The sequence below is a fragment of the Neomonachus schauinslandi genome, chromosome 10, assembly GCF_002201575.2.
Source record: "Neomonachus schauinslandi chromosome 10, ASM220157v2, whole genome shotgun sequence".
In the NCBI taxonomy this organism is placed as follows: domain Eukaryota; kingdom Metazoa; phylum Chordata; class Mammalia; order Carnivora; family Phocidae; genus Neomonachus; species Neomonachus schauinslandi.
In genome coordinates, this window is record NC_058412.1 from 22,799,964 (window position 1) to 22,921,207 (window position 121,244).

At 37.2% G+C, this 121,244-nt stretch overlaps 3 protein-coding genes across 6 annotated transcripts; 2 read left to right on the top strand and 1 right to left on the bottom strand.

The window, feature by feature from the left end:
- The first annotated feature begins 18,398 nt into the window (after positions 1 to 18,398).
- PPP1CB (protein phosphatase 1 catalytic subunit beta) lies at positions 18,399 to 59,083 on the top strand. 3 transcript variants are annotated; one of them, XM_021697810.1, is made up of 9 exons: positions 18,399 to 18,477; positions 18,694 to 18,833; positions 39,072 to 39,203; positions 41,170 to 41,400; positions 43,489 to 43,593; positions 45,788 to 45,859; positions 50,841 to 50,992; positions 53,813 to 53,947; positions 57,197 to 59,083. In XM_021697810.1, exons 2-9 carry the CDS (start codon positions 18,782 to 18,784, stop codon positions 57,299 to 57,301), a joined length of 984 nt encoding a protein of 327 aa, XP_021553485.1. In that variant the 5' UTR covers positions 18,399 to 18,477; positions 18,694 to 18,781; the 3' UTR covers positions 57,302 to 59,083. The 3 variants fall into 3 exon arrangements, with proteins under 3 accessions (XP_021553485.1, XP_021553486.1, XP_021553484.1); XM_021697811.1 differs by lacking the exon at positions 18,399 to 18,477 and adding an exon at positions 18,487 to 18,542; XM_021697809.1 differs by lacking the exon at positions 18,399 to 18,477 and having other exon boundaries at positions 18,556 to 18,833.
- Positions 59,084 to 71,156: 12,073 nt separating this feature from the next.
- Positions 71,157 to 99,641, top strand: SPDYA (speedy/RINGO cell cycle regulator family member A). Of its 2 annotated transcripts, XM_021697450.2 has the most exons (7): positions 71,157 to 71,391; positions 73,630 to 73,688; positions 75,851 to 75,936; positions 80,956 to 81,127; positions 91,252 to 91,534; positions 95,840 to 95,854; positions 99,473 to 99,641. In XM_021697450.2, the coding sequence occupies exons 1-7, from the start codon at positions 71,157 to 71,159 to the stop codon at positions 99,559 to 99,561; spliced, it is 939 nt and encodes a 312-aa protein (XP_021553125.1). In that variant the 3' UTR covers positions 99,562 to 99,641. The 2 variants fall into 2 exon arrangements, with proteins under 2 accessions (XP_021553125.1, XP_021553126.1); XM_021697451.1 differs by lacking the exons at positions 95,840 to 95,854; positions 99,473 to 99,641 and having other exon boundaries at positions 91,252 to 91,557.
- TRMT61B (tRNA methyltransferase 61B) lies at positions 99,465 to 115,344 on the bottom strand. The gene is made up of 7 exons (XM_021697449.2): positions 114,616 to 115,344; positions 109,427 to 109,529; positions 106,072 to 106,262; positions 101,415 to 101,506; positions 100,729 to 100,955; positions 99,950 to 100,027; positions 99,465 to 99,867 (listed from the first exon to the last, which is right to left on the bottom strand). Exons 1-7 carry the CDS (start codon positions 115,327 to 115,329, stop codon positions 99,824 to 99,826), a joined length of 1,449 nt encoding a protein of 482 aa, XP_021553124.1. The 5' UTR covers positions 115,330 to 115,344; the 3' UTR covers positions 99,465 to 99,823.
- Positions 115,345 to 121,244: the final 5,900 nt, after the last annotated feature.

Here is a 121,244-nt window from a genome sequence, read left to right on the forward strand (position 1 = left end):
AGCCCATTTGTGTGTCTTTTCCAGATTTACCAGGTGATACATGTTCCAAATCAGACAAATGGCATTTGAGAAGAACAAAAGGGCAAGGATGTGGAAAATTCATCATCACGCCCTTCAACATCTCAGTGGTCAGATGTTTAAAAGCCAAGGATAGAAGGATACGTGAATGTTTTTTGATGAATTGCAAGATGAAAGCCATGTGAATGACTTTTTGTGAATCATTTTATTAAACCTGATAAACTTACCCTTTTGGAGAGATGTGGGTATCAACATTCTCAGTCTCAAAATGTATCTTCCAGCTCAGTGATGTGTGTGTGCTAAGGAAAGGATAAATCAGGCCTCAAAATGTATGTTGGCTCTGAGGTTTGCAGGCTCCTAAACTCATTGTTCTCAGTTCATTCAGGAGAGAATTGATTCACATTAACCAGAGTTATAATAGATTGATTAATAAATCACAACGCCATTTATTCATTACCTGTGAGAGCTATAACTACCAGCTGAAATTCATATCTCATGGCACACACTCTTCCTGGTAGGAAAATCTGTTAAGAAATCAAATTAAAATCAGAAGGTTAAATGTTAAATATGGAACCTGAACAAATCAATTTGGATGTGTCAAAGGGCTATTTTCATTAACCAATGTCAGCCTGATACAGCCTTTTTTTTTTCACTATGAGGACATACAGTCCCAGCTGGGCAAATGATCTACTCTTCAGCTGGACAGGGGAGGCTAGTTCTGGAGAAACACTGGCAAAGTCTGACTCCCAGACTCTCATTTCTCTAAGTCTGGGCCGCTCTTTCCCAAAGGGTGGTCAAAAGGCCACCTACAGTAAATTTGCCTTTGGTATTCATTAGAAATGCATTTTTCTAGGCCCCATCCCACACTTCTGAATCAAAATCTCTGGTCTTGGGCTGGGAACATCAATTTTATCTAGTTTTCTGGGGAACTGTAAGCACACTGATGTTTTGAAAACACTGCCAGCTGCTAAGCTATATAATTCAGGCAAGTTAGTTACTTAACTTCTCCAAGCCTCAGTTTACTTGTCTGTAAAATAGAGATGATAATAGGTCTTATCTTCTAGGGTTATTGCTGGGATCAAGTGAGTCAAGACATGCAAAGCTCTTAGAACAGTGTCTGGCACCTGGTAAGCCCAAAATACATGCTTGCTATTATTATTCCCACCAACGTTATTGTTCCCATCTTCACTGTCATTATTCAGCCCACTACATTCCTGTTTGATCACAGATTTAAATTTTTTTATCAAGCAAAGCCAAGTTTACTGGCTACTGTAATAAGGAAAAGTGTGCTCTTGACAGAGTCTTACTATCCTCTCTCGGATTGTTTTTCATAGATGAGATTTCAGGGTGTCTGCTTCTTAAGGATGAAAAAGATAGTATCCTAAGCCATTTCAAATCATGCAGCAGGATGGATTTATTTTGGGGAAGGCTTCTAATGGCATCTACAATATCTGACTTAAAGCTTCTATGTGATCTCGGAGTTTGACACATCCTAGCCCTGTCTTGAAAGTTCAATTGTGAAAAAAAAAAAAAAGAAGAGAAAAGAAGAAAGTAAATTTGTGGGGCGCCTGGGTGGCTCAGTCGGTTAAGCGACTGCCTTTGGCTCAGGTCATGATCCCAGGGTCCTGGGATCAAGTCCCACATCGGGCTCCCTGCTCTGCGGGGAGCCTGCTTCTCCCTCTCCCCCTCCCCCTGCTGGTGTTCCCTCCCTCGCTGTGTCTCTCTCTGTCAAATAAATAAATAAAATCTTTAAAAAAAAAAAAAAAAGAAAGAAAGTAAATTTGCTTCTTACTTCAGGCCGGGGCTAAAATTTCTCTGTCTACTGACAACAGCAACATACGAACTTGTTTAAAGTCACCTCCCTGAATGTTGTCACTTGTTATGAATTACCCTCATATTTACACTCTCCTTTAACAAATGAACAAAATGTAGAAATAGAGTCCTCCTGAGTCATATGGGTCAAGTGATAGTGATTCTAATTAAACAAGGTGGAATCTTGGAGACACCATGCTGGCTCACTTGGAAGCACAGTACCACACCCCATTTTTGCAACTTGTCAGAGTTTGTAAATGGAACTTAGAACAGCAACATTCCTATCAACTCTCTCTTCATCTGAATACTTTAGAGCGGCTTATAAACATTAATTAAGCCTCAAAACATCCCTGTGACACGGATAATTACTAGTCGTTCCTGCATTTGAGATGGGCACATTAAAGGAAGAGGTTAAATGAAGTTAGTTCTTCAGGTTAAGCTGATTCAGCAGCAAAACCACTCAGGGAGCTTTTCTCATCATTGCAATCTAAATAGTTCTGCAACTAATTTCCTCAAACTCAAGCATAACATTTAAAACTGAGTCGTAGGAAAATGAACACAGGTTTGCCCAAACAAAAATTAGAAGTCTAACCTGGTGAAGAGCAAGGGATTAGCTACTGGGTTAGCTACTCTGACTTCCTTTAAGTCCAATCTGCTTACAGCGCTGGACCTCTCCCCTTCTAATCAGTATGGATTCTTGTTCCTCCCTCTCATTTCCACTTCGCAGTAAGCTGGGAGCCTACGTTCTCGGTCTGCAGTGGGAAGAAACAGCCAGTTACTGATGGCGGGTATGACCTAAACAGCCTGCTGATCAGCCACGCCTACCAGACCCACAAGGCTCCGCCTGGCCCCACCCCATTTCACTGGCCTGCTGAGTCTGATAAACGTAGCCCAGCTCCCAGGTCACAGGCTGGAAAGGCCCTGTGCTATTTTTAGCTGGGTCCAGGGCTCAAGGCACTAAATCTGGGTAGGTAGCTGAGATTGAGTTCTAGCTTTTAAAAATAACTTCTTTTTTCTCTTGTTACAATTCATCATGTCTTCATTTTCGACTTTTTTGGAAAATATAGCTGAGAAAAAGATGATAACATTTAGAACACATAGCAAAAAGAAGAAAGTGAAAATGACCTGTAATACTCTTTATTAAAGTGTAATATATATATAGAGAGAGAGAATGAGGTGTATTAATCTTATATATACATACTGATACACTTTTATTTAAGTATATTCTTGTTTAACCACCATCTCGACATCATAAAGGACACTCCAGCACTCCAGAAAATTCTTACTTGCCACCTCCTGGTCAGTATCCCTGTACCCTGTAGGTAAATTCTATATTGACTTGTACTACTTTTAATTAGTTTTATCTGTTTTTGAATTTCATATAAAAGGAATCATACAGTAAACACTTTTCGTGTCTTCCTTTTTTCACTCATGATGTCTGTGAGGTTCATCCATATTGTTACGTGTAGCAGTGGATTGACTTTTGTTTTTGCTGTCTAAAATTCCACAAAGTTAATACTAACTTGTTCCCAAATTTTGATTATTAAAAATAAGGCTGCCATGAGCATTTTGTCCATGTATTTTAGTGATCCTGTGCACTCACTTCTGTTGGGCATACACCTAGGAGTAGAATTGCTAAGTCATAGGGTAGTCAGATCTGGCTTTTGTAGATGGGCCAGTTTTCCAAACTGGCTGTACTATTTTATAGTCCCCATCAGCAATGTGTGAGAGTTCCAATATATACCCTCCCAACCCTTGATATTCTTAGTCTTTTCAATTTTAGCCATTCTGAAGAGTACGAGTTGATATCTTATTGTGGTTTTCATTTGCATTTCTCTGGTGACTAATGATGTTAAACACTTTTTCAGACATTAGGGGACATCTTCTTCCATGAAATGCCTGTCCAAGTCTTTTGCCCATTTTTAAATTGGCTTGTCTTTTTCTTATTGGTTTATAGAATTCAAGTTCTTTGTTGGATACATATATATTTATATATTATATACACACATACATATGTATATATATCTATATATATCTTCTCTCAGTCTGTGACTTACCCTTTCACAAACTTTTTAATTTTAATGAAGTCTAACTTAACTGATTTTTCCTTTGTTTTTTGTATCCTGTTTAAGAAGTCTTTGACTGCCCTGAGGTCATGAAAATAGTCTCCTATGCTTTCTTCAGAAGCTTTATTGTCTTACCATTTAGGTCTCGATCCATCTCCAGTTAGCCATTTGTGTATGGTGTGAAGTAGAGGTCAAAGCTCATTTGTTTTCATTGAAATACCTAATTGCTCCATAATCATTTATTGAAAAGACCATTTTCCTCTGCCACATATGTGTGAGTCTGTTCCTGGGCTCTATATTCTCTTCTACTAGTTTGTCCATTTTTGCACCAATATCACAGTATCTTAATTACTATAATTTTATGTTACATCTTTTAATCTGATAGTAAAACCCACCAAATTTGTTCTTCTCTTCAAGATTTTCTTGTCTATTTCGAATTCTTTGCATTTCCATATACATTTTAGGGACAGCTTGTCAACTGTGACCACCATGATGCCCCCCACCAAGAAAAAGGTAGTTGAGATATTTATTAGGAGTCCATTGAATCTATAGGTTAATTTGGAGAAGATGAATATCTTTTTTTTTTAAGATTTTATTTATTTATTTGACAGAGAGAGACATAGCGAGAGAGGGAACCCAAGCAGGGAGAGTGGGGGAGGGAGAAGCAGGCTTCCCACGGAGCAGGGAGCCCAATGTGGGGCTCAATACCAGGACCCTGGGACCATGACCTGAGCCGAAGGCAGCCACTTAACGACTGAGCCACCCAGGCGCCCCAGAAGATTGATATCTTAATACAGAATTTTCCAATTCATGAACATGATATATGACTTCATTTATTTAACTTCTTTAATTATTGTTCACTTTCTAAAAACTTAACAATAGATTAAGTATATCTAACACTGTCACTAAATATTCTTTTACAATATGATTTGTAATGCTCCATAGTATTCTACTCTATGAAAGCACCATAGTTAAACTCTTAACCATTAGGCATTAAGTTATTTCTAATTTTTTACAGTATGAAAAACCCTGTGATAATCATCATTGTAGACATCAGAGCAAATGGACCACTGTTTAGGAGGACTTTTGAGAGGAGTCAAAGTTCTCTCCTTCTCTCTCTCTTTTGCTTTTTTCCTTATCACTTGCAGATAGCCATCAACATGTGTGTGTGTGTGCGCGCGCGCGCGCGCACACACACACACACACATACACACACCAGAGTACAATACATAATTGACAGAAGGTGTTAAATGTTTCTTCTCATGCTCTGAGTAGTTTAAACATTACATTTACGTTTCTCATGGCTCAAGCAAATCCCATTCTACACAGGAGTATCTGGGATTTTATTTAAAACTAGAAAACATTCTACTCACCCCAGCTACTGGAGAAAATTTGGTTTCAGCTACTAAAAAAATGACAACTTTGTGGCATTAAGTAAATCAGATTATTGGGCCCTCAGAACCCTCATCCATAAAAAGAATAAGAACAATGACAGTAAAGTTCCTCCAAGCCCTAACGTTCTACTGTTTTACTTAATGGATGCCATTGATAGAGACAAACTAGATGAAGTTAAACAAATAAAATACATCAAATCATAAAATATATATTTAAAGGAAAACACAGAATGAAGAAAAATACCTATGCTAAATATAAAAGATATGATCTGCCCATCCAAAATATATTGATAGTAATTGATACAAATATATATATTCAAATATGTATGACCCGTATCTAATTATATTCCATAAATAATCTAGGGGAGTGAATCAAAAATTTGCACATTTGATTACAATTGTAGTAAATCATCATTGGAAAAATGAAGAAGCTCATTAAAAATGCAAATTAAAATGACATTAATGTACTACTACCCACCTATTAAACTAGCAAAAATAAATAGAAATGATAAAAACCCAGTGAGGTCAAATTGTGGAGAAATGTATTATTTAATGGCTGCATAATATTCTGTACAGAAAAATAAAACCATTGCTTCACTAGTTCCCTATTTCAGTTGTCACTGAACAAGTCTTGCCAAAGAACATTCTGTAAATACATATAAGAGCTGTAAAATTGTTCCTTTCATTAACTGATAATTCCACTTTGGGAAATATACTACAGGGAAATAATGGAAATGAAAATTAAAAGTTCACAAAAGTACTAATAACTGCATTTTTTTATTAACAAAGGTTTGGACATAGCCCAAATGTTGCAGTCAAGAAACAGCTAAGTAAAGGGGGGGGAACAAAGTCTTTCAAAGAAGATTTGCTTAGTTCTTCGTTCAACAAATATTTGAAGGACTATTAAGAGGAGATAGAAGATTTTTTAAAAAAAGAATGACATCTAGTCTCATCCTTCATGGAACTCAAACTCAGGGAGATAGATGTAATAATTATAGGCAATGTGTCTTGAGGACTTACTAAGTAGGAGGTACTATTTAAGTGCTTTAGATATATTAACTCTTACAATTCACAACAACCTGTGAGGTGGGTATTGTCATTATCCCTGGAGCACAATGATGAAATAACTTGCTCAAGTATTCCAGTATAGAGAAATATCATCATCTTTTAAATTAATCCCTACTCATTAGGCCCAGCTGATAAGTAACAGGGCTGGGAATGAAATGGAGATTGGGTGGCTGCAGAGCATGAACTCTGACCCCTGCACAAAATACCATTGCCCTTTTATGCAGAAATAATGGAGAGATAAGTAGCAGTAGGTGCAAAGTACCACGAGAGCACTGAGAATGAACTTGTGCACTTGGCAGGGGTGGAGGGTGGAGGGCAGGCCAAAGGTGGGGGCAACTCAGGGAGGACAGAATATGGCAAAGTGGGCAGAGGCAAGTGGATTGTGCAAGGTGCTGCTCAGTGTTTAGCTTTCACCTTGAAGATGATGTGCAGGGCCTGAAAGATGTGAGAGTGTGGGTGGGAGGGTGAGACCAGGGAGGTTTCTGCAGCTGCCCAAGTGAAAAGAGAGGCACATTTGCACAGAGGCAGTATCAGTGAGTATGAAGAAGAGGGACCAAATGATGACAGGCTGAGCCCCGCCAATACACAGAAATGTGTTTATGGAATAAGTGGGCTAGGGAGAGGGGAAGGGGGCAAAGAGCACAAAATGGCTTATAAAATACTGATCACTTCTGAAAGTGGGTAGGCATACATACTCAACTCCAAGGGTGCAAACAAGGGGAGAGAACGAACCCGGATTGAGGGCTCGCCATGTCCTGAACTAGGTTCTTTATGAGTGTGAGCTCATTCAGTGCCCCCAACTAGTTCCGCCAGGGAGGCATCATTATTCCTATTTTACTGGTGGGGACACTGAGGTCCCCAGAACGTAGAAGAGATGCCTGAGGGGTGAGCTTGTCTGTGGTGGAGCTGGGGTGTGAGCCCTGGTCTGTATGATCCCAAGTTCCTGCTCTTGCTACTCTATCATGGAATCTTCCTCATCCTGGAAGAAAAGAGTATAACATGTTCTTTTCTTCCATGAAGTTTGGATCTGAACAACTGAGGGAGAAATTCAAACCTGGAAAACTAGCATGGGGAAGAGTAACTAGGAATCATCTTTGATCCACCACTCTCCTTCATCCCCCTGTAAATCCTGCACCACCAACTTCTGCTAATCCCATCTCCAAGGTAACTCCTGATGCTTCCTCCTCCTCATCCCCAGTGCTGTCACTAGGGTAGCTAGGGTCAGCCCAATCCTGCCCAGGCTGGTCTTATGATAGCAGGCTAATTTACTTGAATGGCATTATATCCTGCTCGTTCTCTGATCAAACATTTTGAAAGGAACTCTTCAAGACTTCTGAATGAAGTTGCTTCCTAAATGTTCCTCCTGTTTCCGCTCTTGTATCCCCACCTTCTGAGTGATTAGGTCATGCCTCTGCTCTCAACCCTCCAGTGGCTCCCAATACATTCAGAATATAATCTTAGGTCCTTAACATGGCTTACTCTATCCGGCCCTTCTCTGCATCTGACTCTTCTTCTCAACCCCTCTGCCAAAATTGCTGTTCATCTGTGCCAAGCATGTCTCCACTGCAGGGCCCTTACAAGGAGCATCCTTCTGCTAGAAGTAATCACCCCTCTACAACCCACCCTGAGATGTGTACATGGTTCTCTCTCTCATTCTGTTCAGATCGCTGCTCATTTGTCACATTTACAGAGATCCTCCCTGACTGCCTTATCTAAAGTACATTCTTCTTTATCCCCAGTCTCTTCCCCTGCTTTGTTGTTCATCCTGACCCTCACCACCACGTGCACACACTGTCCATCTCCTAGGGAACCAACCATCCTGGTTTGCCCAGGGGATTCCTGGGCCAAGGGACTTTCAGTGCTAAAATCCCAGAAGTCTCAGGCAAACTGGGATGGATTGGTCACCCTATACCACCCCTACCAGAATATAAACTTGATGAGGAAAAGACTATTTTGTTCTCTGTTATATAACTAGCACATAACAGTGCCTGGCACTGAGTAGGTGCTCAATAGATATTTATTGAACAAGTGAATACATTAATCATTTCCTTTTACAAACAGCTTCAGGTTTAAACTCTCTGGCCCAGCATTCCAGTTCCTTCTTGCTGGGCCATCTTATTAAGATTTTACCCCACGCTGTGTCCTACCACCACCTTGTGTACCTCTCTGCCCCACTCCCTCCACTTTCACAAACTTCACCAGAAATGATCCCTTTGCCTGAAGAGCCCTCCCCTGGTTCTTCTGAGTCAGTCTCTTTGATATATATATATAGGAGATCTATACAAATGAAAAGTGGATGAGGTATGCATGGGTTCCTATCAGAATTGTTTCAAAATATGTACCCCTCTGCTCCCAATGGTGAGAGTGAAATAGGACTTCCTTGGTGGGAAGAGGGGAATCAAACAGTAGTGGTGTTTTGAAAAAGCTTCCCAGATGATCCTGACAATAAGCACATAGCCACTTCATTTGAAAGACACTGAAGTTAACCCCATAATACTTCATACCCTCTTCATGTCCTTTGGTTGCATCACTTCTATAAAGGCCTTACCTGACTTCGTTGCCCTCTCCCTCTTCGGAATTCTAAAAGGCTTAGGATCTGGACCACACTCCTGAGCCCTAGGCCTGCAGGCCTGGCATAAGAATATGGACACATAAGGGTTGTTTATGGGAGCACTCTCAGGTGTGTGGGGCAGGCACTCCAACCTTCCCCTGGCTCTGGCTGAGAATGACCCCTCCTTCCTTCTCATCCGCGAAGACAACCACCCATTGTGAAATCACCCACCTTCTGCTCACTCCTAGCCTGCCATGAGCTAACTCACCCTGCCATCAGAGCAGACGGCATCCACTGGACCCAGGCCACCCCTCCATTAACGTCTTCCCACTTCCTGTCACAACAGTGTTCCAGAGCTGGTCCCTAACTAGCCCAACCTCTAAGTCCTGCTGTCTGGTTGTTCAAAGCCTCTGAGCCTTCATCCCCACATCTATAAAGGAAAATGTTTATTTCACAGGATTTTCAGGGGGACTAAATATGATAATGCCAGTAAAAATTCCCACCACATGGTACACTTAGGAACTGCCAGCCAGAAGCCTTCTTTCTGACAAAGGAGCCATGCCTGTCACCTGGGCATTGGGACCCTGGCTCTCCCAGCCAGGCTGGGTTCTGTCTTAACAGAAGCATCACTATTAGAAGTATCCTAATGTTACCAGAATTTAGGATTTAGGTTTACTCAATCACATTCTCTAGACTGGAATATTAGGGGTCAGGGCAACATTTTTTTTTTTAGCAACTAGAAAGTCATTCTTTGAGCTGGTGGCACTGTTTAAAACACATTTGGGCAAAACAGAAAACTGTTGTGCTGATTGTTGGCCAGGCTGCCAGGGGATGAACACTTAAATGAGAATGGGCATGAAGGTGCAGGGTTCTAGGAGATTCCTGCACAGGAAAGAGGGGATGAAAAGAGTAGGTCCCTGCACAATGCCATTGCTTTCAAGTAAAAATCGGGGGGAGGGGGGTAGAGAGAAAGAGAGAGAGAAGGGAGGTGGGGAGAGGGAGAAAGGAAGGGAGGGAGCGAGAGGTAGATAGCTATCTGGGCTAAGAATCATAAGTTTCAGATTCAAGTTTTAGTTTCATTATTAAGACAATGCAATTTAACCTTCCCAGATCTCAACTTCCTCACCTACAAAGTGAGTGAGATCAAAAGTAATATTCTTTTTTAAAAAGTTCCCAGCACATATGTTCACTCCCTTTTTCCCTTACAGTCCCTGTCCTTTGGTTTGGAACCAACTCCTTCCTGGCAACCAAACCCCTAGACACCATGAACTGTCCTCAGTCCACCCCCCTTATGGGATCAGAGGTATCTCAGGTTCCTTCACTATCCACACTGCCAGTCTCACATTTAAGGCCCACATCAGCCTGTGAATTACAATTGGAACTGTCTTTATGCCTATTGCACAGGGTAGTGGGAAACACTGATAGATGTTTTCTGCCATTCCAAATTAGAATTCTCAATGGCTTTTCCCCATAAACTTTGTTATAATCGGTGGTTAGAGTCTGTATTACCATGGATACTTTCCTACAGTTACATTAAGGATTAAATTGATTTTGCAGACTGATCCGGGAATTTAACCGCCATTTGTACCACAGTCTCTGTGGGAAAATATATTCTGTGTTCCAAACAATTGACCTTTTGGAGTTGATCCAGTTCCTAAGTTGGGGACGGCCTGTACAGTGTTATGTTACATTTTCGGTTTCACTTGTGTGTCTTAGAATCAAAGACTTGTTAGAGCTGGAAGAAACATTGTTGATCATTTATTAATGAACTAATTTTGTAGGTAATAAAGCCAAGATTCAGAAAGAGAAAGATTTGTTTCAGGTTATTCAGCTACTTTGGTCTCCTACCTCTGAGCCAATGCTTTTCCCACTATCCAAATCATTTTGTGGTCATTTCCCCACATAGTAAACTACTTCATAGTTGGGGGGATCATGTCTTCAGCAGAGAATCAAATATACTAAATGTTTCATAAATACTTAATTGGTTCATTATTCACTTTGCTTTAGAGGTCCACTCACTATAAGATTTCCTTAAATAACAAGTACCATTAGAACATTTTGATTAAGAATTTACAGTATTTATAAGAGACCAGATTTGGTTTCAATCGAGATTTGAATAATAATTCATAAACATTTTATTTAACCAGTGTTTCCTATGTAACAGGACCTATATCAGTGTTGGATCAATAAATATTTTTTATAGCTCACAGACATTTGGGTTTAGTTTTAAGAGATACATGCCATTAATTTTAACATGGTTCTAGGGGAGAGCTACTCACTTTATAATACATTAGAAAACTTAAAAATGCTTTGTTTTATTTACCAAAACCAACTGAAACAGACTTGTGAAACCATTCAGAAGTAAACCTTCTCCAACTGAAAAGGTGACTCACCTAATTTGGATTTGCTATATGAGGAGAGCAGCCATCATTAGAAACAAAACATTTAAATTGTTTCACTTGAAACAAACTTTCATGTTTTGTATATTTTTCTTCACCTACAAACACATTTAGTTATTTCCTGGTATCTTGAATGAGCAGGATGGGAGAGCACCTAAAAAGAAACAATTTCATACGTGCAGATGACATGGTTTTATTGTAACAAAGTAGGAGTGACCTAAATAGACAGCTGGCCCTGTAATCTAACTACAAGAGAAAAATAAGGACCACAGATAAACTCTTCAAAAATTAAATAGTCTTCCTTTGTGGTAGCTGCCCATTCAACTCTCACTGTCTTATAGTTAACGGTTCTATATAGCTAGTTAACTCCTTCAATTACTAGGCATTTATTTTCAATCATTTTATCATGAATGTTATACCAGAAACTTAACTTAAGAGACAATGCTCCAGCTGTGAATTGTGCAAGACTGTTGAATCACAGATCTGTACCTCTGAAACAAATAATGCAATATATGTTAAGAAAAAAAAAAAAGAAGATGATAGTAGGAGGGGAAGAATGAAGGGGGGGAAATCAGAGGGGGAGACGAACCATGAGAGACGATGGACTCTGAAAAACAAACTGAGGGTTCTAGAGGGGAGGGGCGTGGGAGGATGGGTTAGCCTGGTGATGGGTATTGGGGAGGGCACGTATTGCATGGAGCACTGGGTGTTATGCACAAACAATGAATCATGGAATACTTCATCAAAAACTAATGATGTAATGTATGGTGATTAACATAACAATTTAAAAAAATAAAAAATAAAATAAAAGAGACAATGCTCCACTGAGAGTTTGTATGTGTTTTGGGGGTCTGAATTGGGAGGGTGGCAGTTACTGGCCAAGGACAGGGGAAGAGGCACTTGGTTATATCTGGCTTTATAATTTGAGGGGCCAAAATGCCTGAGGACATGCCTTATGACTTGGCTGATAACTTTGGTACTTGGTTATTCTCTCATATGTGTATTGAAATGAAACCAAAACTGGGGCACCTGGGTGGCTCAGTTGTTAAGCGTCTGCCTTCGGCTCAGGTCATGATCCCAAGGTCCTGGGATCGAGCCCCGCATCGGGCTCCCTGCTCAGCGGGAAGCCTGCTTCTCCCTCTCCCACTCACCCTGCTTGTGCGCTTTCTCTCTCTCTGTCTCTCTCTCTGTCAAATAAATAAATAAAATCTTAAAAAAAAAAAGAAAGAAATGAAACCAAAACTAAATCTTAAGAAAAAATTTCAGCCCTGACCTGGTGTACCACCTCAGCCTGGCTCTGTATTGCGAGGGGTGGCTCCTCTCTGATGCATGTGTCTTTGTACGGTTTCTCAATATCCTTGAATTGAGCTGAATACCAAAGCCTATAATATTTGATAGACAGAATGGTTGCCCTCAAGCTATATCTAGTAAAATTTAGAACTTGCTGCCACTTCAGACTTAATAAAGACTTGATTAAGAGGAATCATATTTATAGAAGGACAGCCCAATGAATGTCAATTCATTCATTTATAAAACTGTTTTGGATTAGTCAGTGCAGCAAAGAGCTGTACATCTCTATCACAGCCTCCACATTTTGCTACCGAAACCTACTTACTTTCACACCATATTGGCTATTGGCCAATTTTGAAAGGCATATAAAACATCCTTATGAAAGTCTGTGCTGTGTTTACTAAAAGAAATAATGAGGCTGCTGTTCACCATGTTCTTCTTTGAGGACAATCCACAGGGACATCTCTCTGGTCTCAACATAGTGATGGTTGGGGTCCTCTGAGCACTGGTCTGCCTTTGTCTAATGGGCACTGATGGGTCCCAGGCATTTTCTGTTAGTAAGTACATATAAGATCATGATGTTGTTAATACCCCAAATTTTGATTCCCCAATCCCTTGATATCACAAAGTCTAATATCCCTCCACAGACATTCCTGTAATTACCCAAGAATATTGGCATGTGAAACCCAAATGTCTCTCTAAGCCCAGTGGTGTACTGGCAAATGTTTAACAGCAAGCTATGTGGCAGAAATAGCTATAGATTCACAGCATTTGCTAATTTCCTTGGTGTAAATATTCCTACCATGGCCAATGTGATGTCACTGAACATGGAGTTGGAAAAGAGATACACAGTAGCATATCATTGTTTAGTATTTCCCCCATACAGATACAATAAATTGAAAAAACCACTAGACTATACATAATAGTAAAATGTAGCAAAATAGGACATTATGAGTTTTGAGTAATCGTTACCTTTGTTTTTAGTATAATTTATTTGTAAGTCCATATAATTTAATTTTTAAATAATGGCTCTGTTTAACAACTGGCTTGCAGAATTCCTGGAAGTTTAACAATTGACTCTCATGAGCCAGTGTAAGCAGGCTCCAGCACACCGCTATCTAAAGCCCCACTAGGTTGGGAGTCCCAGCTCACAGTTTGCCCTTTGGTCTGTGAGATTAACAATCCTGATCTAACAAGGAGCAGGACCTTACTGTGATCCCTTTCCTGAGTCTTGCCACATGTTCAAAAAGACTGAGAGGCAGTTTCCTACAGGCAATCAGAACCACCAACTGTCAGTCCCGTGCTCTCAAGTCTTCTGATTTCCAGGTGTGAGTGCTCTACAGGGCTGCTGCCCACCACAGTGCCTGGTCCAACCAATGTCTGCTGCCATTGGCAGCCTTCTCATGTCTCTGCTTCCACGTTGCTGAATTCCCTAACTGATGATCTCCATTCTGCCAACAGGATACTGCTCATATTCAGGCCAAGAGTCTCCTTAGTGTCAATATCTGCCAAGTGGGGTTTCTCTCTACTTGGTACCCACCTCCCCCTTGAACCTCATGGTGGCTCCAACAGCCTCTGTGGCTAGTGCCTGTAGCATTGTCTCCTCCAGCCTCCAGATCTCCACCTCTTACCTCTTCCTCTGTCCTCAATCTCTTCTTCACATTTTTTAAAGATTTATTTATTTGAAAGAGAGAGAGCGAGCAAATGGAGGGAGGGGCAGAGGGAGAGAGAGAGAAAGAATCTCAAGCAGACTCCCCACTGAGCGCAGAGTCCTACATGGGGCTCTATCCCATGACCCCAAGATCATGACCTGAGCCGAAATCAAGAGTCAGATGCTTAACCAACCACCTAGAAGCCACTCTTATCCACATTTTAAAATCCAAATAAACTAAATAAGTCAATCAGAGAATGACAATTATCATATGATCTCACTGATATGTGGAATTTGAGAAACAAGGCAGAGGATCATACGGGAAGAGAAGAAACAATGAAACAAGACAAAACCAGAGAGGGAGACAAACCATAAAAGACTTTTAATCTCAGGAAACAAACTGAGGGTTGCTGGAGTGGAAGGGGGTGAAAGGGATGGGATGGCTGGGTGATGGACACTGGGGAGGGTATGTGTTGTGGTGAGCGCTGTGTATTGTGTAAGACTGATGAATCACAGACCTGTACCCCTGAAACAAATAATACATTATATGTTAATAATAATTTTTTTTAAAGATTTTATTTATTTATTTGACAGAGAAAGACACAGCGAGAGAGGGAACACAGCAGGGGGAGTGGGAGAGGGAGAAGCAGACTCCCTGCCGAGCAGGGAGCTCGATGCGGGACTCGATCCAGGGACTCCAAGATCATGACCTGAGCCGAAGGCAGTCGCTTAACCAACTGAGCCACCCAGGCGCCCCAATTATATGTTAATAATAATTTTTAAAAATCTATGTTAAAAAAAAGAAAATGCAAACAGGGTAGGAAAAAAAATCCAAATAAACTTTGAAAACTGAGTTCCACATAAATGTGGGACCAAACCTCATTTAACAAAGTAGGATAAAATGGAAGTGAGGCATGATCCCAATTTTATTTTATTTTTCCAATTTTATAAAATAGGATTATATTCAGGTATAAGACAGGAAAGTGGTTATCTATAGCTTGTGAAATTATAGGTGATTTTTATATTTTATCTTTGTCTTCCAAATTTCCTTCATTAAATACATTTTATTCGGAGGGGGGGAGCTACTTTAATGGCAAATCTGACCTAGACTGATATGAGACATAATGTAGTTTTATTTATCTTACACGATGTGAATATTCATATGATTTTCTTTAAAAAAAAAAATGTTTCAGATTATAGTGAGCTGCCCCAGAAGCTGCTGGGGTGTTAAGCAATATATAGTATATGCACCAGTTAAACTTCAAAATCCGAGGAATTCTGAATCTGAATTCTTATATAATTCTTTTGGAAGGAGATCCCACAGAAAATTTGGCTGGGCCTCTAGGGATATAGCTCTTTCATTTTTATACTTGCCCTTTCCTTCTCAGGATTCCAAAGCACTAGAAAACCTGGAGAAGGGGATGTCTGCAGGCAGTACTCAGGACTACTCTTCAATCCCTCTGACTCCCACAGCTCTGCTGAGACTGGCCTCTCTTTGCCCCACTTGTGGTGATTTCTCTTCAGATGCTTACTTTCTCCTTGTGCAATACAGTTTCCTTTGGGTGCCCTTGTCCATTAAATCTGTCTGTGTGTATTTAAACCCTAATTGTGGACAGGGTTCAAAGTTCTTTTTCATGGGGTCCATGGGCTCCGTGAAAATTGGAAGATAAGCAATCACTTATTTAATTGTTCCCAAGCATCCTGTTACTCTTTAAGAGCTTCATGGAAGAGATCTGGGAAAGTGGCATCCAACTCCACAGCTGGTGTATTCAAGTCCCAGTTCCAGCTCAGCTAGAATACTTACTCCACTTGCAACTGATCTTTTCTCTGGTTGCTAAAAAGCTTAGAATTATATCTGTGGCCTATCCCTAGCAAACCAACAGTACCTTACACCATGCACTTTGCATACAAAACTGCTGGCTTTATTTTATCTTTCCTACTTTGTTTTCTTTTGTCCTATTTTTCTCTGTACTTATTTTTAATTTATTCTACCGCATGTATTTTCATAAGCTACCCTAAATCCCTTATTTTGGAATAAAACAGGGAATAAAAAAATGTTCGTTAATAGAACAAGAATGTGATGAACCATTTCTTCACCCCCAAAAGCCCCCAAATGAACTGGCAATAAGAGTCTGTGAAAACTACTCCAGACAGGATCACCATTATAGTTGTCACCTGTTCTATGCTCACCGTCAATGTACAAGCTAAATCCCAAATGGAGAAAAAGTTAGAAGAAAAAAAAAGGCATTAGGAAATCCTAGCTCTGGGGGCACCTGGGTGGCTCAGTCGTTGGGCGCCTGCCTTCGGCTGGGGTCATGGTCCCAGAGTCCTGGGATCGAGCTCCCGCATTGGGCTCTCTGCTCTGCGGGAAGCCTGCTTTTCCCTCTCCCACCCCCACCCCCCTCACCCCCGCTTGTGTTCCCTCTCTCGCTGTCTCTCTCTCTGTGAAATAAATAAATAAAATCTTTTTAAAAAAGGAAATCCTAGCTCTGTAAGTCATCTGGGCCATTATAAAGCACTTGATTGGACAATGCTTCCTCCCTGGCCCTCCAAACAAACAAACAAACAAAAAAAACAAACAAAAAACAAAACCGAACAAAAAAAACCCCTATGGTTTCTACTTTCCAAGTTTGTGAGATAGCACATGCATATTTAAGCATCTCAGTTTACATAAACTGAGAGGGAGTATATCACAATTGTTAAGAGTGCAAACTCTGGCACTAGATGCCTGGGTTTGAATCCCAGATCTGTTACTTACTTGTGTAATTTGGGGCTACGTATCTAATCATTCTGTACCTCAATTAATCCCGTCTACAAAGTAGAGAGAATGGTACTTACCTCATAGGGCTGGTTTAAGGATTAAATAGGATAATGTAGAACACTTAAACCAGTGTCAGAGCATATACAAGAATCTCAATGTTACCTAGTATTCGTGATGTGTGAGTGGGAAAAGCACTGCCTTGAGCTTGGGAACGCACCTTGTCGGAGTTTCTGGACAAACACCTGAGGAATGAGTAAAGACCTTTGATCTGACCGCTTTCTTAGAACAGGCCAAAAACTGACTTCCCTAGATCGTTCGCGTGGCTACTCTTCCTCCTGCCTTTCTAGAGGCAGAACTATGTGGTGGAAAGAACAGCTGGGCAACCAACCTTTCTGAACTTCCATGTTTCTTTGTCCTCCTCTTCCGTGTGCCAGATAATTGGTGGGTCTACCGGGGGGCGCCTGGGTGGCTCAGTTGGTTAAGCGACTGCCTTCAGCTCAGGTCATGATCCCCGAGTCCTGGGATCGAGTCCCACATCTGGCTCCCGGCTCAGCGGGGAGCCTGCTTCTCCCTCTGACCCTATCCCCTCCCATGCTGTTTCTCTCTCTCTCTCTCAAATAAATAATTGGTGGGTCTACCTTGTAGAAGCTTACAGTCCAGTGTAGGAGATAAATGCATAAACAATTACAAGGCAGGATGATTAAGCAATATAATGGAGCTTTGAACAAAAAAGCACTGGGGGAAAATAGTATGCACAGAGTGGACGGAGATGTAAGATGTGTGGAAGCAGGATACAGAAGGTAGAGAGCAGTACCCACGTAAAATATTATTGCTGACCGTTCCAGAGCCCACTTTAACGTATTTCATCCAGACACTTGGGCAACTAGCCTTGTGGAACAATAGGGTATAAAACCCTTATTTGCAATGTCAAACTTTTCCAGCATAGTAACCCCTTCTGGCTTCCCAAACACGTAAACTTGGGTTTCCAACATGGGTAATGTAGTCCACGTTTCCCGGTTAACGGAAACATGAAGAATTGCTTGCAAAACTAGGGAAGAAAGCCAAGAAAAGAAAAACGAGGCGGGAAGTGCCCAACAACGCTGCCGGCAGAAAGCCCCGACCCGGGCAGCCAGGCAGCTGGAAGGTCAGCGCTGCCCACGCGCGCTCTGCCTAATGGGAACTTCCCCAGCCCAGCGAACCCCGCCAGCCTCCGGGCGCCTGCGCCGCCGCGGCGATTCGGCGCAGTGGAAGTGGCGAGGGAGGGCGACGCACCTGCGCGAAGGCAGCGACGGCAGCAGCGGCGGGAGAACCGAGCCCAGTGCGATTGCGCGGAAGGCCAGGGCCGTGGCGGAGGGGTGGGCCGCGGAGGCGAGCGCCGTGCGCCTGCGCGGAGGGCTGCGTGGCGCGGTGGCGGGGAAGGGCGGTGTGCAGTGAGTGGCGCTGCGGGTGGGGCCGTCGGCGGCGCTGGTGAGCTTTGCGGAGTTGGGCGGTGCCGAGGAGGAGGAGGTGGCGGCTGGGTCTGACGCGGCCCGGTTCGTGGGGGCCCCACTTGTTTATTTATTTATTTATCGTGTGTGCCTCCGAGTGTACGCGCGTTCCACTACTTGGTGGGGAGGGGGTGGGGGGAGGGCCCGGGGAAAGGGGGGAGTTGGAACCGGGATCGAAACGCCGCGTGACTTGTAGGTGAGGGAACGCCGAGCGGTCGCCGCAGCCTCCGCCGCCGTGAAGCCCTTGTTCCCGCTGCCGGGAAGGAGCGTCTGGTGCCGACAAGATGGCGGACGGGGAGCTGAACGTGGACAGTCTCATCACCCGACTGCTGGAGGGTGAGTGCGGGGCCCGGCCGGCCGCGGGGAGGGGGCGCCCCCTTCAGCCCTTCTTCCCCCTCCGCCGCCGAAACCCGAGGGGACCCCCGTTCCGGCCCCGCGGCGGCCGCGGAGGAGGGAGCGAAGAGGCTGCTTGGCCGGGGGGAGCGGCCTCCGGGAACACGGTCGGTGGGAGGCAATGCGAGAGGGGCGGTCCTCGGCGGGCAGGGTCTCCGCGGACCCTCGGGGACCGTCACGGCGTCGCGCCGGCCGGGGGCTGCGAGGAGCCCAAGGGTGCTGGGTGACCCTTCCCAAGGAGGGTGCGAGGATGCGAGCTTCTGTGCATTGTATGTCCGTGGAACGTGTATTTCTTCTCTGTTCTCTTTGTGTATTGCCCTTGGCTGCCTCCGATTCTTGTTCCGGGAGTGAATTTTATAAAAACCTTCCCGTTGAGACAGTTGTTGGATCTCTTCTGCATTTTTACATGATGCTATGGGACGAACTCTGTTTAAGGAGAGGTTAACATTAGCGGGAGTTAAGAACCTCCAATTTATTGGAAATAAATTTGGGTAAAAAAAAGAGTAAAACAGAGGTCTTTGATCGAGCTGAAGATGCACTCAAGAAAGAAATATGTAGACGCGTTTGCTGACGGGATTAGCTTTCGGGTTAGAGTTTAACAGGTTTGAGCAGGATTTAATTTCTGCACAAACTTAGAAAAAGGTCTGTTGTGAAGCCTCTCTTGTGTTTAAAAGGCATTTACAAGTCTTTGCGGCTTTTGAAGTTTCCGGGTCCTTCTGTTTTTATTGAACAGTTTTAGGTTGGGTTGGGGGATTGAGGGAAAGGGAAGAGAGAGAGAGAGGCCAGGATAATATTCAAAGTTAATCGTAGTCTTCGGCCGGTGAATCCCTTTACCCTAAAATTTGCGTCACCACTAACTGCTTTGTGAATGTGTAGAAAAGAAAATAAGCCTTTAAGAAAATTTAGTCTTCTCTGCTGGAAACGTCGGAGTGCATATGCACTAACTTATTATTTGCTTTCAGATTACCTGAAGGTAACTCTTTACAACAATGAAGCGCAGTATATACTTATATTTGGGAAATAATCAAAGAAGATTGTATTGGGGGGGTGGCGGGCTAGTTCCTTTTTTCAGTCGATGTGTCGGTATCTCATCAGTTCTGTGTGTCCCCGTTGTGTAACAAACTAGTTTATTTGCTCCAGATGTGAAAGCCTCCCAGCAGTCTTAAGACTGAATAAGAAGCAAAGTTTTACCAGAAACTTACTTACCTTTTCCTTTACTAATATCAAGTTATTCCTGCGAGGCCCCCTGGTGCCTGTAGTCCGTGTTCACTGCTTAAGACTTGGTAGACTTTAACAGATGTGAACATCTTGCTGGGTCTATGAGATACTTACTTTGAAAAAATATTGTATTTTGTAATTGTGCATTGTTTCAAGAGGGAAATAAAACTACTTAAAAATTTTAATGTCTCATTAACTTTTGGGGGAAATCCAGACTTGGTTTGTAAATTTAAGTATTTTAAAAACCTGATGTTTGTATCTCAACTTCTTCCCTTCTATTTTTCATACAGTTAACATATATGAATACTTTATAGGCATAAAACAGTAGATTTATGTGTTTTTAAATGTTTGATCTTGAATTTTTTAAGTTAGATGTACTTTTTTTTTTAATGACAAACTTCACTAGTGGCTTGTTAAGTTTATTGGAAGGAAGATACGGAGCGAGAAAGATAGGCTGAGTGATTCCATTAGTTTTGTGAATTCAGATTAAATGTTTGGTTCTGGCTTTGGATAATGTTTCTCCTCCCACCCCTTTTTTTTTTTTTTTTTTTTGGTGAGAAACCTAGTTTAGACATTTTCCCCTTTTAGATTAGCAAGCATTTATTGACCTGCTTTATGCTAGTCACCAGGAATCCAAAAAGAAAACAAAAGGAGCTGCCAGTCTAAAGTGATTTCTGGGCTTTTCCAGCCTCCTCTTGGTTCATATATTCAACACACTCCCATCAGTAGAGTTTCATTACTTGCTTCTTAATCCCAGAAGTATATTTAGTTTGACAGTACCTCCTTGGGTCTGCAGGCTCCTTTTCTTTTCCACTTCCAAAATCTAGACCTATTCAAAGACATCCAGAACAGACTTGGATTTTCTAAAAAGTAATTATTTTTAGTCTTCAAATAAAAATTGTTTTGTCTGCCTTGGTTTTCAGTGATGTTACTTGCTCATTAAATTTAACTCAGATTCAAATGATGGTATTTTGTAAAGCTGCCTAGCAGAATAGCTACAGTTAGATTTTTTTTTAAGTATTAAATGAACATAAAAGTTAAAATTTGGTCAGAATGTCTCCACATTAGGGGAAAACATCAGCAGGACTTCATCTTATTTTAAAATGTTAATTGTAATTCCAAAACATGCTCTTGACTTTTTTTTTATTATATCAAATTGCCAATCAGCTGTAACACTTTTAGTAACTATATTTTATGAGTTGCTTTGTGTTTTTTCTTTTTTGAGTGGGCATGTGGTTGATGATAATTTCAAAGTGCCTTTAGAACATTTAAAAAAATTTGTTATTTAATGCAAAACACTATACTGATTTATTGTGTGAATAATGCATATTCCTCCAGTATATTGGGTTAAGTTTTACTTGGAACTAAAAGCCAAAGATGCCTGCCAGGCTATCCCCTGTAGTGACCCTGTTACCACATTCTTGTGGCTTATAGTAGTGCTCTTGACTGATTGTATAAATTAAATCTAGTTCCTATGGGTGTTCTGGAAAACCCAGTGAAAGCTTTTTACTTTGATCACTAGTTCCAAAAGGAGTTAGGATGGCAGTGGGAGTATAGCATAATCACCTTGCAAACTTTATTCAAATTATAAATGTGTTTATTTTGGGAGGAGGTGAAATGGAATGAAGATTGATGTGTTTGGGAAGAGGATAGGATGAGAAACTGCTTCCCACTAGCTCTGTTCCCAACCAGATTTGATCCAGGTGTTTAAAAACTCAGCTTTACCAGTTGATAATTAACACATGCCTATTATATATATATTGTGTATTTTATTATGTATATTATATGTGTATGTATGTCTGAATTTGTGGAACTGTGATCATTTCCTTTCTTGTGGATCATGTACTCTAAAAATTCAGTTAGGCTGAGACAGACTAAGCAAATATGAAGCTTTCTTATACGTCCTTTTGAAGGTTAAAAAAGGAATGGATTTGAAAAATGAAATAGATTAATAAAACCACATTAAAGCTCTCTTTAAATAAAAGTTTTATTGAGATATGTGTAATTCACCTATTTGAAGTGTATAATTAAATGGTTTTTAGTATATTCACAGTTGTGCGGCCATCACCACAATCAATTTTAGAACATTTTCACCACCACCACCCTCAAACAATCCTGTTGCCATTAGCCAACACTCCTTTTTTTCTTTCAGCCCTCTCCCAGCACTAGGCAACCACTATTGTTTCTGTGTCTCTATGGATTCTGCCTGTTCTAGACATTTCATATAAATGAAAACATGTAATATGTGGTCTCTTGTGATTGGCTTCTTCTGATGTTTTAAAAATTCATCCATATTGTGTCATGTCTCAGTATTTCATTCCTTTTGTGGATGAATGATATTCCACTGTATGAATATACCACCTTTTATTTATTCATCACTTGGTGGATATTAGAGTTGTTTCCCCTTTTTGACTATTGTGAATAACACCGCTATAAACATTCATGTACAAGTTTTTGTGTGGGCACTTCTCTGGGTATACAGCTAGGAATGGAATTGTTGGGTCATACAGTAAGTCTATATGTTTACCTTTTGAGGAACTGCCAGACTGTTCAAAGCCTCCCCCCCCCCCAATTTAAATTGTTTAATTATGACCCAGAAGTCTAAAGTTTAGGCGGTTTAAAGGTTTAGGCAGGTTTAAAGGAAGTGCTAGTCTAGCTGCTCCTGGCAACCTCAGCTTCCACAGGGAAGGTGTTGTGTATAGATCCAAGGCCAGTCTGTTAGAAAAGAGCAGGTTGGGGAGTAGGGAAGATCATCTGAGGGATGCTTTCTCTCTTCTCTTGCCTCTTCCTGGAGGAGAAGGTAGAGGATATATAAAGGTGGTACATTTTTTAACTGATTCAGAAATTAGGTTTGTTTTCCTGTTAATTCATTCCAGTAAGGAGAGAAAAAGTTTGAAGTAGTCCAGAAGTGTTTCTGTTTTGTTATATGAATGCAGAGCTGGAGCTTTTTTGGTAAATATTTAAATCCAAGATTAGAATTCATTGGGATTTAGAAATCTGTTTACATCTGAATCCAGAGACAGGGTTATATATTAAGATTTAGGATTAATGGGGAAGATTGCAAATTGTATCTAGTAGGCTGTTTTCCCTCTATTATCTTATTTTCCATGTTTACTATTTAACGGTGTTCATTCCGGGGGCATGTGTTCTCAGTTTTACCAGAGGTAAAATTATATTGGTATATATGTCGATATATCTAGAAATAATAACTGAAATCATTAAGTATTTCTGAAACAAAGGTTATCCTGGAAGACTTGGGATATAGGGATGCAAAGAGAAGAAATGGTCTGTAAATGCAGTAGGTTTAGCAGTGGTGTGGTGTGGATGATGGGAATTCCCAGTTGAATTTTCTAGAATTTAATTTTGAGTGGATACAAATTTATACCCTCACACAGCAGTCACTGCCCTTCTAGCAGCTGTAAATAGCCATTTCAAGGCTTATTTTTCCTGGGAAAATAGAGGATCAGTGAATATAGGAAGGAGAAAGTGATCAGAGTCAATCTCTTTTCTTGTACAACCTCTACCTTTCTCCAGGATTGAATTGAATTACCTTTGAAGTCTTGGTTATTAGTAGGTGGAATGCAATTTTTTTTTTACACCTCATTCTCTGAAATACACCATACAACAGAGACTTTCCATCTGTTAGATAAAATTAAAAATGCTTTAGTGGAAATAGTCTTTATTCTTCAATTAGAGGTAGAAGACTAAAAATGCAGAAACTCATTCTGAAGTTAAGTAAGTATAAATAACCAGTAGCCAGTCTTTTCCCAGTAATGGAGGAATTCAGTCCCTGGTCTAGGTGGGTACTTTTGTAATGCAGTAGAAAAATTAGTAAAAGGACAGTGGCAATTGTCCTTTATTCTGCTTCTATTCACATGTGTAGCAGAGTGATTTATGAGGGTATATATATGTTTCCTGAAAATCCCTGGCCTCAGGGCTTTCTGCCTTCCCATATTTACCTGCATCTGTGCAAGGACAAGTAAGAGGTCTTTATGTAATAGTGGCAGCATTGCCTTTGGATCCTGGTATGTGCCAACACTGTGTAATTTAGAGGTTTTGACACCGTTTATTTCACTGTAAAGGAATTTTTTTTTTTTTTAAGATTTTATTTATTTATTTGACAGAGAGAGAGCACAAGTAGACAAAGCAGCAGGCAGAAGCAGGCTCTCCGCTGAATGCAGAGCCCGATGCAGGGCTCGATCCCAGGACCCTGGGAATCATGACCTGAGCCGAAGGCAGACACTTAATCGACTGAGCCACCCAGGCGCCCCTCACTGTAAAGGAATTTCATCCCCAGAATGTTCATCAGAATATCCCGAAGTTCCCTTCTAGTCAATCAGAGGTTGACCAAAGCATTTTCTTGCTTTGAGTATTTGTCTAACACCACTTTAACTTTTCCCCTAGTTTTACCTCCTATTTTCAAGATTGAGAAAAATCAAAAGTTAATTTTCATAATAAAATAAGTTTAAGGACATCTATTATATAGCTTTCTTTAATGTTATATTTCACGGTTATAATGACTTTTATTTCAGTTAGTAAATTGAGAAGGAAACTTCATAGGTATTAGTAGGTTTCAACTATGTTATTTGAATATTTATCAAATAATTGAGCCAAAGTAATCAGAGAAAATGACCAGGCTTATGAGTGAGAGGAAGATCTAAATTATATAGTGACAGTAAGGAATGTATTTTATGAAATAAGCCTTAACTGCAGTAGCTAATCCTGAATGATAATCAGATGTTTACTGTTACGTATTTGCTCAAGATACATCAGTATTGATACAGTGGGAGGCTGTATTTATACTGGTTTAGGGTACAGGTTCTGCATGTATTTTAATTTCAGCCCTGGCCTAGTTTCTTCTGCATATTGGGGATGATACTAAGTATCTACTTCATAATGTATCTGTAGAGATTGAACAGATAAAACACTTTGAACAATTCTTGATACATAATAAAAGAAAATGTTAGCTGCTGTTACTGTTTAGTATAAATCTGAACTGAGAAAATAGAGGACTTTTTATGCTGCTGAGCCCTGAACACTCCCCATAGTAATTTTTGAGAAGGCCATTCCTTGTGAGGATCTAACATATATTGGGACCTCTACATTGTGTTAATTGCATACAACCACTTTCCTCATATATGTGTGTGTATGTGTAAAACATTTCTTTCCTATTTCCATCATCCAGAGTTTGTAGTCTGGTTTGGCATATTAGTGTTGGTGTTGAGGGACAGAGATATTTCTAGGCAGAACACCGTGAAAGGTAATTTAAAGAGATTTGTTGTATGCCTTCTTTTGGCTAGGGACTAGAGCAGTGGGTTCCAAACTGTTTGAGTCCTGGGACCACTTTATACTACTAAAAAGAATGGGGTGCCTGGGTGGCTTAGTCGGTTAAGTGTCTGCTTTCAGCTCAGGTCATCCCAGGGTCCTGGGATCGAGCCCCATAGTGGGCTCCCTGATCCGCAGGAAGCCTGCTTCTCCCTCTCCCACTCCCCCCCTGCTTGTGTTCCCTCTCTCGCTGTGTCTCTCTGTCAGTATATAAATAAAATCTTTAATAAATAAATAAAGAAAGAATGGAGGACAAGAGCTTTTATTTATGTGAGTTATTAGTACTGTATTAAAAATAAAACAATTTTAAAATACCTCTTTTTAATTCATTTGAAGATAACCCATTACATGTTAACATAAATAATGGTTTCTGAAACAACAAAAATAGTGATAAGTAAATCTCTCTAACGTCTGGTTTTATAGAAGTTAATCATACAGATACGTAATTGGAAAATGAAGGAGTATTTTAATAGTCTTTTTAGATCATTGTGGATATTCTTTAATGTTACACCAAAAATCAACAAGTAATTTCTTAAACTTAGTTGTAATGTGGAATCTGAAATATCAGTGAAGTTTTTTTTGTTACTTTACATGAAAATCCATTGATCTTGCACTTTAAATGTATCTTACACATTCTCTGTAACATGCACTGGTCATTTGGAAAACATCAGCTAAACCAAGTTATACCGATGTTCCAATGTTGACACATCTTACACAATATTAGAAAATCATATTTGTTAATTCTACAACAAGATATCAGAACCTGTCAGATTCATGGTGTTAAATACAAGGTTTCCAGAATTTTAATTTTCACTTGAAAGCTTGGGTTTTATCATTAGCACAAATGCTGTCACTTGTTTTCCTTGAAATGACAGACTCACTTTGTTCATTTTCAAGAGTATCTGTTAAATACCTAAGTGTAAATAGTTTGTCAGTTGTGCTTTACAATAAAAAAGATGTTCTGTGAAAAGTGTGGCTAGATCGGCTTGAAACTGTTTAAAACGGTCACATGAGTGCTTTTCTTGAAGACAGCCATTGCACTTCGGTATGCAGCAGAAATGCTTCAAGGATACTTTCCATTTCATTATACAAAATATTAAAAAGACATACTCAGTGGTGGAGATTTAATAAAATTGTTTTTACTACTCGAGGGCATTCTTAAGTGAAACTGGACTTTTTGTGTTTCTCTGTACGTGCACGGCAGCGAACGCCATCAGTGACTACCAGTACGGTTCGGCCACAAACCACTGCTTTGGTTTGTGCTCAGGTGCTCGCAGTTTTGCCCACCATTGCTCTTGTACCGTGCAGATGTCAACATAGTGGAAAGGGGATCACACTTTGGTCCCATAGAGCTAGGGCACACTTCCTCTGTTCCTGAAACATCTGGCTCTCACCTGTATCTGTTACTTTTCTTCTTTCCTCTTTTCTCATTATTTGTTTACCAGTGCATCTGGAATCCCTTTTTAACTTACAGTTATTCACAGGCCCCATGGAGAATTCATGAAAGCCATAGGCCTTCTCAGAAAAATATGTTCATGTATATACACAGTATTACGGTTTGAGGTATTGCACAGAGCTCCTGAAGGCCACATTAATTATTCCTATCAGCAGACTTAAGATAAATTGAAATTATGACAGCTGCCTAATTCATTCACTTAAAACCCAAATTCCACATTTAAGCCACTTGTAAAAATTTTACCTTTCCTTTTTTGTGTGGCTTAAAGGGAGACTTACGTGCTAAATATGGAGAAATTGCCATTTCATTCTACAGGAAAAAAAATTAGGAAACTTAGGAAGTCTGGATTTAAGTTAACTTTGCTATTTATATGTAAACTTGAGTGAATTGGGGGCACGATAGAGTGTGAATTAAAATATTAAAGGTTCATGAAGATTACTAAGATTTCATGGGACAAATATGATAGATAGTGGGGTTGCTTTTTTCTTGGCATCCTTTCTACTTCAGAGAAGGCAGTTATTAGTAAGAACTTGCTGGAGAAAATAGCAGATGGTTATTGAAACAAAATTTAGTATACACAAAATACACATAAAAACCTATATTTCACATACCATTTGTAACTTAAAAGACAAACCTGCATTGAAAAAGTTTTTACGTGAATATGAAATTTGAAATATAACAAGTGAGTACAATTTGTTTAATGATAGGAGGAGGGGATTTCTTTTGGGAGAAGATAACATTTTGTTTAATTGAGGTTCGATTGCAAGTGTTCATCTGTTAATGCTGATCTGTAATGAGATCTTCTGTATTTCATCTTGGAAGGTATCTTTTAACACAGATCGGTACTGCCAAATACTGGTATCAATCCACAAGCATATGATTTTAGTTAATGATTTTAGTCATCATTTGGAAAGCATTTATAGAATTCTATTACTCCTTTCTTGATATTTGCCTTTTAGCATGTCATCACATTGCACATGAACCAATTCCAGTAGAGGGCTAGGTGGAAGCTCCTCAACTACACAGTTAAGTAGATTTTGATGTATTTTGCACTAGCACTGAGATCTAAAGAATGTTGTGGAACTGTGGTTTGAGCTTAGAAAATATATCCAATGCAAATCTGTGAGGAAATGAAGATCTTGTTTTAACTTTTGACAGCCCTGGGAGTGTATAAAGCAGCTTTGACATTTGCTTGCGATTCAAGCAACATTAGTTATCAGAATGACTTACCATAGTATACCTTTCGTGTGTTAAGTATTTTTTGCCTTACAATTTTAGATTGAATCATTAGGAAACACTATCAGGTTTGCAGCAAAATCTTAATTTATAAAACTCCCCGTAGTAGTGATAGTGATTATTGTCATTCGGAAAATTTGCCCTGAGCTCAAAAAAATCACAATAAAACTATCACTACTAGGCCATCATACTGCTGTGTGGTAGGGCAATTCAAGATACTCAGCCTTTATTTCTGACAAATATCCATGGAACTGACAATGGTTAAGTTCATGAACACTAATGACATTCACTAGTGATACCACGGGTTCAACAATACATCATAGATTAAAATATCTTTCTGTTGGGGCGCCTGGGTGGCTTAGTCGTTAAGCGTCTGCCTTCGGCTAAGGTCATGATCCTGGGGTCCTGGGATCGAGCCCCGCGTCAGGCTCTCTGCTCGGCGGGAAGCCTGTTTCTCCCTCTCCCACTCCCCGTGCTTGTGTTCCCTCTCTCGCTGTGTCTCTCTCTGTCAAATAAATAAATAAAATCTTTAAAAAAAAAATCTTTCTGTTGGGGCACGTGGGTGGCTCATTAAATTGGATGGCTCATTAAATTAAGTCGATTTTGGCTGAGGTAATGATCTCAGGGTCATGAGATCCCAGCCCTGCACTGGACTAGGAGCCTGCTTAAGATTCTCTCTCCTTCGCCCTCTGCCCCTCCCCACCCCAAAAAACAAATAAAAAATAAAATGTCTTTCTGCTGAGCAGTTGCTTCATAGGCTATAAACACCTTAAAATTTTATAAGCTTTATAAAATTGTCCAACTGGGTTTTTTGTTGTGTTCCATGTGTATTTTTGCCACCATCACTTTTTGTTTTGTTTTTCTCAAAAGCTTCTTGAAAATATTTTTTTAACTTTTTTTTAAGATTTTATTTATTTGTTAGCAAGAGAGAGCACAAGCTAGGGGGGAGGGGAGTGGCAGACAGAGGGAGAAGCAGGCTCTCCACTGAGCAAGGAGCCTGATGTAGGACTCGATCCCAGGATTCTGGGATCATGACCTGAGCCGAAGGCAGACACTTAACCGACTGAATTTTTGCCTGTAGTTCCACATAGACAATTCATAGAGGCTAACTCTCCAGTCACTTAATGAAGTATTGGCTCCCAAATAAGCAACAGCTGAGTATTGGTAATGTCTGTGAACTCACCAAGAGCCAAGGAAAACCACTCAAAATCATTTGTTGTTTTTTTTTTTGACTGATTATTGATGTTGCTTTCATTGTCCTCAACACTTCAAGAACTGTTTTTACAGAAAGGTTAATAATCTTAAACAAGTTTATTGTCTTGGGACATATTTCTTTGGCTTTTCCAATCAAACATGATTTCATTAACTCACCATTAGTAAAATGGCTTTTCTCTCTTGCTAAAACATGAGCCACTTAGAAACTTAACTTTGGTTGCAGTCTCATTTTTATTTTTGTGAAGAAATTCTACTCCATTTAAAATTTTTAAATTTTTCTGACTTTCTGGTCAAATGGGAATGTTGTGATGAGTGCTTAGTCTGGTAATGTGAAAAAATATATATAATATATATATTTTAAGCACAGCTGTAATGTTATAAATACAATGCCTAGCCATCTAATTCAGTAACAAAATAATCCACACTCCACTGTGCTTTAAAAGTGTAACATTTGCATTCTGTTTTTCTGCTTTGACACGATGAGTATGTACTGTAGTAAAAGTAAAATGTTGCAGTACAGCAACAAGCATGACACTCAAGACACTGTTGAGTTATAACTGTATCTCTGCAATTTGTAGTACCATAAGAAGCAGTGTGAAGTGGGGGAGTGCTCCCTGTCTCCCTTGCAACTAATGTACTCTGCCACTGTATGGTGAAAGTGCCCATAGATAATACGTAATGAGGGTGGGAGGAAGAAAAAAAAAATAAGAGTAGTTGTGTTCCAGTAAAACACTATATATGGACACTGAAATGTTATATAATTTTTAAGTCTTTTTTTCCCCCATTTAAAAAAAATAACAATTCACAAAACCAGGCATTGGGCCACATTTGATCCTCAGATCTTCATGTTTTCCCCCTTTCCTGATGTAGACATGATTGTGCAGAAAGATTACCTATCAGGAGGAGGAGGTTTTGATGCTCCCACCAAAATTGTGTGACTCATTCATTCAGGACTGGTAAAATACGGGGTTAGGGCCTATAGTGTCTAGGCCTTTGCAAGGTATTCTTCAAATTTCTTTATATGTAATCATCTGAATCTAATGTGTGGCCAATAATCATATTTTATGTCCTTTTCTATAATTACTTGAGCAACCAACACAGGAAATGTTTGAGGGTTTTGATCTTTGAGAAAAGGAAAGCACGAGTAAGCTCACCAATCACTCTGGCTTTTTTCCTGGAGGTATAGGGGAATAGATCCCAAACAAAAAGTGGCAGTTTTACTGGACCAGAGGAGAGGTACACATCTGAGGCCATTAAAACAGTTGAAACTTAAATCCAAAAGAGGAGAGAACCACATAGACTCTAAACCCAAAATCTGTAGTCAGGTCCCCCTAAAGTCATTGACTGACTTTTAAGGACACACGTGCAAGAGAAGATTCAAAGAAACCCAGAAGAAAACAGTGCCTGGAAAGCTAAAATTCCGAGCAGAGATTCCAGCATCACCCTAGTGCCAGAGAGGCAAAAGTTGAAGACTGCTAAGTTAGAGGGGCTGTATTACACTCTTGAGTTTTCCATTGGTACTCCATCATGGCCACTCCCTAAGATTGAGAGCAAAACTGAAGTAGACCACAGCTCTCAAGAAAATGTAGGTCACTGTCACTCTACCTACTAACTGCTAAAAGGAAGGATGTCATCTAGAACTTACACAATTTCATTCATAATCAGATACTTCATTCAGCAAAATGCTACAGGACAATGTAGGCTTAACTGACCAAAAATCAAGAGGAAAAAAGGGAACAAATCCATAGATAATTCAGATATTCAAATTAACACAGAGAGACTGTAACTGATTTAATATGTTCAAGATAAGTGATGGAAAATTTTATCAGAGACCTGAAAACTTTACAACTAAAACAATACATTAAAAATGAGAATTTGAGAGTTGGGCTTACTAGCACATTAGAAACAAAGAGAAGTAAGCTAGGAAAAAAAAAGTTGTTTAGAAATTACACAGTGCTGAGAAAAATATGGAGGGGAAATAAAGCAGGAGACAGTCGAAAGGCTTAACATACATAATGGGAGTCCCAGAAGGAAAGGAGATAGGGGCTGGAGGTAATGTTGACCAATGATTTTCCAAAACTGAGAAAGATACCAAAACAGATTAAAGCTCAGTGGATTCCAGGTAGGAAAAATACAAATAAGACCATATTGAGACCCATCATAGACTTAACCGCTAAAAATCAAGAAAAAGAAAATCTTAAAAGCTGCCAGAGGAAATAAGTCATTACCTTCAGGAGAACAGTGATGGTTGATATATCACCTGGAACTAGAGATACCAGAAAACAGAAAAGCCTCTTAGTCTGCTGAAAGAAAAGAAAGAATGCTAACCTAGAATTCTAAATCCAGTGAGCATGTCCTTCAGAAGTGAAGGCAAAATAAAGACACAAAAGCTGAGAAAACTTACTGATTTAGACTGGTACTAGAAAATATTAAAGTTCATGTTGAAAGAAAATGATCCCAGAACAGAACTGCAGAAATAAATGAACAACAATAAGGATAAATATGTGTAAATATAAGTTAATACTATTTAAAATAATAGTTATGGCTTGTAGGGTTTCAAATATGTGGAAGCAATATAGGACAACTGTAGAACAAAAAGCTAGAAAGTGATAACTCAGTCAAAAATAACATTTGTTATCTCTAGAGTAACTGCCAAAAGAAAAAGAATGTGTTACTAAAAAGCTAATAGAGGAGAAAATGGAATAATTAAAGATAATTGATTATTCCAAAGAAAGGCAAGAAAAGAGAAATAAAGGAATGAAGAACATGTGATAACAAAGCAAATGACAGGATGGTAGAACTTAACTTTGTCAGTAATTACAGTAAATAAGAAAGGAGTAAACAGTCAAGACAAAGCTCAGAAGACCTAACTCTACTATTTACAAGGGACATACTTTAAATTTAAGGGCACAGGTGAGTTAAGTACAAGAATGGGAAAAATACATCATATACATATTAACCAAAAGAAGCCTGATTGCTATATATGTAAGAAATAGTAGGTAAGGCGAAGTATCACTAAAGGTAACGAAGGGTATTGATTAATGTTAAAAGGATGAATTCAACAGGAAGATATAACAAATCTTAAATTTTTTAGGTATTTAATATTATAGATTTAAAACAAAAGGAAAAGTTGAAAAAACCAAAAGGTTAAAATAGACAAAACCACAACCATGTAGATGAATTAATGCACCTTTCTTAGTAACTAACAGAAGAAAAAAATCAGCAAGGATCTAGAAGATTTAAACATCACAGTAAACTTGACCTAATTGACACACACGGGACACTTTACCCAACAACTACAGGATGTATACACTTTTCAAATATGTATGGAACATTTACTAAAATACGCCATATGATGTATCATAAAGCATATCTCAGTAAATTTGAAAGAAACGAGGTCTCGGATTCTCTGATTTCAGTAATGATAAACTAGAAACCAGTAGCAGATAACTGGAAAATTCTCAAATATTTAGAAATAAGCGGTGTATTTTTATATATCTTATTGGCTAACGAGGAAATAGCAGTAAAAATTATAAAATATGTTGACCTGAATAATAATGAAATACGTGTCAAGTTTGTGTAATTGCAGCAAAAAGCAATGCTTTAGAGGGATATGTATAGCTTTAAATATATATGGGAGGAGTCTGAACATTAAACTTCTATTTCAGGACAATAGAAGAATAAGCAAATTATAACCCCCCAAAAAGTAGAAGGAAAGATATAAGATATAATAAAGATAAGAACAGAAATCAAAAAGCAAATGTATAATTTTTTAAAATAAAGTAGTTGAAAAGATTAATAAAATGAAAAACCCCCTAGAAATACTAATAATGTACAAAATAGAAAACAAATTACCAATATCAAAAAAGATACAGGAGACATGACTAGTAATGGGGACTAAAGAAGTGGAACAGATAAAAGCAATAATATAATCCTGGCTTGAATTCTGTATGAGAGCGAAGAAAATGCTATAAAGGACGTGATTAATACAATTATTAGGGGTGCCTGGGTGGCTCAGTGGTTAAGTGTCTGCCTTCAGCTCGGGTCATGATCCCAGGGTCCTGGGATTGAGCCCCGCATCGGGCTCCCTGCTCAGCGGGAAGCCTGCTTCTCCCTCTCCCACTCCCCCTGCTTGTGTTCCCTCTCTTGCTGTGTCTCCCTCTGTCAAAGAAATAAAATCTTAAAAAAAAAGACAATTATTAAAATTGTAGTATATTCTTCACATTAAAGATTTATATCAGTGTTAAATTCCCTGAATCTGATATAAGAGAATATTCTTAGGAAATAATATACTGGTAAGTGAGCACGATGTATACAGTCTATTCTCAAGTGGTTCAGAGAAAAGCTATACATATGTATTTTAAAGGACAATAAGATTTTGTAAATAATGCTAATACATTTTATAGTTTAGATGAGAAACTCATTTTGGCAAAACTGACACAAGGAATAGAAAATCTGAATAGTCTTATATATGTTAAAATTAATTTGTACTTGAAATACTTCTCAAAAAGAAAATTCCATGCCCATTTGGTTTCACTGCTGACCTAAACATTTAAAGAAATTAGGCCAATTTTACACAGTCTCTCACAGAAAACAGAAAAAGACAGAACACTACCCAACTTTTTTTTTTGAAGTCAGCACAACCCTAATATGCAAATCTGACAGATAGCAAGGAAAGGAAATTACCAGCCAATATCTCTCTATCTCTCATAAATATAGCCACAGAAATCATGAGCAAATTATTAGTAAATTGAATCTTACAATAAGAAAGATAATGTCCTAATTTGGTGGGGTTTATTCTTGGAATCCAAGGGAAGCTGAATACTCAATATAAATCATATTAACAGAATAAGATGGGATTATATGATTATTTCAATATATGAGATATATATATATTTGATAAATTTTAGCACTCTTCATGATAAAAAATTCTTAGCAAACTAGGTGAGTATGTACAAAACTATAGCTATCATAATGCTGAAATATTGAATGCTTTTTTCTCTGAGTTCAGGAACAAGACAAGGAAGACCATTAGCACAGTTTTTTCAACATTGTCATGGAGGTCCTAACCAATTCAGTGAAAAGTAAAAGATACAAAAATTGGAAAAGAGGTAAAACTTTCTTCACAGATGATATGATTGTATACTTGGAAAATCCAAAGGGATCTTCAGACTGTTAGAATAGGAAACAAAGTCAGTATTCAAAAATCAATGATATTTTTGTATACTAACATCAAACAATTGGAAAATGAAATAAGAAAACAGGTTTACAAAGCAATGCCCCCTCAATTTAATGAAAATGTGCCATATAAACTCTACAAAGCATTACTGAGAGAAACAAATGACAACCTAAATAAAAGGAGAGAGATCATGTTTATAGATTGGAAAACTCAAAATTGTTAAGGTAATTCTTCCTGGACTATACTCATTCCCAATTAAAACTCTCACAAGTTGGGGTGTGGGGAAATGGAAAAGCCAATTTTAAAACATATTTGAAAATGTAAAAGGACCTAGATTAGCAAAGGCAATCTTAACAAAGTTGGAATGCTTGTATTACCAGATACCAAGACTTTATAAAAAGCTACAGTAATTAAGACAGTGTAGTACTGATGTAAAAATAAACAGGTTAATGGGACTATATGGAATTTCCAGAAATAGACCCATTTGTGTATGGTCACCTAATTTTTCTACAACACTACCCCTGGAATTCTGTGGAGAAAAGGTGGCCTTTACAAAAGGGTGCTAAATCAGTTGGATATCTGTGTGGGTAAAAATGAAACTTGACCTTTACCTCAAACCAGACACAAAATTAAGATGAATTATCAAATAATATAGGTGAAAACAGTAAAGAATCTAGAAGGAAACATAAGGCAATACCTTTAGAGGAGGCAAAAATTTCTCGAACAAGATGTAAAACACCGTGAAGATTCATTTGGGATATATATGAAGAATTTCTACAGATCAGTTTTTTACAAGACAGTCCAAATGAACTTCACAAAAAAGGATTTCCAAGTGGCCTATTAAGCATATGAAAAGATATTCAACATTAGTTATCAGGGTAAAGCAAATTAAAATCTCATTGAATACTACCATTCACCCAATGAAACGGCTAAAATTTAAGACTAATAATACCCAGTGTTGGTAAAGATGTGAAGGAACATTGTTGGTGGATTATAAATTGGTATAACCACTTTGGGAAACTGGCTATATCAGCTTCTTAAGCCGAGCCTTCCCTATGACCCAGCAATTCTCCTATGTTTTATATATACCCAAGAGAAATGTATGCAAATATTCATGAGCATTTGTAATAGCGCCAAAGTGGAAGTGACTCAATAGAATGGGTAGATGCAGTATGGTGTTTGATACAATGCAATACTTCAGGTGGCTGCTGAACACAATAAATGGGTAGATTTCAATGAGCAAAAGAGTATATACTGTATATTTCTATTTATCCAAAATTCAAAAATGGATCAGATTAATCATACTGAGAAGGTAAGAATACTAACCTTGGGCATTATTATTGTATGGTCAAGGGTATAAGGGAACCTTCAGGGCTGCTGGAAGTATTCTGTGTCTTGCCTGTGGATAGTGATTACTTTTTCTTTTTAAAATATATTTTTTAAAGATTTTATTTGTCATGGAGTGCACAAGCAGGGGGAGAAACAGGGTCCCCGCTGAGCGAGGAGCCTCATGCGGGACTCAATCCCAGGACCCTGGGATCATGACCTGAGCCAAAGGCAGACACTTAACCAACTGAGCCACCCAGGCGTCCCTGCCCTGGATTTATTGAGTAAATGCCCATAATGTTAGTGTACTGTACTGTATATGTGTGATACCTTGCAGTATTTTCTAAACAGTATGCTCTAATGGTGTTTTTACCTGGTTTGCAATTATTACCTGCTGAAATTTTTTTCTTGGAAACCTTTGACTAAAAAAATTATTGTGGTAGTAGAGGAGACAGAGTTTTGGAGTTACTCTAAATTTTTCTCTGCTGCTTTTTACTCCCTCTAGTCTTATAAAACCTGGGCTCCCTGATCTTGTGCAAGGTTTTTAACTCTGTTGTATAGTGTAAATAATGACTACCCTTTCTAATTCTTGGGATATCAAAGAGATTAAATGAGATGATTGATGTGAAATTGCTTTGCACCTAATGAATTATGCAGATTTATAGTATCTTCATAATCCAACTAGATACTTGTATCTAAACTCATACACCCAAATTCTGGAATCTCATGGATATTGTAATGATCTAGTTCCCCTTTGTAATAGCTTGCCTTGATTTATTCCTTTTTTTTCAGATGACTGGGAGAAATTTGAAATGCTCTTGGAAATTTGGGTGTACTTACTGGTGGGACTACATAAGGGAACAGGACTTTTGAATTGACAGACAGCTGGGATTGCCCTTAGCTGGCTACCATCTTTTCCCAAATATTTAGCTAATTTATTCCTAAAATTCGGTCATTTGTCAAATGCCTAACCTTTAGAAAAACCCTTAGCTTCCCTAATTTCATCAACTCTTAGAAGTGATTTGATTATGAAATGCATTACTATTTTATATGCCACTGAGAGGCAAAAAGTGACTGCCAATTAAAATTGTAAGAAATTATTGATTGTAAAGCATCTCCTAACTCATAGATCTTAATTAGGGAAAAACATGCATCTTAAAATCAATGAAATTTCATGGGGCGTGTTTTTGTTTGGGTAAATTTTTAGTTTCTGTGGATTAGCATGACTTATAAGTTGAATTGTTTTTAGCTCTGTAAGAATGTTAGTCAGAGTACACCTTAGTGTAAATTACTTGGGAGGTCAAAATTAAACACATAATTTACAGAGAAAATAAAACAAATAATGAGATAAAATATTCCCCACCGTAATTTAAACTTTAAATTGACACATCAAAGTGACGCACACTAGTTTTAATAATGATTGTTATCAAGTTACAGCTAAATGTTGGTAACTAAACAGTGTTTTATTACTACAGAATCATAACAGAAATTGTGGAAATTTTTCTAGGAGCCAGAAGTATTTTGTTTGTCTTGTCCATTGCTCTTACCTTTAAATAATTATTTTTAGGTGAATAATTGTCATCTGAGATCAACAAGAGATCTTTAATCCTTTGAGAAAAATACTATTTAGTATACCAAAAAGTAGATAGGTACTTGATGCACTGATGGTAGGACTGTATTTTGTAACCATCATTTCGCATGCTTTTAAAACTTAATGCCAAGGTTAAAAATTTTACGGAAAATTGAATCTAAGCTAGTATTGTAGATACTTAATGGAAAGTACAAAGTAAGGTGCCCATTTTGGTCTTAGAAAAATCCAAATATCCATGGGAAGTAGGTAATTGATATTTGAGAGCTAGTACTCATACAGAAGCTATGCTAAAGTTCTTATAATAAAAACAATTCTGCTGATCATGTTTTGAATTTCAGGGATGATCTTATTAACTGACCTGTTTGCTAAAGAACATTTCAGCAATGTCTCTGTTTTTTCTGTTACTTAGATATTACTGTATTAATGGAATAGATACATGGATGGCTTTTGCATGTGGGGGCCTTTTTAAAAAAAAAAAAAAAAAACCTCTTGACCTGACAAAAGAATCATAGCAATTTTTAAGAAGAAATGTGTGGACTTAATTGGAAGTGGGAAGTGGTAGGGATATATAGAGATACAGTCTCTGCTTCCTTTTTTTAAATGCCTTTTTCAGTTAAGATTAAATGGGAGCTAGCAGTCTATTTAGAGAGAGCCAATGGAGAAGATAATGATGAGAGGAAATGATTACAAGTTCAGTTCAATAGGGCAAATAAGGAACTTCTCATGTACCATTCCTCCCCACTCCATTCCGGAAGTTACTTATTAGTTCATGGATTTTATTGCTCATTCATTTGACAAATGGCTTTCCTCCATCTAAATAGCTTTTAGAGTTTTTTATATAATGCCCTACTGTGAACATAATAATGCATTAAAATTTAATAACCATCTGGTACCTTTTAAATTTTAATTTTAAATTTGTTTTGATCAGAAAATGGAGGTGGGGGTGGTTAATTCTTAGGACTGCTCCTGATATTCCAAGGAAGTGTGTGAAACTAAATCTTATCTGCCGACAGCTACTTTTTGTTTAATTTCCCTTTCTTCATAACCACTGGTTCTTTTTTTTTAAGATTTCATTTATTTATTTGACAGAGAGAGAGACAGCAAGAGAGGGAACACAAGCAGGGGGAATGGGAGAGGGAGAAGCAGGCTTCCTGCTGAGCAGAGAGCCCGATGCATGGCTCGATCCCAGGACCCTGGGATCATGACCTGAGCGGAAGGCAGATGCTTAATGACTGAGCCACCCAGGCACCCCAACCACTGGTTCTTAATGATGGTATTTTGGCCTTTTCTTAAGTGTAAGACTTTGCTGAGAGAGTGGGCTGTCCTCAGAGGTGCTGTCCCTGCAACTGTTTGGGTCTCTTGGGCTATGAGGTTGGCCCCTGGAGAGCAAAGAGGACTGCGTTTCTGTGGCAGCAACCTTGAGGAGCATCATTAGGAACCAGCAACAATAGAGATGGAAGCCAGAGATCACTGGAATGATCTTACTGTCAGCCATAGGACACAACAGGGTGTCTGGTAGTTTGCTTCCTCTGTGACTCTCCTGATCTTCAAAATATGGGCATGACTTTTTTTTTAAGGATTATTATTTTATAGATAAATTTTTTAAAACAGACCATTTTACTTATTGTTTAACAGTACGAGGATGTCGTCCAGGAAAGATTGTGCAGATGACTGAAGCAGAAGTTCGGGGCTTATGTATCAAGTCTCGGGAGATCTTTCTCAGCCAGCCTATTCTTTTGGAGTTGGAAGCGCCGCTGAAAATTTGTGGTATGTAAATAGGTAGAGTTGGAAAGTCTATTTTGAATACCAGTTTTTCTCCCCTATTTACACTGAGGGTGATCTGGAGAGAACATTTAAAATTTGTGTTTAAGAGAGATTGAAAGGTTTGATTCCATAAAATATAAAAATTGAAACTTTCATAAAATGATGTTAGAGACAAGAAGAAAATGATTGTTACATATACATCACATAAAAAGATTGCTATGAAAGATTGTTTCTTAGAAACAAATAAGAAAGACAATACAAGAGAAAGATTTTTTTTTTAAAGGTAGATTTTAGAAGAAATTCAAATGGCCAATAAACGTGAGATCCTCAGCCTCACTAGTAATCAGTGAAATGTAGTTTAAAAACAAATCCCAAACTGTGGTCACATTGGAAAAAAAAAATGTCAAAAACTGATAATCCAGTGTTGTCAAGGATGTGGAAAAATAGGCATTCTGATACACCAGTTACAAAAAAACAAGAATAGAGTTTTGGGGGTCAGTATGGCAGTATCCATGGTGTTCTACTTTTGTTGTGATTTTACTTTGAAAATTATATAGCATTACAGTTTATATTTGTTTTTTTAAGTCTTATAGTGGCTTCTGGCCAAAAACAAAAACTTAAAACCATAGGTTGAGTGATCACATTGTTATAGCCAGAAAAATTGTTGTACAGAAAGTATTTTTCTATAGTTCACATAACAGTGGGAAGTGGGGTAAGTATTGTATCATACTGGCTTTTGGTTTGATAACTTGTAGTGGCTATTAGTGTTTATGACATAGCTTTTATGGACTTAATTGTCATCTTTACTCAATCAAGAATTATTTCTATATGTAAAAATTTTCATTGTCCTGCATGTTTCTTAGTGATCCACATTCATACCTTGTAAACTGCAGCTTGGTGTGCTCTTTAAATACTTTTTTTCTCTTTCTTCTTGTGTTTAAGTCATGTGCTTGGTGCTCCTTGGTACAGTACCTAGCTTAATAAAAGATACTAGCTAAGGAAATGTTTGTTGAATACATTAATTACCTTAGTGTATCACCTTTAAGTAAGAGGTAGCATGAAATTTTGTGGATGGGAGCCTGGCTGGCTCAGTCAGTAGAGCACGCGACTCTTGATCTAGGGTTGTGAGTTCAAGTCCCATGTTGGGTGTAGAGATTACTTAAAAATAAAATCTTTTTAAAAAAAAGAAATTTTGTGGAAATAATCTCTTCTGTGATCTAAATGAAGCAAATGTAGTTATTTATAACATCTTAAAATGATTCCAATTCTCTCTAAGGTACTCTTTAAAATGCTTTGATATAGAAATAATTTGAGGGTAATAAAAGTTAGTTATACTAAATATTTCTAAATTATGGCTATTTGTCTCACTTTTTGGTATAACGGAGTAACCTTTGTTAAACTACCAGCTAATAAGGGTAACTGTATTAGTTATCTGTTGTATAACAGATTACTCTGTAACTTTATGCCTTAAAATAGCATGAATTTATCACACAGTTTCTGTGCATCAGGAATTCAGGCACAGCTTACTGTGTCCTCTGGTTCTGGGTCTCTCATGAGGCTGTGATCTAGGTGTCATCTGGAACTGCAGTCATCTCAAGGCTCAACGGTGAAAGGGTTCCATTTGTTATGGACCGATGAACCGAGGGCTTGGTTCCTAATGAGCTGTTGGCCAGAGGCCTCCTTCAGTTCTTTGCCACCTGTGCTTCTCCGTGAGGCAGCTGGCTTCAGCGTCAAGAATGAGAGAAGGCAAGAGAGTACAAGCAGAATGGAAGTCATGATCTTTTGTAACCTAATCTCAGAAGTGACAGCCCATCCCTCTTTGGCTGTATCCTGTTTGTTAGAAGCAAGTTAGCATCTCCAGCCCACATTCAAAGGGAGAGGATTGCACAGGGGTGTAAACATTGGGAATCGTTTGAAGCTGCTTCCCACAGTAACCAGGTGTTCTTAAATCGGCTTTTTCTGTTTTCAGGAGATATTCATGGACAGTATACAGATTTACTGCGATTATTTGAATATGGAGGTTTCCCCCCAGAAGCCAACTATCTTTTCTTAGGAGATTATGTGGACAGAGGAAAGCAGTCTTTGGAAACCATTTGTTTGCTATTGGCTTATAAAATCAAATATCCAGAGAACTTCTTTCTGTTAAGAGGAAACCATGAGTGTGCTAGCATCAATCGCATTTATGGGTTCTATGATGAATGTAAGTAAAAATAAAAATTTATTTTTTATTAATGGGAAAATTCCCTAATATTCCCTAAGATAATTTTCCAGTTCAAAAGAGTTTCTTTGATTCAGTTTTTTTAAAAATACAATTTATCAAGTATTGGACCAAGAAGAGTCTTTCGTGGAAGAGGGCCTTGAAACTGGGAAACATGTTACTAATTGAACTGGTTCTGTGGGATCTCCTTGGTCATGTTATTTCAGGTTGACTGCAGCTTATTACTCAACTGAAAGGCCCTCTTGTAATTAGTTTACAGAGTAAAATATCCACATGAAACAGAGGTCACTATAGATAATAGCCTCTAGTTTTCTAGTGTCTATTTAAAGATTTTAGTTCTCAGCGTTCTTAATGATATGACGGAAATTCTCATTGGCCCTATGTCATAAGAACTATTGAAAAGTTGTATGAAATTATTTAAAAGTTGAAGTTTAGTATTAGAATTTTAAAATATTTTATTTATTTATTTAATTGACAGGGAGAGAGAGAGAGAGACAGCGTGAGAGGGAACACAAGCAGGGGGAGTGGGAGAGGGAGAAGCAGGTTTCCGGCTGAGCAGGGAGCCCGATGCGGGGCTCGATCCCAGGACCCTGGGATCATGACCTGAGCTGAAAGCAGTCGCTTAACCAACTGAGCCACCCAGGTGCCCCTAGAATTTTAATCTATGCCTATAAACCTACAGAGATAAGGATACTAACAACTCTGGTGTATCTTACTGTACTCCTTTTCATCAATAAGAAATCCCTGATCTGTGTTTTGTAGTAGTGTTTTCCAAATATTATTACTAAATTACTACATTCGAATTTGCTCTTGTTAGACCATGGGTAAGAATATATGTTTGGCTGATTATAATTTAGAACCAATTACAGTGATTTTCAAATTGAATTTATTGTTTTTTGGTGCTGAATTCTCCATTAGAATCTATTTTTGTTTTTTTCCATCCTTAAATATAGTAGAGTCCTGTTCAAATTCCTACCTCCTTGGTTTATATATAATCATTTATTTGACTAATGTTTGAGGAAGTTATATATCAGGCACTATTTTAAACACTAGGAATGTAGCAGTGCAGAAGACAGATAATCTCTGTTCTCATGGAGCTGTGTTCTAATAGGAATGATGCCACATTTGATTTTACATTGCATATTTATTTCTAAGGTGTAGTGTGTGGTTCCACCTGTTTAAATCAGACCAGCAGACAGGAAGTGGATTATAGTCTATCTAACTATAACCACTTTTCTAAAGCTATATCAGGAATAGAAGTGCATTCTTAAGGATAAAATATGGGCTTGAATATTGTCAAGGATAGAAATGACATCAAATGAAATAATGTATGTGAGAATAGCTTTTAAACACTGCTTTGAGTTATACTTTTTCATTGAGAGGCAAGTTATGGCATAAAAACATAGGAAATTAGTGCTTGTGTGTTTCCTCCCTCCCCTGGGTTAGTTGTTGCAACTTATTGCCCAGTTCAGGAAAATCAGGTAACTCTAAAAAGGTGAACATACACTTGAGATTGTCTTTGTTGTAGCTCTTTATTCTAGACTAAGGAAAATTATAGCCTTTGTCTCTATTTATACTTGCTGTAGTGCCAGGTTGTAATTCACTTAGAAGTGGATACCAGTCAGGCACTTGGAAATTGTCCTTTCTTGGCAGTAAATTTATGCTGTGTTACTGAGTGCCTTAGAGTCAAAATGGACAGTCTCCAGGGGCACCCCTTTCACTTCAGCTTATTTGGCTAGTATTTAACTAATGTGCATGTTAAATGGAAAAGATAAACTAATAGTCTATTAGACTATTTCAAAGTTACTTTATTATAGTGATCTTAGAAGACAAAAGTGTTTGATATAGTTGTTCCATAAAATACATAGCACAATCTTTGAGGGTTTTTTTTTTTTAACTTTTATGGGAAGGTGCTGAATGTTACGTTTTTAAAAGTGTACAAGAAATACTTATTACAGAGAAAAGAAAGTGCTGTATAAAGAATAAAATTGAAATTATTCATAATCCTGTAGCTATGAGATAACAAATGAAAATAGGTTTATTTATTCTATTTGCTTATTCTTTTCATAGGCAAACGAAGGTTTAATATTAAATTGTGGAAGACCTTCACCGATTGTTTTAATTGTCTGCCTATAGCTGCCATTGTGGATGAGAAGATTTTTTGTTGTCATGGAGGTAAACTAATAGATTTGCTTTATGGATTTTTCTTACTGTCCTTTATTGTTTAGAAAAGACCTATAGTAACTAAGATGCATGCTATGGGAAAACAAAGCAGTGCTTGTGTGAAAAATCATTAGAGCTATTCTAAACATGGCTAAAATCTCTTTTAGTAACCAGAAATTTATGATTATTTATAAATAATGAAAATGAAAATTTAGTTTAGTACTTGTCTTTAAATTTCACATGCAAGGAGGATAACTATAGTTTTGTTTGAAAAAACATCTTCCCTTTGCCTTAGTTTTGACAGAAAGATACTTCTACTATCAGTAAAAATGAGAGGATCATGATTATTTTCCTGCCTATATTAAATAACTTTCATCAGAATCCAGATGTAATTGGGTTTACTATTCCCATATGCCAAGAGTTCTGGGCTTTATGTAATATGTCCACTTTCATCCTTAAGATAATTTTTTGATACAATAAGTTAATTCTTCTGAAGATTTTATTTATTTGAGATAGAGCGAGCGAGAGAGCAAGAGAGAGCACGGGCGGGGGGGAGGAGCAGAGGGAGAGGGAGAAGCAGGCTCAGGGAGCAGGGAGCCCAATGCAGGGCTCGATCCCAGGACTCTGGAATCATGACCTGAGCCGAAGGCAGACGCTTAACCAACTGAGCCACCCAGGTGCCCCAGAATAAGTTTTTCTGTATGCCTTGTTAAATAAGCATATATGAAAGTTCATTTGAAAAACTAACATATGTGTCTAGCACTTGGCTAGGTGCCATGAAAAGATATAGATTATGTATGATCTGGCTGTCTTGAGAAATTAAAAACCTATTGATAAAATGTATATTTCCAAAAAGTAAGCAAAAGTATATTTCAGGAGCGCCTGGGTGGCTCAGTTGGTTGAGCGTCTGACTCGGTTTCGGCTTGGTTTGTGATCTCGGGGTCATTGGATCTAGCCCTGTGTGGGGGTCCGTGCTCAGCAGGGAATCTGCTTCTCTCCCTCTCCCACCCACCCCCCCCCATGCACTCTCTCTCTCTGAAATAAGTAAAATAAATCTTTAAAAGAAAAAGATAAAATGTATTTCAAAACAGATACTGTGTAATGAAAGGAATTTAATTATGTCAAAGTACTTGGAGAGACAGTAATTTTTGTGAAGTCTGGAAAGGGAGAGAATTGTTGGGCAAATGTTTATGGAAATGTGGGTTTTGGAGGATTTTGGAGAGGCAAAGAGAATTTGAGAGAGTCTTTTTTATGTTGTCTAGTTCAAGGAATGTGTGAGGACTGGCCTAACTAGAATGTCAAGTACATGTTGGGGAATGATACATATCAGATTATAGAGATTTGAATACTGAGCAAAGGAGTTTGTTGAATGGTTTAATTACCATATTGGGTTTTTGTACATGGAAATAATTCAATGAAAATACTGTAAGAAAATTATTTTTTTATCAATATGCAGGAAGAATTAAGTGGGGAAATGTTGAAAAGGTAGATGTACTTGTCTAGGCCTGAGGTAAAAAATGATTTATTCTCTGATAGAACATAAATCACTATATTAGTTGAAACGTATTTTATAGTAGATACTAAACATTTAGGAAATTGTAGCTCTTGCACATTGGTATGGCTAAAAATAGAAATTAGAAGTACGTGATGGCACTTGGATTTATCTATAAAAGAGAAATACTAGCTTATATTTATATACTAGTCTAAAGATTGCAGGGTATTTTCTTGCTTATCCTTCTGATCAACAGTTATGCTTTTATGAAAATAATGAGCATATTGGAGTGGGATGTAGGAAGGTCTTATGGGCTAGAATGAGGCATTTAAACTTGGAAGTAAATATATTTAGGACTGGATAGTAAGAAGTGACAGAAGTGGTAGGAAGTATTGAAATTGGATATGTTCCTGTAGAAGGGCAAGAAATGGTTGGAAAGAAAGAAGAGTGGTAAGATTTCTTTCCTTGAGAAATCTTTTGTAATGAAAGGGAATTTCATTACCCTGGTAGGGAAAAGTGGAGAATACCTAATCATAATGTTCGATTACATCAAAGTGGGATTCTATTTAATAACTCAGTATATTAAAGATAACATTAAAAAGAACACCTTAAGTGTGTTTAATTTCACATAGTGAATCTACTTTGATTAAGTGCTTCTTTATTTGAGTGAAAATTGTTTAGATGTCAGTAGTAAGACTCATCTTTTATTTATAGGACTATCACCAGACCTGCAATCTATGGAGCAGATTCGGAGAATTATGAGACCCACTGATGTCCCTGATACAGGTTGGGTGTATATAGCGAACTTTAATTAGTTGTCTTACATAAAATGTTTACATATTTGAACTTAATTATATTATATATTTAGTGGAATTAGGACTGGTTTATGTAATAAATAATAGAGCTTTTTTAATCATCAATAAGCTAATTAGAGTGTAGTAATATATTTCACCTCCCACTAATTATTTCCTGAGGTGCAGTACTTTTAAATTTCATATATAACCGTAGTATGGTTCTGTTAAACTTATATATCACAAAAGATCTTGTTATTGATTCCCCTTACCTTCCTATCATGGCCTCATTCATATCAGCATTGCTTATGTCCTTCAAAGACTTGTTAAAAATTAGTCAAAAGGAGGACACCTGGCTGGCTCAGTTGTTAGAGCATGCGACTCTTGATCTCAGGGCCAAGAATTCAAACCCCAAATTGGGTGTGGAGCCTACTTAAAAAGAATAAATTAAAAAAAAAAAAAATGTTTTTAAGGATTTTTAAAAAATTTAATCATAAGTTTTTTAATTAAAATAATCTTTCTTAGCTGAAGATACAGTTGCCTTTTTAAAAATTATCTAGTAGTTTTCTGTTATTTTTTGCATCTTTTATATTTCAAATTTGTAGAGTTCAGAAAGCCGTAGAGATACATGGTGAGTTTTGTGAAAAATTTGTGAAAGAATAATGAAAATTAACTCTTCAGAGATTCAGAATAACTCTTGGGTAAGTGAAGCAAGTCAGAACAAAAGCAAATAAGTTCCAGTTGAGGATAAATTGCTGTGTTGATTAACAAATGAGCCTAATGTAATTTTATAAATAAATTCTGGGCACAGTTGCCTAACTTGTCTTTTGGCTTTTAAATGGTAATTATTCATAGTTGAGTGCAAGTGTATGTACTAAGATGTGTACTAATCATGGCATTCATATCATAAAGTGCTATGATAACCTATGAACTGAATGCAGTAAGGTTGTTCTGCTTTTCATTTCACCTTTTGCTGAAAATATCAGTACCTTTCTTTGTGCCATTTTCTGACACTCAGTTGTATGTGGTTTTTCTACAACACACCGTTTTTCCACAACACACCCCATTCTCCAACTCTTAAGTGAGTTTCTAACAATTTAATTCAGTTCTGACACTAACTCCTGGAGTTAGCCAGGACTCCACAGAGTAAGGACTCCATTCCACAAGACTGCCTCCGCTTAGGTTGTCAGCCTCAAGTGGTATTCTCTGGAGACCCAAACTACTGCCCCGTCAAAATTCTGAAATTCCCACAACTCCCTTCTCAGATGCTTTACTTACATTTATCACCTTATCATAAAGGGATGTACAACTGAGGACCTGCCAAATGGAAGAGATTTCATGGGGCAAGGTATGGGGAGGGGACATTGGTTGGTGAATAGCTTCCATACTCTTTGGCATCAGTATGTTCAACAACCGGAAGCTTCCCAAGTCTAGTTCAAGAGTTTTCATAGAGCTCAGTTTCCAGCCCTCCTCTCCAGACGGAGGGGACAGCTGAAAGTTCCAACCCTCTAATCATGTGTTTGGTCTTTCTGTTGACTGGCCCCATCCTGAAGGGCTCTAGGGGCTCCTGAACCACTTCATTAGCATAAACTCAGGTGTGGTGGAAAGGGGCTCCTTATAAATAACAAAAGATATCCCTGTCACTCAGGAAATTCCAAAGGCTTTAGGAGCTCTGTGCCAGGAATGGGAACAAAGACAAAATGTATTTTTATTATATCACACTGTCTCACTATTAAAAGCATTAATAGGGGCACCTGGTGGCACAGTCAGTTAAGCAGCCAGCTCTTGATCTCTGCACCCTACTTCAAGCCACGAGTAGGGCTCCACTCTGGGCATGGAGCCTACTTTAAAAAGGGGGGGGGGGCGCATTAACATAAGCAAAACTGTCCTGTCAGTTTCTACCAGACCTTTTTTTTTCTTAATAAATTACATTATTGGATTAATTGTCCAATTATTATTTGTGTAATCAGGCTCACCCTGTATGTATCATACTCATCAGTTCTCAACAAACTTGAACATCTTCAAAATGAGGATTGCTTAGACTGCCATAGGGTCTAGAAATCCTTTATATATTAAGACCATGTAAATGAAAAACCAAAGGTCTTATAACTTACTGATAAGAGGATTGTTTATTGGTAATTTTGTAAAGGGGAGTTGATTATTCATAAGTAGGGCTGGACTAGATGGTTACTAAGTACATCTCCTACTCTTTTTTTTTTTTTTCTTTCCATTTTCTACTCATAAGATCCAAAGAGTCTATAAAAAAGTAGTCACTAAAAAATATTCATGAACCAATACCTAAGCAAAACATGGCTAAACCTTGAAATTGAACTGTTAAGAACATGCATTTGGCTATTTGATTTCAAGTATGATTGGATCGTTTTGCTCAGTGTACTGAAAGCCTGATAATATCACTCAAAATGCTACTCATGATTAAACATCAACCATTATGAAGAGGTGTATAGATCCTCTTGTCAGTAAGCCACTGACATTGCATATTATAGTAACTTGCCTCATAACTTACTTGTGCAAGTAACAATTTGTGTTGAGTACAAAAGGTAAAAAAGCATGCATTTAATCAGATTTTGATTATAATTATAGAATATATTTGACTAAACCTAATAGAAACTAGTATTTAAATAATAAGGCATGTTATATCACTATATTGTACACTTGAAACTAATATAACGCTTTAAGTTAACTATAACGGAATTTAGAAATAAAATAAATAATGGGCCATTTATTTAAAATCTGTTTTTTAAATAAGGTACAATATAAATACATATTTCAAGTCATTACATCTTCAGATTCTGTTAACATAGTTCAGACGTAAGTCACTTTCAAAGGTGAAGCAAGTTTTTGAAATGCTGAAAATGGACATTTTAAGCCTGGGTGTTCTCTGTAATCTTCAGAAGTTTAATTTATAAATTAATACATTTTTAAAAACAGCTAAATGATTAAGATGCTTGTTCATTAGGAATTTAATTATAAAATGTTGAACCTTGACTCTGAGATTGTCTTGATTCCATTAAGGTTGAAAAATGCCACATTGTTGTTACCATTATTTGATTTTATATGCATCCAGACTGTCATATTTCCGAAATAATTCCGAAAGCAACTACATTCTAGTTTTATTGTCACCTTAAAATTAAAGATTAACATCTTGGCCTCCTGCTCATTGCTTCACCTGTGGAAACAAACTGGAAAAAGTATTATAGAGCACTGGTGGTGTGTTGGGGTTGGTGTTTTTGTGTGTTCTAAAGAATCAGTTTGTGAGTCTTTGAAAATCAGAAAAAGCTTGTAAATTGAGACTATCCCAGTGGGTTTTGTATGCTGATGGACTTCTTCAAGCATCATAGCAGGAGCTTAGAAAATAGTAATAGAAATTAAGGGTACATTGACACCAATTTTACAAGGTTTTTTAGATAATTCCCCTATTAAGACAAACTATATCATAACTCAAAAAGTTCTCCTTTCCTGATAGAACCTATATTATGAAGTTTATAAATTATAAAAAAAAAAAAGGCTTGAAACTGGCCTATTTTAAAAACAAATCATCCCTTAGCACTGGTTTTTCCTTCCCTTAGCACTATAACTCTTACAAAAGTACTTAATATCACCATCTCAACATCCACCCCCTCTTCATCTCACTATAGTTTGACTTTTAACCATTTTCTTCTCATCCATCAAGAAACTGCTTTCGTTGGGCGCCTGGGTGGCTCAGTTGGTTAAGTGACTGCCTTTGGCTCAGGTCATGATCCTGGAGTCCCGGGATCGAGTCCCACATCGGGCTCCCTGCTCAGCAGGGAGTCTGCTTCTCCCTCTGACCCACCTCCCTCTCTTGCTCTCTGTCTCTCATTCTCTCTCTCAATAAATAAATAAATAAAATCTTAAAACAAAAAGAAAAGAAAGAAACTGCTTTCGTTAAGGTCTGCTGATAGAATTGTAAGTGGCACATTTTTTGGTTTTTAGTCCTGTTCCACTTATTCATTGTACTTGAATCTTAACCATTTCCTACTTCTGGATAATTCTTACCCCTTTCAGGAGTTCTCTACTGTTCTAATCTCTTCCTTTTGTTTTGATTATTCCTTCCCAGTATTTTTTGCTCATTCCCCTTTCTCCTTCCTCTGCCTGCATTTTAATGTTTGCTTCCTTAGAGTTCATTTACTGGTCTTCTCACTTGACATTCCCAAGGTAGTCTGAGTCCCTCCTAAGATTATACAATAATGAGCATGACGGAGATACTCAGATAAGTATTTTTAGCTCTGACCTCTTTTCTTATACGCCCAGAACTAAAGCCAGGGATCTGTTCTGATTTTGTTCATCCATATTTCATTTAAATCCTCCAAACTTTTACAGAAAATGTTTTCTTCCTTCAAATTGATCATTAGGTCAAATACAATTCCAGTGAAATCTCAGTTGGATTCACGGAATTACACAATCTGATTTGGAAGTATATATGTGAAAGAACAAAGGATTGAAAGTAACCAAGACAATCCTGAAGAAAAATACTAAGTGGAAATACTACCCCTACCAAATATATAGATGTATTTAAAAACTTCAGTGTCTTACTGGCTTAGGAATAAATAAAATAGATTAATTGAATAGGCTGGCACCCAGAAGTAGTGTAAGTATCCTCAATTCAGGAAATGCTGCTGGGTCAATTGCTTATCCGTATGGAGAAACTATGTACAAAAGATGAATAGCCTTTTCCATACATTGTGTGCTTAGAGTGTGCCATACACACATTTCCTATATGTGGAAAGAGTTGAAAAGTGCTACTTTCAGCCAGGCAAAATTACATTTATATGGTTGGGCTCGCAAACGTGGCTAAATTTGGTAGGCAGGGAGACTAGGGAGCAAGTGATTGTTACTATTTATTAAAGGGTAAGAGGGCACGAGAAGAAATGTGATACAGATATACTTTATTTTATAAACTTTTTGTTTTTTCATTGCCATGTTTTTATTCTTTAAAGGTTTGCTCTGTGATTTGCTGTGGTCTGACCCAGATAAGGATGTGCAAGGCTGGGGAGAAAATGATCGTGGTGTTTCCTTCACTTTTGGAGCTGATGTAGTCAGTAAATTTCTGAATCGTCATGATTTAGACTTGATTTGTCGAGCTCATCAGGTATGATATAAAACTTTTGAATATTTTAATATTAACTTCACACAAATCTGCTTTTTTTATTTTTGAGGAAACTGAGATCCAAGAAAGTTAATTATACAAGGAAAGTAGGAGAGGTGAAGCCTATAGCTTAATCTCATAGTTAACAATCAAATTGTTAACCCTTTTTCACCCTCTTGGGAGGAAATGTTTCAAACTAATAGATTTTTTTTTTTTTTTGGTGTTTGAAGCTTTCTAGAAACATTTGATCCCATTTTAATATGATGTTTATGTATTTTAGATAAGAATCCAATGACAATAGTATTAAAGGACATTTTTGAGACAGTTGGGAAAATTCAGTTATAGACTGGGTCTTAGATATTAAGGAATCGTTGTTTTAGCTTTGTGATAATAGCATTATTATGTAAGAAGGATGTCCATTCTTTTAGAAATGCATACTCAAGTATATGGAGGTAAGATGACATGTCTAGGATTTGGTTTAAAACATATCAGCAGAAGGGCACCTGGCTGGCTCAGTCAGCAGAGCATGCGACTCTTGATCTCAGCCTGGTGAGCTCGAGCCCCACGTTTGGTGTAGAGATTACTAAAAAAAAAAAGGGCAGAAAGGAAAGGGATAAATGAAACATATGTAGCAGAATCCTGGTAATTATTGAACCAGGGTGGTGAGTAAAGAGAGTTTATTGAATTCTACTTTATATATACAGTTTAGGTTTACTTGTGTTTGTTTTTTTCTTAATGTCTACCCCCACTACTATAATGTATACTCTTTAGGGAGGAAATTGTGACTTGTTGACTTTTAAAAATCCATGCTTTGTAAACTTAGATACTGCATGCATTTAGTGTTTGAATAAATGAATTAACAAAAGCTTATTTTAATGATTTAATATATCAAGTCTTCATGTTCTCTAAAATGTAACTGGTATGAAATACATTCACTGACAGGTATTTTTATAACTTTTTCTTGCTACTTTTGAAAGTACTAAAAGTATTTGAAATTTTAAGTATAATACTTTTAAAGATTCCTTGTTTTTTCTTTGTTAAAGCGGTTTATTAAGTATATGCTATTCCACAATACTTCCTTTTGTGGGGGAGGGGCTTTACTCCCCATGACTCTTGACTACTTTATCTGATCCTGTGGATAAGCAAAGATGACTGGCTTTTCGTTTTCTGTGCATGTTGTGTGTCACATGCCTTTTTTCTAGCAGAATTTCCTGGTTCCATTGAAATGAAGTCACATCCCCAAAACCTTTGCTTTTGGCAGTTTTGGTAAATACTGTATTAATGATTTAACTAATTAATATAAGCCTACTACTAGGGAACAGTGCAGAGTTGCTAAGTTTCCTAATAAGATGCCCACTGATATAAAATTTTTCAGGTATAGATTTCCATTCACTGATCTCATTTCAAAAATGCACAATGATTTTGTTTTAAAAGTCAAGTTATTGAGCTACGTTGATTTGGACAATCTTTTTTCCAGACCCTTCCAAAATCCTATTCTGCTTATTTTCAAACATATTATCTCTAGAATTAAGAGACTTATGCTGGGAAACACCACAAACTACAAATATATCCTTTTACAATAAACCTGTTCATTTAGTAAATGTGTGAATGAACAAGTGAACAAGCAAACTAAGAACTAAAATGATATGGGGCACCTGGGTGCCTCAGTCATTGAGCATCTGCCTTTGGTTTGGGTCATGATCCCAGGGTCCTGGGATTGAGCCCCACGTCGGGCTCCCTGCTGAGCGGGGAGTTTGCTTCTCCCTCTGCCCCTCCCCCTGCTTGTGCTCTCTCTCTGTCAAATAGATAAATAAAATCTTAAAAAAAAAAAAAAAAAAAGGTGGGATTCAAAGCTTAAAAAAAAGAAGAACTAAAAGGATATACTGAGTGCCAAACACTATGTATGGCTGAGCTGGAGTAGATAACGGTGACCAAGATCTTGACAGAAAAGGTTAATATCTAAATTCTACCATGATGTGATTACAGTAGGAGCATGTACCTGATACTAAGGTAGGAATTATTTTAAAATGTAAATTATTTTGGGGAGCCTGGGTGGCTCAGTCGGTTAAGTGTCCAACTCTTGGTTTCAGCTTAGGTCATGATCTCAGGGTCCTGAGATCAAGCCCCACATTGGGCTCTGCTCAGAGTCTGCTTGTCCGTCTCGCTCTGCTCCTTCCCCTTTGTGCACGTGTGCTTAATCTCTCTGTCCCTCCCCCCCCGTAAATAAAATCTTTAAATAAATAAAAAATAAATTATTTTGGAGGTGCTTTCTTATTAGCAAGTATTGTAGGATAATTTTGCTTAATCAAAGGATGCCTAAAAGACTTCAAAAATTATTCTTGCCTACCATAAATAAATATAAAATATTTACGTGTCATTGCTTCTACTTCTCAGATTTGTAGCTGAGAAACCTAAGTTGTTTAAATCATTCAGAAATTGGCAACAGATTCTAGAAATCATGTTAAATCATTAAAGAATTAAGGATTCCATAGTTGTGATATAATGCCATCATCTAACAAGTACTTGATGTCCAATGTTCCTATAGATACTGTACTTATTAGCATATGGAGAGCCTTAGAATGGTGTAATTTTTAAACATTTTAGTTATCACAAGTGTATTATTTCATTTAAGCTAAATCCTTACCATTATAGAAAAGGCATACCAATTTTAATATTCTAAGGCAAGCTTAAAAATAAAAATCAAGCTCCCAAAACAAAATAGTGTTAAATTTTAGGTCTTTGTCACATTAATCTCAATTATATAGACAGTTGAGAATTAGCTATAAATAAGTGTGTTTTTTCTTTTGACCTTTCCTTTGACAGGTGGTAGAAGATGGATATGAATTTTTTGCTAAACGACAATTGGTTACCCTATTTTCAGCCCCAAATTACTGTGGCGAGTTTGATAATGCTGGTGGAATGATGAGTGTGGATGAAACTTTGATGTGTTCGTTTCAGGTATGATATAAATACATATAAATTAGTTTTATTCAAAAGTGATTATCTGGGACGCCTGGGTGGCTCATTCGGTTGGGCGTCTGCCTTCAGCTCGGGTCATGGCCCGGGGTCCTAGGATCAAGCCCCGAGTGGGGCTCCCTGCTCTGTGGGAAGTCTGCTTCCCCTCTTCTCTGCCCCTCCCCCTCTGCTCATGATCTGTCTCTCACTTTCTCAAATAAATAAAGACCTTTTTTTAAAAAAAGTGATTATCACAGATTTGTTAGAGATTTCTGTTTTCATTCACAAAGGTTCCAGACTTTTTGGTATATATCAAATATTAGAGTTTTGGAGAACCTAAGTTAATCATTCTTGATGCAGATGTTTAAATTGTTAAATTCCTGTATCATTTCTTGGAATAGGGTCTTAACCTACTAAAAGAATGTGAATTCAATTAATAACTTAGCTTTTGTTTCCTTTTGCAAGAAATAGACCAACTCTGGCTTTATAGTGTGCTACTTTTTTTTTGTTGTTATGTTAATCACCATACATTACATCATTAGTTTTTGATGCAGTGTTCCATGATTCATTGTTTCGTATAACACCCAGTGCTCCATGCAGTACATGCCCTCTTTAATACCCATCACCAGGCTAACCCATTCCCCCCACCCCCTCCCCTCTAGAATCCTCAGTTTGTTTCTCAGAGTGCATAGTCTGTCTGTAGTGTGCTACTTTAAAATCATTCTTATTCACAGACAAAACAACTTCAATGCTTTGTTTTTGCAAAGGGTTTTATGTTCCTCTCGTGCATGTACTATATTCCTCTTTCTCTAAATGTAAAGGGGCTTTCCCATCCTTCTTTCCTTTTATTGTATTTTACTGTTTCTATTAGCTAGTACAATTGAATGGTAAATATGTGACTTCTTACTTATAATTTAAGCATAGGAACTAGACCTTATCCTTCAACATTTAGCATAATGGAATTGGATTAATTTCTTTTTCATTGAGACACTGTGACACTTTGAATAGTTCTAAGAAATACTTTATATATCTTTTCTACACATTTTTTGTGTAAATATTGAAATTTTCTGTCTATAATGTAGGTTAAAGCTTTATTTACACCCACTAGAATAAATACAATAAAAAAGTCAGACAATAACAAGTATTGGTGAAGATGTGGAGAAGTTGGAACCTTCATACATTGATGGTGGGAATGTAAAATGGTGCAACTGCTTTTTGGAAACTGGCACTTCCTCAAAAAGTTAAACATAGAGTTTCTATATGGCCCAGCAATTCCACCATAGGTATACCCAAAAGAATTGAAGGGAGGTACTCAAATACAGGTATATGCATATTCATAGGAGCATTATTTATGATTGCCAAAACGTGGAAACCTAAAGAATGAAAACAAAATGTGGAATATCCATTAAATGACATATTGTTTGACAGTTAAAAGTAATGAAGTACTGATACGTGCTATAACATGAATGAACCTCAAAAACATTATCTCAGTGAGAGGAGCCAGTCACAAAAGACCACATATTGTATGACTTCATTTATGTGAAATAGCCAGAAAAGACAAATCAATAGAGAAAGATTAGTGTTTCCTTGGAGTTGAAGGGAGTTATTCGGGTAGTAGAGAATGGAAATGTGGAGTGATTGCTTATAGGAGCAGGATTTCTTTTGGGGTGACAAAAACTCTAAAATTAGATTATAGCAGTGGCCATACAACTCTGTAAGTATTTTAAAAATCATCGACTTGTACATTTTAAACAGTTGGACTTATGATATGTAAAATGTATAAATATATATTTTTTGAGATCTACACATGAAGTAAGATTAAAGAGTTTGTGACTAATTACTGTCTAAATAAGTAGTGGTAGGGTCCTTTAACATACAGCATAATACTAGTTTCAGGAGTACAATTTAGTGTTTCATCACTTATATATAACACCCAGTGCTCATCATAACAAGTGCCCTCCTTATACCCATCACCCATTTAACCTATCCCCCTGCAAACCTCCCCCAGTCAACCCTCAATTTGTTCTCTATAGTTAAGAGTCTATTTTATGGTTTAATGTTTGCTTGTCTCCCTTTTTTTTTTCTTGCCCCTGTGTTCCTCTGTTCTGTCATACGGTATTAGTCTTTCTCAGACTGACTTATTTTGCTTGGCATAATGCACTGTAGTTCCGTGCCTTTGCAAACGGCAAGATTTCATTCTTTTCTATGGCTGAGTAATACTCCATTGTAGATCTGTACCACATCTTTATCCATTCATCAGTCGATGGACATTTGTCTCTTTCCATAATTTGGCTATTGTTGATAATGCTGTTGTAAATATCAGGATGCATGTATCCCTTTGAATCAGTATTTTTTTGTATCCTTTGGGTAAATATTCAGTAGTGCAATTGCTGAACTGTAGGGTAGTTCTATTTTTAACTTTTGGAGGAACCACCAGAGTCGCTGCACCAGTTTGCATTCCACCAGCAGTGTAAGAGGGATCCCCTTTCTCCACATCCTCGCCAACATCTGTTGTTTCCTGTGTTAAACTGAGCCATTCTGACAGGGGTGAGGTGATACAGTGTAGTTTTGATTTGTATTTCCCTGATGATGAGCATTTTTTCATGTGTGTAGCCAACTCAATCTTTGACTCATAAACTAAGTGTTCTTCACTCACCATAGAGATATGGTAGTTCAATTCTTTCTCTTTCTCTTTTTCTTTTCTTTCTTTTTTTTCACCTGAGGTGCCTGGGTGGCTGTTGTTTAAGTGTCCGACTCTTGATTTTGCCTCAGTTCATGATCTCAGGGTCATGAGATTGAGCCCTGCATTGGCTCCATGGTGATACGCTGGGAGTGGAGCCTGCTTAAGATTCTCTCTCTCCCTTTACCCACTCCCCCAATTCCCCCATGTGCACACCTTCTCTTTCTCTCTCTCAAAATAAAGAAAGTAATTAAAGTAAAAATTTTTTTTTTTTTTTTACTTAAAGGTTTGGGTAGTTGATAGGATTTGTGTGCTTGAGCTTTTGTTACTAAATTATTAACGGAATGACAATAGCAATATTCAGATATTTAGTTATCTATGCACACTTTAAATGTGAGAAATGTTCATGAAACTCTTCTGGTTTTTTCTATATTTTTATTGCAATTTGTGTAATTATGTAAATATTTTATTTACAATTTGTTATTTCTTGAAAAGTCCACTTTTATAACAGTTTTCCTTAACTTATTGCACTTGAAAGAATAACACTGTTTAAATAAATTATTTACTTTCAGATATTGAAACCATCTGAAAAGAAAGCTAAGTACCAGTATGGTGGACTGAATTCAGGACGTCCTGTCACTCCACCTCGAACAGCTAATCCACCGAAGAAAAGGTGAAGAAAGGAATTCTGTAAAGAATCCATCAGATTTGTTAAGGACATACTTCATAATATATAAGTGTGCACTGTAAAACCATCCAGCCATTTGACACCCTTTATGATGTCACACCTTTAACTTAAGGAGACGGGTAAAGGATCTTAAATTTTTTCTAATAGAAAGATGTGCTACACTGTATTGTAATAAGTATACTCTGTTATAATATTCAGCAAAGTTAAATCCAAATTCAAAATTACCCATTAAAGTTACATCTTCACGTATCACAGTTTTTAAAGTTGAAAAGCATCCCAGTTAAACTAGATGTGATAGTTAAACCAGATGAAAGCATGATGATCCATCTGTGTAATGTGGTTTTAGTGTTGCTTGGTTGTTTAATTATTTTGGGCTTGTTTTGTTTTGTTCTGTTTTTGCTAGAATAATGGCAAATATTTTAATTTTTTTTTCCCTGAACATTTTTACAAGTGAAATGTGGGAAGAGCTTTAAAGACATTCACCAACTATTATTTTCCCTTGCTTATTTACTTACGTACCTGTTTGATCTTACTAAGAAAACTTACGCCTCATTACAGTAAAAAGGAATTTTAGAGATTGGTATTTTTTAAAAATAGGCAAACTGTCCAATCCAGTGATTGAATCAGTTTGACTGGGCAAACTTTACAGCTGATAGTGAATATTTTGCTTTATACAGAAATTGCCACTGATTTGGATTTGTGCACTCTAATTTTTAACTTATTGATGCTCTATTGTGCAGTAGCATTTCATTTAACTTTAAGATAAGGCTCATATAGTGTTACCCAACTAGTTGGTAATGTGATTATGTGGTACCTTGGCTTTAGGTTTTAATTCGCACGAAACACCTTTTGGCATGCTTAACTTTCTGGTAACACCCTCACCTGCATTGGTTTTGTTTTGTTTTGTTTTGTTTTGTTTTTTTGGGTTTTTTGGGGGGTTTTTTGTTGTTGTTGTTCTTGTTGCTATTTGTTTTTAGATCCACAGAACATGAGAATCCTTTTTTGACAAGCCTTGGAAAGCTGACACTATCTCTTTTTTCCTCCCTCTGTACGAAGGATGTATTTAAATGAATGCTGGTCAGTGGGACATTTTTGTCAACTATGGTTATTGGGTGCTTAACTGTCTAATATTGCCATGTGAATGTTGTATACGATTGTAAGGCTTATGTCACTAAAGATTTTTATTCTGATTTTTCATGATCAAAGTTCATACAATATTATATAGACATGCTTTGTAGTGAACTATAGTAGCAATAATTTCTGTACATGATCAAGGGTTTATTGCAGCATTTCTTTTCCTGTTCTCTTTTTTTTAAAGGGTTAGTATTAACAAATAACAAGGAGTAGAAAAGTCAACATAAAGATTTTAGAAGGCGAACTTACAGGACACAGATTTGTGATTCTTTGGATGCGACCCTTTTGGATGTGATTCTAAAAGCTTTTATTGAGTATTGTCAAATTTGTAAGCTTCATAGGGATGGACATCATATTTATAAAGCCCTTCTTCTGTATGTGCTACCATTGATGTGAAATTCTTGACCTTAATATTGTCTTTGAAAATGTTCAATTGAGAATTCTGTTAACTTACATTTTATGAATTGGCGTATTGTATTACTGCAAGAGATTTGATTTTCAGCACAGTGCAAAGTTCTTTCAAATGCATATGTCTTTTTTTCTAATTCCATTTTGTTTTAAAGCACATTTTAAATGTAGTTTTCTCATTTAGTAAAAGTTGTCTAATTGATATGAAGCCTGACTGGTCATTTTATTCCTTTTTCCCCCCCCTTTACAATGAGACATTTAAACACACATTCTGTTCAAACATAAAATTTTAACATCTTTGACATATATTGAGTTGATTCTTTTCTGGAGGTGTTCATATACTACATATGATGTATTAGGTTAGGTTACACAGGCTTTTATGTAATGTGATTTAAATATCTTCCTAATTGGAGTGTAAGTTGAGCAATTTCTAATAGAATTTTAGATGTACTCTTAGTAGTCATAGTGAAGCGATCTAGAAAAATAAATCTTTGGCAGGAGACAGGGCAGTCTTTTATTAATCTCAGTGTTGTCAAAACATATTAATTTGGATTTGACTTACTGTGGTTTTTTTTTTAGATTTTTTTTATTATGTTAATCACCATACATTACATTAGTTTTTGATGTAGTGTTCCATGATTCATTGTTTGCATATAACACCCAGGGACTTACTGTGTTTTTATAATAATTCATCGAGCTCAGTATTGAATATGAAAAAATAGTCACTAAGCATATTAATATTGGTCACTAAATTTGAAGGATAGAAATTTATGTTTAAAAATTATTCAAGCAACGGGGCTCCTGGCTGGCTCATTCGGAGGAGCATTATGACTCTCGATCCTCAAGGTTGTGAGTTTGAGCCCCACGTTGGGTATAGAGATTACTAAAAAATAGTAATAGGGGCGCCTGGGTAGCTCAGGTGGTTAACCTTCTGCCTTTGGCTCGGGTCCTGATCCCGGGGTCCTGGGATCGAGCCCCACATCGGGCTCCTGGCTCAGCGGGAAGCCTGCTTCTCCTTCTCCCTCTGCCTCTCCGCCGGCTCATGCTCTCTCTATCTCTGTGTCTCAAATGAATAAATAAAATCTTTAAAAATAATAATAATAAATAAAAATTACTCAGGCAGTCTTAAAACCACTTTAAAAGTTTCTATCATATAATGTGTTACAAATATTACTTAGTTGGTAACACTGCTACTTCAAATAAATAAAACTTCATTTCTTAGGAGAAAAATATTCTGTGATTCTAGTGTCACTAATTTATATCATTCTTCCTCTCTGATTTTTAATTTCTATATTCAAATGTATCTTTAATCCAAATGTCATGGCATTTAAAATTAAACATGCTAATGTGATGGATCACAGATTATTAGGTTACATTTTTGTTAGTTCCTAAATGGAAAAAAACAACTACAGTGTGTGCTACCCCTTGTGTTTGAAACTTTAACATTCGTCGTTTTAATTTTGCCTAGGGACAAATTTAATCATGATCGTCAAGACTGGTTTGTGCAAAATGTTGAGTCAGAATACCAGCAAGAAGAATTTAAAGCTTTAAAACGTGGTCAGTTAATTGGAAGTGTTAAGAGTGTTCAAGGGAGGGCGCCTGGGTGGCTCAGATGGTTAAGCGTCTGCCTTCGGCTCAGGTCATGATCCCGGAGTCCTGGGATCGAGTCCCGCATCGGGCTCCCTGCTCAGTGCAGAGCCTGCTTTTCCTTCTCCCTCTGCCATTCCCTCTGCTTGTGCTCTTCTATCTCTCTGTCAAATAAATAAATAAAATCTTTAAAAATATATATATATAAAAAAAATGTTCAAGGGATATATATGCCTTTCAAAAAAAATTCATCTGAGGGAAAGCCAGGAACATCTTGAGATGTGTCCCTTAAGAACATAAAAGTGTATTCATTGAGCCAAGGGACTGAAATAGTATCTTCATTTATAAGTTCAGGTATGTTCGTTCCTTTGTCTCCTTGGCAACCATAACTCTTGAACCAAAAGAACAATTATTTTCTTTCACATCTATATACTAAAAATGTGTTTAGAGAAGAAAAGTGGTCAGGTTTGCTCTGCTCTATGTACATTGACTTAATCCACCTCCTCATTTCCTTATGATCCATCTCTGAATCAAAGCTGTGCCTGAGAAGACACTAAATAGCCTGACTATACCAGTGGCATCCACTTAGAAATACTATGTCCTTTTTTGCTAATAGTTTTCAGTGTTTTATAATTTCCTTAAACAGCTAAGAAGTGGTTAAAGGGATTTTAAAGTGACAGCATACCTTGTGAAATGAACAGGAGTTAAATAAGGCATAAACTGATTCTGTGTAAGTACACACATAGAGCTTTATTATCTTTATTCTCTTTAAACTGTTCAACAAAAGTGAAATTTAGATTCAGTGTAATAATTTTGATCTGTTAAAATTGGATTTTACCTGTACATTTGAATTCCAGAATTTCTAAACAATTCCATAACTAGAAAATTATAAAAGTTAAAACTTACTTCCTCAGCCACCACCTCCTACATTGGTTGACTTATAAACTTCTTTGTCACTGTAATTTACTTTCTCATTCAGGTCTCTCTAGCTCTCAGGCAGGTGTGAGGGGTGGAGTCACTTGAGAAATCATTTTTTGGTAGAACTCATGAAACTACTCAATTTGCCAAATTAAAATTAATAACCTACGTTATTATCTCAGAAAAAATGTGTGAAGCCCAGTACCCAACTTTCAACATGTAACTGTTGTATAGTATCTAACTAAAGAAAGGAGTTTTAAAAACAAGTCCTGGGGTACCTGGGTGGCTCAGTCAGTTAAGTGTCTGCCTTCGGCTCCAGTCATGATCCCAGGGTTCTGGGATCGAGTCCCACATCGGGCTTCCTGCTCAGCGGAGAGCCTGCTTCTCCCTCTCCCTCTGCCTGCCGCTCTGCCTTACTTGTGCTCTCCTATCTCTCTGTCAAATAAAGAGATAAAGGTTGGGGCCTGGTAACTCCATTGAGGTTAATTTGATAATATCACAGATCTAGGTTAAAAGCTTTCTGTTACTGTACTGTAACACCTGTTCTGAATGAGGTACCTAAATCTTTCATTAGCTGAGTTCCCTAAACTCTTTGGGTGTGCTCATTGACAGATTGACAGAAACTATGGTCTATTCCATTATTTAAAGAAAATCAATTATTCATTGTACAGATTGATTAGTATGTTGGGCATTCCTCCAAGACTTTGTTGTATTTGGCCCTTAGAAGCCTTTGGGCTTCTCAGTTTATTTGTGACTAGAATGTAAGCTCGTATAGCCAAAGATTTTTGTCTTTTTTTCCCCCACTGGTGTATCTCTAGCTTCTAGAGTGCTGCCTGGCATATAGTAGGCATGCAGATGTTTTTTTTTTAATGAATGCAAGTGAGTTTCAAAACTTACTGTTTTGACACCTTGACCTTTTGGAGAACATAGTCCAAAAAAATACAGTTCCAATTTTCATTTATCCTCAGTGTATTGTCAAAACTATAATCTTCATTTGGTAAAATATTGGTAAATATGAGAAGTTGTGGGGCGCCTGGGTGGTTCAGTTAGTTGGGTGTCCAATTTGATTTCAGCTCAGGTCATGATCTCAGGGTCGTGAGATTGAGCCCCATGTCGGGCTCTGCACTGAACGTGGAGCCTGCTTAAGATTCTCTCTCTCCCTCACCTTCTTCCCCTCCTCACAACTCACATGCTCTCTCTCTCAAAAATAATAATTAATTTTAAAAATACGAGTTGTGTCTAGTTACTTGAAGCAACATTTCCCAGCTAGCACCTGACAGGCATATTGGGGGAAATTGCCTCTTGTTCACAATCAAACTTGCCAAGATCTTTATGGTTCCTTTCTTGCCCCTCCCCTTTTCTGTAGTCTAGGTTCTCTGTTTAATTGACCTTAAAGTCACCTTTGTTGTGAACTACTTCAAACATTTTTAGAAAAGTGGTATAGTGTAACATTTTGTCTTTCAAAAGTCACCTAGTATTTATGAACACTTAAAATTAGGAATCTAAACTTGAAAGTGGAGAAACTATTGCCTCAATTTAACAAATAAGGATTATGTCATAGGCAGAAGCAAGTATGGGAAAAGATATTTTCAGTAAGGAACAAAAAAACGAGGTACAGTGAAGAAAAGTATTCTAGAGAGAAATTTAATGCAATTCTTTTGTTTTATTGTTCCATCCTGATACTTCTCAGGAGTTTTTGTTGCTTCCAATATAAGAAAGTAGTCAGCCACACTGAATTCTGGGTCCTAGTGCAAAATTCCAGGAAGAGAATTTGGCCCAGCTTGGATGAAAGGCCTTTATGACTCCCAACAAGTGAAGAAGAGAAATGATATTGTATGAATATAGCTGTTATCCTTGCACCCAAGTGGTTTGGGAGGTTGAGTAGAATATTTCCAAAAAAAAAAGGGTGCTGAAAAAAAATCCAAAGGTGTTCTCTATGACATACTTTAATAAAAGATAATCTAGTCACAAAAAGTCTGAAAATACAAAGTTGGCAAGATGTAGACTAATGGGAGCTCTTAAAATTGGTACAACTAGGGGCTCCTGCTGGCTCAGTTGGTAGAGCATATGACTCTTGATCTCAGGGTCGGGAATTTGAGCCTTACATTGGGCATATAGATTACTTATAAATAAAATAATAAAATGTGTACAGCTACCTGGGAAATGAGATTAGCATTTGTAATCTTGTAAATTGCATACCCTAAAACCCATCATTTTCCCTTTAAAGCATTTATAGGAAAACTACACACATGCACCATGGGGCATATACAAGCAGTAGTAGTTGAATATTTAACATGGGCACCAACCAATCAGACCACCCAACTAATCTGTGCCAGCTATAACTAACTAATATAGTCTTACAGAAGCACAGCCACTGATAACCAAGTCTGTGTAACAAGAAGGCTCATAGCTTTCAGAGTAGCAAAAAATGACCCAAATGGCCATTGACAAGAGCAAGGTGATAATTACAGTATATATAGAGAACAGAATTCTATACAACAATAAAAATGATTTACAATGTTCTGTGTTAGCATGTTAAAATCTCAAACTATGAAGAATACAAAGTATTAAATTTACAAACAAAATCTGTGTTTATTTATTTTTAAAGATTTTATTTGACAGAGATAGGGAGAGCAGGAACACCAGCAGTGGGAGTAGGAGAGGGAGAAGCAGGCTTCCCCCCAAGGAGGGAGCCCGATGTGGGACTCAATCCCAGGACCCTGGGATCGTGACCTGAGCCGAAGGTTCAGGTCTGAGCCACCCAGGTGCCCCAAAATCTGTGTTTAAAGGTACAGTAAATCTTAAGGGAATGGGAAAAACCAAAGTCACCTCTTCAGGGAAAGTAAGGGGAGGAGGAGAAACATACAGGATCTTATCAGTATTGTTTATGTTCTATTTCTTGGGTGTTAAGATTCATCCTTTTTTGGTGGGTAGTGGCTTCTCGAGTTTTTGTTTTATTATGCTCTGCTGCCTGCATGTATGTTACTATATATATTCTTTTGTACCTATCAAACATTCCTTTTTTTTTTTTAAAGATTTTATTTTTTTATTTATTTGTCAGAGCAAGCACAAGTAGGGGGAGTAGCAGGCAGAGGGAGAAGCAGGCTTTCTGCTGAGCAAGGAGCCCGACACGGGACTCCATCCCAGGATCCCGGGATCATAACCGGAGCCGAAGGCAGATGTTCAACTGACTTAGCCACCCAGGCGTCCCTCAAACATTCCATTTTTTAAAGTACGTATGCAACGCCATTTATGTAAAATTGTATCTATATGTACACATAATAAAATAATTTTATCAAAAAGCTGGTTAATAAGATTGCAAAAATCAGAACTTTTGAAAGTGCTGCAGGAATTCAAGAATGGCACAGTCTTAAACTTACTAAGTACTCAGATGATGGGCTGATGACTTAAATTGGGTCTTAAAGGATGGATATCAGATAGAAAATTTAAATGAAGGTGAAAAAGAGAGAGCACATTATATGCCAGCTCAAAGAAGAAAGTTTAAGACCTTCTCTGAGAAAAGAAAGTATGTAAGCCTGGAGTAAAGAATCAATGGATAATAGTGGGGAGATATATTTAGAAAGTAGAATGAGAACAAGCGTTTACTAAGCATCAATTACATCCCAGGCACCTGACCAAGGGCTACGATGAGACCAAAATGAAAAGGTTCCTGTAGAAGAATTTACAGCTTAGAACAGTAGATTTAACGGAATAGTGTAACATAACCTCTGCCACGGTAGTCACACCTTTCTTTTTTAGTTTATGTGGTCTCTTCCTGTCTATATAGTTATTTAACATAGCAGAAACTGTGGGCATTACAATTGCTGCTGCAAAGTTCACTTCTGATTCTCTGTCCTCCTACTATTGACGCCTGTCTTTATCAAGTATCTGCTAGTGCGTGTGTGCAAGGCGTCCTGCTTGGTGCTGTGAGGTAGAAGTGAGTTAGGGAAGACCTGAAGTCCCAGCCCCGCAGGGCCTCTCCATCTAACCGGAGGGAAGGTAAATGGCTCGAATACAAGCCTGGCTTTGATACGCGTCCACGGGGGAGGGGCTAAATTAGGAGGCCAGAAGAGATCTGGGAGGGTGGTGGCGTTCTGCCAGCACCGGGCCCGGAGGGTCCGCAAGCCCAGGTAGGTTCAGGCGTTCCGCACGCAGCCGGCGCGCGGAAGCTGGAGCGCTCGAGCTGGAACTGGGGTCGCGGCGCGCGCGACCTCGGGCAGGCCCCGCCCCCCGGCGGCGGCTCTGTGCGCTGATTGGCCCGCGCGAGCGTCGCTCCCGGTTGGCGGGAGGTCTCTTGAGCGGGTAGTGCCGCTGTGGAGCGAGTGGTGAGCAACCGCCTGAGGCCTCGGAGCGTCCGGGGGCGGCTGTCCGGCGGCCCGGCGCCCGCTCCCTAGACCCAGGTTTTCGCAGGTATCTTCCGCTCGCGCCCCGGCTTCGGGCCTCGCCGGCCACCCTCCAGTTGCAGCTGCGCCTGGTCCTTCCATACCTCTCGCAGCGGGCCCCGCCGCCCACCGTGTGTGAGGATGGGGCGGTGTCACGGCCCCTTTCCTACACGCTTCCGCCCGTGAGTGGCTCCCTCGCCGCGACGGGAGCAAGCCCTCCCAGCGTCCGGGGCCTGGGCTCGGGAGAGGGGCGGGGGTTGTCGAGGTCGGAGTCGGCGGCCGGGGGAAGCGGCGAAGCGCGGTGGTGTTGGCGAGCCGGCGCAGCCCCCTCCGTCGCTCTGTGGGGGCTTCGCGGGCGCGGCGCCCTCGCGCCTTAGCCCGCGGGGCGGACTGTGGACCAGGGACCACGGAGGGACGACGCGCTCCCACGTGCCGGGCGGTGACCTCCCGCCGCGGGCCTGGACGGCTTGTCGCTGGCGGGCTCCCCTCACGCGCCGGCCAGAGGAGAGGACGGGGGGGTTGGGGGGGGCGGTCCCGGCCCGCCGTTATCCTCCGGGTGAGCCAGTGGTATTTTGAGTGAGTCCGCCCCTTCTCCTTGGGTCTCCTTCATCACGTCTTCGTCCCCAGGCGCGACGGCACCAGAGTCGCGGATCTGAGCTGCTGCATCTCAGTGCTCTGCCCTGAGCCCTTCTCCCACAGTTTCCCGGTGCCCTTTCCTTACATGTCCAGCACGGCTGCAGGCCAGCTAGGTTCAATTTTTAGAAAAGAAACTTGTGGGGCGCCTGGGTGGCTCAGATGGTTAAGCGTCTGCCTTCGGCTCAGGTCATGATCCCAGGGTCCTGGGATCGAGTCCCATATCAAGAAAAGAAACTTGTGAAGTAATTGAACACTTAAAGACCGAAAAACCCATGCTATGTTAAAATTGAGATCCTGCCTGTTAACAAATTTTATTCTCTAGCAAAAGCACATTTTAAAAATACCTATGATCTCTGTTACCAATAAAATTTTAACATTTAAATTATATTTATTAGTGGAGATGAAATGTGGCTGTCATATCCGACTCTTCTTTCCTTGAAAGATACCCTTACCTGTAAAAAAGATAAAATAATAGTGCTGCTGTATTTCGAGTTTTTGTGAAGGATTCAGCACTGTGCTAGGCATTATGCATATAGTTCATTTGCTCGTTAACCCTATTAAATATGTATTATTAACAATATCTAATAATTAATTTTTATTGGATACTAATATGTACCAGGTTCTAAGAAAACTGGTGTTTCTATTATCTTAATATCATTAGTGAGCAAATGGGTGTTCCCAGGAGTTGAATAGCCTAAGGTCACATAGCTAGACAGAATCAGGTCTTAATAAGGGTCTGTTCTCCAGTATTTTAACATATACTCTCAACTGACTCCTCCTTCCTTTCTGCCTTCAGGCAAACTTAAGAATCCTGTCTTTAAAAAGAAAAACAAATTCTCCTTTGACTATTGTCCCTTCCAGCTGCTTTTCATTTTCTTCCTTCTCATGATTGCCACATTTAGAAAAAGGAGGGTGTATGTTCACACCTCCTGCACTTCCTTTTGTAACACTCCCTTTTGTAATCACTCCTATAATTCTATTCAATCTAGTTTCCATTTATTCCCACCACTTCATCGAAGGGTCTTGGTTTATTCGCTAATGGGTTGGATTTCTTATCAGATATGAACTTCTTATTGAAACAGCTATGCTGTGTAATTTTACTAGTACTGTAGCACCTAGCACTCGGCCGAGTCTAAAAGTATTCTATAACCATTAGATGATAAATTAAATTAGAGAAAATATTTAAAACATCAAAATAATGGAGATTTGATAATAGCCCCTGCAAAGCTTCCAGCAATTTTGCCAGAATATTTTTCCTCAATTTGCTGTGTTGTTTTTTAACAATTTAAATTTTGTGGTTATGATAAAAATGTTATAGTCATTTCAATAAGGATTATTTTTAAGAATTATTTTATTTTAGCAAAAAGGTGATAAGCCCATCTTTCTTCCCTAAAGCAATGGCTTATTTAACAATGTAGGTCACAATGTAATGTGCACATTTACAATGCAAATGCTAGACTTAAATTTTTATAAAGCGAAAGCTCATAAGCTGGCTTTGTTTTCCTGGCAAGATGACAGTGAGTAAAATATTACTTACCATGTGTCAAGTGTTTTACACATGACTTCATTTAATTTTTAGAACAGTGTTTTAGTGGTTAAAGTATATGGGACTTTGGTGTCAAACAGCCCCAGATTCAAGTCCTAGCTTTATCAGTCACTAATTATGTGTCCGTGGGCAAATTTCTTCTTCCCTGAGCCTCAAATTTCTCATCTAGAAAATAAGGATAAAATAATGCCCATTTTATAGAAATGTTCTGAGGATTAAGTGAGAAAATGCATGTAAAACTTTTAGCACATTGTCTGGCACATATTAAGTGCTTAGTGTGAGACTGTAATTATAGGGAAGTTAAGTTTTCCCTGCCTGCCCTGAATTGCCTTTGGATATTGCTATTAGATTTTTCATATAGGCACACCAGTCCCCAAATACTACTTCTGTTGTATGATTCTGTGAACTACCACCCCTAACACTCTTTATATTACCCCCAAATCCTACTTCTATTGTATGATTCTGTGAACCAGCACCCCTAACACTCTTATATTACCCCCAGAGAAAAGAAATTATATTAGTTGCTTATAGATTAGCTGTGGTCTATTAAAAAAAAATCCCAGACATCCTATTCAAGTGTGAATTCTGGTATGATTTTTTTTCATGTTGGTGGAGTCTGTGTAAAAACTCATTAAATGGTTTTGCCATATGAGCATAGTTTCTCCTAGCTCCCCCTTCTTCCTGTCTCTTACCTTTTTCTGAAATGGCTCATATTTTTTAAAAAGATTTTATTTATTTATTTGAGAGAGCACATGAGAGAGAGCACAAGCGGGGGGGTGGCAGAGGGAGAGGGAGAAGCAGGCTCCCCGCTGAGCAAGGAGCCTGACACAGCCTGATTCCAGGACCCTGGGATCATGACTTGAGCCAAAGGCAGACACTTAACTGACTGAGCCACCCAGATGCCCCCTGAAATGGCTCATATTTTTATTTGCCTTGCATTCTTTTCCTCTTGCTTGCCATGAGAACTCTATTCTCTCAGTATTTCTAAATAAAGAGCAAAATTTAAAACTATCTCAAGGTGGAATTTAACCAAGAATGTACCATTGATAGCTTCTCTCCTTAGGTTCCTCCATAACTTTCCTGCCAGTGTTTGCTGATTAACTTCAATGAATCTCTATTTGGGGAATTTCACACAGTTCTTTCTCTATTTCCTCAAATTTTATTTGAAGTATCCCAACACAAACATAAGGGTTTAGTGGAATAGTGTAAAGCTATACTGTGAACATATTTATTCGGTTGACAGTATTTGCATTCTATTTCACAATATATCCATGGTTGTCCTAATAACACTATTTTAAGTTATTTACTTAACATTGAGTAAAACTTACCTCCTGGGAGATATGCCATAGTTATTCTATATTCTGGTACATTACACCCCCAAGCCTGCCTAGCCCCTTCACCCCAGTTTGAAAAGCCTGACTAATTTTTTCCATCTAGTTGAAAGGCTGCTCTTACTTAAAAAAAAAAAAAAAAAAAAAGATGCTGATGAGACCTCCAGCCGTCTCCCAGATGAGGTGGGTGGGAAAGAGCAGAAAGTTCTTAGGCAAGTCTCAAGGTTCAATTTATCACCCATTCCTTTTTCTTTGGAGTTTGTAGCACCCCCAACCCCAACTCCATAATTGCCTTCAATTTGGTTGGACCTTAGGATCTAAGAAGAAAGATGAGGTGAGGGGAGGAAAGTGAAACAGAGGGAGAAGAAGCAATTATAGAATCAATTGAATATAATTTCCTCTGCCTAGTTCTTCATTATCTAGCCCTCTGCTGTCTAATATGTAGCTACTAGCTATATGTGGCTGTTGAGCAGTTAAAATGTGGATGGTGCAACTGAAGAGTTTTTACTTTTATTTAAGTACTGAAGGAGTGTAAAATATTTTTTACTTACACACTATTGTTTTGGTAGGACTACATTTCACTCTAACTGTTGGAAATTTAGCAACTGAATTGAGATATACTGTAAGTGTAAATACACACAACAGATTTCAAAGACTTAGTTTGAAAAATAAAGTATGTAAAATATCTCATTTTTATATTGATTACATGTTAAAATGATATTTTAGATATACTAGATTACATAAAATATATTACTAAAATTCAGGTCATTTTCTTATTTGTACTTCTGTAATACAGCTTTAAAAATATAAAACTACATATGTGACTCACATTATATTGGACATTGCTGATCTAGCCCTACTATATCCAATCTTACTTTCCATTCCTTCCTTCAGCAGGGAAGTTTCTGTGGGTCAGGAAGGAGAATCTGTACCTAACTCCTTGAACACCAAGGGAGGCATGGCCGCCTGGGTCACTGTGAGTTATGGATTTAGAGGTTCTCATTAGGGTCTTAGAGTAGTTTCCTATTTTGCCTATGCTTACCTCCATTTCCTATCCTATAAATACTTTGACCACAAAAGTAATACTAACTGTAGTAATTATGTGAACTGATTACCACCAGACATAGTAGTGGTTATGCATATTGTTAAATACTGATGAATTAACTTTGTTTCTAATTTTATTGGATTATAACACTGTACATTCATGTACACTTATAATCAGTCACTTAAATAATTAAAAATTAGAGTGAAAAATTTATGAGACTCCCTCAAAGCACATATACCCTACATTTCTTTGCTGGAAGTGTTTTTAACTTTTCAGTAAATACCAGTAAATGCTTGTTGAATAAGTGAATTGTGTAACATATCAAGGAATTAACCAGTAAGAAAATATTTTGTGTGGGGGGGGGGGACTGTTTTCAATATAACACTTGGTATGATAATAATTTAGTTCTGGAAATAGTTTGCCTTGTTCTATAAAAAATTTGAAGTGGCATATAATAACCATATGACAAAATTATGTCAATAGAAGCAGAATTTTAAAATACTAGGAAAAAATACCACAAATAGATTACAGACTCAGCATAGTTCCTATAATTAACTTCCAAATTTGGTTTTGGGATCCCTAGTCATCAAAGCAAAATGGTATACAGGATCTTATTATTGGGAAGAGAAGGTATATCAGTTACCCAAAGAAAGCATAGCATTTCTTAGCACTGAATTCCCAAAAGCAATTTCTTCTGTGGGTCACTATCACAAATAACATTTTAGTAGCAAGTTCAGTAACATTTTATGTGAATGCATCTGGTAATGTCATCTGATTAGTTGTTTTTATATAGAAATGAACACGAGTGTGGTAAATAATTGTATGTTTTATTTTTACAGGAATCTTGGGAAACCAAAATGAGACATAATCAGCTGTGTTGTGAGACACCACCTACTGTCACTGTTCATGTAAAATCAGGGTCAAATAGATCACATCAGCCTAAAAAACCCATTAATCTGAAGCGTCCTATTTTTAAAGATAATTGGCCAGCATCTGAAAAAAATGCACATAATAGCAACAAGTCTAAACGCCCCAAAGGACCCTGTCTAGTTATACAGCGTCAGGAAATGACTGCTTTCTTTAAATTATTTGGTAGGTTTAAAATATTTTAATAGCGGTAATTGTAAAGTACTTAAAAATGAGAGAATCTAAAGATCTACTTTATTGTTTTCATAATAATCAAAGAGGATGTTGTTATTTTCTATGTCAGATTTTCTGTCTCAGAAAATTTGTTTTTGTTTTACTTAGGTTGTTTTTGTTTTAATGTTGGATTTTTTATTTTGGATTGCTTTTGGTTTAGGAATTCAGACTCATCTAGCTTCTGGACTACTTAAATCCAAGTGTCAATTGTGAATTCTGGGCAATTCAAGTTCATATCATGAGTTTTGGGTGACCTAAGTAAAATAACTACATAAAGTCTCAGATGAGCCAGTTGACCCAGTTTGACTAGGCCTGAGGTGTTTCCCAGGATTTTCAGTGCTAAAACTGAGCAAAGTGGGAAGATTGGTCAACCTCGATAAGTTTCAGTATTACATATGGGGGATATATTTTTTTAATATTTTATTTTTATTTAAGTAATTTCTTCACCCAACGTGGGGCTCGAACTCATACCCTGAGATCAAGAGTTGCATGCTCTTCCAACTGAGCCAGCCAGGCACTTCACATAGGGGGGAATATTGTTAAAAATTATGTTTTATCATCATGCTCATATAATGAAATTGGGTTTAAATTTATTCAGATCACAAGACAATGCTACTTTGCTGACAAAGTTCTTAAAAAAGAAACTTCTTTATATTACTTCTATTAGCCAAGAAAGGGAAGATTCTTTTTTTTTTAAGGTAAGGTAGTAAGGTAGACAGATTAAAGAGTAGGATAGATGAATCTGGTAAATATCTGTAGGAATGAACCAAGTCAAGTAGATACCATAGTCTGTTAGATCCAGGTGACAGGCAGAAGTGTCCCGTGTATAAGAGAGTTGGGGACAAGAGTGTTTGCCCTACTCAGAAGACAAAAATCTTAAGAAAGAGAGAGAAAGGGAGGGAGGGAGGGAGAAAAAAGGAGGGCAAGCTGGTTAAGATTTAAAGAAAAGCAAAAAAGAAGATGAGATAAAGAAGAAAAAATGTAAGTAACGTAAGTAGAAAAATGTTGAACTACCAGGATGTTCCCTGTCAGGATCTAGAATGCTGTTAATATAAGTTTCCCTTTCTCTTTAAGACTAGTGCAAAACTCTTATGCACAAATGTTTTTTTTATTCGTAACTGATCATGAGAAGTAAGAGAAAATACCTGGCTCTACCATAAGTAATTTAAGAAATAGTTGGGTGCCTAGCTGGCTCAGTCAGTAGAGCATGCGACTCACTCTTGATCTTGGGGTTGCGAGTTAGAGCCCCATATTCGGCGTAGAGTTTACTTTAAAAAAAATGGAATTAAGGCAGAAATTAATTAGTCTAAGAAAATGAGTACTTACTCTTGGAACTTTCCGTATATTTGACTATATTGATATTTCTAGGATGTAAAAATTAGTATAAAGAAGTTATGTTTTGTTTGTTATTTAACTTAAAATGAAGGGGGGAATGGGAAAAAGCAGATTTTCTCAGTATATTCTGACAACTACTCATATATTTGGGGATTATATATTTTAGCCTTTTAAAATTGAATTAAGTGTTTTTGACCTACTTTTTGCATATTTTTAAAAGTATTTTTGTGGATCTTTTGTCATAATACTGTTTTTCCAAAATTAAATATTAATTATAAATAGCTAATAAATTATGAATCTTCTTTATTTAGACATTTTCATTGGTATTTGGATAATAGATAATTGGACAGAGATAAATAGGAGATGAAAAGAAGAATTCAAAACTAAAAATACCCTGGGATCTAACAGGGGAAAGTAGTAGAAAGAGTAAAACATATTTAGAAAACAAGTAATATTCATTAAGTCATTATTTACTAAAGACTGAGTTATCTTTTATCAGATTCCATTTCCACCAGCAAAGATTGATTTTGGAAAGTAATAAAGAGCTGTTCTAGAGTTACCCAAGACATCTTTCTCAAAGAACTATTGGGATAGTCAAGAAACCAAATACTTCTAACACTTGCGCTCCAGTCTGAGCAAATCAGATGGGAAACCCAAAGTAAAGCAGTAGCTTTTTGTACAGTGCTTGCAATGGTAAATATACCAAAGAAATGCAGACTACATTTTAGACAACACTGGTCCAGCCATTTTTGTTTGCTTTCTAAGCATCATTTATAATCCTCTATCTAGAAGTTAATTCTTCAATAGGAAACATTCTGTTTTTAAAAGACAAGTCATAGCTATCTTTTGTTGTAGATGACGATTTAATTCAAGATTTCTTGTGGATGGACTGCTGCTGTAAAATTGCAGACAAGGTAAATTTGGTAACAGTGTAATCAGTAACTGCATTATTATGTTACTAGACCATCAGAACTTTAAAAAACCTTAGAAGAGTTTTCAATCATATTAATTAAGGTTAGGAAAAGAACTAACCTGCATTGCTTCTTCAAAGTGAAATCCTTACACATTAATTTTTGAAGTTAGCATACATCAGAGATTCACTTTATACTTGAGGAATTGTAGAATATTATTGATTAGATTTAAATGGCCTTAAGTCCATATTTGTTTGATTGAAAGCAAGAATCAGTATAGACTTAATGTTTTGATCAGAATTATTACCTTTTATCAGGCTGTGGGGAAAGAATATTCTGAATATTCTGACATTCATTCCACTAAGGAAGTCTGTTATACATTTTAATATTGTGTAGGTAACTTAAATAAACAAATCCCAATAATTTTGTAGAGTAAAATTAGTTTATTATGTTCTTTATTTAAGAATCAGTGTTTCATAAAAGATCATCATGGTGCTTACATACTAGGGACCATGATATTTCTATACTCTTTAGATTTAGCTGAACAGTTATGATTTTAGCTTTGTAAATGCCATCTTAGACCAGGTAGACATATCAGAAAATTCAGCATGACTTCACATCACACTTAATTTTAATGTGCCAACCAATGGGAAAGGGATGAATGGAAGACTAGCTTATGATTAAATACTTATTAAGTTAATATTGATATGAACTTTTTTATTTCAAACTTAAGGTAACAAAGATAAAGTTAGAGTTTGGTTTTTTTAATTTCTAATTTTGGAAATTTAATTCTGGAAAATTTCAAATATATATACCTTGAGGTAGAGAAAATAGAACAAAGACCCTCCATGTGCCTAACATGTAGCTACTATAATCATCAACTCATGGCTCTGCTTGTTTCTTCTAATCCTTCTTCCCCAAACTAGATTATTTTGAAGCAAATCTCAGACATCCTAATACTTTATCCATAAATTTTTTAAGATGATGTATTTCTAAAAGATGAAATATTTTTAAACATATTCACAAAGTCACTAATATTTTAAAAAATTAACAGTAATGCCTTCATATAAAATATCTATGTAGATATGTGCATGTGGAGTTTTCAACTTTAAGTGCATTACAGTAATTAAAATTGCTGGACAGCAGGGGGCAGTGTTTTTAAAGTAACTAACCAGCATACCATATCTTAACACTATTTCAAGAGTTCTCTACTGAAAGTTACCTTGAAAACTTGGAGTCACCTTTGTAGTCAATCCTATGAAGAATAGGATAAATAGGCATTTTATGAGAGGGAATCTAATACATCAGTACTATAAGTTGTTTTTAATTTGGACAGATAGGACCTGGCATAGTATCCTAATACCAGGCTAGATACTTCTTTCTAATAACACATTTAAAACACTGTTTTCCAATGAAAATAGTCATATAGTCTAATTTCTGGTTAGAAGTTATTTTTAAAAGGTTATTTTAAAAAGTAAGTATATGAAATTGCTAAGCAAGTAGATCCCAAGTGTTCTTAACAAAAAGGAAAGAAAAAGATAATATGTGAGATGATGGATGTGTTGATTAACTCTATTTTGGTATTCATTTCACAATGTACATCAAATCATCACATTGTAAACTTTAAATATATACAACTTTGTCAGTTATACCTCAATTTAAAAATTCGATCAGTAATGCCACCCTGACTGATCATTCAGTCAGTCAGTCAATAAATAAAAAGTGAGTATGGATGTCTGCAATTAAGGAGTCAGGAAAAAATTTTTGTATAGATACATGCATCAAGCCAATGTGGCAACATGCTAACAATTGGTGAATCTATGTGAAGGATGTATGGTTATTTGTTTTATTATTATTTCAACTTCTCTATGGATTTGAAATTTAAGGTAGAAAAAAATTGGATTTTGGTTCAAAATATATTGGCAATAATAAAATTTATTTTATTATTTATCTTAATCATGATAAATGGTTCAGAACTATTTCTCACCATTCACATGGATTACAGGAAGCCAAAAAGTAAGGACCCAAATAAATAGGTAATTCTGTAATAAAGATAAGTAATGCTTTGTTTTTAGCTTATTATTCATCTCAAAGATAACTATTTTAAAGCTGTTTTACTTATGAAAGCGAAACATTAATATTAACTTTTACTTTTTTCCCTATAGTATCTTTTGGCTATGACCTTTGTTTATTTCAAGAGAGCTAAATTTACTATAAGTGAGCATACCAGGATAAATTTCTTTATTGCTCTGTAAGTATGCTTTCTACTAAGTGATTTTTGTGGTTCTTATTTGTAATATACATGATACCTTATTTAAAACAGGCTATTTCAGGGCACCTGGCTGGCTTGGTTGGTAGAGCATGCGACTCTTGATCTCTGGGTTGTAAGTTTGGGTACCACATTGGGCATAGAGCCTACTTAAAGAAATAAATAAATAAAGTTAACATTGTAACTCATAAAAAAATAAAATAGAGGCTTTTTAAAACCTGATATATATCTTGGAATAGGCCTTTATAGATAGAAGATCTACTTTTTTACTTTAATAGGATATTTTTATGTTCTTTTCACTGATCTTACCCTGCTCTATGCCTAAGATTTGTTATTAAGTATCCCACTTAAGTTTGTATTATACATTTTACATTTTTCAGAGTGCTCCATATGAATTATCCCAAATTCTCCTCTTTTGGACTTAGATATGTTTTAAAAGCCAAAATATTCTCAATATTCTCATTGAAATTTCCAGTAAATTTATAGTTAAAATCATCATCATTGGGCGCCTGGGTGGCTCAGTTGGTTAAGTGACTGCCTTCGACTCAGGTCATGATCCTGGAGTTCCGGGATCGAGTCCCACATCGGGCTCCCTGCTCAGCAGGGAGTCTGCTTCTCCCTCTGACCTTACCCCTCTCATGTTCTCTCTCATTCTCTCTCTCTCGCTCTCAAATAAATAAATAAAATCTTAAAAAAAAAAAATCATCATCATTGCCCTTTTACATTAAACAGCTTGTGAAAACGCTGTAGACAAACTAATTGTAGATTTATGTCTATAACAGAAGTTATTCATATCTGATACCTTTAGTAATGACTTAACTGTTTTACTTAACACACTGAACTTTAACCAAGGAATATAGTTTGTTTTCCAATTCTTCCATTGACTTTGTATTAGACAGTTCATACTGGCCTTGTGATCTATTAAATGGTTTTAATAACATGGCTTTCTGGATAGGTCAGAATTCTACTAGAAACAGTGTAGTTTAAGAAAATCTATCTCAATCTCAAAACGTTTTCTACCCACTACCTAGATATAATACTGCAGTTGGAAATGTGTGAATATAATTTTAAAGACTTAACTAGGGAACTACATATAAAAATACTTAAGGTGAATAGCACAACTGTTAGCACTGATGAGTAAGTTTTAACTCAAAGTCTTTAATTCTCAAAGTGTGATTCAAGGAATAGGACTAGAAGAAACTGATCTCTTCTTGTGTTCAGAAGACATATTTCCCCATGCATGAGGAAAAATGAACTCTATAACATTTGGTGATGATTGCTAAATTGTGGGAATATAATAGTAACTAGCTAATAATGTTATATGCAAGATACCACAAAAAATTTTTTATAAGCTCCTTGAATCTTCTCTATGAAATACATTATTTAATTATCTTCATTTTACAGATGGGGAAATTGAGACTTAGGAAGATAAGTACTTCTCAATCTCACAAAAGTTAGTAGTGGCAGAGCTGGGGTGCAAATTCAGATGTGACTTGCCAATGGCCAAATTCAGTGATTAGCCACTGTTTACATGTCTCTTTAGTATTATATTATATTATATCTGTATGTTGATACAATATCTATTTTGTAGTTTTTCCCCACCTGAAAATTAAAAACAAACCAAGAAGCTTTAGTTTTAATTCTTACCAGATTCCTGAAATTGGATTTGTTTGACGTCTTAGTAATCTTACCAGTAAAGCACTGTGTCAGTGTACAATATGTAGAGTGTGTGCAGTTGAGTTGTATGTTGTATAATAAGTTCCATGTTAAAAATAACATGGATTGTAATTTCCATTTTATATCTAATTGTACTTTTTATATAGCCTGACTCAACAGTTCTCAGTAAATATTTTCTCAGTTAGCCACAGTTCTAACTCAAGTTCTTTTCCCTTCTATATACTCTTGTAACACTCTGAACTTATATTGTCATGATTCCATATTCTCTTGTACAGTTATTTGTCTCATACTTAATTGCCTCTTCTACTTGACTATAGGCTTCTTAAAGGCAAGGAATGTGTATCTAACTTTTATTTTGCATCCTTTAACATATGGATGTTAATTCTTTATTTGGATAAGCATAATTAACTATTATACAAAAAAATGGACTCTGCTCCAAGAAAATCTATTTCAAATTAGAAAATCTATTTCAAATTGGAAAACAACTTACATGTGTACAATACAGATATTTTATCACATTGAGCCTGAAAAATTGTTAATCTAGAATAGAATCACAATGTAGTCCTGATTTCATAGTACCATAGTACATTATAGATTTTCTATGTTTTACTTAGTCAACAAGCATGAAAGGGGCCAACCTCTGGCTTCTGTCTACCCTTTACTAAGAACTATCAGGGATACTAAAGTATGTAATTATGTAATTTCACAGAGGACATGATTTGACTCTTATAACTGAATGGGTTTAACCATGAGGTGCTTTATGTTAAGGTAATATTAAAATATGTACAGTTACTTTAAGGGAGGATAAAGTAATATGTAGGTGCTAATTCTATATTAATGTAACTAAATTGAATATGCATGTAGTTTTTTTTAAAGGACATAAGTGCGTATACAATTAAAAGTAGGTCTTCCTCATATCCCAAGATCTTAGCATTGTTTCTCAAGGACAACTAACATTTCATGTGTAACTGTCTAGAAATAATTTTCTCTACATGAACCAGTGTATATATCACCTGAATGGAAGTGCACTATATACTTCTGTGCCTTTTGAAATCTCTAATGTGAAACATCTACAAAAGGAGTGTATGGAGTGTGTATATGTGTGTGCGTTAAAGAAAAAGCGAAACAAATACTCATGTACCCATGACTCAAGAAGAAAACATTGCCAGAATCTTAGAAGCTCACAGTACACAATTTCCCAGATAGAGCCCCCTTCCTTCCATAGGTAGTAATTTTCTTGATTTTCTTTATTCTATGTATACACCTCTAAATAATACATTGTTTAGTTTTTCCTGTTTTTAAGCTATATGTAAAATAGTCATGTTCTCTGTTCTTCTGTAACTTCCTTCTTTTGCCTTATGATTTTAAGATCCATTAATATTGATATGAGTATCTCTGGTTCATTTTTGCTGCAGAATAATATTCTATTGTTGCTTATATATTTGATTTTTTTTTTACTGTCTTGTCTTTATGTCCCACTTTTTCTGTTTCTTCTTTCCACTCCATTTATATCTTCTTTCTGATCGAAATTTTTTAAATTTTTATTTTTTGATACTTTTTTTTCCTCTACTTGTTAGAAAATTATGCAGTCTATATCTGTTCCTTTAGCAGTTATCCCAGTTACTTATTTTTTTTAACTTACAAATTACCAGTTTATTATAAAAGGATGTAACTCAGGAAAAGCCAGATGGAAGAGATGCATAGGGCAGGATATGGAAAAAGGGCATGGAGCTTCTGTACCCTCTCAGCACATCTGATCTCCACATGTTCATCCACCAGGAAGCTCTCTCCCAGTTATTTTTAATCAAGAACCTTAAGCATTTTAACTCCAGTCACCCCCTTCTCAACTTACATTTTCTTGTTTTACAATTCTGTAGTTCTACATGAAGCCCTCCAAAAACTTAGAGACATTATTATTGTCGTTTTATACACTGAATATTTGTTTAGATTAACCCACATACTTACATCTTTGCTTACTATTCCTTCTTGCATCTCAAACCTTCCACTTGGGATCATTTGCCTTCCTTTCTTACTGCTTTTGAGACCTTTTTTCCTTTGGTGTTTGTTTATTTCAGCATCTTCACACTTCAGGATCGGTTTCTGTTTATGGTGCCTTGTTTTCTTACGTGTTTTGTAATTTTTTTTTATTGTAAGTTGCCTGTTTTTCTTGGAAAGTCATCTGTGGGGTTTTCATTATTTCCATTGGGAAATCTCTGTCCTTATCTCTGTTTCTGTGTTATCTAACTTGTCTTTTTTGTTTGTTTGCTTGTTTGACTGCTTTTAAGATTTTCTCTTTATCACTGGTTCTGAACAATTTGATTTTGATGTGCATTGGTGTAATTTTCTTTGAATTTTGTGCTTTGGGGTTCATTGAGCTTATTAGTATTTTTATAGTTTTCATCAAATTTCAAAAATTTTCAGCCATTATTTCTTCAAATATTTTTTGGGGGGCACCCAACACCTGTTAGGGACTCCAGTTTCACCTCTATTATTTTTGTTTCTTTTTCTGTGTGTGTTTCATTTTGGATAGTTTATATTGCGGTCTTCAGTGCCCAAATCTTTTCTTCTGCAATATTTAGTCTCTTAATCCCACTCTATGTATTTTTCATTGTATATGTAATTTTCATCTCTAGAAGTACAATTTGAATGTGTCTTCTTATCTTTTTGAACATCTGGAATTAATATATCTGTTTTAATGTCTGTTATTTCTAACATGTGTCAGTTTTGATTGATGATTCTTTTTATTATGGGTCATGTTTTCCTGCTTCTGTGCATGCCTGATCCCCCTCAAGTACTTAAGAGGATACGGATTCCCATATGTATATAAGGAAACTACCTGGGTGTAGGGAAAAACCATAAGAAAGGATTAGAGGGAACAGTGCCTTACATTTACCCAGGGCTGGAAATAGTGCCTGTTCCCACCAGTCAGACTGAAAAAACTCATAATTCACAGGATATTGAGTACTCAGGAATGTCTTGCCTCAGTAGTGGGGAATAATTAGCCCCAGTCTGAACATTGCTCCAGATCCACCTAACAAATCATAAAAGCAAGACCTGAAAGGATCAGACTGTTTCCAACTAACTTAACTGCATCCCAGAACAAAGCTCAAGATTTATAGGAATACAAAACTATCCAGAACTCAACAAGGTAAAATTCATTGTATTTTTATTTTTGACCTACATTTCTTTAATTATGAGTAAGGTTGAATGTCTTTTATATGTGTATAAGTGATTGTGTGTGTGTGTGTGTGTGTATATGTATATGAACTGCCTGTTCCTGTCCTTTTCCCATTTCTTTTTTGAGTTGTTGGTCTTTTTTGTTAGGTATCTGGCTAATACAGTTGAAGAAGATGAAGAAGAATCCAAATATGAAATTTTTCCATGGGCTTTAGGGAAAAACTGGAGAAAATTGTTCCCTAATTTCTTAAAGTTAAGGGACCAACTCTGGGATAGAATTGACTATAGGGCTATTGTAAGCAGGCGATGCTGTGAGGAGGTAAGATTTTTTAAGTACTTTATATACGTAATCTATGTTTTCTCTTTATGTAATTTCCCTTGTCTTGTTTTTTAATGTGCTTCTAATATTTAATTTTTTGTATATGTAAGGGTAGACTGTTAACCCTAATGGTTACCATGAGTACAACTTGTATATTACAATGCTGATGTTTTAATTTTATACCACAATAATTAAAAATTGTCATTTCTGTTTTTCAGAGCAGCCTACTTCTGTAGTAAGTATTTTTGTTTGTGTTTATCTAGTCTAAAAGATCACAGATATATTGGGAAAGAATAGTGTGCACATTCCAAAATATGTTAATAACATTTCGAGCTGAATAATAACTTCCATTAAATAAAGTTTGTGAAATTTCAAGTTCCCAAGATTGAAGTGCAAACTGCATGGTCTAAAATTTAAATAAATTTAAATATGTTAAAAATCATACCTTTTTTTCACATAGAATAATACATAAAGTAAGTTTCTATTAAGATAAAACAGACACAAAAAATTAAAAGATGGGTTATTTTGGGAAACAAAAGCAAAAATGAACTGTTGGGACTCCATCAAGATAAAAAGCTTTTGCACAACAAAGAAAATAGTCAACAAAACCAAAAGACAACCTACAGAATGGGAGAAGATATTTGCAAATGTCTTACCAGATAAAGGGCTAGTATCCAAAATCTATAAAGAACTTATCAAACTCAACACCCAAAGAATAATCCAGTCAAGAAATGGGTAGAAGACATGAACAGACATTTCTCCAAAGAAGACATATAAATGGCCAACAGACACATGAAAAAATGCTCTCAACATAACCCGGCATCAGGGAAATACAAATCAAAACTATAATGAGATACCACCTCACACCAGTCAGAATGGCTAAAATTAACAAGTCAGGAAACAAAAAATGTTGGCGAGGATGCAGGAAAAGGGGAGCCCTCTTATAGTGCTGGTGGGAATACAAGCTGGTGCAGCCACTCTGGCAAACAGTATAGAATGTCCTCAAAAAGTTAAAAATAGAGCTACCCTATGATCCAGCAATTGCCCTACTAGGTATTTACCCAAAAGATACAAACATAGTGATCCGAGGGGATACCTGCACCCCAATGTTTATAGCAGCAATGTCCACAATAGCCAAACTATGGAAAGAGCCCAGATATCCATCAATAGATGAATGGATAAAGAAGATGTGGTATATATATATACAATGGAATATTACTCAGCCATCAAAAAGATGAAATCTTACCATTTACAATGACATGGATGGAACTAGAGGGTATTATGCTAAGCGAAATAGGTCAATCAGAGAAAGACAATTATCATGATTTCACTCATATGTGGAATTGAAGAAACAAAACAGAGGATCATAGGGGAAGGGAGGGAAAAATGAAACAAGATGAAACCAGAGAGGGAGACAAACCATAAGAGACTCTTAACTATAGGAACCAAACTGAGGGTTGCCAGAGGGGGGAGAGGGGGTAGATGTAACTGGGGGATGGGCATTAAGGAGGGCACATGATGTAATGAGCCCTGGGTGTTATATATGACTGATGAATCACTGAACTCTACCTCTGAAACTAATAATACACTATATGTTAATTAATTGAATTTAAATAAAATTTAAAGATAAAAAAACAAAAATGGGTTATTTTATCTAATGTTCTGGTTTTCAATAACGAAAAGAGTTAATGTTTCAAACTAAAGAAATATTCTAGAGTAGAAAATTAATGGAAAGCAGTGATCATTGTAAGCCAGTACTGGTTCAGTAAAGTTTGGTAAATGTGAATTAGATAATGCTATAATTAAATGAAGTCATATCAGTTAAATGATGATAGGCCAAAAGAGCCAATTAATGGATTAGTGTCAAACTTCAGGGAATACTTTGAAGGTATGTCATAGAACTCTGCCCAGAATTAACCTTCTTAATTATATTTATTAATGAGATGAAGATATTAGAAAGCATGCATAATTGTGGATTAAATTAAGAGGATTGTTGAATGTTGGAGGAAATGAAAGGATTCAAAAATAACTTAAAAGACTGAACAGGCCAAGTTTTTTCAGGATTGAATTCAATAGAAAAATATGAAAAATTGGGTGTGTATACATTCCCCAAATTAATGGATCCTCATTAAAGGATTTAAACAACTCATTCCAATTACAGAGCATTGAAGAGTCCTGTATTGCTATTTTTTATCACTACCTCCCCAGTGGATAATTTGTGCACCTGTGCCATTCTTGGACATGATAGTAGGCCTTATTTGAACACTCTGATTTTTTCAAAGTAAACACTTCAAGCCCCATGACACTCAGCTAAAGGCATGGAGTGGGTACCAGAGGCAAGAGGCCGGGATAGGTAATGTTCACCTCACGGCAGATTGCCCACCCACTCCTAAGAACAACTTGCATTATAACCGCAGCAACTTAATTTATACGATTGGAGCTGGGATTACTTCAGTGCTGGCATCAGACTATTAAACAGCCAGGGAATGGTATGGCTTAATGGTGTATGTGTAAAAGACTAAAAAGTTTTAGATAGCTGTAAACTCAGTTGTGTAATGGGATTGAAAGAAAAGTTTAGTCTCAGGCTTCAACACTGACAACAGATCTCTCCCCTAAATCTAGATGTGCATATCAAATTTCCTATCCATATTTCATTATCTAGTAGATACCTTAGACTTAACATGCTGAAAATCCAGTTTCTGATTTCCCCACATAGACCTCCAAACTTACTCCTCCTATAATCTTCTACGTATTAATAAGTCGTAACTTGATCATTCTAGTTCAGGCCAAAAAAACTGTTGCCCTTCACTTCTCACATCCATACCTTAAGAAAATATCTAGCGGGGCGCCTGGGTGGCTCAGATGGTTAAGCGTCTGCCTTTGGCTCAGGTCATGATCCCGGGGTCCTGGGATCGAGTCCCGCATCGGGCTCCCTGCTAGGTGGGGAGCCTGCTTCTCCCTCTGCCTCTGCCTCTCTCTCTCTCTCTCTGACTCTCATGAATAAATAAATAAAACATTAAAAAAAAAATATCTAGCATCCTACCATTTCTCACCTCCTCTACCACTAAGCCCTACTTTGATTGTCCCCTCTTGCCTCAATTATTGCCATAACCTTCCAAGTAGTCGCTCTTATAATCTCTCTCCTGTAGTCTATTTTCACACACCAGCCAGCCAAAATCTTTTAGAATAAGTCAAATCATGACTCCTCTACTCAAAAGCCTCCAGAGGCTTCCCATCTCACATAGAGGAAGAGGCAAAACCCTTATCATGGTTCTACCTGGTCCACCAACTCTTATCTCTTTTACTTCATCTCACTTTCCTCCAACTACACTGGCCTCCTCGCCATTCTTCAAACACAACAAGGACATTCCCACCTCAGGATTTTTTTTACCTGGAATGCTTTTCCCCCAGATATCAGTGTGCTTCACTTCCTCCTTCATTCAGGACTCTACTTAAATATCAACTCAGAGAAACCTTTCCTTACCACCCTGTATCTAGTAGTATCTCCCAGAATTGAATAAAATTGAAGAGTCCAGAAATAAACCTTCATTTTTATGTTCAATTGAATTTTGACAAGGGTACCAAGAAAATTCAATGGGGAAAGAATAGTCTTCAACAAATGGTGCTGGGACAACTGGATATCCACATGCAAATGAATGCAGTTGGACCCCTATTTCATATCATATATAAAAGCTAACTCAAAATGGATCAAAGACCCAAATGTAAGAGCTAAAAATTATAAAGCTTTTAAAAGAAAGCATAGGGATAAATCTTCATTATCTTGAATTAGGTTTCTTAGAGATGATACCAAAAGCACAAGTAACAAAAGAAAATGAGATCATCAAAATTGAAAACTTTTGTCCTTCAAAGGACACCATAAAGAAAGTGAGGAGACAAACCACAAAGTGGGAGGAAATTTTTGCCAATTATCTGTCCAATAAGGGAATTGTATCTAGAATATATAAAGAGCTCTTACAACTCAACAATAAAAAGACAACTCAACTTTTAAAAGGGCAAGGATCCGAAAAGGCTTCTTGAAAGAAGGTAAACAAATGGGCAGGAAAGTACATGGAAAGATGCTCAACATCATTAACCATCAGGGAAATGCAAAATCAAAACCACAAGGAGATAATCACTTCACAACCACTAGGATGGCTATCATGAAAAAGACAAATATAACAAGTGTTGGTAAGGACGTGGAGAAAATGGAACCTTGATACACTGCTGGTGGGAATTTAAACTAGTGTGGTTGTTTTTGAAAACAGTGTGGTAGTTCCTCAAAAGGCTAAACAAAGGGTTATCATACAACCCAGCATTTCCAGTCCTCGTTATATACACAAAAGAAATGAAAGTTATGTCCACACAAAAACTTGTACGTAAATATTCATAGCAGCATTATTTGTAATAGTCAAAAAGTGAAAACCCATATGTCCATCAACAAATGAATGGATAAACAATATTGTATAGCTATACAATGATATATTATTTGGCAATTAAAAGGAATGAAGTACTGATACCTGCTACAACATGGATGAACCCTGGAAATACTATGCTAAGTGAAAGAAACCAGTCACAAAGGACCACATATTGTATGATTCCATTTAAATGAATGGTCTAAAATAGACAAATCCAAAGAGAAAGTAGATTAGAGGTTGCCAGAGGCTGAGGGGAGGGAGAAATGGGGTGTGATTTCCTTTTTTATGGAGTGATGAAAATATTCTAAAATTGACTGTGGTAATGGTTGTACAACTCTGAATATACTAAAAGCCATTGTATTCTTTAAGTGGGTGAATTGTATGGTATTTGAGTTATAGCTCAATAAAGCTGCTAAAATAACAAGTAGTACCTCCCACTATTCCTCTGTATTCCTTTTCCCAGTTTTCTTCATAGCACTTAACCATCATATGATATACTCTGTTTCACCTATCTTGCTAATGTCTATTTCCCCCTGCTAGAATATAAATTCCAAGAGGGCATGATCTTTATTTTCTCATTGTACCCCCCAATCCCTAGAACTATATGCCACACACATAGTAGGTAGTCAGTAAATACTGCTGACTGACAGAGTGAATGGAATTTAAAGCTTGCAATTCTTTTTCATACCTTTTTATCCGTATAGTAAAAAAACAATAAACTATAAAATTTCTTCACCAGAGTGACTTAGCACTGCCTCTTACAACAGGGGCACATAGGTAGATAGGCTTTCTTATGGCTGTTCCAACCAGGTACAGTTGAATCATGGTGGTATATAGGAAAGGAAATTACCTAGACTTTATCCTGTTCTCTTAACTATTCATTTAACAGCTAACTTAGGAGTAAGACACTTAAGTTCAGTGTTGTGGGGGGTTGTTATAAAGAAGTACTATATCATCTTTGCCCTGAAGTTTGATGCATTTAAGTGGCAAGACATATTGTTAGAAATTTAGTTAAGTATTCTATGCATTTGTTATTGAGAGCCAGGTATTGGCATACTGCCAACCCATTTCTTTAGTCTCATCCTCAAGTAAGCCCAAGTTATGATAGTATTTACAAACTGGCTTACAATAATAATACTTTACATTTGCATTATGCTCTACAAATTCATAAATATTTTCATGTAAATTATCTTATCCTCACAAAAATACCTGTGAGGGTTGTAGCATTCTCATTTTACATCTGATGAGACTGAGGACTGAGGAGATTGAGGTTTACTCAAGATCATACATCAACTAAGTGGTAAACCCAGAACTTCACATTTAATGACTTCCCAGTGTTCTGTTTTCTCTGACAGCTAGCTTCCCACTGTTTATATTGGTTAATTGGAAAACACATTTGTGTCTATTGTGTTATTTTCTCTCCGGAATTAAATAGCATTTAAAAAAAGGACTTAAATAGCATAAGTATTCTCTCCTTTTTTTTGACGAATAAACTGGGGCTTAGAAGGGTTGTAACTTGTCCATTGTCATTCATTTAATAAGTGGCAGGGCCAGCTAGTACTTAAAGTTGGCAATCTTTCCATTATATACCACTATCAAAAAACTTATTCTCTCCTTTCAGATAGTATGAATTTTTAAATTTGTCTCTTTTTTTTAACGTTGGTTGCTGCAAAGAAGCTAAGAGCCAAGTTTTATTCCTAACTACATTAATTCTATCACCTTTTACTACCGGCGTGTCTGCTTTTTCCCTTTAGCCAAAGTTTCCCTTTTGGGTCCTAGTTTAATGAATTTTTTTTTTTTACTTTTTGTCAGCTGCCTCAAATCCTTTTTTGGAAAGAGATGAGGTATGATTATATTGAAAAATATATGTAGGGCTTCTCCAGAAAAGAGTAAAGACAATTTCCCTATTTATTCTGACCTTATTATCTTCTTACAATCAGTTTACCTTTTTGGATATCAGCTCCTCTGAGGTGGAATTTATTTAGATTGATGATAGCTTAATTTCTAGATTGGTTCACAGATTATGGAATATGCCAATCTGATGAGAAAGAGTTAGACTCCACTTCCGGTCCCTTTATGCTTGATGGAGGGTAGCAATTTTATCAAGAGGAAGCTTTTCTCTGTTCTTATTATGTACTCTGGCCTAGATGGCACAGTATCATCCGAGCTGATTTGTCTGTCAGCTACTATTCGATTCCAGATTAGAATTTAGAAAGCAGAGATGTGATATAAACAAGAGTGTTGAACAAAATAATCCAATGACTGTATGCAGCAGAGACCCAATATGGGGAAGGTACTGGAAACTGTTAAACTTGCTGTAGTTCAGGAAGGAAGGTGTAAACCTAGTGCTGAAGATAGCGATGCCAAAGAAAAATCAATGTTATGAAATTATACTTGTCATTACTTGGTGACCAGTTGGATATAGGGCCCATGGGAGAATGAGCTTTCAGAGTTTCAAATCTGTAGAACAGAAAGGGTGATGGATTCCATAATGGAAATAGGAATCACTAAAAAAACAAACTGGTTTATTGGGAAAATAAGGAATTTGGTATCAGACATAGGAATTTAAGGTGATATTTGGATAAGTGAATAGTCAACATGTATGAGTTAAGTATGAGTCATCACATATAAGTGATGTTTAAAGCTTGGTAGAGTAATAAGAGATCAAGGTGAACATAATGTTAATACTTTGGGAGCATTTGTCAGGTACTGTTGTAGGTCCTGCATATGTGTTAACTTTCACAACAATTCTTACAGCTAGCTAGCTAATCTCAGAAGAGGAAACTGAGGCACAGAGAGGCTAAATGACTTCTCTAAGGTCACACAATTAGTCAAACAGCACACTAGTATTCACACCTAGGCAGTTTGATTCCAGAGTCAGTTTTGTGGGGTTTTTAAAAAGATTTTATTTATTTATTTGACAGAGAGAGAGAGCGGCAGGCAGAGGGAGAGTGAGAAGCAGGCTCCCCACGGAGCAGGGAGCCCGATGCGGGGGCTCGATCCCAGGACCCTGGGATCATGACCTGAGCCGAAGGCAGACGCTTAACCGACTGAGCCACTTAGGCGCCCCAAGAGTCAGTGTTTTTAACACCCTATACTATCCCTTGAGATCAAAGAGAAGTAGAATATATAGAGAAATATAGGGCCAAGTATTAAGTTTTGGAACACCCATCAAGACACCAAAATAAACCACTAAAAATGAGAGAAGACTAAAATAAAAACTAGGATAACATTTGTAGTAGATCAAGTGCTATTAATGCTTCAAAGAAGTTACTTTCGGTGGTGCCTGGGTGGCTCAGTCGTTAAGCGTCTGCTTTCAGCTCAGGTCATGATCCCAGGGTCCTGGGATTGAGCCCCACATCGGGCTCCCTGCTCCGCGGGAAGCCTGCTTCTCCCTCTCCCACTCCCCCTGCTTGTGTTCCCTCTCTCAAAGTATCTCTCTTTGTCAAATAAATAAATAAATAAAATCTTTAAAAAACAAAACAAAGAAGTTACTTTCATAAATCACAGAATTTGAGGACTGTAAGTGACCTGTTTTCTCATTATTCAAAAGATACCTATAGCCCAGAAGATTATGTAATTTGCCCAAGGTCATAGAACTAATAGAATTAAGACCAAAATCCCACTTTCTTGACCCTCTTACAGTTTTCTTTGCAATTTGCTGTTATCACAATAATATTCTAATATTTGTATGTATAAAATATATGCAAACATATATTTAAAAGTATACAAGTATGTGTACATGCATTTTTCTAGCTGGGTTAGCATTTAGAGAGACTGATACCTAGTTTGTTATACACAGAACGGTTTACTAAACCTATTTTGTCCCCTTTGCTTCCTATTTTTCTCTGCTCTTCTCACTAGACTTTGCTACAGGATTCTTAAAAAAATCATGTTGTTGGAAGTTTATGTCAGTGGCCCTAATTCTTAATTATTTTCATCTATCAATAAGAAATATACAATGACTACATAATATTGTGTGGAAGGCATTTGATAGAGGTGTTTAAGACTATTCCTGCCCAGAGGACTTTAAGTAGATTGGTTACACTCATAAAAAGATATATCTGAGTACTAGACACATGCTAAAGTCCTAATGTAGCATTAACAATAAAACAGTACAATCTAAAAACTGGAGTTTTTGGAAAGGTGGGACTTATGCTTGGCATTGAAGGAAAAGCAATACTAAGACAAAAGGGAGAGGACATTCCAGAAATAGGAAATAAAGATGTACAAGTGTTGAGGAAGAAATAGATAAATATGGAAGGAATAAGAAATTCTGACACTCTACTTCCTCACTTCAGGTAGCTCTGAACCTAGTTTTATATTTTTATGGAAATATTTATTGTTAGAATTAATATCTTTACATCTACTTTCAAAAAATTATGTTACTTTATTACATGTTGTTGAAAATTTTTGTGAAGGATTTAAGAAGTGGATTATAAAATAAATTCAATCCTAAAATATACTTTAAAAAATTAGCATAGCTAGCATTCTTTATGCCATTTGGGGGGAGGCCACAGGTACCCTGTTTTCTAAGTGGACTGGTCTCAATCTGGGGTTTAAGGTTTTCATTTTTAACAACAAAAGCCTTCTTTCTTTCCAAGCGAAATTTTATACACAATCCCCTAAACTGAGGTTCTCTGCTTGATTGGTCTTTCCATAGTCCATCCTGGGACACCTGATATAGTCTATAAAAACTCAGAGCTCTTGAAACAAGTTGAAAATCACTGGTTTAGGCATTAATAAGGCACTGCCTAACTAACAAATTCTACAATTCTCATTTACTTTGATCATTGATACGGCAACTAAACATTTTTGCTTAGAATAACATTCTAACACTCTGCTTAGAAATTTTAGACGTCATGGGGTCAACATATGTAGGTGTATTTACCTACTTTGACTTCTTAAATGACTATCATTTGCCAGCTGCTTACTATGTGATAAGGATTTTACACATATATAACCCTCCTATGAGGCAGATAGTATCCCCATTTTAAATATGAAGAAATTGAGCCTCAGAAAAGCTAAGTAACTTGCCCAATATCCTACAGCTTAGCAAGTGGCAGAGCCACATTAAGGAACTAAGGCTATCCTGACTCAAAAGGCAGTATTTTATCTAGCCCAACATGTAGCAATGAATCTGAAGTTTTATAATTAATTCCTCATCTAATTCTTGCAAAAACCCTCTAAAGGAGACTCTTATTATTCTCTCCATATTACAGATAAGGTAACTGAGGAACAGAGAAGTTAAGTAACTTACCCATGTTCTTATTCACCATTTCCCTTGACATAAGTGCAAACATGTTAAGATTAGCCTAACATACATAGTTAGAAACCTTAATGTTATTTTCAACCAAATATATTCCAAAGTTAAGAATTATGTGTTGTTTTGGACTAACTGTATTATCTATCCCAAACTTAGAATATTCAGAACTGAAAAACCTGGAAGGTTGAAATATTTGAAATAACTTAAGTACTTTGTATTGTCTTAAGGATTCAAGCAGTGAATCACTTTATACACACACACACGCACACACACAAACATACCCCTATACTGTCTTAACTGGAGATGTCTTTTTTTTTTTTTTTAACATCAGTAACTTGGGTTTTTAGATCTAGTTTTAGAGATAGCTGTGAGTCATTTTTGTACTTAATTTTACCAAATTTTAAAATCTTATTAAAATTCTAAAGGAAAGCTTTCCCCCGTAGGTTATGGCTATTGCTCCAACCCATTATATATGGCAACGGGAACGCTCTGTGCATCACAGTGGAGCTGTTAGAAACTACAACAGAGATGAAGTTCAACTGCCCAAGGGACCTAGTGCCACACCAGTAGATTGTTCACTCTGTGGTAAAAAAGGAAGATATGTTAGACTGGGATTGTCTTCATCATCTTCATCCAGTGATACAGTAGAGGTGATGGAGAAACATTCTCAGGAATCATACAACTCCTTCTCAATGGACATGGTAGTCGATCCTTCTCAAGCTTATAGCTATTCTCAAGGTATGATTTAGTAGTATGTCAGAATTAGATTTATGCAAGTTATTAACAAATCCAAATTATTTATTGACCTGTGGTCAGTCCTTTCAGGCAGGGGTACATAATAATTTTATATACTAGAACAATATGAGTTAAATTAGTATTGAAAGTTTTCTCCTTTTCAGTTTTTGTCATGTCAGTATCTGTTTTTGTGGTAGCTTATCTAAACTAAAAGATTTTTAGTGTGACTTATGTTAAATTGAAAACCTAATACACCATGGGTCTCAAGTATTTTAAAGTATTAAGTATTTGAAGACCCTGAATCATTTTCTTTGAAATGTTTCATTCAATTGAAGTTTCAAAAAGAAAATAAATTTGTAATCTTTATCAGTGATTAACTACTGGTTTTCTTCTATACACTTTTTAAAATTGAGATATAATTGATATATAATATTGTATTAGTTTTAGGTGTCCAACATAATGATTTGATGTATTATGAAATGATTACCACAATAAGTCCATCACCACACATAGTTTATTTTTTTGTGATGGGAAGTTACAACATATACTCTTAGTAACCTTCAAATATGCAATACAGTATTGTGAACTATAGTCACCATGTTGCTCTTTGCATCCAAGATTGATTTATAACTGGAAGTTTGTATCTTTTGACCACCTTCACCCATTTTGCCCAATGTGCATCCCCACCTCTGGCAAACAACAATCTGTTCTCTGTATCTGTGAGTTCATTTTTTTGTTTTGTTTTTAGATTCCACATATGAGATCACACAGTATTTTTCTTTTTCTGTCCAAAGTATTTCTCTTAGCATAATGCCCTCAAGGTCATCCATGTTGTCACAGATGGCAGGACTTCCTTATTTTTTACGGCTGAATGATATTCCATTCCAATATTATATGGCTGAATGTTAGTCTACACACACACACACACACACACACACACACCCTACATTTTCTTTATCCATTCATCAGCAGATGAACACTTAGGTTGTTCCATGTTTTTTGTTTTTGTTTTTGTTTTTTTAAAGATTTATTTATTTATTTTAGAGAGCGAGAATGAGAGAGAGAGAGAGAGAGAGAGTACATGAGTGGGGGAGGGTCAGAGGGAGAAGCAGGCTCCTCGCTGAGCAGGGAGCCCTATGCGGGACTCGATCCCGGGACTCCGGGATCATGACCTGAGCCAAAGGCAGTTGCTTAACCAACTGAGCCACCCAGGCGCCCCTAGGTTGTTCCATGTTTTGACTATTGGTAAGTGCTAAAACGAACAAGGGGGTGCAGATAACTTTTTGAGATAGTGATTTTTTCCCTTAGGATAGATACCCAGATATGGAATTGCTAGATCATATAGTTCTATTTTTAATTTTGAGGAACCTCTATAGTGTTTTTCCATATTGGCTGTAGCAATTTACATTACTACCAAGAGTGTACATGGGTTCCCTTTTCTCCAAATCCTCACCAACACTTGTTATTTCTTATCTTTTTGATAATAGCCATTCTAATAAGTATGAAATATCTCATTGTGGTTTTGATTTGCATTTCCCTGATAATTGGTGCTGTTGAACACCTTTTTGTGTAACTGTTGGCTATTTATATGTCTTCTTTGAAAAAATGTCAATTCATTTCCTCTGCCCATTTTTTAATTGGATTTTTTTTTCTCGAGTTGTAGGAGTTCTTTATATATTTTGGATATGAACCCCTTATCAGATACATGATTTGTAAATATTTTCTCCCATTCCATAGGTTGCCTTTTCATTTTGCTGATGGTTTTCTTTGCTGTACAGAAGCTTTTTAATTTGATGTAATCCTACTGTTTATTTTTGCTTTGTTACCTTTGCTTTTGGTGTCAAATCCAAAAAACCATTGGCAAGATGAATGTCCTCCCATTTTGTTCTAGTTTTATGGTTTAGGTCTTACATTCAAGTCTTTAATCCATCGTGAGTTGACTTTTTGTGCATAGTATAACATAGTGGTCTTCATTTCTTTTGCATGTGACTGTCCAGTTTTTACAATACCATTTATTGAAGAGACTGTCTGTTCCCACTTCTTGGTTCTTTTGTCATAAATTAATTAACCATATATGAGTTTATTTCTGGGCTCTCTATACTGTTCCATTTCTCTATGGGTCAGTTTTATGCAAATACCATCCTGTTTTGATCATTATAGTTCTGTAACACTATACACTTTTCTATCTTCTATTTTTAAAAAATTAGAAGTATACTATATCTAAGCCTGCTTTTTTTCACTTTATCATAAAGCATTTCCCCATGTCATTAGTCTTAGGAAACCTGATTTTTAATCATGACATGGTATAAGTATCATAATTTATTTGCACATTTCATTTTTGTTGGGATTTAAATGACTTGGAACAATGGTACCTTAATTAGAAAATAATCATATGAACTGGAAATACTTTTAGTCAATCACACCATAATTTTCATTCAAATTATATTTATAAAGGTATCACTCTACTAGCAGTGATCCTTTTTACTTCTTATAAAGCCCTTCTTCCAGATTTTCACCCATGTAAGATAGAGGACTGACAGATTTCTTATGGTTCTTCTTAAATTCTATAATGAGACCTGTATTATTTCAGAATATCACATATTTATTTTTGCTGTATCCTTATGAGATTAACAGTGGCTACTGAAGTTTTATTAAAAGAGAAACTAAACTCTTAAGACTCTTCAAGGTAGGAATCACATCTCAGTCATTGTTCCATTCCCTGGCCTTAGTAATCACTAAACAAATTTGACTGACAGTTTAGTCTCTTCCCTTGCAACACCTCCAAGCATAATTTTTATTGGTTCACTTTTATCTGAAGGTAAGTAGGATCTACCATAGGCTAAATTATAAAATAAAAATTGCCTTTTAGCATCCTTCTCCTCTATCCCAGCAATTTTTACCTGCACTCTTTGATTCTTGTAAGATTTACTAGATGTTTAAAATGTTCCAGGCAATATGTTAAACATTTTACATTGATAATCTCACTTAATGTCCACAGCCAGCCCTATGATAAATACTATTATCTCTACTTTGCAGATAAGGAGACTGAGGCTTAGAGAGGTTAAATCATTTGCCCAAAGTGGCGGAGCGACATTTGAACCCAGGTCTGTCTGACTCTAGACTACAGCCTGAATTCCTATTATGTTCTACTGCCCCCTTTGATGAAATCCTACCTTTGGTGGTGAAAATAAGCTGCCACATTAGTCTTTTGGTAGACTACTAAGGACTGAGGAGGTGGTGAAAGTATTAAGAATCAAGTTCCTGATGAAAGATTGTATGGAGTGAATTGGGAGACAATTCTAGCCACAATTTGAACAGATATTTATAGAAAGCAGAACACAAGTAATTATGGTTTACTCAGACTGGCGCCTGTAGATATCAAGAGTAGTAACACTGTATTTTAGGCTTTGATATCTCAACAAGAAAGAACAGTGCACCCAGGGAGGAAGGGGCTCTGCCAGTCAGTTTGCTTTGAAAAAACGAGCATGACTTTGAGGGATTGTGGATGAGAAGTGGAGCCCTTGACTTAAGGGAGTTGTAAATGGAACTGTGCTTTCATCCCATCCCTGGTTTAGGATATACACAGATCCTCTACAGGAAGGAACAAGTATTTATTCAATCCTCTTTTATTCAGAGTATTAAAGTTAAATGTAAAACCTTTTGTTTCAGGATGACAGAGGGTAGACAAAATAGAGAAAAACAACTGATCATACATACACTTGACCAGTAAACATATACATCCATTTTCCCTCAGTAGGCTTAATTGGAAGTGAGCTTATTAGGGGTGTGGGGACATTTAAGGGTAACACAATGTTATTCAGGAGCAGTGGTCCGTCTCTTACTGCCTCAGCAGCTGCTGATTGCCAGTAGTGACCTCTGCTAGCAAAATTTTCTTCCTTAAGTCCACATAAGTTGGTTGGAATCACTTAATGGCTTATGGTTGCAGAAAACTCAATTCATCATTCTACAAGAGACACAAAGAGCTGATACTGTACTCCAGGCTTCTGTGCTAAAATATAGCAGTAGATGCTTATCAATGCTTCTGTCTTCAGACACAAGCAAGCAACTTCTTGCTTTTCAGGTAAAAACCTGTTTTTCTACCTTTAAAAATTTCTTCTCAAAACATGTTCAGAAAACAAGTTTTACATAAACACGCTTATGACATTTATTAGGAACAAAATAGTTGTTATTTTAACAAGGTTGGGAGATAAAAGAGGCTTTTTTTTTTTTAAGATTTTATTTATTTATTTGACAGAGAGAGAGCACAAGCAGGGGGAGCTGCAGAGAGAGGAGAAGCAGGCTCCCCGCTGAGTAGGGAGCCCTATGCAGGGCTTGATCCCAGGACCCTGGGGTCATGACCCAAGCCAAAGGCAGATGCTTAACTGACTAAGCCACCCAGGCGCCCCTAAATAAGGCATTCTTTACGAATTTATGTACCTCACAATCACCAATCTTGTACCAGGCATATTACAAAGGTAGTCTCATTTAACGCTGACCATCCCCCTCAAGAAATCTTTAAGTGGCATCATGACACACATTTTAGTGACAAACTCAGGAAAGTCACAGTTTCAAGGTAAAACAACAGCAACAACAAAAACAGCAAGATAGGACCCAGTTCTATCTGAATATATAGCCTATTTTTATACTAAATGACACTTTCTCTTCACCTTATGCTGTTTTAAGCCCAATGACACCTAAATTAATCTGAAACGTGAATATGCAGAGGACGCCTCAGATTTTAGAGTGAAGCCAAAGGAAAAAAGCAATATACCAAACCTTATTCCTGGATCACATAGGCAGGCATGGAACACTGCAACTGTTATATAATCTAAAACCAAATAATTTTTCCTCAAAAAAAAAATCCCTTTCTGAACTTATTTCAGTCACTACAACTGTTCTAGTCATGCAGATTTAAAATCCTAATACTTAAGGCATAATGAGGGCTTATAAATTAATGATGTAATAGGGCAATGCTAATTATATGATCAACATTTGGGAACACAAAGATCCCAGAATTAATTTTGTAGGATGAGAGACCTGAAGACTTTTTAGAGGAAGTAATATATGAGCTGAGCATTGACTAAGTCCTGCTTTGCCTAGCAAAGGAAGGGAAAGGGCTCCTGATAAACAGAGAAAACTTTGAAAATACATAGCTTCATTCTCTCTATATCCAATGAATCACCAGCTCATCTGGTTATTCCTTCACAATATTTTTTACATCTGCCCCTTTTCCTCACCTCATGGTTGTAGATTACTACCAATCAACTCATAAGGTATACTATGTGTCCTAATTCCTAATTCGCTTGTTTTTTCCTTCCTTTAAATACTCGTAGACTATAGACTTATAGACTAACTTTTAAAAAATACCTCCTTTTACATGACCATAGAATCTTCAGGCGTCCCCACTGCCTCTGAAGTACGGAGTTCAAACTCCAATTCTCCCACAGTCCATGAGCTATATTCCTAAATTTCTCCCTAGAACCGAGTCAACAGATAAAACAATACATGATCAAGTATAGGCTTATAGCCATCAGCACACTTTTACTGACCATTTACTGGGTGGAAAAGGTAGGACCTCTGGAAGGTACTAGGAAGACAGTTGAGTCAGTCACAAATCTGGAGGAGTTTACAGTATGGTAGATGAAAGCCAGATGTGCATTTAGGAAGCTAATTTTAGAAGATCGCATCTGTCCCATAAGTAAGATTAAACATGCTTAATGTTCTAGTGGAGACATGGAGAAAGGGCTTAAGCTGAATTTTAACCATATAAATAAATGCTTATTTGCTTATGTAGTTTGGTTTTCAATTTAGCTTAATATTAGAATGGACACTATTAAAGAAGTCTTGTTCAATTCAACATCTATTGAGCACAGTGTACTGAACAGAAACTAATTATTCTACATGAAATAGGAGTAGAATGGGGCATCTGGGTGGCTCAGTCGGTTAAGTGTCTGACTTGATCTCAGCTCAGGTCTTGATCTCAGGGTCATGAGTTCAGGCTTCACGTTGGGTCCCATGCCCAGCATGGAGCCTACTTAAAAAAAAAAAAAAAAAGAAATAGGAGTAGAAGGTACAACTTCTCTTTGCTCTTAAGCCAGCCCCTTCTCCAAGTAGTACAATTAGAGCTTGCATTCAAAACAATACATGAAGGACAGAATTTTATTACTGGTTAAATAGAAGGCAGAAGAAAGGGAATTTTTTTTTTTTTTTTATTAGAGAGAGAGAGCACAAGCAGGGGGAGCATGAGAGGGAGAAGCAGGCTCCCCACTGAGCAAGGAGCCCAATGCGGGGCTCAATCCCAGGACCCTGGGATCACACCCTGAGCCAAAGGCAGACACTCAACCTACGAAGCCACTCAGGCACCCCAAAAGGGAAGTATTTCTTGACAGAACTTAAAATGTACTTCAGAGCTTCTAGATATCTGGTAATGTTATGAAAACTATAAAGCCATTATTACTGTATGAGTGTTCGGATAGTTACCATTTAGAAATATGACACCAGAAGACTACTCTGCTTATGATTCAATCAGTTTCTGAAATGCAGAGTGATTTTTTTTCAAAACACAGATCTAAACATGTTACCCGTCACTTCACTAAATCCTTCAGTGAGACCCCATTTTTCTTAGCATGGACAAACTCCTTAAGAGATATACAAGACCCTGCATGGCCTGACCCCTACCTATTTTTCCAGTCTCTTTCACTCAACCCCAGCATCGCTGGCCTTTTTGTTCTCATTTTCCCTGCTATAATTAACTTGTACTTACCATTTGGGTCTCAGCTCAATTGTCACTTGCACAGGTAATTACTTAACCAGAGCAAAATCCCTATTATAGTACTCTGTACTTCTTTGGAGCATTTATAACAATTTTAATTTTATATTTGTGTGATTATTTAATGTCTAGACTTTTTTTAGACTATAGTCTAAAAAAGCAGAGATTTCATGTTAAAATTTTCCACATAATGAAAAATATGTAAAATGTTATTTAGAATATATATATTATTTTAAATAGCTCTAGCCTAAGGGATAAACCCAGGAATAGCAGCATTTATCTTCCCAGGCACTACCCTTTAAAACCTATAAAACATCTATATTTAAACAATAACCTAACCACTCTTAAGTTTTTGTTTATCTGTAAAATATGGATAACCTTAAAGATGAGCTACACATGGGGCGCCTGGGTGGCTCAGTTGGTTAAGCGACTGCCTTCAGCTCAGGTCATGATCCTGGAGTCCCTGGATCGAGTCCCGCATCGGGCTCCCTGCTCGGCAGGGAGCCTGCTTCTCCCTCTGACCCTCCCCCCTCTCATGTGCTCTCTGTCTCTCTCATTCTCTCTGTCTCAGATAAATAAATAAAATCTTAAAAAAAAAAAAAAAGATGAGCTACACATAATAAATGAAAAACTTTATAAAGTTCTTAAAACAATGTAGGGCACCTGGTAAATGCTAAATAACTGATGCCTATGAATAATAAATCCCTAATTAATTCTGATGTTCTTTCAAATGAGTTAAAATGATTCTGAGAAGGATAAAAGAGATTCAAGAATTGTTACATCTTTTGTTATAATTTTTTTTAAAGCTTTTATTTATTTATTTGAGAGAGAGAATGAGAGAGAGAGAGAGAGCACATGAGAGGGGGGAGGGCCCGAGGGGGGAGAAGCAGACTCCCTGCTGAGCAGGGAGCCCGATGTGGGACTCGATCCCAGGACTCCAGGATCATGCCCTGAGCTGAAGGCAGTCGCTTATCCAACTGAGCCACCCAGGCGCCCCCTTTTGTTATAATTTTTAAGATGGTTATATCATTATCAGTTTTCTTCCTATTATTTACTATAACCCAGATTACTTTTTAAGATAGATACAAGCCATTAAAATATGTACTTAAAATACACAGATACATAAAATTTATCTTAAAATGCATATTTTATTTTGGTAGCCAATGACCATCAATCAAAGAAAGAAAAGAAAACTAATTTTATGAAGAAAGACAAATCTATGGAGTGGTTTACAGGAAGTGAAGAATGAGATGGCTCAACTAAACCACTTGGAATCATTAACTACAAAATGTCAAATTAACTACAAGACAAGTGTCAAATGGGACATTTAAACAGTTTTGAAATGTTACACATCTTCCTTTAGCTTTTGTTATTTTTCAAAATTGTATGTAAAAGTTATACGATTCATAGTAATAGCTAACAATTCCAACCTATGAAAGTAGTGATTCACAATATAAAGTTCTATTTTGGTACTTTTCCATCTTCTAATCAGTTGCTGTCATCTGAGGTACTCAGTTATGTGGTGGTTTAAACTTCCTCAGCTTGACAAGAAAAGCTAATTTAAGGAAACAAAAAAGTAAGGTCATTACAAAATTAGAAGAAAACAACATTTAATATGGCCTGGAAACATCACTCACCTGTATGACCAGTTTGCCAGTGTACAGGTCTAGCAATATAAGGAAATGATCCATATGGAAAATCAGAATGTGACTCTTCTGTTGTAGAACAAAATATATATTATAAGCTATATAAAATATTTTATAATTTGTTCATAAAACTGTTAAAATACAAACTACTGCTCCTTTAAGTTTTTTCTCTCAAACATTTTTTTTTCAGCATTTGTTTTGGAGCTACTCTGCTAGTTATCTTACAGAAACAATTTGTCAAGGATTAAATGATAAACTTATATATGGTTTTATAACCAAATGGATAAGCCTATATATCATCAATCAATGGATATTTGAAAACTTGTTCATGGCCTAAATAATGACCATAATGATCATACAACAAGGACCTAAATTTAGCTCTTTGAGGAATTCCAGTAGCATCTTGGAAGTTGCTTTTTGGAATATTAGCTATTTGCATATCAGGTCCTATTAAATTCTTTCCCTTCAGTAATAATCACTGACCTAAATTAAAAACATCCTTTAATATATTTAAGGTATTTCATAAGCCAACCTCCTTGATACAAAAATATCAATTCTTCAAAGGTATCAGAATTTTACATAAAAGGCAAGAAAAGTCATTTTTCTGCCCCTTAGAGATTTTAATTTAACAGAATAAATACCACATTTCAATTTCTCTAGGGAAAAAGAACAAATCCCTCAGAAATAGTTTTATAATCATTGGTCAGTACACTCAGGAACCTATCCTCCATTTATTATTATAAACATGATGAAATAAAATCGAACCTCACCATGGTCATCCTCTTGAAACATCTCACCTTCAATTCTAATTTTCTTTTGAGAATGTAATTGTAAATCTGTGTTGATTTTAGGTTCTATTTTTTTAGCTAAAGTTCCATTTTTCTGTTTTGCGAGGCAAACCAACCAATCTCTGACAATGACTTCACTTATCTTTTCACATGAGAGAGCAAGTTCACAGATGCGAATTCCATCTAAAAGTTCAATAACCTGTGTGATACTTTTAGAAAAGTGAAAAAAAGTACTTTAAATTTCTATTACAATAATAACTTGATACTTATTTTAAGTTCACTATACCTCTTAACCCAAATTTAAATGCTATAGTTAAACCAAAGGGAAAATATAAACATGCAAGTTAGATCACATAACATGCAATTTCATAGACTACTAAGTAAAAAAAATATATATACAGAGACTATGATTTAACATTATTGTTCACATTACACTTTTAAAAACTTTTCTTCTAAATTGTAAGAAATATGCATCTTATTTTACCATTCAGGTAAAGGGTGATTTAAACAGCAATATAAATTAATTGGGACATACGTCGTTTCATAACAGTTTTACAAGATGACATATATACCTAATTCGGTTACAAAATGAACATTGTAGTCAACTACTTGAGACAAAACAAAAGTGTGTTTAAAATCACATTACAAAGAATAGCCACATTACTCACTTCGCTAGATATACAGCACACACACCACCCTGTTTTAGATTTGAATATAAAACAGGCAAAGCAACTTGAGGATTCAACATGTCCAAAGCTACCTGTCAGGGGGAAAGCAAATCAGACTGAGTTTTGTTTAAACAAAGCACAGGTCTTCTTTCTTACTGCGGTAAAATGATACACTTTTGGAAAGCAATTACCCAGTTAAAGTCTTCATTTTTTAAAGCTCTAGTACTATTAGCTGTCATTTTGCTGTTCTCAAAAAGGCATATTTATTATTATACAATGTGTCACAATACTTGACTACATGAAAATCATAATGGCATGTCTTGCACTTGACAATATCAATAATACAGGAATCTCTTCAGCTATATCTCATATACACATATATACATGCAAATGCATACGTATATATAAAAGTTTTAATGCTTTAGTTCAGATTTTGGCAGCAAATTCACATGATCTCAAATATGTATTTCTATGTGCAAAAGGTAAGTTATGAGTATTAATTTTAGAGATTCTAAAATGCAAGAATCCTGACTTAGTTCTTTATTCCTCATCCATTTGCAGAATACAGAACTGTACTCATAAAAGATGTCAAATGAATACAATGAGTAAATGAAATTTAAAAAACAAAGTCATTTACAACAAAACAAATATGGTCAAAATAGAAAACAAAGTGGCTTTTATTGATGAAGAACTCTGGAAAGCTAAGAGTAGTTGGCACATCAACATATTTACTAAATTAGAAATTATTCCATTATTTGTTTTTTTAAATAGTATTAATGGGTCATCATTCATTATTAATTCATTCACCAAATATTTATTGAGCACCTTCCATGTGCCAAGCATTTTGCTAAGTAGTAAGGATATATAACAGGAGCTTATATTCTATTTTGTTTCAAGGGACCATATATTCTAATAAAGGGACAGACATTAAACAAAAATCCAATAAATATGTAAGTCAGAGGAGGATAAGTGACATGATGAACTTCAGAATGATAAAGCAGAATATAAGGGGCAGAGAGTAATGGAAAGGAAGTGCTATTTTATATGTAGGCTGGTCAGTGGAGAGACCTGAAGAAAATGATGAAGCTTACCCTGTGGAAATAGAGGGTGGAAGTGTGCTCCAGATGGACAGACAGCAAGTACAAATGCTCTGAGACTGTAAGACACTTGGTGAGTGTGAGAAGGCCACTGTTGCAGTGGAGACAAAAGGGGGAAAACGCTAAGAGACGAACTGTGAGTGTACAATCAGGGGCATAAGTACATTCTGACCTATTCGTTCAATCTACACATAGAAAAGACTGGGAGAAGGCAAGGAAGGATGACGACGACTTGCAATAGTAAATAGCACTAGATATGATAACAAGTGGTATATATTTTGAAAAGATAGAGTCAATTAGAATTAGGATTGGTTGTAGGATAGGAGAGTAAGAGGAGTCAGGATGAATCCAGTGTTTTTAGCCTATGCCACTGAAAGGACGGAGATGTCATTTTCTAGTAAGGAAAATGGGAAGGGCAGGCTTGGCAGAAATAATCAAGAATTCAGGTTTGGACATGAGTTTAAAATGCCTATTCGATTTCAAGGAAAGATCTCAATGACTGAATCAAAGGGTCAACATGATAAATATAAATGGGCTTCTTCGGCTGTAGTTTGTCTATGTTACTGACAAGGACCAAAAATCAGATAACCAAGAAACTTGCCAATCCTCTTGAATACTCTATTTTCAATTAACATTTCCATTCATCCAGTCACTCAAACCAGAAACTTGTTGAGAGTCATCATTTTCTTTACCTTGAATTCTCTTTTGAGAATCTGTGGGGTTTAGTTGTTTCTGTTTGGATTAAAATTATCCAGCCCCACAAACCTACCTATTAAGTATTTCTCAAATTCATCCTGCTGCTAATGCCTTAGATCAGGACCTTATTGTATCTTATTGTAACATTACAATAGCTCTCTACATAGACTCACAGCCTTATTCTTCCACCAGAATTACTCTAAAATGGAAGAGTATACTTATCTTGATGAGTACTGACTAATACATGGAATTGCTGAATCACTATATTGTACACCTGAAATGAATCGCTGTACGTTAACTATACTGGAATTTAAAAAAAAATGAATTACTTTAAAATAGGAATCTGGACATTCTGCTCCCCACTTAGGAACTCATCAGTAGTTCCCATTATCTGTAAGAAAATGTCTCTATGCCCTAGCTTAATATACATACAAGTGTTCTTCATTATCTAGCCCCTTAAGACTGCATTTGCAGCTTCACCTCATGATACCCAATTTCTACAGCCATGGTGTTCAATGCTTCTGAGTCTTTCCAGTAATTGTTTGTCTATCTTCTAGACTGAAAGCTCCTTTAAATGTGTAATTCACTTTTGTCTTAGCATAGTACATGGCACATAGCAGGTCTTTAATAAATGCTTGTTGAATCAAGAAACAGTGGTTCAATAATTCAGAAAATGATGATAATCCCCCAGTTAATGAGTAAGGTACATTCCATGAAAGAGGTGACCTTTGATCTAAACTTTGAGGGGAAAATAGAATTTAAACAGAGAAAAGGAAAGAAATAATAATGATGAAAGTCATAGCTAATAATTCTTTAATGCTTACTATACACCAGGCACTGTTCTACGCACTTTATATGAAGTATCTTATTTAATCCTCAACAACTCTATGAAATATGGTTTATTATTATCATTCCTGTTTAATATGTGAGAGAACTGAGGCACAGAAAGATTAAGTAACTTATCCAAGATCATCTTGGCTATTATGGAAGCCCAAGAGTGAACCAGGCTGAATGGACGCCAAGACTTAGTTCCCTCTTCCCCTCTCCCTTTCTCTCCTCAGGTAATCACTGTCCTGAAGTTGGTAATGTTCCCAAATAATTTATACTTTCACAACATATGTATATAGCTATAAACAGTACATGGAACTGTTTTGTTGTAGTTTTAAATTTTACCTATGTGTGGCCATTCCATACATATTCTTTTATAATGATTTTTTTCACTAAGCACCATGTCTTTGAGATTTACTGATGTAGATACAGTACATTTATTTCACTATGTTAAATAATACTATTTTTAGTATTCCATTGTGTCCATTCATCTTCTGATGGTTAGGCTTTTTAAAATTTGTTAAAAATATTTTACTAGACATTTTTTTCTCCTTTTGTTCTCTGTCTTTGTAGTTTAACACCTTATTTGTTCAATTTACCATCATTTTGGATGGCAGGAGTATGGCTCCTCCTCCTACATTTTCTCATACTGGCAATCATCTGACACTATTACTCAAGAGAGTCCATCGAATAAATCTAGTAAGGAATATTCTTTCTTTTAGATCAGGGATGGTTCAACAGGTTTCTACAAAGCTTCAATGATATCATTAAAGTCCTTTGTTGTTTCATGATCATCAAGCAAACTTCTGATGACCAATTAACCTTCCAGGTATCTGTAACATTCTTATGGATGGCCTATGTAGAGAAACTCCTTTTTTCTGGCCCTTACTGAGGTGTAATATTCAAGCCAAACAAGGATGAGGAAAAAGAACTGTGGTCTTTGTGTCCAGGAATCTAAGTCACCAAAACCACAGACTTTATTAACATTAGAGATAGGAACCAGTTCTGATAAAAAAATCTCTTTGAACTTCATTTTTTAACTAGTTTTCCTCAGAAAATGATAAAATAATCCAACTTTCCAACAGCCAATTAAAAAAAGCAAAGATGACCTAGACCTCAGTCTGTAGTGCCAAGCTATGAAATGATAATGGAATCATCAAGGATAAGCAACTTACACTAGAATTCTGAAACTCTGAAGCCGACTAATACCTCCATGTCCCACATTTCTACCATCACTGGTCACAGCCTAAAATATCCCCTCATCATCTATCCTTTTATCTTCATACTACTCTGTTTCTTCTCCCTAACTCAACCTCTCACTGTTCCTCCTCCTCACAAATCCATCCACTCCACTTTCTGGAGGTACGCTCATAATAAATGCCCCCAAACTCAGTATCTTTATTTTTTTTTTTAAAGATTTTATTTATTTATTTGTGTGAGAGAGAATGAGAGAGAGCACATGAGAGGGGGGAGGGTCAGAGGGAGAAGCAGACTCCCTGCCGAGCAGGGAGCCCGATGTGGGACTCGATCCAGGGACTCCGGGATCATGACCTGAGCCGAAGGCAGTCGCTTAACCAACTGAGCCACCCAGGCGCCCCCAAACTCAGTATCTTTAATGAACACTCATCTACATCCTCATGTTAACTGTCTAAAGATGCCTCTTGCCTGTTCCCCGACACATGAGGGCTATTCCCCCAAATCTCACAACATGAAGTCAGGCACTGGGATCAATATGCTCCCAAAGCTGCTCCTAAATTATTATTCCTTTATCCTAGAAATGCTGAGATTCATGATGCTCAACTACTCCTCTTACTATCTGGTCATTACCCCACATTGATTAACAGCTCTGGCACCTGATTCAGTATGTCTCTCTGCTCTAAATCCTACATGATATTAAAGGAAAATATTCCTCCTACTCCTATAGATAGAAATGGGGCAAATAATGAAGAGTCTTTTCCATACAAAAGAAGTGTGATCCTTGTTTTCTATGTAGTCAGTATTAGATAATATCATAGGACCTACTTTAGAAAACTTACCGCATCAAATGTTAAAGTTTTTATGTCTTCAGTTGCTCCTAAAATATCCTTATGAATAAAATTCACATTGTCTGGCCACTCTTCTACATGACTCATTTTCCATGAATCACACCACTTTTTATAATTCTTCTTAGCCAATTCATGGTGGTCTTTTCGTATTTCAAAACTTATGACTCGTCCTTGTGATCCAACTTAATTAAAAAAAAAAGAACTTATGATATTTCATTGTATTGTATCATTTCATAAAAGAATGTAAAGAATTATTCTGCAAAGGTATTACACTGATGTGAAAAAATAATTCAAATAGTTCAGGGTTAGAAAACTCTCTATCCCATCCCAGATCCTTAATCAATTTTCCTCTGCAGAGGCAACCATATTACCAGTTATTTACCCTTCACAAGATAGCTGGTGCCAACTGTCTTTCCCTGTCTTTAACACACACTAAAACATACAGGTATTATATATACTGTTCTATACTTTCCTTCTACTTACCAATGTTATTTCAGTGATTAATAATCTACTATATTCCTTTTAAGAGCTATTATGTTCCATTGTATGGCTATGCCATAGTTTATTTAAATCGTCATCTACTGATGAACATTTAGCTTGTTTCTAGTCTTATGCTATAACAATATTGCAATGAAAATTGTTGCCTAAACCTTTGTATCCATGAAAAGACAAAGTCCTCAAAATGAAATTACTAGCTCAAGAGGTATGTGAATTTTTTATTTTGAAAATTATTACCAAATTATCCTCCAAAAAAAATAATACCAATTTACACTCTACCAACAATGTAGTAGAGTGCCTATTTCTCCATACTTTCTCCAACAAAGAGTTTTCAAATTTTTATCTGTGTCAATCTAAAAACTGAATAGAGGGGCAGCTGGGTGGCTCAGCTGGTTGAGTATCTGTCTTTGGCTCGGGTCATGATCCTGGGGTCCTGGGATCGCGTCCCACATGGGGCTCCCTGCTCAGCAGGGAGCCTGCTTCTCCCTCTCTCTCTCCCTCTGTGCTCTCTCTCTAAAATAAATAAATAAAATCTTTAAAAAAAATAAAAAAATAAAAACTGAATATAGTTTATCATTGTAGTTGTAATTTACATTTCTTTTGTAGTGGATGAAGTTAGGCATTTCATATATTTAAAATATATTTGTATTTTTGTGTGTGTCTGAAGAACTTTTAAACTGTCTAGCATAGTAATAGTGCAGCTTCTGCAGAAGACTATTTGCATTTTAATTAAAGGCAATTAATTTTCCACCCACCTCTATTTGAGGTGATTTGGTATCATTTGGGAGTTGTCCTAGATCGGTAAGTCTATAGTTTACTAATGAAAAGTTTAAATTCTAGAATGTCTTTTGAAATATAACTCCAGCTGCAGTTCATCATGTTCTCGAGGGACAGAATTTAATGTTAACATTAGCATAAGCTAAACAATTGGAAAGTAAAATTATGGAGAAAAAATCCATCGCAAAGGTAAATAGCAATAATTTCTTGATCACTCATAGTTTAGGATTATTCATGCCATGACATGCCTCTGATACTACAGATACTAGAAATATGGGCACTCCTCCTCTCTCACAAATTTTTATAAATTCACTCTGTCAAATGCACTTAGGATTTAGTTACTAATTGCGAAGAAATTACTGCCCTTAACTACGTACAGAAAAGAATCAAAAAAAGATTTGAGGAGGCCAGCATGAATTTCCTGACCTAGCATAAACTGGATTATGTTTGTATGTGATGGCATTAGGTGAAAGAACAAAGGGTTTAAGTTTAATTCAGTATATTTTTATCTGTTTCTTTATAAAATCTACCCACATACACCTATGACAGCTCTAACAAAGTTTATTATTGAAAAAAGAATACACTAATAAAGAACTGAAAAGGCTGCAGTCACTGTTCAGCAGTCTATCATTCACTGAGGAAGGACAACTGCACAAGCAGCCAGAACAGCCAAAGCAACCCTGACACTCTGAGGAATCAAACAGTCAACAGGAGCAATAATCAATTAAAATAACAGTAACCAGAAATCAAGTGATGGGAACATGAACAGATATTTATGTTTACTGTATACCTCTTGATTTTTGATCAGGTGCTACCCTCAAGCAGTACTTTTACCAACTGACAATTTTTAGAGACTCTGCAGCTGACCGCCCTCTACATTCTATATTCTCTCATATTGAGTATTCATCGGGAATTGTTATTAACAAAAAACATGTACACATATGAACCAAAAGACAAATACAAGAATGTTCAGAGCAGCACTATTCATAATATTCAACTCAAATGCCCACTGACAGAATGGATAAGCTGTAATTTGTTTATAAAATGGAGTAACTATATAGCCACTAAAATGAAAGAACTGCTACATGCAATGGCTGACTCTCACAAACAGAATGTTGAAAAGGAGCCACATTCAAGAGTACATACTGTACGATTCCTTTTATACAAGGTTCAAAACAGGCAAAACTAATCAATGATGGTAAAAGGCAGAACAGTGGTTACCTTTAGGGAGAATCGATTATGACTAAGAGGAAACATGAGGAAGTTTCTGTGATGCAGCAACATTCCGTCTTGATCTGAGTGATAACTACTTGAGTATTAAAAATTCTTTGAGGGGGGGCACCTGGGTGGCTCAGTCGTTAAGCGTCTGCCTTCGGCTCAGGTCATGATCCCAGGGTCCTGGGATCGAGCCCCGCATCGGGCTCCCTGCTCCGCGGGGAGCCTGCTTCTCCCTCTCCCACTCCCCCGCTTGTGTTCCCTCGCTGTGTCCCTCTCTGTCAAATAAATAAATAAAATCTTTAATAAATAAATAAATAAATAAATAAAAATTCTTTGAGGGTCTACACACTTATGATCTGTGCACTATAGCTATGTTATGTCCCAATAAAAAGCTTAGTTTAAAAAAAAGGAAGAAGCCTTAAAACACATGGAGGGTGCAAGAGAAAGCACAGAAAATGGAGAGAGAGCTAGAGGGAGAATGACTAGAATAAGTGTACAAGGTGGAAAGAAAAATAGTTGCTTGCATTTGGTTTCATCACAAAGTTATGTGAATATTTTCTTTTTTTTTAAGATTTTATTTATTTATTCATGAGACACAGAGAGACAGAGAGACAGAGAGACAGAGAGAGCGAGAGAGAGGCTCCCCACAGAGCAGGGAGCCCAATGTGGGACTTGATCCCAGAACCCTGGGATCACAACCTGAGCCGAAGGCAGCCACTTAACCGACTGAGCCACCCAGGCGCCCTGTGAATATTTTCTAAGACATCTTTATCCACTTAACTTTCTGTTATTATGAAAGATTGAATATTTTCTTTGCCCATCTAAATTCAGCTCATTTCTCCCAATCTCTTACCTGCTTTGGATAAAAATAAGCTCATTCCACCAGAGCCTGAGCCAGCTTCCAAAACAGTATCACCTGGGTGGATATCCATCATCAACAGTATCATACTCATATCCTATGATTGAAACATAGTATGGGTGACTCAGTGACCAATAAATATGTACTAAGCACAGACTCTTATCAAACACTATGTTGGACTTGGAAAGAAAGGAGTGAAAAAAAGAGTATTAAAATCTGGCCCAGCCTACCAAGAGTTGATATTTTACTTGATGAAATAAGAGATTCAAGAATCAACTAGCAAATAAAGCAGCAGTTCAGCATAATACCAAAATTATAGACAATAAGTAGCAATAGGAGCTCAGAGAACGGAGATATCAGAAGAAGGCCCTAGCTTAAAGACACAGAGAGTTTAAGGAAACGATCACGAAGTAGAAACAGTATTAAAGAAAACAGAGGTAGAATAAACACAGTTTGCTCATCTCAGAAGAAGAGAAAAAGAGAGAACTGAATGCCAGGCTAAAGCACTTGAACTTGACCTGGTCAGTAACTGGGGCATGTCACCAAGGTAATATAAATGACATTTTATGAAGATTAATCTGACAGGGAAATGCAGAATATACTAGAGAAGAGAGAAATTAGAAGCAGTAAGACCAGTTAGGAAGTATTACATAATCTCTGCATGAAACGAAATGAACTTCTCATTTAGCATTAGGATACCAGTAATAGATAGGACCTATTTCACAAACGCTATAATTGAAGAATCGTTAACAGGAATATCATGGATGATAGTAATAAGGGCTATTTATTGAAACTTTACCATGTGCCAGGCTTCTTTAAGTATGCAAATTGCTTTCATAATCTTATTAATCAGGATAATAATATGAGAAAAGTATCATCATCCCCGGGCGCCTGGGTGGCTCAGTCGTTAAGCGTCTGCCTTCGGCTCAGGTCATGATCCCAGGGTCCTGGGATCGAGTCCCACATCGGGCTCCCTGCTCGGCAGGAAGCCTGCTTCTCGCTCTCCCACTCCCCCTGCTTGTGTTCCTGCTCTCGCTGTCTCTCTCTCTGTCAAATAAATAAATAAAATCTTTAAAAAAAAAAAAAAAAGTATCATCATCCCCATTACAAAGACAAATCAATGACATTAAGTAATTTCCCCAAAGTCACACAGCCAGGAATTAAGTGGGGAAGTCAGGAGTAGAACGGATGTTGAACTCACAAAGACCACGCCGTTGATCATTACACTACACCACATGTTATATAGAAAATTTTAAACATTAGCATTTATTTCAACACTCCCCCATCTGAACCTTCAAAGTTGCTAATAAATAAGCAGCACATCTGGTAAGTTTTTACTAGCTTTTCCTTCTCTGGAAAAAGCTGCTGTGAAAATTCTTAAAGAGGAGGTTTCTAAGATCCTCTTGAGTAAAAAAAAATTGTATATTATCTTTTTTTTGAAAGATTTTATTTATTTATTTGAGAGACAATGAGAGACAGAGAGCGTGAGAGGGAGGAGGGTCAGAGGGAGAAGTAGACTCCCCGCCGAGCAGGGAGCCCGATGTGGGACTCGATCCCGGGACTCCAGGATCATGACCTGAGCCGAAGGCAGTCGCTTAACCAACTGAGCCACCCTGGCGCCCAAAAAATTGTATATTAAATATATGTTTGGTTGCATAAGAAAATGTTTAACAGGTACAGTTGTCTAATTAAAAGCCAAAATGTATTTTCTAAAATGCAGGGCTAAGGCTTGGACCAAATGATATACAGACACGTAATTTTTAAGATGTATTAGTCCAAAAGTTTCATTCGCAAATGCTGAGTCTTTCAGACATACATATCTCCTCCCACATGCCAGGCACCCACAGAAGTGGAAGCAGTTTAGGTAGTTGTATCAATGGAACGTCCTGCAGAAGGCAGTTCAATTTTTTTGGATCATTTATATAAGATAAAGAACCCTACTATTATGAAATAAAAAACAAGCACACTTTAGCTTTTGCTTCCTGCTATTCAGGTTACACGGTATCAATGGGATGAGTTTTCTTTTTTTTTTTTTAAAGATTTTATTTATTTATTCATGAGAGACAGAGAGAGAGAGGCAGAGGGAGAAGCAGGCTCCCAAGGAGCAGGGAGCCCGATGCAGGACTCAGTCCCAGGACCCTGGGAGCATGACCCAAGCCGAAGGCAGACGCTTAAGCATCTGAGCCACCCAGGCGCCCTGGGATGAGTTTTCTAGACTTTATTTCACTATATACATCCTTGCACTTTCAATTCAAAACTTAGGTGGGACATTTGCATTTATTAATTTCCCTGCCTCTTCCCAAAAGGGATTTAAAGCTATTGGGAGAGTCCTTCAAAGTTACAAACTATCATTCTTCTATTGAGTTTTCGCACATTTTAGAACTTCAGGTAACAACAACCCTTTCAAACTTCCATTTTTTTTCTCAACATGAATTCCAATCTCCTGATTAATTCAGTAATATAAATCTAATCCTCAGCCTAAAGTTTTATTTTTTTTAAAGATTTTATTTATTTATTTAATTGACAGAGAAAGAGAGAGACAGCGAGAGAGGGAACACAAGCAGGGGGAGTAGGAGAGGGAGAAGCAGGCTTCCCACGGAGCAGGGAGCCTGATGCGGGGCTCGATCCCAGGACCCTGGGATCATGACCTGAGCCGAAGGTAGTCGCTTAACCGACTGAGCCACCCAGGCGCCCCAGCCTAAAGTTTTAATAAGTAGGCTGCACTTTAGGGTTCATTAAGTTGCAAAAATTTCTATTCCCCAGTTGTTCTTCTGTAAGTGCTACAATCATGCACATCAGCAGAAAAGTTTAATTTAAAAATTTGGGGAGTGGGGGCGCCTGGGTGGCTCTGTCGGTTAAGCATCTGACTCTTGATCTCAGGTTCATGAGATCAAGCCCGTGTCAGGCTCCACACTCAGCACAGAGTCTGCTTGAGATTCTCTCCCTCTCCCTCCGCCTTCCCCACACACACGCGCGCTCTCTCTCTCTCAAATAAAATAAACATCTTTTAAAATATAAAAAAATAAAAAATAAAATTTGGGGAGTGTTTCCATTTATATTTCTACTCCAAACCTAAAAGTGCTTAATACTGACCAATGTGAAATTTTGACATTTCCGAAGTATCTGTTAGGAAGTTTATTTAAAATTACTCCCACAAAAAAAATGAAATTACTCCCACAGACCTACTTTTACTATTAAGGCAAAACTATGTAATTCTAACACGGAGACCAGCTTTCAAAACAACTGAGGTACTCTCTTAAAAAGCATTTCAAAGTTATAAAGGTTGAAGTCAAATTTCCTGCAGCCACCTCTTGGGAAATAAAAAGAGAAGTCAACACCTAGCATATCCAGTATTTAAATTCCTCCTTAGGATAGAGGGGCACCTGGGGTGGCTGTCGGTTAGCATCTGCCTTCAGCTCAGGTCGAGCCCCGCATCAGGCTCCCTGCTTCTCCCTCTCCTCCCCACCTGTGCTCTCTCAAATAAATAAATAAAATCTTTTAAATAAATAAATAAGTAAATACCTCCTTAGGGTGGAGGACCGTGACTTTTATCTGTTACAAATGGAAACGCAGAAAGTGCACTAAAGATTCATCTTTATAACTGTATAAACTACAACTATTCTCTCAGTTTTGTCTAATGGGGAGGAAAAAAAGATGTGGGGAAGCAACATGAAATTACAAAAGTCTTTTTTTGGTAGCTAGATTGGAACAGTCAAAAGAGGAAAGACAAAGTAATGGGGCACCTGGGTGGCTCAGGTGTTAAGCGTCTGCCTTCGGCTCAGGTCATGATCCCAGGGTCCTGGGATCAAGCCCCACATCGGGCTCTCTGCTCCGCGGGAAGCCTTCTTCTCCCTCTCCCACCCCCCGTTTGTGTTCCCTCTCTCGCTGTGTCTCTCTCTGTCAAATAAATAAATAAAATCTTTAAAAAAAAAAAAAAAGGAAAGACAAAGTAAGAAAAAGACAAAGCTTCCATCAAGAGTTTATGATACCCCACTTGCTTAAAGCCTCCTAAAAGGTTTTCTTTGTCTCTTGGTAGACCCTTTAAAACATAAATTGGATTCCTACTTAGAACATTCCAATGGTACCCAATGTACATGGAATAACCACATCTCATACCACTTTCTCCCTCACCTAACTCACTCAAGCCATAATAGCATCTCTGCACTACTCTTCCCTTTGCAAGAACACTGGGCTCCTAGATCTCTGCACGGCTGGCTTTTCCTTACATTAGGTTTCTTATCAAACGTACCTCTTTTGAGACCTTCCTTAACCATCTGACATAAAGCATTCTCCTCCCCCAGGTCACCCCAGCATGTCGCTGTTAATCTATTTGTCTTTGTGGCACTTAGCACTACCTGAAATTATCCTATCCTTTCATTTACTTGTGTGTTCTCTGTCACTTCCTCTAGGATGTAACATCTAGGTTGAGAGCAAGGACTGGGGCTCATCACCTATAATAGTGCCTATAATAGTGCCCTGAATATAGAAGATAGGCAATTATTTGCTGAATAAATGACGAAGGACTCCTCATCTGGGGATAGGAGGAGTTGTTACAAAGGAACATTCTACTCAAGGACTGTGACTATGATTAAGAACTGAAATAAACCACTAGCAGTGGATGATTAGTATAAAGTTGTAACAAGAAACTAAGCAGTTAACTTATTATAAAGAATATTTCTCATACGTTTAGTGTTAGCTGTTTTAATACAAAACACTATTTTTTCCCTAAAGAGAAAAGCACAGTAACATATCTATCATTGATAAAACATAGCCCTAGTAACATGCTTTATTTAATTAAATGATGATTAAAATATCTCCATAATGGTACCAAAAGAGTTGAACATTCTCGAGTCCTGAACTTGCAAACTTAAGGGTTATGGGGAACAAATATACGTACTTATTATGTGCCTGATTAGTTCACATAACTCTACATAGTAGGTCAATATTCTTTTCACTTTACAGATGAATGAACACTCCCAAATTAAAATGAAAAGGTAGCTGTTTCCTCCTAAAATTCGCAATCATAAAATATGTAAAAGTCACATCCATTATTTTTTGTTTTGTTTTTTAAGTCCGAGAACATAAAAACATCACACGTTCTGAGATGTGCTTTAAGTACATGAATCAGGACTGTAGTTCTGCTCTTTCTGGAACCAATACGCACCCAACTCCCACCGCATTACCTTAGGATACGTTATGGCAGGCCCTCTTTTCATCAGTAATACATAGTCTTCCAATGCCGGCCTCCTCAGCTTGAGGTGCTTACCAGAAGAACTCCTCAGTATCTGGCCGGGAAACTTTCCCACGATCTCGCTGAACGGGACAGTCCCCCAGCTACTATTCAAGTGTCCGGCGTTACTCAACCTAAATAATTTTTTAAATTGTGTTTCTCTCTTCCCAGTCTCAGCTAAGATCAGCTCCCCAACGCGAAAGGGCCCCTCCCTGGAAGCTGGCCAGGAAGAGGAGCCAGGAAGCTCTTCTACCTCGGTCACAGACTGGGCCAAGGAGGGAGGCAAGGGACCCCTGGATCCCTGGTGGGCGGGACCGGGCTGGTCCTGGTCTCCGCTCGAGTCCTCGCGCTCTCGAGAGGGTGACTCCTCTTCTGGCGTCGGCAGTCTGAGGACTTCCAGTGACGAAAGACATCCGATCCCAGTGCCTCGGACGCGCAGAGGGAGAGATGGAGGCGACTCTGTGCTGGGGGCTTTGCTCCGTGACGCTTCGCGCCATCCTTCTCCGTCTCGTGCGTCTCTAGGCGAGGATTCGCAACACAGTGACCGGGCTGTCTGCAAGGGCTCTCGCCCAAGGCCCCGCAGGAACGAAGAAGTTCCGAGCCCCAGCCACCTCCTGAGGCGCCGCAGCCGTAGGAACACCAGACCTCGCCGCTGGGCTGACAGCATGGTGTCCAGCGCAGGCGCCGTCGCACACAAGTGACGTAGAGCCGGGCGAAACCCTCTCGCTGCCGCCGCACCGACGAGTCTGCCTAGGGTATCCGCAGCTCTTTCGCAGGAAGAGCTCCGCAACTGCGCATGCGTCCAGAGGGCGGGGTAGTCTACATTGGGGGCGCAAGGGCTACGGGGTGTCGCTGAGTAATTGTCCCAGGAGCGAGTCACACTCCCGGACAGGGGCACATTTTGCTCTTTGGAATGTTGGCAGAGTACAATTGGCCGCTGACAAATCTCCACCAGCCTCACCCCCCGGGGACAGGAGGCTTAAGAGAGACAAAGCCTGTCAAAGTGCTGTGTAAACTGAAGTCCCGTACTAGGGTCGGCTCGCTGGTCATCAGGAACACGAACGTCACGTGGTCACCCCCAAGATGTATGAGTTAAAAAGCCCAGAGATGCTTTTGACTGTCGCCGTTTGTATGGGTCACCCGCTGACCCGCGTTCATTTCCAACTGACTGCGAAGTTCTTCCCCCGCCGGCCCTATCAAGTCCCTTCCACTGGGCTCTGACTGCCTGTGTTCTTATTTAGCAGAATTGTTTCTAATAATTAAAATATAGCAACTAATTATTTTACTACCCCTAAAACTAAATAGAATCATCTTTAAGGGGGAAAGGCCACTGCTAACACAGGGTTGTAGGGCAGAGGGGTATTGCAGGCTGAATTTAATCCCGTCAAAATTCATGCACTGAAGTCCCAAACTCCAGTATCTCAGAATGTGACTGTTATGGGGAATAGGGTTAAAGAGGTAATTAAGTTAAAATGAAGTCATTAATGTGGGACCTAATTGACTATGAGTGGTGTCCTTATAAGAAAAGGAGATAGAACACAGGCACACAGGGAAGACCGGCTAAAGACAGGCAGCAGGTGTCCATCTACAAGCCAAGGAGAGAGGCCTCAGAAGAAACCACACCCGCGGACAACTTGATGTTGGACTTATATGCTCCAGAACTGTGAGAAAATAAATTTGTTGTGTAAGAAAGAAAAAAAAAAGCTTATCTGTATTTTCTGATTCTTTTTTTTTATTGGATCTTTTTAAAAATCATTTATTCCAGGGGTGCGTGGGTGGCTCAGTGGCTGAAGCATCTGACTCTTGGTTTTGACTTAGGTTGTGATCTCAGGGTCTTGGGATTGAGCCCCTTGTCAATCTCCCTCTGCTCCCCTTCCCTCTCCCTCTGCTCCTCCCCCTGCTATCTCTCTCTCTTTATAAAATAAATAAATACAATATTTTTTTAAAAAAGTCATTTATTCTGGGATTTGGAACCACACCCCAAAAGAATTAAAAATAAATTTATTTAACCCTAAAAACAAAACAAAACCAGAAAAAGGTTATCTTTGGAGTCCAAAGTCCTAATTTGACATTAAATATCACTAACCTGTTTAATATTAATTCACTTGGCAAAAGTGTATTGAGGGTTTGACAATACCAAGCACGGGAGATATTTATTTAATTTAAGTTTACAACAACCCTGTGTTAGAAGTAAGTATTCCTGCTTTATGCATAAGAAAACTGACCCAGGGAGATTAAATGATTTTGGCAACATCCCACAGCTGACAAGCGGCATGACAGGGTTTCTGATCTAGGTAGTCTGGTTCAGCAGGCCATGCTCTTTGTACTGTAACACCCTTTCTCAAAGGCCAGGCAACAGTACAATTGAATGTAGAGTTAAATTTAAAATATGCTCAAAGGGCTATGGATTCAATTTAAATTGTACAAAATAAGTCTTGTTATTACTTTTGAAGACATAAATTAGTACTCTCTAAACTGTGCTTTCTAAAACGTCAGCCACCACAAACTCCATTATCAGGATTTCTCTCTTTCAGGCCTAAAAATGAATAAAGAAACTGCTCTCCCTCCACCCCAACTGTAAGTCTCACTTCTGGTTTTGATTTGTTTTTTTTTTTAAGAAAGTTTTTATGACCAATCTTTTTATTATTACTGCCAAATAAAGGCCTGAGTTGAACTTTCTGAATCCTAAGCCTTACTAATGGTTTTAAAATGTATCATTCCTACTTCATTATCTCTTAAAGATGATTAAATGATATTTGGCTGTTATTTCAGAAGGAGTAGGACTTGGAAAGAAGAAGATCTATTGACGGAATATGGGAAATAAATTTACATCTCTTTGATTTCTAAGATAAACTATAAACAGTAAATGGCATCCCATTTTATTGTTTGAATAAGACATAATATTTTATCCTATACACATCTAATGAAATACATTAACATGTTGAAAAATATAATTATTCATTATTTATTCATGATCTTTCAGAGCATTTAAGCTCTAAAAAAAGATCACTATGTGTGCCTTTCTATTTTTTTTCTATTTTCTATTTTTGGCTATACTTTTCCCTTTTCCTTCTGTCTTCCCTATGAAACTGTCAGCCTGCACTCTGAAACTATTATCTGACAATATAAGGCATCATCAACTCATCATGTTTATGGTATAAGGTCAGAAAGACACTGTCTTCTAGTGGCATTTAGTCAAGCAATTACTTTAAAGTCCAAATAGCTGTCAAGAAGTACTATGGCTAATGGCTGACATTTTAAAATCTCCAGTCAAATTAGATCACTAGTTCTAATTCCACAGACGTTCTCCTCTACCTCTTTGTGTGTGTTTCTTTCCTCTGTTTTGTATAATTTTCCCTCATCCTTCAGGTATCAGCCTCACCAGAATGGTGGCTTATAATAAGTCCAAAACACTGGGAGAAGTGCCTCTCCTTTGTGTTCCTGTATATCCTGTCTTTAGACCAACCCTCCACAGTGCATGTCAGGTTAAATGAAATCACTGTTTATTTACCATTTCCCAGTTTGGAGGATAAGATTGTGCAGAGGGCTGTGTCTAATTCATCATTATAATTCCATTGCCTGTCATAGTGCCTGGAACAAAATGTGCCCTCAATAAATATTTGCTTAATAAACGAATGAATAAAGTAGGAAATGAGAAAACCAGTAGTCCTGATCCTAGGTGACTACTAAATGATTCAGCATGCAAATATGGTCCAAATATATTTAATACTTGTGTATTTTATTGTGTATCTTTACATGTATCTAGATTTTATTTTATTTTTTTCACTTTTTTAAAGATTTTATTTATTTATTTGACAGAGAGAGAGAGACAGTGAGAGAGGGAACACAAACAGGGGGAGTGGGAGAGGGAGAAGCAGGCTCCCCGCCAAGCAGGGAGCCTGATGCAGGGCTCTATCCCAGGACCCTGGGACCATGACCTGAGCCGAAGGCAGACGCTTAATGACTGAGCCACCCAGGTGCCCTTTATTTTATTTTTTTAAAGATTTTATTTATTTGAAAGAGAGAGAGAGAGTGAGCACACACAAGCAGGGTGGAGGGGCAGAGGAAAGAGGAAGAAGCAGACTCCCTGATGAGCAGGGAGCCCAGTGAGATGCGGGGCTCCATTCCAGGACCCTGAGATCATGACCTGAGCCAAAGGCAGATGCTTAACCGACTGAGCTACCCAGGTGCCCCATGTATTTAGATTTTAATAGAACTGTTGAAGTTCATAATTTTTTTAAACTTTTAGTGAAAGAAAAAGTATTTAAATCTGAAAATGTAATTGCTTTTCTCTTGCTTTGTCATTTGTTTCCGCAGTTGCTGCTGAGCTTGAATCTGGATTCTGTAGAATTCCTCCAGGATTTACTGTTATGTATTAGAAATTGAAGGAGTCTATTGAAGGAGGTCAAAAGGTACAAATTTCTGATGACACTAGTTAATAGTATTTTTTTTAAGATTATTTATTTGAGAGAGAGAGAGAATGAGGGGCGGGGCAGAGGGAGAGGAAGAAGCAGACTCCCTGCTGAGCAGGGAGCCTGACAAGGGGCTCATTCCCAGGACTCGGGGATCATGACCTGAGCTGAAGGCAGATGCTTAACCAACTAAATCACCCAAGCACCTCAATAGTTATTAATATTGTGTTGCATATTTGAAAGTTGCTAGGAGAGTGCATCTTAAGAGTTCTTACACTGCCTTGATACTGTAGCTTTATTGTTAGTTTTGAAATCAGGTAATATGATGACACCAACTTTGTTCTTCTTTTAGATGACTGTTTCACTTCACATAAGGATTAATTTACCAATTTCTACAAAAAGTCCTGCTAAGATTCTGATAGGGATTGTATTGAATTTATAGAACAAATTGAGTAGAATTGCTGTCTTGACAATATTGAGTTTATCAATTCATGAACATGCAATGTCGTTTCATTTATTTAGGTTTCCTTTAAGTTCTCTTAGCAGTGTTTTATACTTTTTAGAATACAAGTCTTGAACATTTGTTCATTTTTTTCCCAAGTATTTTATTCTTTCTGGTGCTGTTGTAAATGGAGTCATTCTCAATTTAATTTTGATTGTCCACCAATAGAATGAAGAAATACCGTTGGTTTTATATATTAATCTTGTATCTTGAGACCTTGGTACATTAATTTATTAGTTTTAGAATTTTTTGTGAATTTCTTGAAATTTTCTTTAAGTCATCTGTAAATAAAAATACTTTTATTCCTTTCTCTCCAATGTGGATGCTATTATTATAATTATTATTATCATTATTTACTTTATTGCACTAGCTGGAACCTTCAGTAAAATATTGAATAGGATTGATGAGAGTGGACAGCATTAATTTATTTTCAATCTTAGGAGGAAAGCATCAATCTTTCACCATGAAGTATGAAGTGAGCTCTGGGTTTTTGTAGATTCCCCTTATCAGGTTGAGGTTATTCCCTTCTATCCCTACTTTGTTAAAAGTTTGTTTCTTTGTTTGTTTGTTTTATCTGAGAGAGAGAGAGAGTGGGAGTGGGGGGAAAGAATCTCAAGCATACTCTGTGCTGAGCCTGGAACCTGGCATGGGGCTTGAGCTCAGGACACTGAGATCATGACCTGAGGCACCCGGGCACCCCAAAAGTTTGTTTGTTTGTTTGTTTTTAATTATGAATGAGTGTTGGATTTTGTTAAAATCTTTTTCTTTATCTTTCAAGATTATCATGCATTTTTAGTCCTTTATTCCATTAACATGGTATGTTACAATTTTTGAATTTTGAATGTTAAACCAAACTTGCATTCCTGGGATAAATCCCATTTGATCATGGTATTTAATCTTTTTTTATATATTGCTGATTTGATTTGCAAATGTTTTGTTGAGGATTAAAGATTGTAGTATCTATCACTTTTTAGGATAAAAAGAATTAGTTAAAAGTTGAATTGTTACCCAACTTTTACATCAACATGGATGGGACTGGAGGAGATTATGCTAAGTGAAATGAGTCAAGCAGAGAAAGTCAATTATCATATGGTTTCACTTATTCGTGGAACATAAGGAATAGCATGGAGGACATTAGGAGAAGGAAGGGAAAAATGGGGGGCGGAATTGGAGGGAGAGATGAACCATGAGAGACTATGGACTCTGAGAAACAAACAGGGTTTTAGAGGGGAGGGAGTAGGGGGGATTGGTTAGCCCTGTGATGGGTGTTAAGGAGGGCACGTACTGAATGGAGCACTGGGTGTTATACGAAAACAATGGATCGTGGATTACCACATCAAAAACCAATGATGTATTGTATGGTGACTAACATAATAAAATTTTTTTAAAAAGTTGAATTGTTAGTAAGGTTTTTTTTTTTTTAAAAGATTTTATTTATTTATTTGACAGAGAGATAGAGAGCACAAGTAGGTACAGCGGCAGGCAAAGGGAGAGGAAGAAGCAGGCTCTCTGCTGAGCAGGGAGCCCGATGCAGAGCTTGATCCCCGGACCCTGGGATCATGACCTGAGCCGAAGTCAGCCGCTTAACCGACTGAGCCACCCAGGTGCCCCGAATTGTTGGTAAGTTTGATGAAGAGCTGGAATTGGGGCAGAGAGAGGACTGGATGA

Coding starts and splice junctions, on each gene's coding strand:
- TRMT61B (XM_021697449.2), bottom strand. CDS start 115,329: ATGCTGTCAGCCCAGCGGCGAGGTCTGGTGTTCCTACGGCTGCGGCGC. Junction 100,028..100,728: donor GTTTCAAGAGGATGACCATG/GTGAGGTTCGAT, acceptor GTTCTACAACAG/AAGAGTCACATTCTGATTTT. Junction 99,868..99,949: donor CTGGCAAACTGGTCATACAG/GTGAGTGATGTT, acceptor TCCTTAAATTAG/CTTTTCTTGTCAAGCTGAGG.
- SPDYA (XM_021697450.2), top strand. CDS start 71,157: ATGAGACATAATCAGCTGTGTTGTGAGACACCACCTACTGTCACTGTT. Junction 73,689..75,850: donor GCTGTAAAATTGCAGACAAG/GTAAATTTGGTA, acceptor TTTTCCCTATAG/TATCTTTTGGCTATGACCTT. Junction 75,937..80,955: donor ATAAATTTCTTTATTGCTCT/GTAAGTATGCTT, acceptor CTTTTTTGTTAG/GTATCTGGCTAATACAGTTG.
- PPP1CB (XM_021697810.1), top strand. CDS start 18,782: ATGGCGGACGGGGAGCTGAACGTGGACAGTCTCATCACCCGACTGCTG. Junction 18,834..39,071: donor CATCACCCGACTGCTGGAGG/GTGAGTGCGGGG, acceptor ATTGTTTAACAG/TACGAGGATGTCGTCCAGGA. Junction 39,204..41,169: donor AGCGCCGCTGAAAATTTGTG/GTATGTAAATAG, acceptor TTCTGTTTTCAG/GAGATATTCATGGACAGTAT.